Source organism: Leopardus geoffroyi, chromosome A1 (genome assembly GCF_018350155.1).
Source record: "Leopardus geoffroyi isolate Oge1 chromosome A1, O.geoffroyi_Oge1_pat1.0, whole genome shotgun sequence".
NCBI lineage: Eukaryota > Metazoa > Chordata > Mammalia > Carnivora > Felidae > Leopardus > Leopardus geoffroyi.
Window position 1 is genome coordinate 74,399,045 of NC_059326.1, and position 144,179 is coordinate 74,543,223.

The window sequence follows — 144,179 nt, forward strand, 5'->3', positions numbered from 1 at the left end:
AAGTGTTACCCTCTTGTCTTCAGACATGATTTCGGAGTAATAGTGGACTCAAATGAAAAGTTCAGTGGTAATAGTGCTTCGTGGAAATTAACCATGGAACCTCATTCCTTTTGCTTTTTAAAAATTTTTAATTGTCTCTACCTCTTTCCTCTACGGCCCGTCTCAAATCTGAAGATAATAAATCCTCAACAGAATTTAGGCCTGGAAACAAACTGTGCCTTCTGACATGGAACGATGATCATGATAAATTGCAACAAGTAGTAAAAATGGTCCATGTACAGAAAAGAACTGTGCCCAACAGCTAGTAACAGAAACCTAGAAGCTAGGTATTTAATTAAATTCAGTTTTAATTTTATTTAATGAATGTATTCTCCAGTGTTCTCCAGAGAAACATAATCAATAGGATGGATGGATAGATATAGACATAGATAGATATAGATACAGATATAGAGATAAAGATAGATGTACAGATATAGATATAAGTATAGATATATAGAGAGTCACCCAGAAGGGAGTTGCTGTTTGAGTCTGGAAAAGTCTTCTGGTGGAATTCCTTCTTTTCCTGGGAAAGTGGTTTTCGATTGAGGCCTTCAACTACTTGGAGGGGGTCCACCTACATTATGGAGGACAATCTGCTTTACTCAAAGTCTACTGATTTAAACATTAATCTTACCTAAAATAATACTTTTGCAAAAGGATTTAGAATAATCTTGGACCAAATATCTACGTATCATGGACTAGCCAAGTTGACACATAAACTTAGCTATCACAGGTGGGCAATCAATGATTATGACGACAGCTATGTGCTGTCGTTGGGGACCTAGAGTTTTTTCAGTATTTCTGCTTCATTGTATTTAGCCCAAGACTTTCATCTTCCAGGTTGCCTCATGGTCACAAGAAGGCTGCTAATGTTCAGGCAACATAGCTGTGATTCCAGCGAGGAAGAAGGAGTAAAGGCAAAATGGTTGCATTAATGCCACACTCACAAACTCCATGGCATTCCATTGCCCATATCTGTTTCATATGGTTACCTTTATCTGCAGAATAGATTGGAAAACAGTTTTCAGTGAGCATAATTCAACTCCCAACAAAACCGTGATTCTGTTAGCACAAAAAAGGGGGGAGCATGTGTGTTGGATAAGCAACTAGTAGCCTTTACCACAGCAGTTGTCATTCAAAGGGCACTTGTTGTGTGCCAGGTCATGTGCTGAACACTTTGTACACATTATCTCATGGACTCTCACAAAAGCCCTCTGAAATAGAAATAATTATAATTATCCTCACTTCAAGGGAGAAAAGCATAGGCTTGAAAGCTTTAAGCAACTGGGTCCAGGTCAGACATATAGGTAGAGATACCTGGAAATTGACTGTGGGCCCTTCTGAGCTCTGTTTGTCCTCAGTCAATTGATGATTTCTGTTCACCTGCTGTGGTTTTGAGTACTCGGCATCATGTGCCTTTGTTCTTAAACTCAAAACCACAAGGTCACAAGAATCCTCTTACAGCTTCTAATTGCATATAAAATATTAACTTGAGCAACTGTCCTCCTAATAATCACTTACATTAAGCATATTTCTGTTCCTTATCTCAGATTATTCAAACTGAATGAAAAACCGTTCACGGGTGCCATTGGTGTAATCCTTTAAAAAATCAAATAGACGGGGGCGCCTGGGTGGCGCAGTCGGTTAAGCGTCCGACTTCAGCCAGGTCACGATCTCGCGGTCCAGGAGTTCGAGCCCCGCGTCAGGCTCTGGGCTGATGGCTCAGAGCCTGGAGCCTGTTTCCGATTCTGTGTCTCCCTCTCTCTCTGCCCCTCCCCCGTTCATGCTCTGTCTCTCTCTGTCCCAAAATAAATAAACGTTGAAAAAAAAATTAAAAAAAAAAAATCAAATAGACGTTTGAAATATAGTTTTTCAGCAGGGAACCCACCCACCTGACCTTCCATTTCCAAACTACACGCAAACAAGTGCTCATTTCGTGTTTGTGTGGGTAAGCCATACTTTCCCGAGCCATTCAAGACACTGAGAAAATCAATGTCTCTGCTTCCAGTCATAAAGTTGTTACCCTGAAGCCATTCTTTGTTTTTGTCTTTGCTTCTGTCTTCAGCCCAACGAATTCTCTCTGCCCCCTCGCAGTATCCTTTATGCCCAAACCTGGGGTGGCTTCTTCCCTTTTGTGATAATGGGTGAGTGAAAATGGTAGATCCTCATGATGGTAGACCAACTCATTGGTCCCTGAAGGCCCAGGGTGAAGTTCCTATATCCACCCCAGAGGACCAGTTGGCCGCTGCTGTTGTCTTTTGAAATGGATAGCAGATGTTATTATTTTACTTAAACTTGTTGCAGATTTTGTTTTCCTACTTGACTGACACTGTGACCTTGATTCTTCTTCCATTAATGCTACTGATCCTAACTTGATTTTGCTGCTTTGCTGCCACCAGAGTCTGACAGCTAAAGTCGTCTAAGGAAGAAGAATTCCAACCAGGATGTTCTAACAGATAGGCATCAATTTTGTGGCCTCCTGAAAATCAATTGTGTCCAAGGACATAAAATTAATTCCCCATTGGTTTGTCCCAGAAACCTATGAGACTTTCTTAATTAACCTCTAAATGGATGCTGGAAAGTGGCTGTGTCTTAGACTGGTCCTTTACTCATATTGAGTTCCTGTCTTCCTCGATGACCTGTGTCTGCCTTTAACACAGAACAAACCTTCCTCTCAGATGGTCAGTGTAAGGCCCACACTTGTTATGCCACACCACCAGCAACAGAACCCTCCCCACACATGAAGAGTTTAATAGTCATCATTGGTCTTCCTATCTCAGTGGTGGAAAGACGGCAGAGGTGACAAATATCTGAGGTCACGAATTTTTTTCCACGTGTTCAAGTCACCACAGCATCCAAAGGAGATATGCAGGGGAGATGCTTCCAGTTAAATTCACACTTTCCTTAAATATTGGAGGACTTGTCTTCAAATTTCTCCCTTGGACCTTTGACCTTCGCACATGGGGCTAAAACAAGTATAGGAAACAAGGACTTTGTTTACTTCTAACTTGACCTCTTTTTATTTTAGCAGCTACTATCGTATATCAGAGAGAGAGACAGAGGCATGAATCTAAGGACAACCTGATCAAAGCACAGGAGAATTTCTATTTGTCCAAAGCAGAACTTCCCTGGCCAGCCTACCCCAGAATTTTTCTGTAGCAGACAGGTCGTCTTAAATGATAGACTGAATAAGTCCAATTTTCCAACACAAGCTGCACAGAGAGAATCAAAAAGAGATAGGGAAAAATATAATAAGAGAGGAAAACAGCACTGGAAGCATTGGAGTAGCCATTTTCCTGACCCCCCACAAGGATCCTTTTTCTTAGCATCTTGGTCTGATAATAACTGCATGCCCCTGTACTTGACATACATATGTCACTCTAATGCTAGGGACCAGAATAGGTGTAGTGGGTGAGGAAGGGAGTGGCTAAATGTGTCTCTTCTCCATCAGTGGATGGTACTTTTTGGGTCACGGAACCCCAAAGCGAATACAACGTTAGCTTAGTCCCCACCCAGAAAAATGCCTTCCTGCATTCCAACAACAACTTTGTCTTTTATTTTAGACAGCCAATAAATCCAAGGTCACTCATAGACTTTTAATTGAGAATTTTTGCCCTGGGGTTTAGAATCTAACAATAGGACTTATCTGCTCTCTGCCCCCAGCTCTCTTGTCTGCTTAAACCAACACAGCAATTTGCCCCCCAAACCCTGTCCAAGCTGGATGGAGTCGATAGCATCCCACTAAATTTATCGTTTCAATGGAAGATATTACTAGGTCTGGCTGATGGACTCAGATCTGATCTCGTTTAGCCAGCAACATTTTAATAAACTATAAGGGACATATGGGATTGCTATGACAAAGACATCCAGGGCACAGACACTCAAGTCCATCTGTTTGGAAACCCACAGAATCCTGAAGATTAAAAAAAGAAAAGTTACAGGGAGAGATCTTTGCCACAGAGCTCTAGCTGAAGGCTGGTTATAGAAGATAGTGTTGGATAGAAGATCCAAGGGTTGAATCTCGCTTTTGTTTATGATTTATGTCCTTTTGCAATTTCTTTCTGGGACTCTTTCTTTTCGTATGTAATGTGAGGATAATTCTTAGTCCAGAAAATTGGTGTCATGACCAAACAAGATAACATAGTTGGTATACAAGGGGCACATCACAACTGGATGAACTAATGTTTAAGAGCATATACGGTGTGCTCATACTTTGTATGCATTTTGTAAATGTTTATAATGCTGTATGTTTACATGTGTAGTGTATGTCTAAATGTTTAGAGTACTGTATAAAGTACCTGAGAGATACCCTCATAATATTAAAGATCTTCACCTTATAAGTCTAACAATAATGACGGTGGTGATGTAAGGAGAAGGGTCGGAGACACAGGTTAATTATTTATTGTGTGTGTGTGTGTGTGTGTGTGTGTGTGTGTTGGTGGGGGGCTTTGTTGCAAGATCCCCTAAGTTTTTTGGAGTAAACAGAATACGTGAAAGGAACACGGACCACACGTGGTATTTAAAGACAGTCTGCCCCATACTTTGCAAATCCTCAACAGCATGAAAGTTGTCAGAAACCTACTGGTATCCAGTTAACTAAGTTAGTTAATACGAAGGCCAATGATTTTTATCTCCACTCCCAGAAACACCTGAGCCCCCTTTTCCACATGCAACAGATCCTTTAAAAAAGATCTTCCCTCTTATTTCACATGAATGACTCACTGAATGAAGTTTAATCTTTCCTTCTCAGAATATTTCTACAAAAGAAAAGGGAGTCGACCCATCCTGAAGAGAATGTGAATCAGCATTTCCCAAAATCAGTTCCTTAGAACGCTACTCACTATGAGAACTCACTCAATACACACACTACAAACCAAACTGCGGCTAGTTTGGGAAAGGCTGGGTTTTAAAATTAGATGGGTCATCTTGGAATCACTAAATTGTTAATTTCTATTGTGATAGACTCGGTATCAGTTCCCAAACCTTCCATGACTGGGTGGAAATATCAACCACGGTAGGCGACAAATCTTATTTTTCACCAAGTATTTTAAATAAATGTACAATGCCCTACATTTGCAATCAGAGGTAGCACGGGAGGGAAATGAAGAGCCCAGGCCAATCTCATGGCGTAGCTGTGAAAACCACATGAGATAAAGTTTACAAAGTACTTAGAATAATGGCTGGCACACAATAAGTGCTACATAAACCATAGTCTTATATATAAAGAGTAAGTACATGAAGAAAACCTTTGTGTAAAATAGAAGTTATTTAAACACAATTTCCCCTTTTATGTGGGCTTGTTAGTCACACTTGAATCTTCACTGAGAGCTTTAGGTTTGGCCATTTCATTACATCTCAAGCTACAAGAAGAAATATAAAAGGTAAAAAGCAACATGAATTCTAGTTATGTCTTAGAGAAGTGATGGATTCAGGGCATATCTGGGATGGTCAGGAGTGAACACGCATTCATGTTCGCTGTTGAGCGGTTGTATTTCCATGGGCAAATGTTGCATGGAGACATGACTTTAGATGTTATTGTCATAACTATTATAAGCTATTATCATAACTATTCCAAAGATGAGCAATTTGAAAAGAAAGAAATGAGGCAGTGTGTTTAAGCACGTATTTCAAATATTTGGCAAAGCTGAGACTTGAACACTGGCATCCTTGCTCTAGAATTCACTCTCTAACCATTCTATTTTTAGCCTACCCTTGTAGCAACAGCTCCAGTAACTGTTTTAACTATATAGGTTGGTGATGAAATAATGCCGTGAAGACCCTGAAATCTGGAAATCTTTTTGTTTCACTCTCCTTATATCTTCTTTTTTCCCCCTAAATTACAATAATTTTCTGCAGCTGGTCGTGAAAATTCAAGTCTAGACTTTACAATGTATATTTGATTTTGACACACATGTTTTGGAGCAAAATTTTGTAATAGAGTAATTGGAACTTAGATTATAAACTGCTGTTTGTCACATTTAATTGATATTTTGGTTGCTTCCCCACTGTGTGGCTGTGAGAGTGATGCTCTGGTATTCCTGGGTGTCTTGAGTGCTTCCTAAAACTCTGGAAAGATGTGGCTAGTGAGAGCTATTTTCGGAGGTGCTGAAATGATTTCAAATCCAAGATATCCCAGACTTCAGATATGGAAGAAATGCCCCAAATTCCATTCATTCCTTTGACTGTTACTGTTCACACTGGATGTGAACTGTAACAAGCCATGTGACACATACATTTTTTTGTGTGGATATCTAAGTGAATACTCAGATTGCTCTAAGTTGATACATGGGAGCATGGATGTAAACTCTCAGTGCTTTCACACTCCAGGCTTATCAATAAACACAAGGGCTGATTTGGTGGGAAGAGAGAAGTCACCGTGTCACATTTTATTTACCCACATGCTTTCCCATGTGCGTCCCTGCCAAATGACGTTACGTTCAGTCTTTTGTCTGGTGATTCCTAATGTTATATCTCCATCCCTTGTCTATACCCCGAGTTCATGGGTCCAACTGTCTGCTCAATGTCTGAACATGGATGCCATGTAAAATGTCTCAGGCTTCATTTCTCCAAAGCAAAATAATTGATTTCTTTCCGTATTCCCAAGGACTTTTCCTTCCCCAAGTCTTCTGATTTCAGCACAGGATGTCACCATCTATTGAGATACTTAGGTCTGAATCATAGGAATGATCCTTCACGCGTCCCATTCTTAAAGCAAACGTCTCATTGGTTGGCACATACTTTGAATGACACCTCCACAAGGTAGCAGGGGTCCGTTTATTGGTTTGTCATTTCTACTACGACCACCTTAATCGAAACCATCACCATCCAACCATGGACTCTCACCTCTATTTGCATCACATTGGACTGAGCTTTCTTGCTTGTACTTCATTACCTGACAGTCAGTTCTCCACACAGCGACCAGGGCCATAAGTGGCTTATAGAGATAATAAGTCAGAGTAAATAAAAGGCCATACGGGCTGATCCTCCTACTAATTTGACCATAGATACAGAGGAATGACAAACTGTCAGGAAGAAATTCCCAAGAGGACAGGCAGAATTCTTCTGGAATGATACTTCTCCTATATTGGGAAGCACAATAAGCCTAATCAATTGGGTTCAAGCTTTAAAAACCATTGGGAATAAAGGAGAAAACCTGTTTGAGTGTGTCGATCACACATCGCACCCTAACCGCAGGCTGGTGGTCCCATATGTTTAATGTGGTCAACATATGCCCAGTGGAAGGCCCACAGTTCACCCATCCCGTCCACTCTCACCATATAGTGGGAAAATAAATAAATTGGAACCACAACCTGGATCCAGTAGTCTCTGGAGGGCCATGAGAGACACTTGAGTATCTCTATTATTTATAAGTCGCTAAAATGCTATGCCATCATGACTGTCCACTCTATCTCAAGGGGAGGAATGCTCTGCCAGGGGTCAAGGGCACAGAGTTGGAGTTCTCTAGGCTACAATGAGGCAACACAGGAAGACTTTTGATCCTTTTGCGGATGAGATAAATGGTTATGTATTGAACATAACAGGTGCAATACTGCTTTTTTATGTAATGTGTTTCTTCTAATTCATGTAGCTGATGCAGAAAAATTAAACTGGAGTTTATTCTAGAATGTGAGATGCTTTGCAAAGTGCAGCATAAGACCTGGGTAAGATCCCTGCTAGTGGAAAAATGGCAGCCAGCCTAAGACTCCACCCTGTTCTTTCTGCCTCCATTGGAAAAGAAAAGCAGTAAGATTATGTGTGATCTGGATTTATCAACCAGGATAGGAGACCAGATAAGCCTTGGGGAAAATGCAGCTTCTTTTGGTAACTACAATGTATTGTCTAAATAGTCCCTCACTTGAGAATTCAGCTGGTTAATGATGGCTGTGGTATTCGGATTAGGGATTTTAGATGCTGGGTTTTACCTGGAGCCATGACTAAGAGGTGTTTATTTTCCATTTTTGCTTTTAAAACCTGGAGTTTATTTTCTTAATACTGGTACTGAATGCAGAGGTTTGGGAAGGAGGTGAAGGGCTAACTGCTAGCATTGACATTCAGTTTTCAGTGTCACATCACCGGAATCAGTTACACACCTGCGTAATCGCTACTCTGTCAACGGAAAGGCTGGGAGCAGAGTGAACAAAATTATACAAAAGGGGAAAAATGGATTTCATTGCCACATGTCCAAAAAGTATTGGTTAAGTTATGGTATTTATCACTCAAGGTATATGATTTCAAAAGCACATTTATATGTTATGATCAGTTAAGTGTGCTGATCCATTCTTCATCAGATTCAAAATGAAGGAGTGAAAAAAGCAGGCTGACACCATGTTATATAGGATTATAGTTTTTTATCAAAGATTAGCAGGCTGTGTTCCATTATCTAACACGCCTGAGCTCTCCCAATCCATTGCCTTTGGAAGGCAGAATGACAAAATTCAAATTTCAAATGCAGCCAGGGAATGAATAAAGAGTGGAGATGACTCAGCCTGGAGAAAATATGACTGTCGGAGTATTACCATAAAACAAGCCTCACTGTTCTAACTGTCAACACAAATAACCAGAACGAGTAGGAAGGGCCCGGTGGAGAAGGGGAATCCAAATGAATATGGAGTTCTCAATCTTTCAACTTGTTGTAAAGAAAGAAAAAGGATACCTTTGTGAGGAAGAAAGAGAATTCGTCTGTATGTAAATCTATAGGACTGATTTCATTCTCATCTGTAAATTGAAATAGGAGATTGCCTAGTTACTGGCAGCCTTTCGAAACCACCTGGTTGGGATGTTAGGGAGTAGTTACAGATTCGAACTCTACCTGGTCAAGTCTAAGATGGGTAATCTATTCCTTTACTTGACATACGGCTTACATATTCATAAACTGTTTTTAATTTAAGGGCCCAATCCGTTGATTAGCTAGTGGGCAAGAAGGACAAGCATAGATCTTTCAAATTTATATTTAAAGCACCATGTTCCATGTTATGAATTCTGCCCTGCGTTTCAAGGAATATAATAAAGGCAGGACTTAAAGGGGTTATCTATTATACTATGTCAACCATTTCTTTATAGACCCAGCTACCTTCCAAAGGGTTTGAAACGATAGAGTTTACAGACTCTCACCGGTGGTGGCCGCACGCGTCATGGACTTTCCACCGACAGGGCACCCAGGAACTCACACGCTGAGTTTGTCCTACGTTGTCGTTTACCTGTTATTACACCATTTACAATGCATCTCTATTCATACCAATAACGTGTCCTTTTTAGTTCACAGGGAAGCAGAAAAACTACACTTAAAGCTCTTCAACGGGGCACGTGATTTGGGGGAAGATTAGTGGCAATGAGCTGCACTGCAACACCGCCTGGCAGAGATTTTGGGGTCCCTTCATCCTGACGTTGCCCCCTTCTTTTGGTGGGAAAAGAAAGGACACTTTTACTGACTTTGCTTGTTTAACTCCAAGTCGGGTCATATATCTTCACACTGTAGCTATAATCATACCCCCAGAACTGCCAGCGTGAGCTTCTTTACCACTATTTCTTGTGGGAAATTTGCATCTGATATATCCATCTTAGGTTACGCATATTTTTTATAAGAAGTTATCTCTCACATACTTCAGAGTTTATCTGTATTTGCATTTATCTTTTTAATGTCCTTCAGTTAAGTTCTGTGAATATTTACCAAAGGTATTATGCGTTTGGATAGATTTATTTTCTAGGTAATTGTATAGTATCTTTCTTTTCACTTTTGAGTGGATTCTCCTTTTCTATTACATTCTTTTAGTTATTTTTCTACGAGTTTCTAGGATTTCAAATTGTAGTTCCGGTTTCATAAGCTTGATCAATTTTATTGCATGAATCTCTTAAGTTTTTAATGTTGACAACGATATCACTAACTAGTGATTCTGTAATTTTATTTTTGTGTTTACTTTTACTGTATTACTCATTGGCTAGGATATCTTGTATAATGTTGGATGGTAGGGATATTATCAGATACTCTTGCTTTTTTCTCCCATATGTAATGCATACAGTTTCATAATTAAATTTTTTTTAGCTAATTCCATTTATCAGGTTATTGACCATCATGTCTAATCCTACTCTACTGAGTTTTTATTGTGAAAGTTTTAATTTTATAAAATGTATTTTGCATATATAAAATGATCACAATTTTTTTCTTTTATCTGTGAATTGCCTACATTATGTTACTCAATTTTCTCAAATTAAATAACCTTGTACTTCTAGGAGATCACTATTTGATTAGGATACATTTTTTTAAAAACACACAGCTGAGTTAAATATAGCTATATTTTTAGTTAGAATTTTTACTCTCCTTAGTAGTGGAAGGCTTGTGAAATAAATTGGGGAATCTTGCTACATTTTTCATTTTCAAGGAGAAAATGCGTAAGATTGAAGAAAGTTTGCATAAGATCGTTATTCCTGTTTCTTGAAAGTTCAAAAGCATATGCCTAACAGACTGTGGTCCTACTTTCTATATTTGGGGGAAGGTATAGATTATTTATAAGGGAATGTCTTTACTGTATATTGTACTAGTGAGGTGTGTGTACCTGTGTGTGCATGCACGTGCATGTATGTGTGTGTGTGTGTGTGTGTGTGTGTGTGGTTAGAATAAGTTTCCTTTTGAACTTGAGCTTTTCTAGTCACTTGCTCATTTAATTTAGATTTTTAAACTTATACATGTTATAGGGGTGCCTGGGTGGCTCAGTCGATTAAGCGTTCGATTTCAGCTCAGGTCATGAACTTGCAGTTGACGAGTTCGAGCCCCACTCGGGCTCTGTGCTGACAGCTCAGAGCCTGGAGTCAGCTTCGGATTCTATGTCTCCTTCTCTGCCTCTTCCCTGTTCATTCTCTCTCTCTCTCTCTCTCTCTCTCTCTAAAAAATAAATAAAAGTTTAAAAAATTAAAAAATAAACTTATACAAGTTATTGCAATAAAAACATTCCTCAGATGAGTTTAGGTATTTTTTCTCCTCAAGAAGTAATATCCTCTTTTTTATTTTTAGTATTTTTTCCTTATTTGTTTACTTTATTGAGCTATTTTTTGTTTATTTATTTATTTTAGACAGAGAGAGAGAGAGAGAGAGAGAGAGAGAGAGAGAGAGTTTGAGTGGGAAAGGGGCAGAGGGAAAGAGACAGAATATCAAGCAGACTCCACGACCCCAGGATCATGACTTGAGCCAAATCAAGAATCAGAAACTCAACCAACTGAGCCACCCAGGAGCCTTGAGCTGTTGTTTGTTTGTTTTATTTTTTTTAAATAAGACTACATTTTGCTTTCTCGATGGTTTCTGGGAGTTTTCTTTGCCTACTTACATTCGTTTGCTTTTTTTTTGTATTTTTTTTCAGGTGTTAAATGTATTATTCATATTTTTCTTCCTTTATTTAAATTTTCTATAATCTTTTCTTGTACGTCAAGCTAAATTATTTAGCTTAATTATTTTCAGTGTTTCCTGTTTTATAATAAAAACATTTAAGACTATAATTTTCATTTAAGTTCAGCTAAAGCTGTATTTGACCACATTTTATATAAATTGTTTTTGCTATCATTTGATTCTATGTGTTTCGTAGTTTTCATTATATTATTTTGGCGGGGAGGGGGGCCTGGGTGGCTCAGTCGGTTAAGCGTTTGACTCTGGCTCAGGTCATGATCTTGCAGTTTGTGAGTTTGAGCCCTGTGTCGGGCTCTGTGCTGACAGCTCAGAGCCTGGACTGCTTCAGAGTCTGTGTCTCTCCCTGTCTCTCTGTCCCTCCCCCCGCTCATACTCTGTCTGTCTGTCTCCCTCAAAAATAAATAAACATTACAAAAATAAAATGATATTATTCTTTGACCTACACATTATGAAGACTGATTTTAGTGTTTACAAATTCTTGGGGAGTTACAAGTTTTCAATTTATTAATTACCAAAGAAGTTTTACATTCACTGGGTAAGTTTTAAGAAGCATGAAAAGAAATACTGTGAAAATTTGTCACACTGCTTCCTGCCCAAGTAGCCACGACCCCTCCCTGGATGAATTTACTATTCTTGAGTGCTTTCCAGATGTTTCTCTGCTTCCGAGCATCATATACGTATTCTTTTCTCCACACAGAGAAATGACATACGATTTAATTTTCATTTTAACAGTACATCTAGAGATGTTGTATTCCGTATAAAGCAATAAGGTATTCTCTCATATGAATGTAGCGTGATTTACTTAACTCGTCTCATTCTATAGGTGTATAGGTAGTTTCACCTAACATGCAGCGGCTTCCAGGAATGTTCTTGTTCATACAGTCCTTTACAAATGTGTAGGATAAATGCCCAGGAAAACAAATTGCTGAGTCACAGAGCACATGCATTGCAATCTTTTAATGGTAATTTATTTTGAGAGAGAGAGAGAGAGAGAGAGAGAGACAGAGCTGGGGAGGGACAGAGAGAATCCCAAACGGGCTTCACATTCAGCTCAGAGCCTGACGTGGGGCTCAATCCCACGAACCATGAAATCATGGCCTGAGCTGAAATCAAGAGCCTGTCACTCAACCGACTGAACCACCCGGGTGCCCTGTGCGTTGCATTTTGATACTTATTGTCTAATGACCTTCAATGGGGCTTATAAAAATGTATCTTCCCATCAGTGTACATTTTTTTGGGGGGCAACCTTGCATTTTTTTTTTTTACTGCAAACTTCCCTTTGTTCCTCCTAATGATTTTGTTCTTCTTTTTCCCTTTGATCTATAAGAGTATTTACATACTAAGGAAATTTTCTTGCTATTTAAGATGTGAATTGAAAATATTTACCCAAATTAACATTAGTCTTTGGCGTTATGAAATTTTCTGTAAATATCTTAAAATGTGCATGTATTAAAATGTATCAGTGTTTTATTTGGTGTCTTTTGTGTTCTGTTTCACTCTTAGAGACGCCATGACCACTGTAAAATTTTAAAACCAAATCTACCTCTCGTGTTTTATTTTTGTGCTTTTCTATTTTTTTAAATCAGTTGTTTTGCTCACTGGTCCATGTGGATTTATCTTAATGGAAAATGTGGAGGAAACATCCAAATTGCCATTTTTCCTTTTGATGACTCCTCAGTTTTCACATTTGTTGACAAAAGCATCTTTATTATATTCTGAAAATCTCTTCTCTTTCAACACTTCAAACTCTGCACTTTTTGGCTCAGTCTGCTTTTTGCTTCGATTATTCTATGTAATCTATCTAAGCAGTATCTTCAAAACAACAACAACAAAGCAGCTCTGGGCCTCTGGACATAAATCCATGCCTATCTCCCCTGTTATGGGCAAAATACCTTGCATTTTTTTCTCATCAACCTGGAGAAAAACAGGTATGATTAATTGCTTTTAGCTAATTCTTCTGTCACAGATGGAATAGATACAGCAATAAACACACGTGGAATAATTGTACTTTTATCTTCAAAAAAATGTCATCTTATAAATTTCTGGGGTTACAATTTTTTAAAAAAAATTCAATCTTTATTTATTTTTGAGAGAGAGAGAGAGAGAGAGAGAGCGAGAGAGTGAGCGAGTGGGGGAGGAACATAAAGAGAGGGAGACACGGAATCCAAAGCAGACTCCAGGCTCTGAGCTGTCAGCACAGAAACTGACACGGGACTCGAACTCTCAAACTACGAGATCATGACCTGAGCTGAAGTCAGATGCTTAACCGACTGAGCCATCCAGGTACCCCCTCGTGTTATTTGAAAGAAATTTCTGGTGTTAAAAAAACTTTGAAGATACTAAAGTGAACTGCATTTTTTCTTTGATGAAGACTACAATTTGTGTATCATTTTCCAATATTTGAATTAGAATTCAGAGTAAACTTTAATTCATTGAGAAGCCATCTGTAATTAATTATTCTATGCTTCATTAAGTGATCTTTCCTCCACAATCTCACAATATCCTCTGTAAACCTCTTTATTAGTGGGGGTTCTCCAGAGAAACAGAACCAATAGGATATAATATATATTTAGTATAAGGAATTAGCTCATGCAATTATGAAGGCTGACAAGTCCCAAAATCCACAACTGGCAAGCTGGACACCCAGGAGAGCTGATGGTCTAGTTCTATCCTGAAGGCTGGCAGTCTCGTGACCAAAGAACCAATGTTTCAGTTCAAACCCAAAGGCAGGAAAAAAACAATGTCCCATTTGGAGGCATTTTGGCATTAGAAGTTCCCTTTTATTTGGGGGAGGGTCAGCATTTGTTCTAGTCAGACCTTCAACTGATTAGACAAGGCTCACCCATGTTAGGGAGAACAATCTACTTCATTTAGTCAACAGACTTAAATGTTAATTTCATCCAAAAACACCTTGACAGAAATACCCAGCATAATGTTTGGCCAAATATCTGGGCACCCCATGGCCCACTTAAGCTGGCACATGAAGTTAACCATCAAAACCTCCATCAGTGTGTTTATCACATTTGGCATCTAGAACATCTATAACTCCATAAAAGCAAAAACAAAGTCTTTAGAACTGTGTATTTTTTTAAATTTTTTAAATTTTTAAAATTTTTTTAATGTTCATTTATTTTTGAGAGAGAGAGAAACAGAGGGCAAGTGGGGGAGGGACAGAGAGAGAGGGAGACACAGAATCCAAAGCAGGCTCCAGGCCGGGAGCTGTCAGTGCAGAGCCGGACATGGGGCTCGACCTCACAAGTTGTGAGATCATGACCTGAGCCAAAGTTGGTTGCTTAACCTACTGAGCCACCCAGGCGCCCCAAGACCTTTTTAGTAGCAAAAACTGCTTGTTCTACAGTAAGCTTCAACAAAACTTGAATGAACTAATGAATTAACTGACGTCGATAAAAACGTACATGTTGAGTCAAGGATAATAAACATTTTTGCAAGAATTTGGATTCCCTTTTCATGAAGAATTCAAATGTACTCTCCTAGCTGGAGATCTAGGACACCCATGTTTTTAATTAATTGAGCAGCTTTTTTGGTTTTATTTTTTAAGACTATATAATTTGGCTGTCCTATTAAGGCTCATCCTGGAATCACTAAAACAATGAGTTATTAAATCATAGCTCAAGTAATGAAGTGTCCAGACATTCCTGTAAATTTTCTCTAAAAGAAAAGAAAATTTCTTTTTTTCTAAAAGAAATACATAAGCCATGTGTATATACACACACACACACACATATATACACATATATATATACACACATATATATAAACACACACTAAGCAAATATATACATATATATTCACATATATACATATATGTACACAATGTATATAATATATACAATATGTATAGTATATATATTGTATATATACAGTATATACACTATATTTACACAAACATACACATATATATGTATTTGTTTAGTTAAAATTAGAGATTAAATTTGTTTAGTTCAAAGGTAAAAAAAATCTGAATTTATGATGTTTTTATAATATCTGCTTATCTGTCTTTTAGTTACCTCCATAATTCATTTTGTTTGAGTCTTTTGGTTTCTCCTTTTTTCCCAGACGGGCTCCCCTAGGTGAAATGCCACATGATTCAAGAGGATATGCCTTTTGGAGTATCTGGCTACCAAATCCTTGGATCTCAAAAGGGTATTGGTGGAATCAGGAGGACCCCGGACTGTCTGCTTCCTGCTCACATTGTCTCATCATTCGGTCATCTCTGTGCTGGGAGACAGTGATGATAAGAATGAAAATAATGTGTACATACAAACAGTCTCTGGTTCCTTGCCCCAAAGCAGTGCGAAGCAATGCAGAGGAGATTAACACAGATCCCTCAAGTTGTGTAAATGTGTGCAACCTCGTTTTGGCTGGGGGAGTTTCCTAGATTTTAACACAAGGCTGCCTCCTTTGCTAAAAACTTTTGTTGCTGTGTTGGGAAATTAGTTTGGTCTTAAAATTTCCTCTGTGAATAATAAAGCTGTCCTTGGAGACTTGATTCATAGACAGCCTCTCCTTAGAAAAGCATTACACGAATTTGAAACTTTTGTGAAACCGTTGCTCTGTGGGACTACTGGCTTTTGGCCCCTGAATTCTCATAATTAGCCTAGGGGCACAAAGGTACCCAATCGACTCCGAGAAGGGTCATTCAGGGGTTCCTTTCATCCCTGATCAGTCTTGTTACCTGAAGAACTTAGCTTCTTGTATTCTGAATACAAGTAGGCCTTTCTACTTTGCCATTTCAGTCTTCAGCTGTGCATCTGAGTCGCTAACAGCTATTCTCAGAGTTCTTTTTCTGTGGGAGATTCATGCCTGAGCTCAGCTTCCCCGTGTCTAATCACTACATCTGAGTACGGATACGATGTATATCCCTTTTTGCCTTTATTTTTCATAAGAAGAGGAAGGTAGCAAAACAATCGAGGCAGTGAGGTCAACTGTATTGCCTAGATTGGGTGCATGCCCGTTGGGGCCACCTAAGAAAGGGGTCTTTCGTGTACATGCAGTGCAGAAGAAAACTAACACGGCGAAGGAAACGGCTTAAACAATATCTCTAATAATATTGATTTTCAAGGAAGAATAAGGGAGGGGAGCCTGAGTGGCTCAGTCAATAGGTAAGCATCTGACTCTTGATTTCCACTCAGGCCATGGTCTCACAGTTGTGAGATCAAGCCCTATGTCGGGCTCCACTCCACGCAAAGTGACTCTCTCTCTCTCTCTCTCTCTCACTCTTTCTCCCCCCACCTCAAAATAAGTAATAAATAAATAAAAATAAAGGAAAAATAGGGGAATCATGGGAACAGTTTGCCCACAAATCTATCACATATATCGACCTAGATTTCTATATTAATTAAATTATTTTTTGTTCACCTTGTTCACTGTCCTTTCCCCAAACAACCAGAAGAAAAAGCTGTTGATTAGACTTAGGGCGCCAGGAAGAAAACCACATCAAGTCTTAAGAGAGTCTCTCAGTGAGGAAATTATGGAAGCGTTGATAGACCTTTACAGCTATAGATGGTTTAGAACCCAGGGTAGGCAATTTTCAGGTGGACATTTCAAGGTGTAGCAGTGGTTGGGAATGGGCACGGTTTCCAATACAATAGTTTGGGTTTGGCAGGCACGTCGAAGAGGTGGGAATACTGAAGCAAGTCTGGATGAGCACACTTAGTCTCAATAAGCAAGCAGTTTAGTTGCTTTGGAACTTTATCTTCCAAGAGCAGGTAATTCCTGGAGCAAAGAAAGATAAGCTGTTTCTGCTGGATCTCGGCGTTAGGAAAGTACGCCGATCGCGTTTCGTCCAGGGACAGGAATTACGCTGCCTTAAATTCTTGATCTTCCGCTGACCTAACATAGCATCCTTTATGTTTTTAGAGAGAAACATGTGTATAAAAAATTTCTCAGACAAGTTTTTCTCGGCATTCTACCAGGGTACATACACAAACCCAAACACATATTCACAGATGCAAGAAACTACTGTAGGCGATATTTACTAGGGAGCCGCTGCTTTGAGCACTACAGACAGCCCAGTTCTCCTATGGTCATTTGAAAGTCTTTCTGAGAAAAAGCTATTAACCACATTCACTTTCTCGTTAGCTTTAACAAGGTAAAGAGATCCAGAATATCAAAGTATTTGAATGTTTTGACCGTTCATCCTGATGGGTGGTAGAAAACTGTCTAAGTCCATCCTGAAGTCAGGCTGTTGAAACACTAGAAGTCGTTACCTTGTTAAGATTCCCCATGATGTGTTAGCCACAAAACATCCTTGTAGAAAGACTGGAGAACATTTCACGTCTTCGGTTCTGCCTAAGACTTACTTGAAGAACATTTTTTCTTATTGGCGTATCCCTGAAGAATCAACACCGTACCGGCCATAGGAGAATAACCCTTTCCATGTGTAAAGAACTTTCCCACGTAGGAAGAGCTTTGACGACTGCAGAAAATGTTTACACGTCAAATCTCATCTTTCTGTGGCAAAAATACCCTCTGCGGTATATGGGGGAGAGACTTCTAAACGGTGAAGTGCAGAAGTGTTCCAGAGTGTTCCTTGTGGAAGCTGGAGACCTCAGAAAGCAGTGCTCGGACAATTAATTCAGTTCTCCCTCAGCCCATCTTTGCGCTGTTGTGAAGCCTGGACGTCATGAGGACAAAAATCTTCTTGTTTTTAAAAAGGTAATTATTTGGGACACCTTCCCAGGCAGTTTAGGCCGGTCTGAATCTGAACAGAAAGTATTAGATTTCTTAGTAGTCACCTGAACTCTGGGCGGCGAGGTGTCTGTGGGGTGGGTTGGCCTGAGGCTGTGCTCTGTGCCTTTCAATGTCGTTCTGCCCCACGAGGAAGCCCTTACTTTGCAGTATTTCAAATATGTGAGGTGAAGAATGAGTTTAATTTTTGAAATTCCGGTATATCGTAGCTCCAAACTGCTATAAAATCCAATTAAACCAAATTACTCAAGTGAGAAAAGGGGAAAAAACACCCAAAACACAAATCCACGTTATTTAGTAGTAGTATTATATTAACCATACATGAAGTTCTTAAAATTAGTTTAAAACTCAAAATGCTGGGGTGTCTGGGTGGCTCAGTCGGTTTAGCATCTGACTCTTGGTTTCGGCTCAGGTCAGGATCTCACTGCTCTGACAGCATAGAGCCTGCTTGGGATTCTCTCTCTGTCTCTCTGTCTCTCTCTCTCTGTCCCTCCCCTGTTCTCTCTCTCACTCTCTCAAAAATAAACATTAAAAAAAAAAAAACTTTCAAAATGCTTACTCACTCTGTGTAATTTATTTTCTCACGGATCCAAAAGGAAATAGTAGAGTCCAGGCCACCCCTTGGGGAGAACTGCTTGGAGTTCAGGGCATGTCGAGGGTATTTAAAGATTTCAGAGAAGATGCTTACAAGCCCCAAATTGCGTCGGGGAGGGAAACAGCCCTGGCTATTAGCTCACGAGTCTCCGCGACAGAGATATTTGCCGTCCTGCCTGCACATCACCCCTGTCTCTTCCAGCACTGTTGTTTTCTACTTTGAACTTGTAAGACTGTATCCTCCTTTTCCTCTTCCTGTTTCTGAAAGGTAAGCCCTTCAAAAGCTCTGTGTCTAACTTACCTGCGTACCCTTCACTACCCAGCCCCGCACCTCGTGTATAAGGAGATCTAGAAAATATTCCAACTCAGCGCCCGTACCCGTCTTCATAAATATAACAAAAGTATGCAAAACAGATTATCATCTTCACCAAGTTACTGATGATCAAATACAGCTAGCCTTTCCTTCAAGTGTGAAAGGTTTAGATCCTGCTAGAGATAAAATAATCAGTTGGAAGCCTGGGTACAAACTATAGGTTGAATCATGTCCCCCCCCCCCCCAAAATAAAAGATGTTGAAATTCTAGCAAGTAGACCTATGAATATAACCGTATATGGAAGTGGGGTCTTTGAAGATTAGTGATTAGTTACGGTGAGGTCGTTCGGGGGCGGGGGGGGGGGGTTGCTCCTAGTACACTATGTCTGGTATAGGAGAGGATGACACAGAAGACGATGCCTGAATAATGACAGAGGCAGAGATTGGAGTCATGCAGTCACAGCCCAAAACCACCAGGACCTACCAGAAGCTGCAAAGGGTGAGGGAGGATGTCAGATGAGGGTTTTGAGGGACCATGGCCCCACTGACACTTTAATTTTGAGCTTCTGGCTTTCAGAACTACCAGAGACTAAATGCTTTAAGCCACCTCGTCTGTGCTACTTTGTTACAACAGCCTAGGAGATAAACACATCAGGGAAATCTGAAAAAAAAAAAAAAAAAAAAGGAAGGGTAGATTCCACCTCGAATTATCTCAAAGCCTGGACAACAGGCAGAGAACCTTAGGAATTCAGATCCTGGGCTGAGGCTGAGGAACAGGACATTGCTGATGTATGGTTACAAAGAAGGAGATGAGCACAACCTATCGAGCAAGCATCAGTTTTAGAATCCAAACAAACTGGCTTAGACCCAGAGAAAAAAATAGCAGGTAAAGAGGTGGCTTTGCTTCCAGTGCCTGGTGCAACACAGGTACCTTCCCAGACACCTGAAGGAGAGGCGTGATGTCTGATAAATAACACTTCAGACGTGCCGATGCGTCCCATGCTGTTTGAATTCTTTTTGCTGAACATCCCTCATTATTTCCCGGAGGAATGAGAACACATTTGTAAAGAGCCACTGATTGTGAGCCCTTCTAATCTCACTGTAATTTCTCTCTGCTGGTTTGTTGTTCATGGTATTCTAAAGAAAGCAAGGGAAAAAACAGCCATTTTAAATGCTTATCAAAATAACACTCAATTATGAAATTGTATTCAAAGAGCACGTAAATAACTTGAAATCCGAAGACCTATAGATCCATCCTGTATTGATTCAAACAGTTTAAAAGCTTGGTAGGTGTGTATTAGCAAAAATGCATAAACCCAGAAGAACGCAAAATGTGTAGAATCAAATATGTGAGACCATTAGTGTATGCCCATTAAGTGCAATATGACACATAAAATTTATGGAATTAAATACATGAAGCCAGTATCACATGGATATTAATTCTCAATTCTAGATTTAGGTAACCATAACTTGTTAAAGAAAAGGGTCCTTGATTCATAGTAAAAACTGGAGGAAATATGAAGAAAAACTCAAGTAGAAGTAAGAACAGATAGAGGTGGATGAACAGACTTAAAACAAAGTAATAAAACAAAACCAATCTATTAAAATATCAACTGCCCTTTAAAGTGAAAAAGGGAATCTTAAAATTGAACTCAAGAGCATAACTTTTAGACGCTATTATACCTGTAAAAGAAAAAGCAGTTATCTGCAATATTTTAAAGGTCAAGGATATCTTCAGAAATAGATGAGTGGGGAGGAGAGTTGCAAGGTGCCTGTGTGCCTGGGAAAAGGTGTCACCCAGCTTGGCTCTGATGACTGATAAGGAGCCAGGCTGCAGTGCCTGTGAACAGTCAGGAATGTGATCACTGGAGGTCCCGTCCACAATGTGATCACTGGAGGTCCCGTCCACATTTGCAGCAACACTCCTGTGTATATAAGTCAACAAAGTAGAAGACCGAGCGGTTCTTGGAAAGCGTTGCTGGGCTGCAAAGTCCGGTGAATCTAATAACAAATTGACCTGCTAAATAAGGACATGCTTCTGTAATGAAACTCAAAAGTCAAACATAGGCATTTAATCATGTGATTTCTTACCCCTCGTTAGAAAGCATTCCAATTAAAAAAAAAATCAATAACTCCAGCATATTCTGTAAATAGGAGAAAATGATCAACAAAGACGTGGTTGCTAACCAAAGCAAATGAAACAAGGGAGACTCTAGCCTATTTGATGTTTGCCGTGTGGTGGACAGTCCTCTAAATGTGCTATATGTATCATTATTAATTCACTTTATCTTTGAAATACCTCAGAGGGTAGGCACCACTTTAGAAACCACGAAACTAAGGCACAGATGGGTTAGCTTACTTGCCCAAGGCCTCACAGCTGGTAAGAGTTGGAGGTGGGGTACAAATCAAGGCCCTCTCTCTTTAAGGTCAGTGGACACTCCTTGTCATTAAATAATAATGATACTTTATTACTTGCATCATTTTGGTTGTAGGCTTTCTGAAGCTGTGCTACCTTTACACAGTGTTTCAACTTGCTTCTCGAGGGTTTTGTTTCTATAGAAAGTGTTTATTTTGTTTCTCCACCCATTCTGTTTGTATGGAAAGAGTTTCAACTTGCTACTCCTAGAGATGTTTTTCAAGACTCCTTTGCAATTTCAGTGAAATAAACATGGAAGCGGAAAGTACATGTCCTTATATAACATGAAATGAACTGAGAAGTGTGTAAATCTATTGGCAGATGTAATATTAAGGTCCTTTATCCTTTTATGTTTCATGGAATTTTTTTTTTTTTTTGTTCGTTGTTTTCTTCTTCTTTTCCTATTTCAATGCAGAACAACAGTCTACCTCTGGGTAACACTGTATGTGTATATGCAATGCAATAATACTGATTTCCATGACTCATAAACTAGCTTCAAAATCATACTCCATAGTGGAATTGCAAAAATGTTCTGTTCAATAACAATATGCTAGAATAAGTCTATAATTTCCTAGTGTGACAATGCTTATTTCATAAGCAAATTGGGATTAGGCTTGTCTCGGTATTAGATTCATTATTTATAGCACAGACCAAGTGCCCTTTTCATTATTAGCTTGTATTTATTAAAACTACAACTAGAACGAAGCCAAGATAAGTCCTCTATATGTAGAAACATTGATTTTGGAGGTAATTGCTTTTAGCAGACACTTCAGCTGGAATTCATTGATAAAACAGAGGCAAATGGGAGTTAAAACATCAGATCCAAGGCACAACGTATGCCTCATGCACCTTTTGTTTTTTACATACTCTTTCCTAGTTTACTGAGTTAAAAAAAAAATGAAGATCATCTACTTTAAACTGAAGAAACTTGCATAATAGCCTCATGAAAACTGATCAGTAAATATATTTGTACAACTACGAAAGATTTTGAAGCTGGTTCAAAATTACAATGGGGTGTACCGAATACATTCAGTTCTGAACCCAGTATACCTAGTTAACTCATCATTACCGATTTTCAAATGGAAACATAACTAGGATTCAATTCAATTAGTTGGCTGAAGCTAAATCTAGTGGGTTAATCACACACACTTAACAGTGTTCTCTACTTATAACCAACTAGGACTGCTATTGCTTCTTGGCCGGTCATTGCTTACAGGCTTTACCCTAGGCAGAACGAGGAAAGATTTTAGGGAAATACGCAAAATGCTTTCACATTGCAATTCCTAGTTCAAAGTTAAAACTGTAGAATTTTTACTTCTTTGAGTTTACATTTGGGCCACTGTTTGTTCTACTGAGAATCTTAACTACACAGTTGTTTGCTTTATCATCTACGTACCTATCATCTTTGTTGTTTTTTTTTTAATTTTTTAATTTTATTTTTTAAATTTATTTATTGTTTACTTGACATCCAAGTTAGTAAGCATATGGTGCCACAATCATTTCAGTAGATTCCTTGATGCCCCTTACCCATTTAGCCCATCCCCGCTCCCACACCCCCTCAGCAGCCCTCTGTTTGTTCTCTATATTTGAGTCTTTTATGCTTTGTCCCCCTCCCTGTTTTTATATTATTTTTGCTTCCTGTCGTCTTTGATCACGTGTCTATGTGTCACCTCAATTGCATTATAAGATATCAATAGTGAAAGAGCTTACGATTTCTTGGGATTCGTTGTCGTTCTTGGGACACATCTCACCAGATGTATATAGCTGAATTACTGTGTTTGGAAACCATTTACTTGGATTAGGCCACCGATGCAAGAAAGAGCCAAAACTATTTTATTTTGCCTTTGACACTTAAGGATCATCTTTAAAAACCGACTTAATTTTGTTGCCTAGTTATGTAAAACGTGTGCATGCTTCTAAAGGCAAAACTACAAATACATCATCTTCAGAGAGGTCAGACTTTCCACCCTGGTGCCCTCTTTTCCTTCTGAGTAACAATTTTTTATTTTATTTATTTATTTATTTATTTATTTATTTATTTCCTTTGTGGGGGCGGTGGGAGGCATGAGGACAAAGGTTGAGTGTCCTTGAATTTTTTTTGTGTTTGCTTTGTTTTCTTTTGTCTTCCAGGATTCTAAATTTTTCCTTCTGGCTCAGAGTTCTCCCTCAATATTCCATTTGCACCAGGCTTCTCTCCCTTTCCTCATCCTGCCTTCTGCCAGCTAAGAGCACTATCTTTTGGAGACCACCCACGTTGTCGATCTGCCCTCCGGCTCTTGTATAGCCAATGCCTAGGTCACCCGAGGATCCTTCCCAATATTTCTATGCTTAGGGTGGACTTTCTGTGACAATTTAACCTAATCCCTTCTTCGCTATTCCGTGAAAATTTTCTGAAAGGCTCCAGTACTCTACACAATGTTAGAGGAGGAGCGTGAGAGACAGCTTTCTGGAAACGGAAATTTGTATGTTCACTGTCTTCCTGCTAAAGAATTTGTATGGTTTTGTTGGTTCTTGTTCTTTACAGTTCATTGAAGGAAATACAGAGAAATATGTATGTAAGCAAGTGTCATTAATTTGATTATCTATCAATCATTTTTAAAATGTATGTACTTTCTTAGATAAAATTATCGCAGACATAGTTTTGCACTTTGTTTTTTTTTTTTTCATTTAACAATTGATAATTATCTTGAAGGAAATTTCATAGGAGTATAACAAGATTTTTCTCATTCTCTTTACAGTGACATTGTATTCCATTTCATGCATGTAGCGTAGTTTACTCAACATGTCAAGGACAGTTGGGTAGTTTCCAGTCTCACTATTACAAAGAGTTGTTTCAAGAAGAAGATCTTGCACATTTTGGACAGTATATCCTTGAGATAAGACGCCTAAAAGTGGTGACGCTGGGCCAAAAAGCAATTTAATTTTGCTAGATATTGTGAAATACCCCTCTCATGGTGGCTCACTCTCGTCCATTCTCCCAGGAGCCTATGACAGTATGATTTCCCCATAGCCTGGCCAACGAGGCACGTTATCTCCATGAAACAGCTACTTTTTGTTTCCTCCATTCATTTGAAAGGCACAATAATCACTGTTCTATAATTGCATAAATTCACATACGCCACTGGCCTTTAGAGCTTAAGAGATGCCTTGCCTCAGTTTCATTCTTATCAAACACAAGGGAAATTCTACTAACTGCGTGTTTCATGAATCTTCTTACTGTCTATTATGAATTGTGTAACTAATAGATTGGCATTTTAGGGCTTTGATTCCTAGGATGAATTTTCAGCAATAATTTTGCGGTTGTCTTGAGGCCACTGGAAACATTTTCCTCTGATTTGACTGCCAATTGCTATGCATACTTCCCCAAGGCATGACCAGAACATCCAGAACAGAAACGCATGTATCGCCAAGAGGATAAGAGGGGACGATGTTTATTCATTTATTTCTTCCTTCCTTTAATACATGCTAATTGAGAGCCTCCAGCGATGAGTAAGGTGCTTAGAGTTTAGGGGGAAGTAGATAGCAGAAAACAGGGAATTGACTGTTGAATGAATACATTTGAAGGCCCTTGTAAATTCAGGGAGCAGGAATCTCTCCAGACACCCATATGGCTACCTGGCAGGGGAGTAAGTTTGTGCACCCTGGCTCTCATGTACTAGGTAGAGCAAGAAGACCAGTGTACTGGAAAGGTGTTTGAATAAGGGGAAGAGTAGAGAAGTGCTCAGAGGTAATGAGGGCCTACTCGTCTAAAATTGCGCTTTGCGTCCCTTTCAGAGGAGCTAAAGTCTATAAAATGAAGCTCGGTGTGATTAGCAGCAAAAACCCTTATAAAATCTTAAATGGCTAATAAATCATGGGCAATGAAAAGAAGACAGAGCACCAGAATATCTGGGTTCAGAGAGAGTATTACCTCTGCCCACCAGAAGGACCTTTGCTTTCTATTTTTTAAAAAAAAAATTTTAATATTTATTTTTTTAGGAGATATAGACAGAGTGTGAGCAGGGAGGAGGGGCAGAGAGAGAGAGAGAAGGAGACGCAGAATCTGAAACAGGCTCCAGGCTCTGAGCTGTCAGGACAGAGCCTCCTGTGAGGCTCGAACTCATGAACCATGAGATCATGACCTGAGCTGAAATCAAGTGTCAGAAGCTTAACTGACTGAGCCACCCAGGAACCCCTCTGTCTATTTCTGTCTATTCTTGAGCCTTCCTGTCTTGTCATCCCTCCAAATTGTATTCCCTGTTTGTGTTTCTCTTACTAAAATGCTTTTCCAAAATCTTGTTGGTGGCATACATATTCAGCAATCGATTCAACTTTGCATCTCCATTTCCTAAAGCTTGCGAATCTGGTAGAGAAAGAGAAGGAGGGACAACAAGATCGAGAGAGAGAGAGAGAGAGAGAGAGACTGAGTGAACTTTCCTTTACTTAAGTGCTACAAAGTAGTAAATATACATCACATAGCAGAATACTGATAAATTTGTTTTAGGGGAGACTTCAAATAGATACATTTACGTTGACAGAAAGTACTGTAAAGCCACCTAATCAGAAGAAGGGTGTCTACTTTAGAGTCTCTAAAGTATTTTAGAGAATAAACACACTAAAATTTTATATGCTTGTAAAAATACAGTACATAAAATTAGTTAGCAAAACATTCGTAGTTTCAGAACCTTTTCCAAAGAGATGATACAACATCTGCTACATATTTATGCACAGATATAAAGTCTTTCAATGCCCTTAGTCTTTGAGTGGCTGCCTGGCAAATAAGATAGACTCTTTGGATATAGATTTAAGCCCCCGAGAAAGAAACAAGCAATTGGTTAGGACAGCTAATAAAGGAGATGTTCAATGAGTGTTAAATAAGTGAGTGAGAGGGCTTCCTACCAAGCCTTGCTGTATATGCTCAGCTAAGCTTTCACTCTTGTCCAGCTCTCCTGTTAGGCACATCCTTATTACCTGATTACTTTCTTCACAAAAGCTACTCTTCCACATTTTACCCTTTCTAAGCAACAGACTCAAACCTACTTCCTTGGCTTCAGCAGATCGTTCTTTACCCTGTTACAGATTAAGACCATCTGCACTGGACCTGGCCCTAGAATCATGACCAGTAACCGCTCAAACACTCCATTCTTTGCACTAAAATTGTAAGAAGCTGTCCCTTTCTGTTTTCCTTGTGGCACCTCATACATAAGGTCTCGTATTCTGGCAGTGGGTGATCGTATCTTGTACTTTTCGTAGATTCGTTAAATTAGTAAATATATATTTAACGTTCAATGTGTTTCAAGAAGACTTACTGATGCTAAATTACTTAGAAGGGAGACATATAAGGTCATTTCCTTCACAGAGTTTATGTTCCAAAGGGGATCACGCCAAATGAGTGGCTAAAATGAACAAATCAGGAGACTCTAGATGCTGGCAAGGATGTGGAGAAACGGGAACCCTCTTGCACTGTTGGTGGGATTGCAAACTGGTGCAGCCGCTCTGGAAAACAGTGTGGAGGTTCCTCAGAAAATCAAAAATAGATCTACCCTATGACCCAGCAATAGCACTGCTAGGAATTTACCCAAGGGATACAAGAGTGCTGATGCATGGGGCACTTGTACCCCAATGTTTATAGCAGCACTTTTAACAATAGCCAAATTATGGAAAGAGCCAAAATGTCCATCAACTGATGAATGGATAAAGAAATTGTGGTTTATATACACAATGGAATACTATGTGGCAATGAGAAAGAATGAAATCTGGCCATTTGCAGCAACATGGATGGAAGTGGAGGGTATTATGCTAAGTGAAATAAGTCAGGCAGAGAAAGACAGATCCATATCTTTTCACTCCCATGTGGATCCTGAAAAACTTAACAGAAAACCATGGGGGAGGGGAAGGGGGAAAATTAGAGAGGGAGGGAGGCAAACCATAAGAGACTCGTAAAAACTGAGAATAAACTGAGGGTTGATGGGGGTGGGAGGGAGGGGAAGGTGGGTGATGGGCATTGAGGAGGGCCCTTGTTGGGATGAGCACTGGGTGTTGTATGGAAACCAGTCTGACAATGCATTTCATATAAAAATAAAAATAAAAAGAGAACTCTCCATTTGGAAGGGTGAGTTCTCTGTGTACCAGGAAGAGAAGGTGACCGTACATCTCTAGAAACTCTTCATCAATGGAGAAAGCAAAGACTCAAATTTGAAGAACAACCTTACCATCATTTACTGTTCCTTTCTTGGTCGCCCCCACAACTTTTCCTCCCACAACTTGTCTCCTGGTCCATCCAACATCTTTTGTCTTTAGCTGGGGATGCTATTTAAAGTGATGGCTTGGGCCATTTCAGGAAGTGATTCAATTTTCCTGGGTCCCTTTCATGTGCACAGAAGGTATACATGTTATTAAACTTTTAATTCTTTTTCTCTTGTTAATCTGTCTTCTGTTATAGAGGGGTCTCATCTAAGAACTTTAGAAAGAGAGAGAAAAAATTATTTTTTTTTCCTCTTACAGCTTCCATGTTGTTGAAGTAGAAAGAATGTGAGCTTTTTCTTCAGGACTGCACTGCCTATCTTAGTGAAGTGGGAGGCATTTGGATCTTGGTTAATCACTTACTAGATGACCCTGGGAAATTCCCTTAATGTATGTGGGCTCATAAAATAATAAAATAAAGGCAATAATTTTTATCTTAGTTTGTTAAAAGTTTCACATTTAAAGAAGAGCAGTTGAAACACTGGCACATAATAGCTGTCCCATAATTATTTTGTGGGATACAAACAGAACTGTAATAGAGAAGAAAACCTGAGTTGTTTTGCCTTCCAAGCCAGACATCCTTTTTCTCTGTGTATATCTAGTGTAGATAAAAACTGCTCTACTTGAGAAATTCAGTATCTGATAAATTAACCAATATGAATGAATTTACAATCTATAAAATGTTATAGAAACTAACCTTTGGATAGTTAGAGAGAAGGGATACATGAAAAGATAGGTTTTCTTTACATAAAAGGTAATTTGATGAGCATCATACTATGTATTTCTTGTCTTTATTTATTGATTCATTTGTTCATTCATTTTTAATTTATTGATTCATTCTTTCAGGAGCATTTGTTAACATTTACTAGGGGCCAGGGTTTACACATATGCCCTATTCATAACCAAATATTTTGATATTTTACCAATAATATAAATACTGCATCGTCTTGTTGATGGAGCAGAGTTTTAATTGGCTGTTTCTTCCAACTGTCATAATTTTTTTATGGCATGTTTTTGAAAAAGCTCCAACAGTGGAATTCAAATAGACTATCATAAGTTCTAACGTTATTAAGGGAACTCTGTTTGGTATTTAACTTCAGAATGTTGCTTTTGGAACACAATTCTGAATGAGGTATGATTTTAAAAAGACTTTACAAGATATGTATGAGAGATGCAAAAGACTAAATCAGTTTCTTATGTTATTTCTTAACACTAGGTACTCCTTCGCGGAGGTATAGCAGAGATGTGGCAATAAAATTTTAAGACAATAAGAAGGAGATGACTCATATAGAAAATTGCTTTTGAGTTTATTTTAAAACGCTTTATGTAAACTTATTGAAAGTTTACTTATGGCTTAAATGAGTGGCACAGGAGTTTTTTGCACCACTTTTTAGAAATGAATAGTCATCACCACTAAGACTAGCTTCTTCAGAATGCATGGCTTACTTCTGTTTTCAGGAGTCACGGAATTACAGGCACCTATAACACTTCTCTACGTTATTTGCCAATCCATTGAAGGATCCATTTTCAATACTTGATCATAGGATTAATGGGCTTAATGCTGCGAAGAATGAAGAAAAGGTAATAGGGTGGTTGGCATAAAACGGCAGTGGCCAGTTGAAATTTGATCACACAGGTCCTCTGATACCCAGGATTTGTTATGTTTTGAAGCTAAGAATTTAAGGACAACGTAAATAATTGACATTAAAAAAAATTTTTTTTAACATTTATTTTTGAGACAGAGACAGAGCATGAACAGGGGAGGGGCAGAGAGAGAGGGAGACACAGAATCTGAAACAGGCTCCAGGCTCTGAGCTGTCAGCACAGAGCCCAATGTGGGGCTCGAACCCACGGACTGTGAGATAATCACCTGACCCGAAGTCGGACGCTTAACCGACCAAGCCACCCAGGTGCCCCAATAACTGACATTTTAAAGAACGAATGGACCACATGCTAATTTCAGAGGCCTATCGGGCAGCTTTCCAACACAAAACCATAAGAAGCCAGATCAAGCCAGACAGACCCAAGATGGCAGGTGCCAGCACAGGAAACCCCTGAACAAATAAGGAAGAAAAACTGGGAAACCAGCATCCTAGAAATCCCCACCCCAAGTCACGAATGTTCCACTTCCCTGATAACAACTGACAATAAGAGACAGCAGCCCAAACCCTGGTGCTCCCAGCTGTGTCTCTCTCTTGAACTCACCTGCTCTCACATCTGGAGAGTGTACTTGTCCTTCACCACACTTTCCTGCTGCTACTCCTCATCTGCGATGTGGAGTCTGTCCTTGAATTCTTTCTCCTGTGAGACCAAAAGCCTTTGGAAGTATCTTTAGGGACAGGTTGTGTGGGTGAAGGACTCAGGGCTCGGGATCTCTCCCGTTCATCCGGCAGCAAAATTATTTCATTATTATGAAATACATATCCTAAAACAGTGTTCAGTACTTAATGTTGAATAGATATACCATCACCCATGTAAATATATTTAAATATATATATGTATTATATGATATATATAATTGTACATGTGTATACTATGCCATTGTTCTTGTGAGGGTTAATGAATAGCAAGAATGATACTGATGGAAATAGCGTATAAGTAGTTCCCAAACCCATCTTTCTACTTTACTTATTTTTTTAAAGTTTGTTTATTTATTTAGAGAGACACCGGGCGGGGGGGGGGGTGGTGGTGGTGCTGGGGGTAGGGAGAGAGCACGAGCAGGGGAGGGACACAGAGAGAGGGAGAGAGAATCCCAAGCAAGCTCTGCGTTGTCAGCACAGAGTCCGACGTGGGACTCGAAGTGGGGCTCCCTCCCGTGAACCGTGAGGCCATGACCTGAGCAGAAACCAAGAGTCGATGCTCAACGGACTGAGCCACCTAGAAACTCCCTACAGGAGTTCCCTACAGGAAATTTAAAATACCGAGGAAGAACTGTCAGAAGCAACTTGTCTGGAAAGCAGTCAAAATTATACAGGAAACAAGGAAATCAATGAATCAAGAAAGTCAACTCGGGGTGCCTGGGTGGCTCGGTCAGTTAAGCGTCCAACTTGAGCTCAGGTCATGATTTCATGGTCTGTGAATTTGAGCCCCGTGTCCGGCTCTGTGCTGACAACTCACAGCCTGGAGCCTGCTTCCGATTCTGCGTCTCCCTCTCTCTCTGCTCCTCCCCCACTCATGCTCTGTCTCTCTCTGTCTCTCAAAAATAAATAAAAATGTAAAAAAAAAAAAATTTTTTTTAAAAAGAGAAAGTCAACTCAAAAGTGGTAGGAACGCTTTGTGATATTATGACTTGCGCTGTCCCACCTTCTCCTGGATCGGCAGTTGCCTTGAAGACGGGAGCCACATTTCCAGTGTGGGACCCTGATTCCTGGATCTGGATCTGGGAGACCAGAGCAGCTCTTCCTCTCAATGCGCTTCACTGGTCTTCCTGCCTGTCTGGGTTCTACCTCAAGGGCTGACACAAGGACTTGGCCTTTTTGGATTAATCTGCAACTCAGCCAGAGCAGACTGCAGACATTCTTTGAAAATGTCATAAGGTAAAGAAACACCCCACTGCTGCCTGGGGGTAAAGGATTTCAGTTGAAGTAATAATAACACCACTTAGGGAGGAACGCTGGGAGAGAGTGTCTTGGGGAGATGAGAGCATTCCAAAGCACCTGAATTTAGCAAAGCCACAGGCAAGCCCAGGCAGAAGCCAGGCCAGAGAAGACCCAAGATACCCCATGCTTTCACCTCTGGTTGATTTCTACGCTCAGTGTGAACAAGAGGTAAGGGCTGAAACACAGTCCTCAAGGGCTTGGCTACTGTTGATGGGGTGCCCAGTGCGGAGCCAGCCCGCACAGACCGGATGGGGGAGTTCTTTCTGGTTTTTCTCTCTTATTTCCCCCCTATTCTTTCCTTCCCTCCCTGTCTCCCTCCCTCTGTTTCTCTACTCTCCCTCTTTCTTTGTTGTTCTTTCTTTTCTTTTTTCTTTTTTTCTTTTCCTATCTTTTTTCTTTTTTTCTTCCTGACTTTCTTTCTCTTCTTTCTTTCTTTCTTTCTTTCTTTCTTTCTTTCTTTCTTTCTTTCTTTCTCCTTCCTTCTTTTCTTCCTTCTTTTCTTCCTTTCTTCCTTCCTTCCTTCTTCCCTCCCTGTCTCTTCTTCTTTCTTTCTCCTTCCTTCTTTTCTTCCTTCCTTCCTTCCTTCTTCCCTCCCTGTCTCTTTCTTGCGTTCTCCTTTTCTCTCTCTCTCTCTCTCTCGGATCTTTCTTCCCAGTAAGTACAGCAAAACAAATAATTATATAAGTTTTGCAATAAACTCGCTTCATGTAGTTGATGTTATTTTATTCCTGAATGTTTTATGTTACAACATATGCTTAGAAGTAGGTGAAGAGTGGGTCATATATGAGCATGGACAGACATAAAAATGAGGAAGAAGGGAAGCTGGTTACAACTGCTGTGGAGTAACTCAGCAGATAGGAGGGGAATAAATCCAAGGCAAAGAACAAGTGCCCAGCAGCAGATGTCTTCCCCCCACCCCTGGGCCCCCCATCCCCCGGGGCACAGCTCTCCCCCAGTCCACCCCCCGGGGTTGCAGGCTTGCAGTAACATGTATGAAGCTTGAACAAATGCACCATACCATGAGTACAGTACCAGAGCAGAAGCTTCCCTCCTGCAGACCTTCAGAGATATTTCCTTTCCTTATGACATTCCATAAGATAAAGGATGGATACCATTCTTACTTCTTTAAATAGTCATGTTTAAAGTTTCACTTGGCAGGGCGCCTGGGTGGCTCAGTTGGTTGAGCATCCGACTTTATCTCAGGTCATGATCTCACAGTTGGTGGGTTCCAGCCCCGCATCCGGCTCCGTGCTGACAGCTCAGAGCCCAGAGCCTGCTTCGGATTCTGTGTCTCCCTCTCTCGGCCCCTCCCCTGCTCATGTTCTCTCTCTCTCAAAAGTAAATACACACACACACACAAAAAAAAAACAAAAAAAAAAAAAAAAAAAAACAAAAAAAAACCTCTTACTTGGCTTGTAGAGTTTTGCACTTTGCAATGTATCATTAATGGAACTAAATTTAATTTTCATAATTACTATTAGTAATTAATAATTACTAGGCACAAAAGGCATAGATGCCATTTAACTATATTGAAATAAAAAAAAATAAAAAAAGATATGCCAGGCATGTACTAATGCTCTAATAGCCCCAAATAGACATTATCAAATGCAGTTTTTACCAAAATACTTTCATTAAATAATTTAAGTTTTAACCATTAATGGAAGCTTTTTATTAATTATGCAATTTGATAAACCAAACAAATAAACATTAAGTTTTGTTACTTTACGTGATGTTAACGAAAATCAGAATTTGCCAGATACACTGAGGTATTTCTTTTTCTTCCTAATGCAACTTTAGAAAATTTTAAAGCAAAATTAATTATTTTAGGGGCATCTGGGTGGCTAGGTTGGTTAAGCATCTGACGCTTGGTTTCGGCTCAGGTCATGATCTCATGGTTGGCGGATTTGAGCCCTGCATTTGGCTCCGTACTGGCAGTAAGGATCCTGATTGAGATTCTCTCTCTCCCTCTCTCTCTGTCCCTCCCCTGCCCAGCACACATGCTCTCTCTCTCTCTCTCTCTGTGTCTCTCTCAAACATTAAAAAATAATTAATTTACTCCAGGGTAAAATGGTAAAGTACTTAAAATACTTTTATCAAGTAAAATTATGGTTAATTTGAATTAACCATACTGGAGGGGCACCTGAGTGGCTCAGTTGGTTAAGTGTCTGACTTCGGCTCAGGTCATGATCACACAGTTTGTGGGGCCGAGCCCCGCGTCAGGCTCTGTGCTGAGAGCTCAAAGCCTGGAGCCTGCTTTGGATCCTGTCTCTCTCTCTCTCTGCCCTTCCTCTGCTCGCACTCTGTCTCTTTCTGTCTCTCAAAAATACATAAACTTAAAAAAAAAAATTTGACATAAAAAAGAATTAAACATGCTGGAAAAAAGGAAGTAACCTTTCCTTTACTAAGTCCCTTTTTAGTGTGTGCACTACCTTCTTGAAATGATAACCAAGAAGTTGCTGGGAACCACTAGAATGTGCATTCTTGATGGAGGGGTGGTCGTGCATAGGAAATGCCAGGCTGCAATTTTCCGAGCTTGTAAAATCAACAATATTTTTTTCATCTGAGGTCATACCGAGAGGGTCAATCTTTGGTGAATAAACAGAGCATGCCAAGGTCAGAGGAAATTCTCAGAGGAGACTGTTGATGGAGATGAATTTTACAGGAAGTTAAATGGGATAATGAAGAAAAGAAATGACCATGAGAGATAAGGGTATATGTTTTACAAATAATCATCTAAGCCAATGGGTGCTTTTTTATCATGATCTCTTATTCTGACTGATGGGTTTAATTATTATTAGGTGTTTACAGTTCAGCAATTATATTTGGATTTATTTGGATTTAGTATTAATTATGAGACCCTAATACTAATACATAGCAGGAAAGCAAGCAAGAGACATTAGGACCAAATTGGATCTTTCAGTGTACCATTGCTATTGCATTGGCAATAAATAATAAATAATAATAAATAATAATTAAGGCTACATTGCAGCGTGCCAGTGAGAGTGCTGCGCTATGATATTGTTATTATTTTTAATCTATTGTGTATGCGGTGTCAGATGGGTAAAGAGACTTGCTGGGGGTTATTTTGTCTCAGATCATCGATCTTGGTCAAGAGGTTTGTAAAACAAAGGTGGCAGGCTGGGTTCACTGTCCAGGAAACTGGAGGATGGCAGGGGTTGAAAGATGGCATAAACAAAAGTCTAGACATACCACCACTAAAGATGGTAAATCAGCGGTTAGTGTCCATGACCCTGGATGTCCTACAGTAGTAGGACTCTAGAATCATCACAATGTGGAAAATCCAGGTGTCCATATAACACTGCATGCATATCGAATCAATTGTACTATACATTCATTCATTCAACAGGTGTCTATTAATTCCCTACTATGTTCTAGCCTCTGTGCTAGGCGCTAGAATTATAGAATGGGCATAAGTACCGCGTAGATCTCCAATCTACCTGGAAGGGCATGAAGACTCTCCACTCACACACCAAAACGATTGTTACCAGGAATAGATCATAACCACACTTGATGTACAGAGTTTATCTTCCCATCAGGTCCCATTTCAAACCGGGTGAATTCAGTGGGCATTTGGGTGCGTGCCATTCCCCTGTCTCTCTTCCTCTTTCTGCCTCTGGCCTTTTCTGCTCCCCCACCCTGTTTTGCTCCATTTACCGCCCCATGAGTGGTCACCATTATTCTTAACTCTTTATGGGAGGTTGCAGGCAGGTCCTCAAACACAAAGATTCCTTAAGGTGTTTCCAGGGGAGTCTCGGTTCCCAGAGTCTTGACGATAGCATCTTTAACACAAGCACCTTTCTCTTGCCGGTAACTACTGCTTTTCATAGCAAAACTGCAGCGAGGTATTATTAAAAATAACCACAACAAACTCTTCACATGAGAATGGAGGCAGACAAGAATGCAGGTGATGTTATCATAGGTGTCTGAATATGTCCAAACCCGTCCCAGTGTATGCGCTGATTATGAGAAGTTCATTGTATATCAACGACACTTCAGCAAGGCCATTAAAAACAAATTAATTTTTTAAAAAAAGAACACAGGGGAAATGAAGTCATATTTTTCAAATATTTGTAGATGTTTCTTTGATGATAAAATATTTTAAGGGTTAAGGAGCTTATTGAACTCGTTTTATAATCCAGACTCTCTGATATTTTCAGGCTATTTTCTCAATCAATGAACACCAAAACTGCAATAATCATGTGAGATTCATGTTTTATTATTTTTTTTTAATCATCAAAAATGCATGTCCTTACAAAAGCATAGGATAAATGGATCAGGGCACACCTACCAAATGTTTATCGGTGTGGCTTTTAAGTATGAAAAATAGGAGGGTAACCCAAATATTCAATAATAGAAGTATGATTAAATTTATTTTGGAATACAATGACACACTATGGGGCTATCAACATTTTGATGTAGATACATAATTATTGAAGTGGGGAAAAATCTAAACTACTAAGTAAAAAAAAAAATACATTGAAAGCAACATGTATTGTCCAAGTCTTTTCATTAAAAAATGGATGAATTTTTAAATAATCTTTTCTTCATTATTTATTGCCAGCAATTTTCTCTCATTAGGTAGTGATTCCACTTTCTAATGACTCTTTCACGGCATCTATGCCTTCCCCGACCTTGTCCATTAAGTAGCAACACGTAAGACACTATTATGTGAAGATGATTGATTTTAGCAGACAGAATCTGGTTTAATAAACAGTGTCTACATGAAAAAATTTAATTTGGATGAGTGACAGATACATAGGTTATTAGGACACAAATACACATTCACAAATTAAAAGCATCAAAAAGTGTTGTCTTGGAGATTTCCGTTTTAATTCTCTGCTCATTTCACTCCTTTGTCTTATACTTTTAGATCATTTTTCATCGTAATTTACCTGATTTTTCTGTTGTCCTGTGTTTCCTAAACAAATCAATGATTTTAAATTGCCAAATTCCAGTCTAATTCTAAACTTGTGCTTAAAAACTTTTTTTTTCTTTATGTTTCATTTTAGAGAGAAAGTGTGAGCAGGGGAGAGGGGCAGAGGGAGAGAGAGAGAGAGAGAGAGAGAATGAGAGAGAGGGAGAGAATCTTAAGCAGGCTCCACACTTATGCTCCGTGTGGAGCCAGACACAGGGCTCAATCCCACGATGCGGGGATCATGACCTGAGCTGAAACCAAGAGTCACATGCTCAACCCGCTGAGCTTCTCAAGTGCCCCCCAAACTGCTTTTTCTCTAAGCACGAACTTTTTTTTTAACTCAGCCAAGCTCTCTCTGGCCCACTCCAAAGAGATGACAATTTCTTTAGGTTTTTTTTTTACCCTAAACGTATTTACCCTTTTTTGTGTGCGTATTGAGTTTGCCTTCCTGAGGAGGTCATATCCTGGTGCCCAACAGCTCTCTGTCTCCCTGTCAGCTTTCCCCAATTATTTGAAAATGTTTGTCTTGCTACTCTTGATCCACAAAACCTAGGTTTGTATTTTCTTCCAAATCAAAGAGTGATTTTAAAACCATCCTCCAGGCTATTTTATATTCAGTGATCCCAAACCCACCAGTGAGCCTCTCACTGTTCAAGTCCTACAGCTCTTCAAAGCCCAATTTAACCAACACACGCACGTTGAAGGAAGTCCTGACATTGTGCTTTTGTGAATCACCTTTGCGTTATCTGCTTCTCATTCCAGCTTGTTAGCTGCTTTTCTGAAGGGCCCACAATAATTTGAGGGCGGGACGTTTGTGGTAGGCATTCCCGGAGGAAAGACTACTGATATTAGGTTTTCTGTATGTCATTAAATATAAATTATCAGAAAAAAATAACATTGGATAGGCATAGCTGATGGCTTTCACAGTCGATGCCGAGAACATCTTGTACACAGGAGGAGGGAATGGGATGGAAACCATGGAGTGATATCTGCATATTTCTACAGAAATCGGCCTTCCATTTCCTCATGTTTCAACACCAATGGAAACATCAACAACGGCGGCTTTATACCTTGGTTTCAATGTCAACTTTCAAATCCACAGCTGCCAGCTTAGTCATTAAAGGAGAATGAAGAATCTTACCATGAAAAGTTTTTATCATAAGATGAGATCGTCTGGAAAGAATCGGAATGAAATAAGTAACATCCATAGCAAAAATTTTCCGTATAACCCAAGAACAAACTGCCCTTCTGGATCTTATTCTCCAGACACTGCCTTTGTTAGAACAATGGGTATGAGGATACAGGGCTCTAACTAAATCATGCAAGGTATAACAGGTTTCCACATTTTCCCGATGCTGTATAAATATTTCAATAAATTTATATTAAAGACTGCCAGTCAGGAAATGAATCTGGAAACTATGGTGTGGGTTTGGCTACCGATGGAATCTATCAGTTCGGAAAAGGATTTGTCAGATCACAGAGTGGACACCAAAATTGAGAGGCGCCATGGTCTAGTGAAAAGGCGCTAGCTTGGGACTCTTCCACAAAAATCATTCATTCAGCATTGAATCTCAGGTGACATTATACAGCAAGGCTAAAACAGAGTCTTCTGTTCCACCTTTTACCAAACCATGAGGTTGTGTGGAGTTATTTAAACCTTCCATGTTGCAGTTGGCTCTTAAAATGGGAAAGATGCTGTTCGGTGTGTCTTACCTAATTTTCGTTCCTGAAAATAAAATAACTTGATATATCCAAAAGAGATAAAAATTAACCTTATAAACATTTACATATTATGCTTGTTATCTTTTATGTGGGTGTTTATAATTAAGTGGCACCTACAAGGCAGGTCACGTTTTTGGAGATTATTTCTAAATGACTTGTCACCTACGAGTTTCTTCCTTCACCCTTGAAGACATTTTGCTTTCAGTTAGCAATTACTAAATCGAGGGTTTCAGAGAGATTAATAGCAACATATTCTCAATCTGTAAATTTCAAAGACAGATTCCAAATTCATTTCCGAAAGAGTGTGCCTTATAGTTGTGATATTAAAGTAGAAAAAAAAAAATTCTAGAACACTGTAGAGTGTGTTAACTTTTGAAGTTAAGGCAGCTCCAATTCAAAAAGTTTTAAACAATTTGAACCAGGTAAATTTACTTTGCAAATAACCACAAAAACCAAGTGAAATTTGTTAGGTAATACCATTAGCCCATCTCAAAGTGGTTCACATGAATCCAATTCTAGTAAAAGAAAATACAAAGTCAAATTCTTTTTCTTTTGATGGTAGTGTCTCTGTGACTGTGGCACCGAGGTCATTTAAACTAACAGCAACTCAAAGAGAAAAGTCAGTAGGCACAATTCTTTAAAATAATGGAAAAAACTGTGGTTTTACATTGGGTTTTATATTAGGGATACTTTAGTCAAAGTTCACTTTGAAGGTAATGGAGGATAAACTAATTTTCCATAGAGGACTGACCATGTGAAATCATAACATATGAAAGTAGCAATTTTAAATCTACTGAAGCACAACCACGGAGTGTAATTTCAAATCTAAACCCTTACAGAGATCAGGAAAGAGAGAGAGAGAGTGAACAACAGTAGGATGATAGAAGACCATCCGGATAGGGAGGGAGGTGAGAGAATATCACCCTGCTTGACATTGAATTGATACTTTTTTGTATTAATTTTCAGCTCCATGGTTTTAGTAAATGTTCTCAAAAACTATTGAGTGGCAAGAACCCAATAGAAGTCAAGTTGTAGCTATTAGCTTCACTCAAAATAACAGAACATGTCCTCTTTGCTTTTTACAGGGCATTTTCATTTCTAAAACGTGCACCTCTTCAAGGCTGGACCTAATTCTTTCCCATTTTTTAATCTCTACCATGGCAAAGAGAGTGCTTTGCAAAAAACTAAGTCCCACTAATTAGAATTGAATCAAATTTCCTACTCATTTAGATCAAATTAAATTAATCCAATTTTATGTTTCAGAACAATGGAGCACAACCATTTCCATATTCACTACTTAAGTTGCAAGGGAAAATTAAGAGTTTTTGAAAAAAAAACCAAACATAATTGTGTGTTTCTCCTAAAACATATTTAGAAGATTGGAAGAGTGACTGTAAATTTACCATTACCAAATATAAACAAGGATGTTTATATTGCCTTACTTCCCAATTTTTGACATGTAGAAACAATTTCACTATACTATTTGGTTGAACTGGTAACAACAAGAATAACTGGGATTTATCAGTGATATGTATGGGCTCAACAGAGCTTGTGACATATAATCTCTCATTTAACCTTCACTTTCACGCTATGAGAAAACAATCATTGCTGTCATCTTAGCATGAGCCTTTGAGAGTGACATAGGCTCATCTGGTTTTGAAAACTGGAAGGAAATGGTCAACTGGACCTGTTTTAAGCTTATTCATTATCAAGCAAATAAATGGTAGTTTAATACATACATCCAAAATTAAGAATATACTCATAAGTAGACAGGGCTCCCTGATGTCTTGTCCCTCCCAGAGTCCTGTCCTAAGTTTGGCAGTCTATCTCTGGGGCTGCTGGAGAATTCCCGTCTGCACTCGAGGATCTACCCTATTGGTGCACGAAGGCATCCTTTTTGGGCCAGAGTTTGATTCTTCTCTTTTCAATTTTTTGCTGCGACATTGAGTCCATAGCAGGTCGGTTTGTCCTACTACAGAGAAGTTAAGAACTTTGTTAAACTGGGGTGACTGGCTGGCTCATTTGGTACAGCATCTGACTCTTGATCTCAGGGTCATGAGTTCAAGCCCTATGCTGGGTGTACAGATTACTTAAAAAAAAAATAAAAGAAAGAAAAAAATTGTTAAATAATTTGGTACCAGTCGACATTTCAGGGAGGATTTGAATCAGTGTCTGTCCGGCTCCTAATCCCTCCGTTCTGTCTGTATTGACTCCAAATGTATGTCTTTTCCTTTGTTTTCTGCCCTGATTTAAAGTTTCAGTTAAAATCAAAAGATAATTCCATGACAACAAATTTGATCAAAATTAATCCCAACATATTCTTATTATATACAATATAATATGTAAACAAAGTATTGGAAGTATCTACATTAATCAATTCTTTAATCTTAATGATGTTGCCATATTAGGAATTTTTTCTTTTCTTTTTTTTTTTTTGGTTTTTACCTTTGCAAACTGAATGTTACCTTTGTTGTCAGAACCGGACGTTAATCTAGAGGAGAGCAGCGATCTCACACACAGAGGACTAAAGTCAAAATGCATTGTGAAATGAATTAAACTTCTCATAATTAGTTATATTTTCTTGACTTATTTTCTTATCAGAATCTTTTAATATGTTTTCTCAATATTATTGTCACATGCCCCGTCTTTCTTTCCCTGACTCTGTTTTTTTTTTTGTTTTTGTTTTTTGTTTTTTTTTTTTGTTTTTTTGTGAGTACCACTCCACATATAGAATGCATTAAGTTTCTAGACTAAAGAACAGATGTTTACAATTATTTTTACCCTTTATGTTCTTTTACAAGGCATATATTTGGGTAAGTAAAGAGAAATTATTAGGACATTTTAAGATACACGGGCTTCAAAACCTCAGAGTTTTTTTGTAGTTTTATGTGCTTCATACAGAAATAATGCAAACAAGAAAATAACTCAGATAATATTGTAAGATACACATGAATAACATTGGACGGGCATGTAGATATACACACATGTAGAATCATAGATACCTGGAAATGCTAACTTCATAGATGCTTACAAATGGTTTTAAATATACTGTAGATGAAATAGCTTAAGATCATTTACTGGGTTCCTTTTGTACGTAAAACACTAAAGCTGAAATAAGTTACTCCTTTTGGAAGACATTCTGGTTTCTCTATGAAAGATAAAATCTTCAGGAAATATGATGAGACCAATCACAAAATAAAATAGCTGACATATGAGATTTGATAGAGTCTTGATCACTGGAATCCAAAGGCAAGTTTATGTCTGTCTGGGTAACATTCCAGACACATTGGTCAATGTATGTAATTGTCTACTTGGCAAGCTCAGGATGAAATATGGAAGTATTTGAAGATTAGCATTAAAATTCTCCTAATACATACTTCTTTCAAAATGATGTTCAAAATTCATCTCATGCAGGATGCCTTCCTGACAGTTTTGGCAGGGAGAATCATCTTTCCTTCTTCAAATGTTGCTGCTGAGAAACGTATTTTCTTTTCAAATTTAAATGAAACCTCTACAAAAGAAGGAAATAAAAACAGTGAGTGAATCAATACAGGTAAGAAAACAACAACTATGAAAATGTTTGTTGAGACTTTCTATTGGGGCTCCTTTCTAGTAATATACGTGTATATATCCATTCACGCACATATATAAATATACATAAATGTGGCTTAATTCTTTCATTGACACTATAAACATTGGAAGGGAGGGGATGGGGAGGAGAATGTGTCCATGTAGCATCATTGGCATAATAGAAGCTTACCTGTATCAAGATGAAGGGAGACTAGAATCTCACTTTGATCAATCCAATAAACGTGAAGTACATGGATATGTGGCTACATGTCCATGGTAAGTGAAACACCAGAGTTTTCATGATGAGTAGTAGCTGACATCTCCCACCCACTCACGGTGTATTCCTGATGTGGGGTAAAGTTCAGAGATGCAATGAAAGCCAGTTTAGAAAAAGACTTTGAGGAAAAAGCTTTTGTCTGATGAAGGACTCATGGCTCCATGGAGTGTAGAGACTATTTGGGAATCATAACTTTTGATCAACAGAACCACAGGAAAAAAGAAATTTTTGAGAACACTTCATCATAGAAGTCGGCCATTTTAGGCCAAGGGATCGGGGAATGGGTCAATGATAAAATGACATCTGAGAAGTCCTGAAGGAGGTGAGGCAAGACCTATTACTGATGAGTTCCAGAGGAGGCTTTGAAACACAGAGAACAAAATTAATGAAACAACTATCAGTAATTACAATACCCTGTGATTTCCAATTTTCTTCAACAAAACAAATAATCGCACGTTCGAAAAAATCCTATCTTTATTTTATAAATGAAATATCGGAAATGTTAGTATTTACAAGTGACGTGTAGGGGGACAAAACACATTGTTTCCTTGTATTCTTTCAGGACGACCAAGGCAACACCACTCCCAGGAAGAATTAACCGGCATCTTTCTTTTTAAAAGCAGTGAAGTCGGCAATGAAAATGAGCAATCTATTTGAAAGGTCCCTTTTAACGAGTCATCACTGATCGTTCTCTTGACCTTTGCCTCAAATAATTGCATTTGCCTGGTAGAACTTAAAAGAAGACATATCTAAGATTCCCGCCCCCCCCCCCAAGACGTTCGTGAACAGTCTTGTGAACTATTGAGTGGGGCTTGAAGACTCAGGGGGTCTATTTGCAAAAACATACATCAGAAGATTTAATCAGGTACAGTTCACAGAAGTTTCAAGAAAAAAAAAGGGAAAGATTATAAAGTAGTCTACAGAATTACTTGATAAGAAAACCTTCATTTTCCTGTTCCTCTTTTTTGCAGAACATGAAATGTTCCATTAACATGATGTTCCATTCCTCTCTAAAAGTCTGATTTATCATCTGGATTTGTGTTCCAAGCACTCATCATTTGAAGGTGACAGAAAATGTTAATTCATTTCGATTACACCAATATTTTGTTTTCAGAGAGTTTATCTATTAAAGTGCTCTCATTTTCACATAGTTTGGGCTGAAGAAAAAACAGCTACTGATTTTATATCGAATTCAATAAACTACCTATGTTTGCCCTGGAGAAAATTCCTTATGTAAATGAATGCCTTTAATGGTGTAGCGATGACTTCTGTAAGCCATTCAGAACACATCAATGTTTAAATCATTTCTGGTGTTAAATTTATTTGAGGTCTGTAACAGAGGAATTCAGCTCCAAAAAAACCTGTATGATCTCGCATCCGATAACTGGTTTAAAGGCACGGATGTCATCCGAAAAACTAGGATGGTTACGTTGAAAAATGAAAATAGTAAAATAATGAAAAAAGCAACATTTAGCTTTTGACTGAAGTTTAAATGTTGACAACAGAGTTGGAAGGAAAATAAAGCAGGTGTAGAATTACGTGTTTGCAGCTGGGGAGTCTATCTGAATTGGGGAGAGAAACAATAGAATTTAGATAGATCTGGGATTTGATCTGCAAAGAGGCCTAGAATTGCAGATGTCAGAAGGGTAGGTAATGGTTGGTATCCATGAAATGCTGAGCCCCGTCTCTGAAAGCAGTTGTCGGGGGGGCGGAGTTTGAACTTTCCTTTAACTTATTTTTTTTTTTACAGTTTATTTATTTATGTTGAGATAGAGAGGGAGAGAAAGAATCCCAAGCAGTCTCACACTGTTAGCCCAGAGCCAGACATGGGGCTCAAACTCACGTACCACGAGATTGTGACCTGAACCAAAATCAAGAGTCAGATGTTTAACCGACTAAGCCACCCAGCACCCCTAACTTTTTTTTTTAATTTACATTTTTGCATATATTTTATAATGTCCAAATATAATTAGATAATAGTAGACGTTCATAATCTCCAGAGTAACAAACGTACAGATACTGGAAGGCACGTGCTTGTTTATTCATTTTGTAGATTTATGTGATTACAGAAAGTTAGGAGATTAACTAGGATACTCAAAAATCAAGTCTCTTAGAAAAACAAAGTTGGATTTAAACATCTTTTGGACCCAGCGCACGAACAGGATCTTACTGCTACACTTTCTGGTATTTCCTATATCTCACTCCCAGTATCCAGAAGGTTCTAGCAACTCTCTTTGACGATGCCAATCCGCCTTTTTTTCCAATTTTATTAAAGTAAATCAATGAGGGGCGCCTGGGTGGCGCAGTCGGTTAGGCGTCCGACTTCAGCCAGGTCACCATCTCGCGGTCCACGAGTTCGAGCCCCGCGTCGGGCTCTGGGCTGATGGCTCAGAGCCTGGAGCCTGTTTTCGATTCTGTGTCTCCCTCTCTCTCTGCCCCTCCCCCATTCATGCTCTGTCTCTCTCTGTCCCAAATATAAATAAACGTTGAAAAAAAAAATTAAAAAAAAAAAAAAAGTAAATCAATGAAAACAAAAGACGCTTGGGAACAAAATAGGAAATAAAGACCTCTTTTCTTCTGGTGGCGTTTCCTCAAATGCTACTTAAAAATTCTTCTCCCAAGTTTATGTGCTTCTAGGAGAAGTTCTACTTCAAAAATTCTACAGTTTAGGGGTGCCTGGGTGGCTCAGTCGGTTAAGCGTCCGACTTTGGCTCAAGTCATGATGTCGTTTTTCATGGGTTTGAGCCCCGCATGGGGCTCTGTGCTGACAGCCCAGAGCCTGGAGCCTGCTTCAGATTCTGTGTCTCCCTCTCTCCCTGCCCCTCCCCAACTCATGCTCTGTTTCTCTCAATCAACAATAAATAAACATTAAAAAAGTTTTAAAAAATTCTACAGTTTATCTTACGGATGAAGTGCTCCCAGAAGCCAGACTCTTACAGTCCCAGCAGCTCTAGGGTCTCAGGATGATGTGCCCCCAGACGTGATATCCTCATCATGGCTGCATCACATCACCTTTCGTGGGGTGAAGACCTCATCAAATCAGTCCTTTGCTCTGCAGGATGACTTCGTGTTCTCAATTTCTATGCCCTTCTAATCATCATCTCCACACTTGCGGTGCATGTCCAAAAAGTCAATTCTGTCATTATTTGATAAGTACAGTAAAGATATTCTTTTATCACACTCTCCAGATTTAAGTGTCTCTTCTGACACTGCGTGGGTCCAGCTGCTACGTGGCCTTCCCGAGACATACTTTGCATAGAGAATGTGTTTGCATTTTTAAGAGTCATCTGTTATTTTGGTTCCCTCTTCCGTAACAATTTGTGTGATTTCTCGTCTCGTAAAATCATTCTCATCAGAGCGCTTTTTCTTCTAGTTCCTGCATTATTTTAGTAGCAAGGAAAATTTGCTATTAAGACGTCTTGTCACCCTTAGGACAGAAAATGGCTGTGGATTTTTAGGTAGCAGTAGATCAATCATTCTTCCATTTACCAGCATGGAAACCAATTTGGTGGAAATGTAATGTGAGAGTATGCCTTGGCTTTTTGAGTTATTACAGCATAATGCCATGTGTAACTGATGCTATTTTCTACATAACAAATTATTCTTATACATTTTTACAATTCATACAGCTTAAGAAAGCATGGCATTAACAAAGATAAGATAAATTCTACCTATTGTAACGAGTTAAAAAAAAAAGAGGAAAGAGGGATAAAAACAGTGAAATGCAGGAAGAAAGAAAAATAAGAGAAAAAAAGGGTAATGAAACAAGCAATAGAAGTGTGGCCATACTAATTTTGCCATTGGCATTGCCATCTTTCTGTTGAGTCAGGACAATAGGTTCATGGACCGATTTTGGAAGCAGATATTGAGTTTAGAATTTTGTGTAATGTTGTATGTATTGTTTACATAAAATATAACCATCAAAACCCCAGAGGATAAATCAGGAAAAAAACATCTCTGACCTCAGCCGCAGCAATTTCTTACTTGACACATCTCCAAAGGCAAGGGAATTAAAAGCAAAAATGAACTATTGGGACCTCACGAAGATAAAAAGCTTGTGCACAGCAAAGGAAACAATCAACAAAACTGAAAGGCAACCAATGGAATGGGAAAAGATATTTGCAAATGACTTATCAGACAAAGGGCTAGTATCCAAAATCCATAAAGAACTCACAAAACTCCACACCCGGAAAACAAATAATCCAGTGAAGAAATGGGCAGAGAACATGAATGGACACTTCTCTAAAGAAGACACCCAGATGGCCAACGGGCACATGAAAAGATGCTCAACGTTGTTCCTCAACAGGGAAATACAAATCAAAACCACACTCAGATACCACCTCACAACAGTCAGAGTGGCTAAAATGAACAAATCAGAAGACTCTAGATGCTGGCGAGGATGTGGAGAAACAGGAATCCTCTTGCACTGTTGGTGGGAATGCAAACTGGTGCAGCTGCTCTGGAAAACAGTGCGGAGGTTCCTCAAAAAATGAAAAATCGATCTACCCTATGACCCAGCAATAGCACTGCTAGGAATTTACCCAAGGGATACAGGAGTGCTGAGGCATAGGGGCACTTGTACCCCAATGTTTATAGCAGCACTTTCAACAGTAGCCAAATTATGGAAAGAACCTAACTGTCCATCAACTGATGGATGATGAATGGATATCAACTGATGAATGGATAAAGAAGATGTAATTTATATACACAATGGAATACTGCATGGCAATGAGAAAGAATGAAATCTGGCCTTTTGTAGCAACGTGGATGGAACTGGAGAGTGTTATGCTAAGTGAAATAAGCCATACAAAGAAAGACAGATACCATATGTTTTCACTCCTATGTGGATCCTGAGAAATTTAGCAGAAGACCATGGAGGAGGGGAAGAAAAAAAAAGTTAGAGAGGGAGGGAGGCAAACCATAACAAACTTTTAAAAACTGAGAACAAACTGAGGGTTGATGGGGGGTGGGAGGGAGGGAAGGGTGGGTGATGGGTATTGAGGAAGGCACCTGTTGGGATGAGCATTGCATCCATGCATTCCATTGCATGGAAACCAACTTGACAATAAATTTCATATTAAAAATATTTATATATTGTAGAATAGAATGCCTGAGTGGTTCAGTCAGTTAAGTTTCTGACTCTTGATTTAGGCTTAGGTCATGATCTCACTGTTCATGAGATCGAGCCACGCAGCATACTCTGCATTGAGCATGGAGTCTAAGATTCTCTGTCTCTCTGCCTCTCCTCCATTCATGCTCTCTCACTCTGTCAAAATAAACTAACATTTAAACAAATATATATATACATACATTATATATATATGTATATATATATACATATATATGTATATATATTTATAATGTATATAAATATACATATATATGTGTGTGTGTGTATATATATATATATATATATATATATATATATAATGTATGTATATATATAGTATGGGGCTCCTGGGTGGCTCAGTCGGTTGAGTGTTCAACTCTTGATTTAGGCTCAAGTCATGATCTGACAGTTCGTGAGTTCCAGTCCTGCGTCAGGCTCCACACAGATAGTGTGGAGCCTGCTTGGGATTCTCAGTCTCTCTCTTTCTCTGTCCCTCTCCTGTTCACTCTCTCTCTTTCTCTCCCAAACTAAATACATAAGCATTAAAAAAATTAAAAATAAATTAAAAAAATAAAAAATATATATTTTAGATTAAAAGCTCATGAAGAGAATAATGCATATTTAAATATCAAATTTCCCTATCAATGCCAGAACATGCTCCCCATTTTAGATGGTACCATAGTTTTAATGATCTGCACTTTGCCAGAAATATAGATTACTTTCAACATTTTCATATACCCAGAAATATATATTTTACTTGTATTTCAAAAGGGTATATCTAAATATTAATTTTCATTAATAAATATATTTATTACAACTGCTTAATAAACAATACAAGCATATAGAGGCAGAGGGAAATTAATATAATCTGAGCATTTGTAATTGTGAAGTGATGCTCATTCTGCGTTTATGCAGTAAAATTTAAAAGAATACAAATGAAAATAAATAATAGTGAACTCTTCCTATGTGTTAGACACTTCACGTGAATTTAATCACTTCTTGTGAATTGTCTCATGTAACCCAGTTTTGATCTCGAAGAATTTCAGGTTATTCAGTTTTTTAACTATGACAGATCTGAGACTCATAAAGTTTAAGTAGGCCATCCAAATCATTTTTGAAAATGTCAATAATTAACTGTAAATAATTGAAACTGTCCAATCAAAAAACAGAGATTATCAGACTGGGTATAAACAGTAAGATCCAGGTATTTATTGTTTGAAAGAAACACACTTTAGTTTTTCATTATTTATTTATTTATTTGTTTAAATTTTTTTGTTAATTTTTATTTTTGAGAGAGAGAGAGAGAGAGCGTGAGTGGTGGAGGGGCAGAGAGGGAGGGAGACACAGTGTAGGAAGCAGGCTCCAGGCTGTGAGCTGTCAGCACAGAGTCCGAGTTGGGGCTCGAACTCACCAACAGTGAGATCATGACCTGAGCTGAAGTTGGAGGCTTCCGACTTAGCCCCCCAGGCACCCGGAAAGAAACACTCTTTAAACATAAAAATACAGATAAAGTAGAAGGTGGTAAATTATAGAGCACATAAAATGTGCACATAAAAAGCATGAGAAAAGGATGTGGGTCACATTGCTATTAGAAAAATAAAGTTCACAACATCATTATTAGATAAAAAGAAAATAATGGTAGTCAATTAAAGCAGAGAATATAAAATTTTTTCAGGTATGTACCTCATCATGGAAATTCAACATGCTTGAAAGAAAACATGTAGGTGAAGAAACAGACAAATGCACAGGTGAACATTTTATTTTTATTTATTTTTAATTTGTTTAATGTTTGTTTATTTTTGAGAGACAGAGAGAGAAAGAGAGTCAGAGTGCAAGTGAGGGAGGGGCAGAAAGAGAGGGAGACAGAGTCCAAAGCAGGCTCCAGGCTCTGAGCTGTCAGCACAGAGTCCGAGGGGGGGGCTCGAACCCACAAACCATGAGATCATGACCTAAACTGAAGTTGGATGCTTAACCGACTGAGACACCCAGGCGCCCCCCAGTTGAACATTTTAATATGATACTCCCAGTAACTGATAGAAAAGTAGGAACCAGATAAGTAAGGCTATAGAATATTGTAAACCACTATCAAGGAAATTGGTATAATGGACATTACAGCTCACTGTTGAGTATACTATTTTTATCCATATCTCGAACACTCACTATGAAAGACTATATGCTGGGCTCCAAAACATGTCTCAATGAATTTCAGCGGATTCAAACAATACACACATTCTCTGACTACAATGGAATTAAATTAGAAGCCAAAAACAATAGTAATAGCAACAATAATAATATTAAAAATAAATCTACAAAATTTCCATATATTTTTAAATAACCAAAAGATTCTAAATAACCTCAGCAATATCATGGGAAAAATAAAAATACTTCAAAATGAAATGGAAGAAAAGACACAATGTAGCAAAATTCTAAAATAAAAACTAAAGCAATGAATAAGGGGGAAATAATTTATAGCTTTACATGTTATATTGGTAAAAGAAGAAAAGTATAAAACTGTTTAAGATCCCAACTTAATATTAGAATAAAAAAAGAGCTACTTAAACCCCAAACAAATACACAGTGGGAAATAACCAAAATGAATGTTTAAGTAAATAATAACAAAAAAAGAAAAACAAAAATTAACAAAATGAAGTGGGTTTATAAAAAATAATATTCATAAACTGTTAGCAACATGGATCAAATAAAAGAGACATTATATATTGCCAGTATCTGGAATGAAAGAGAGAAATAAATCACTGCAAATTCTACAGAGAGTAAGAATTTTTATAGGAATATTATGATCTACTTATAAATTTAAAAATTTGTAAGAATAAGATACGTTTCCCAAGTTCCTTATTAATACAAACTATTAAAGCTGACATAGAAAAAATGAAAATCTTAAAACCCTTAAATCTGTTAAAGAAATTGTATTCATCATCAAATATTTTCCTACCAAAAAAAAACTTCTGATGTGCTTATCCAAGTGAATTCTAGCAAACGTTTAAGAAAGAAATAAAAAACTCATACAAGCATCTTTACAAACAGAAAATAGAGGAGTATCCCCCAACTTGTTTTATGAGGCCACAATGACCCCAATCCCGATATCAGACAAGGATATTGCAAGAAAAGAAAATCGTTGAACAATATCCCTGATGAATTTAAACTAAAAAAAAAAAAAAAAAAGAATATTAACAAACAGAATTTAGAAACATATTAAAAAGTAATCGAGCATAACCAAGGCGGGGTTAAGCTAAAGAAGCTTAGTTTAACATTAAAAAATTCATCAAGGGAGTTTACCACATAAGCCAGTAAAGAAGACAAAAAAATATTTATGTTCATCAAACATAGAAAAGGCATTTGGAAAAAAATCAGCATCCATCCATTCACAAAGAAAACAAAGGAGTGGGGCACTTGAGTGGTTCAGGGAGTTAAGCATTTCACTCTTGATTTCACCTGTGATCTCAGGTCATGATCAGGTTATAATCTCATGGTTGGTGGGTTTGAGTCCGAGGTGGGGCTCTGCACTGCCAGCATGAAGCCTGCTGGGGATTCTCTCTCCCTCTTACTCTGCCCCTCCCCTGCTCTCCCTCTCTCTCTCTCTCAAAATAAATAAATAAACTTAAAACTAAAACAAAAAATGAAGGAATGTAGCTGTCTTTGTGACTTATTCTACTTCTGTCAGTGTCTGTCTGACTTGAGCCTAGTGTTTCGTCTCTCCATGGTCAGGTTTTCTCTTGTGTGGGATGTGTGGCTATTGGGTGTATTTGTGTGGGGCAGAGCACACATTCCAAGAAAGCCTTTTGCTGAGTCCTTTCTGACCCATCCTTGGTCCTTGTTCCTGCCAGGAGGGATCCCTGTCCCTGTGAGGCTTCTTCATCAGCCCTCACTCTCTGCTCACACTCCCTCTTCCTCTGGAGTCTCTACTCATGGGAAACTCACTAAATACATTACATTTATGTTTTACTGAGACCTGTAGCTTCCTCAGATCTTAGTTTTGTTTTCCATGAGGTCTGGAAAAGGGTGAAATGCTATCCTGGATAACTGTGAGGGAGCATGAAGGAAGCAAATATATCTAATTCACACAGATGTATCTTTTAATAGGCAACCTTCCCATCTCTGTGTTAAATCCATTATATGTGTAGAGCATTGAGCACAGCCTCTGGAAAGATAAAGGCCTTCATTCCTTGATGTGTATTGTTTTGGGGCAGTTCTCTCTGGGGTTTGACCAGAGGTGAATTATAGTAGAAATGGCAAGCCAGGGATACAACTGGGGAGGCAAGTGAGAAGCTGGTAGGAAAAACAAAATACTGTGGGAAAATGTCTGAAGTGTCTGATATTCAGGAAGTGCGCAGAGGTTCACATGCTCAACAAAGATGTCCACAGATGAGTGGCCAACAGTTGGCAAATCTGGAAGCAAGATTTGGTGATGAAGGAAGGGAGTCTGTGCTTCCGGTCACTCTACTAAGTGACATAGATCAGTTGCCCAGCCATGGAGGAAACGTACAAAAGAAACGAAGCCTCCAGAAAACTGTATCCAAGTCAAAGACTCTGGCTTCTTGTAATTTTAGATGTAAAATAGCTATCTACATGGAAATGACTACAGTTAGAGCAGAGACTTCCCCGCCAACTCGCTACCTGGGATGTGAAAATAGGTCAGGACTAGGGTGATCCACTAGACCAAGGGTTTACTAACCACAGCTGGCGGGCCGGTTCTGGTTTTGCCCATCAAGTTTTACTGAAACAGAGCCACTCTCACTTTTTATGTGTTGTCTGTAGCTGCTGTTGTCTACATTGGCAGAGTTGAGTAGGAGAGATGTCATACCTTACAAAGCCTAAAATAGTTACTAACTGGCCCATGTTAGAAAACAAAATGTCCTGACCCGTGCACACTACATGCATGGAGTCGCAGTTTTAGCACATCTTACACTTTATCCAGATACCTAAGCAATCGGTCTCATGGAGTGAGGAAGGTATAGGTAATCATGAAGAAAAAATTTAGATAGCCTCACCATTTGAGGTGTCATGGAATAAGGGAAAACACTAAAAAAAATTCACGCTGAAGCCCGATTGGTTAACCATCAGTTTTTAGACACTCCATGGAGTTCTTCTCTGCCTGCTTAAATCTGTGGGTCTTATATTTCTAAGTAGATTGTGTGATCCTTAAAGAAAACTCAGATATTTCTGTGTGTGTGTGTGTGTGTGTGTGTGTGTGTGTGTGTCTTCTACCTCATAGTTCTCTTGACAGAGTAGATATTTTAGCAGGCATGATTTGGAATGAATTAAATCAATGTTAGGGTAAGTACATAATGAAATATTAATTATCTTTTATCATAATTTCTGAATGTTATTAATATGACATAATAATACATGCATTAGATGATCTCAGTGCTGTTCCTTATGAACTTCTTCGATTCCAGCACTGTATTATAGCATGTATTAAAATATTTCCATAAAACCAATGCAAATAACATCTATTTGCTTCTGTTTATATATTAAGAGGCATAGATGGCTATCTTATGGTAATGACATGGTTAAATTACCCTCTAAGTCAATATTTTTTCAATTGGAACATATCCAAAAAGACACTCAGAATACCAACTTAGTATCACTCAATTGCAGCTATAATATAGTAAAGTTTGAATACGTTAGTTTACACAACCAAATTAAATACTGCATTTTAGAGCATCAATAAATATTAAATTATGTAAGCTATTGACACTCTTTTTTGGTAACTACTAATTCTCTAAGTTAGCTAAGAGAGTTTTCTACTATTAGTGTATGATCTGAGGGAAATGTAAGCTATTTTCTTCCAATTTTATCTTCTGTATCATAGAACTCTTCTATACTGAATATGAGTACAAAATTATTCTAGGGATTGAAGTGATTAAACTAAATAAGGAAGGAAGAGTAGGAATTTCTGAGCAAAAGTTTCTCTGACCATAAGAGCCATTTTGCTATAGTAATCTTCTCTAAGTACTAGAAGTGACAGCAGTGTGGACACTTTCTACATTTACTATAGAAAAGGTGCTATTACTAGGAATGTATCCAAAGGATCCAGGAGTGCTGATTCATAGGGGCACTTGTACCCTTGTTTTTAGCAGCACTTTCAACAATAGCCAAATCATGGAAAAAGCCCAAATGGCCATCAACTGATGAATGGATAAAGATGTAGTTTATATATACAATGGAATACTACTTGGAAATGAGAAAGAATGAAATCCTGCCATTTGCAACAATGTGGATGGAACTGGAGGGTATTATGCTCAGTGAAATAAGTCAGTCAGAGAAAGATAACATATGTTTTCACTCATATGTGGAACTTGAGAAACTTAACAGAAGACCATGGGGGAAGGGAAGGGGAAACAACAGTTTCAAACAGAGAAGGCAAATCCATAAAAGACTCTTAAAAACAGAGAACAAATTGCAGGTTGATGATGGCAGGGAGAGGGGAAAATGGGTGAGGGGCATTGAGGAGGGCACTTCTTGGGAAGAGCACTGGATGTTGTATGTTAAGTGATGAATCATGGGAATCTACCCTGAAACCAAGAGCACACAGTATACACTGTTAGCTAACTTGACAATAAATTATATTTAAAAAATATATATATATATACATATACACACATGTATATGTATATGTACATACAGAGAGAGAGAGAAAATGTGCTAGAATGCACTGCATAAAGTAAATATATTTCTGTTCTGCCTAAATCATAATTCTATGTTCTATTAAGTGTTTCTCATATATTTTTTAAAGTTTTATTTATTTGTTTATTTAGAGAAAATGCATGCATGCATGAGTGGGGGAGGGGCAGAGAGCGAGAGAGAGCGAATCCCAAGCACGATCTGCACTGTCAGCGCAGAGTCCGATGTGGGGCTCAAATCCCAGAACCATGAGATCATGACCTGAGCCGAAATCAAGAGTTGCACACTCAATGGACTGAGACACTTAGGTTCCCCCCCACCGCCAAGTGCTTCTCATAGTCTTACAATAACTTATCTTTTGAGAATTGCATCAGAATAGAGTTCCTGAAGAACCCATCCTCTAAGTCAGTGCCTGCTTCATTCACGATGAGTAGAATGTCCTAGCACACTGAGAGACACCCATCTGGGTCATTCACCATAGGTTCCGGGTTAAGGCCCACACTTTGAAGTTCTAGGAATGCTCTTCAGCCAGCTAATCCTAGCAGGGATAATTTTTAGAAAAACAGTTAAATTGCATCCAATTCAAATATACTAATTGACAAAATCAATGCTAAAGTATTTATTATACAGAGATCTTAACTTTTAATATATCGATCGGTGCTCTTTGTTTACATAGTGCAGACATCCCAAGTGGATAAGACTTCTTAGGATTAAAAACTACACAGTTGAAAGGTATTTGGAGAATCCACAATCAGAGCACAGGGCGTTGTCAGTATCTTGTGCCATTTGTAGAGACAAACTTCTCCAATCTAGTGACTGTTTTTGTTCCTGTTTCTCTAAAGGTTATGGCTGATTAGAAATAGGATTCCATTGAGCTGGTGCCTGAATTTCAGGCCTTTGGTCTTTCTTTTTCCCTGACTCCTATCTTGTGCAATGTTACAGGACGTTTTCATTATCTTCTAAAATGACCTTGATGAAAACATTTTGGACAATAATTATGTTTATCCTACCGGATGGGTATATATTTAGATTAATCAAAGATGTATATAATCATATAAATATATATATAATATATATATATATCATATATAATCATATAAAACTATGAAGGACAGACTTGAAAACTACTATAGAAGGTAACATAAAAACATATTGTTATATGAAAATCGTATCCAACCGTGCACGAACTCAACAAATCTATTGCTAAAACCATTATTTTTTACTCTTCTTTTTCCCCCTCATCCCTCCCTCCACTACTTCATCTCTTCATCTGATTAAAAAAAGTGCTACAAATTCAGATTTTAAAAACGTGCTCTTAAGACTCTACTAAGGACCAACGATTTCTCTTATTTTGATACAGAAATAAATCCTTCCGGAGGCCTTCCCTTCCAAATAAATAGAGTTATTTTAGCTCATGTAATTTAATTTTACTCTGGAGAACTCCTTCCAATGTTTTTGAAGACTGGTTTCATGCTATTTCCCATCAGACTTCATTTCTAAGAAAATGAATTTTTTTGGAAGTTTGGTGATACACAGCATACAAGAGACTATTAAAAATATTTACCTAGGGGGCGCCTGGGTGGCGCAGTCGGTTAGGCGTCCGACTTCAGCCAGGTCACGATCTCGCGGTCCGTGAGTTCAAGCCCCGCATCAGGCTCTGGGCTGATGGCTCAGAGCCTGGAGCCTGCTTCTGATTCTGTGTCTCCCTCTCTCTCTGCCCCTCCCCCGTTCATGCTCTGTCTCTCTCTGTCCCAAAAATGAATAAACGTTGAAAAAAAATAAAAAAAAAATATTTACCTAGTACAAGACTCTAATGTTATGTGCAGTTCTGTGTATTTTGTGACCTATCTTATCACTCATATAATAATTGAAGGGAAATAAATTCTTATTCCCTAGATTAGGGAACTGAATTTGTGTAAGTATCACCAAGAAAGCATAGACTCAAATCGTAAGTGAATGACCTCTTTCCTTTTTACAGTAAAAATTCCCATTAATGCCGGTTTACTACTAAGTTCTATAACTTCATCCTTTTCTTCCAGCAGACAGAATTTTTCACCTGTAGAAATAGCATTGCAGCTGTTGATTATTTCCTAATCTTGATATATTAAAATGGAACAAAATGTTTCCTCCAGAGCGTCTGAAATGTGCTCTCCAGTCCTCTCCTTCTTTCCTCAATAGCATTCGGTGTAAGAGTCCTTTCTATTCACAGTGGATTTAATAAATTAGATACCATATTTTCGATTTTTATGTATTACTATTATTGGCACCCACAATAGAAACATTTTTACATGAGTAGGGGTGTATCTGGCTCATGGAGACTGATACCACAGGAAGCAAACGTATTTACGAGAACAACAAAAACTATGGAGAGGAAATTCAAGTTCATGTTATGGGATGCACATAGAGCAGGATGTATATTCACAAATATAAGCTCAGATAACAAACAAATGATAAAAGAAAGAGAAATCACCAAAAATAAATGATACTGCTGTCCAATTTTTTTTTTCCACTGAAAATCGACAGATGCCGCTGAGAACACGAAATTCAGAAGAGAGATTTGCTGCTTTCAGTGAAGCCTTTAATTGTCGTCTCTTTTGAGACTTAAAGAGAACACTTACCTCGCCTGACTAGAGTCAAGTATACTCATTGTCGAAGTTATTTTGTGGCTCCATTTCTATAAAGGAGAGACATCATCATGTTCTCTTTTGATTCCTATCGAGGCTTCTACTGGTGATCCTATGTTTAAAACTGTGATATTTGAAGACGCACACTTTATCTCTAACCACTTATTAGCGGAGTAATCTTGAGAAAATCACTCAAGTTCCATATGTTGTTCCCCACCTCATGAGATTGTTAAAGCATTTCAACTGGACATTTACTGTAAGACTGCCTATTAATTAATACAGTTCCACTCATATACAAATACTCCGTAAATGTTAACGGTAATTACTATTCGGTCAGTTAGTATTGGCATTACACATGGATTACCTTGCCACATACCAGAGAAGTCTTTCTTGCCATTTTATCTAATGACCATACTTACTTGCAACCTAAATAAAATACATTGGCTCTGTATGGCCGTTATCTTCCAGGGCCTTCCAACGGAATTTAATTGGCCTCCTTCATTTCTTTCAGGGTCCCCGGGTCTCTGTGTGTTTATCTGCATGTATGTACCTGTTTGTGTTTATGTGTATTTTCAGGCCCCCAGCAGAGTCAGACAAGTTAAAAATCGTTAGAGGAAGATTGCATTGGGGCAAAATGCACCTGCAATTCCTACCTCCTTCTATACAACCAGCCCTGTTGGGTATACTTGAATTCATCCCCTGCTTACGGGCGTGCTGGGTTTCTACCTTCCTCTCTGGCCACTCCTTAATATTTTTCTTTGAATATCCTGCCGGACTCTGCTGAATTGGGGGCTCTTCAGTGCTTGACAGTAGACGTTCTTTTACTTCTCAATTAATATTATTTTCTTAGAGAGACTACGCTCATCTTCATGGCTTCAATTACTGCTGACTCACAAATTGTGTCTCTAATACAAATCTCTCTAAAGATGTTCAAGTATGTATATTTAAATATTCATTTGATGTCTACAGGCATATCCAAAGGCCAAAGCTGAACTCATAATCTTTCTCCTAAACATGTTCTTGGCACAGTGCTTAGGTAAAATGTGGTCTTTTGCCTACACTGCCAGATATTTGACACAATTCCATGCTTTTATACAGTTTATTACACTTGGCCTATGGCTGTTCAATAAATATATTAGTAGTTATTATTATTAATTATATAAAAATAACCTTTGCCATGGTAATTGATCTGTGGTAAAAGATAAGTAAATTATTTTAATAACAGTTAGCTATCAGCTCTTCTGATTTGCATAATTCATTTTCATATCTCGAATTCAGTTAGTGAACCATATTGCTCATTAAGTATTGTTCAGGCAAAGAACAAATATACCACAACAGAACATGCTTTCATTGGTGTCTAATTACTTGCCCACTAAGACAATATCTATAAGTGCAAAATGAGGTGGAAAACGGATTTAATTTTCTACGTTATCAGAGAAAAAGCATATGCTCTAAATATCTGCGTAGCATATCATTGTCGAATGTAATCTCTTTAAAGGGTCGCGTCCACACGAGTTGGCTTGAAGACACATTGAGTTATGAGTTATATACTTCCCAGGCATGTCCCCCTGAAGTCTGCACGTCCTGGATCACAGTGCTGGTGCTCTGACTTGCATTCTGAGACCATAAACATGCAGAAATTGGAGAAAATGTAAACATTTTCGGCGCCACCCAGTAAAATAATTTAATTATGGGCTCAATGTTTAAATAAAGCATCATTTGTGAGTAGCCTTGGCGAATTCTGACAGTAATCCATTTTCTGAGCAGCAAACTTGAACTTATAACAATAGAAAGCTGGGTTTGAGAGTGTTTATTGAATAGATTCAACACAAATTGTTCCTTCTTCCTATTTCTAAGCTGCCAGCTCCTGCTGGGGAAAACCGCAAATGTATTCTTGGCTCTTTTCCAAATGTATGACTTCAATGCTGATTGGAAGGAAATATGCCTACCAATCCCTTCTCCATCCCCTCCTTCCCAGTGATGAGATTTTGGGGTGACAGTGAGGTTCATGGGGTCTGGAGCAGATGACCAAGAAAGAAGTTTTGAAGACATCTTTGGTACAAAAAGGTGAATTATTGAAGCCCAGGGACAGGAGCCTTGGGCAGGAAGAGCTGCCCCAGGACCATGGGGAGAGACTGGTTTTATACTGGGGTTGGGGGTGACATAAAGTCCATGAGGAAGTTTCCAGTGAGATTTTCATATGCTAAAGAAGACTCCCAGGATACTGGAGGCCTAGCTATTGTCAAGCTAATGCTGTTTGTCCCTCTAGCAAAGCATTAGCATTAAGACAGTAGGGACTTCCTGGAAAAATGTTTTACTCTGCCAGTCTCAAGTATTTGTCAATGGGCAGCAGGTTATAAAAAATTCAGTTCTATCTGCCATTTTCTCCTGCCTTTGTTTCCCACATCACTCTGGAGGGGTGATGGAGACTTAGGTCCTGCAGGACTGTGAACTCTATCAGTTAACCATTTGTTTTCCTCCTTTCCTTTGTTCTTGGGCAGCCAGCAGTGCCTGAGGAATACCGCACATCCTATGAGGGGTTGGGGGGGGTGGTGTTTGTGACCTGTCAGCTTGCTTTATGCACCCTCATCACCAGTCCCCTGGCTGCTGGGCTCAGTGCTTTTTCCCAGTGGATATGCGGTGTTGGCTATCCATCCCAATCTAGATTCTTGCAGGGCATTAAAATTAAGTGGGACATCATACTACCTCACCAAAGCCACTTATCCTCTTTTGTCTCGGTTTCCTCATCTGTTAGATGGGATAGTAGTAATATCCATAGCATAGTGTCATTTCGGTGATGGGGACCAAATGAGCTAATCATGAGGTACATAGAACATTGGATGGCCCATAGTGGGGACTCTGTACGTACAACCTTTTATTACCGTTTTTATTATTATCATCATCTGTAGTAATAGTAGCTGGAATATTAGTGTTAGAATTGATGACCTTCAAAAAACTACCTTATATTACTTGGTAATTACCTTTTTGTAAGTCAAAGTTCAGGTACAGGCCCTTATTACTACTTGCACAATAAAAGCTCTATAAAGACCTAGTGGCAATATTATTACCAACAATGGAAGTAGGGACAGCTTCAAAGGCTTCTCGTGCTCTTGAGAACAAGTTTTGCCCCTCTAAGTTTTAGGAATGTTCAGATTCTTTGCCCAAGCCCTTATATAACTTAGGTGTGATATTAACATAATCACTTTCCAAGAGTAAGCAGATGTTTTGTTGTTGTTGTTGTTTTGTTTTGTTTTTTGCCTTCTTGGCTACAGGTCAAATACTAGGTGATACTTAGAGCCTTTCCTGACTGACATGAACAGTCATCCCTTGTGGAATTTCCTGAGAGCCACAGTCCAGCCATATTCAGGTTACACATAGTAATTTTTCATTTTTTTCATTTAAAAAATTTTTAAGTTTATTTATTTATTTTGAGAGAAAGAGAATATGCGAGCAGAGGAAGGGTAGAGAGAGAGGGAGAGAGAGAATCTCAAGCAGGCTGTGTGCTGTTGTAGCAGGATTCTTGCACAGAGTCTTGACCCTGAAGCTTTTCTTTCCAGGAAGCAACTTTATTCATGCCAGAACGGCTCAGTTGGGCTCCTACCTGAAGAACTAAGTCCCAAACACTACCTGGCATAGTTTTTTATAGGTTTTCTATTTCTTTGTCTCCCATATGTGGTAACATGCAAACATGCTGTCTGATTAAGTGGTCTCATGTTACAAGGTCATGAGGGATGTCACCTACGTATATAGCCACATTGCCTTGTTTTGTTTTGTTTTTTTGCAATTATTTTTTCCACGGGGGAGGGGGACCCTACCACACTGTCAGCACAGAGACTGATATGGGGCTCAATTTCATGAACCAGGAGATTATGACCTGAGCCAAAATCAAGAGTCAGACGCTTAACTTACTGAGCCACCCAGGCACGCCTCATTTTTTTTTTTTTTTAATTAATAGAGTGTTGCAAAGGACAGTTTATATGGGAGGTCTTTAATTTTATAATTCACCGGGGGGTACACTGAGGATAGCAGATCAAAATCATTGTAGATGCAACAGGAACCTGATAGCACAAGTGGTTATTCACAAAAGATGGAATGAGGCAAAGCAAGAAGCTGCAATCAGTTAGGACTGTCAATTTTTAAAGTTCTCTTCCAGGGAAAAAAGGAGAGAGAGAGAATTGCTTTTAATGGCAAAGACACTGCCTTGTTGTCTAACCCTGCTTCTTGAACCGTTAGGCTGCAACTTTGTCTCTTTTGATGGGAGATTGATTTAGACAAGATTCTATATTTTATTATTTGATATCTAAAAATTGTTTACAGTAAGTGCATATAAATTTTAACATTAAATATATTACTATTATTATTTTTTTAAATGAACATTCAAGGAAATAGAACACTTCACTGTTTTAAAATGTTGAATGGTAGTATTAATTTAACTCTCCTACTTTCCTCTTTTTCTTACACTCCACTGCTCAAAACTGTTATTGGTTCTTACATGAAACTCTTATTCTCTCTTTCTCTTTCTCTACTCCAAATTAAAATGGTATCAGTAGGCTCTAAAGTTAGCAGATAATGTATTTCATGTCCTGGGTTCCATTCTTAAATATAAAGCTTCTTTGTTCAATGACACCTGTACCTAAAATTTTCTAAATAATACAATAATCTGTGTTTCACACCTCCTACTGTGCCTGATTAGAAAAATAATAATACCTGCTCAAGAATTTTCCTGAGGCTGCTAATTTCAAATATCCCGTGCCCATGTCTAGTTAATTCAATTGTATTGAGGGTAGTTAAGGGTTGGCAAGGATGTGGAAAAAAAAGAACTCTCATACCCTAGGAGTGCAAATTGGTACAGCCACTGTAGAAAACAGTGTGGAGTCTCCTCAAAAAACTAAAAATGCAATTACCATATGACCCAGTAATTCCACTACTAGGTATCTATCTAAAGAACACTGAAAACACAAGTTCAAAAAAGATATATGCACCACTGTGTTCATTGGAGCATTAGTTACAATAGCCAAGAAATGGAAACAACCCAGATGTCCATTCATCAATGAATAAATAAAGTAAATGTGGTACACACACACACACACACACACACACACACACACACAAGAATATTACTCAGCCACAAAAGAGAATGAAATCTTGCCATTTGCAACCACATGGATGGATCTAGAGATATAATAATAACTAAAATAAGCCAGACAGAGAAAGGCGAATACCATCTGATTTCAGCTATATGTGGAATTTAAGAAAAAAAAATGAACAAAGAAAAAAGACAAATAAAATAACAGACTCTTGAATACAGAGAACAAACTAGTGGTTGCCGGAGCAGAGGTGGGTGGGGGAATAAGAATATTCTTATCATGATGAGCACTGTGTAAGGGACAGAATTCTTGAATTATTCTCTTGTACACCTGAAGCGAATGTAACACTGTATGTTAATTATACTTCAGTATAAAAATGGTGTAGATGATAGTATGTTAATTAGGATAAGGCTGAGCTCAAAATGCAGTAGTTCAAATAAAATTAAAGGTAATTTCTTTGTAGGGTAAAAATCCAGTATGGGTGGAGGGGCACCTGGGTGGCTCAGGCAGTTGAGCGTCGACTTCAGCTCAGGTCGTGGAACTCACAGCTCATGAGTTCGAGCCCCACGTCGGGCTCTGTGCTGACAGCTCGGAGCCTGGAGCCTGCTTCGGATTCTGTGTCTCCCTGTCTCTCTCTGCCCCTAACCCACTCACATTTTGTCTCTGTCTCTCTCAAAAATAAACAAACATTAACAACAAAACCTAGGATGGGTGGAGCTCTACTCTTGGAAGTATCCCAGAAAGCCAGGCTAGCAGCATCTCTGCCCTCCTCAACATGTAGCTTCCAAGATTAATCCAGTTCTCACTATTCACTTTCCACTGGTAAGAACATAGAGACTTCTAAAAGCAAGGAGGCTGAAAACACAGCTTCTCTGGGCACACGGGTATTTAAGAGGAAGGCAAGGATGAGTTTTGGAGAACAGCTAGCAGGCGCTAAAATATATCATAACATAGGCTTGCTGATGGTTGGGTCTCCCAATAGTGCAAATATTACTGGGTGCATTGCAGGTACCCAGAGCATCATAATCTACCCAGGACCAGAAGTTAGAGAGCAAGTGCAGGTGGGCATAATAAAAGGGGACACCGTTTTGGAGGTGCCACTGAAAAGGAAAGCAAACTGTACACACAAAAACAGGCCGATCACATGTATCCTTTTATTTGTTTAACAAAATTAAGACATTTATGTATGTTTTTTCAACCTTTATTTTTGAAAGTTTATTAATTTTGAGAGAGACAGAGACAACATGAGTGCGAGGGGGTCAGAGAAAGAGGAGACAGAGAATCCCAAGCAGGCTCTACGTTGCCAGAGCAGAGCCCAACGTGGGGCTCCTACTCACGAAACCGGGAGACTGTGGCCTGAGCCACAGCTAAGGGTCGGATGCTTAACCAACTGAGCCGCCCAGGCGCCCCGAGACTTTTATTAGAACGGACACTTCTCTAACCGCCACAGTGGTTGTGTGTTGAGAACATGATGGAACAAGCGGGATTGAGATAGGCGACATCAACAGGAGTAGCATCAGTAATTTCCAAAGCACTGCCAGTGTCCATCTTGTTTAATGGTAGAGATAAGAGCAGAGCAAGGCTGCTGGGGGGCAGAAAGAAGATATCAGAGCATATATGTGATCGAACCCCAATATATTATGAAGAAATGAGTAATATCAATACACTTGTCACCTGTTCAGAGATTCAAAGGACAAAGACTGAGTGCTTTTCTACTGTCATTATCATTTCTGTTCCTTGGATATTATCGTCTGTTATTTGCTGTGGCCTGGGGTGGGTGGGTAAGCAGTTACGCACTCATAAATTTCTGAGTATTCGGAAGGAAGAAGTGGGTGGAAATTCACCATGGAAAACAATCAGAATCCTAAGCATGAGGTCCTCTTTATAGTGAGATAAACACTGGAGAACTTTCCCTTCCCAGTAAACTCTTCTTTGAGCCAATGAACTCTATGCTCCATATTAAGGGTCTCCCAGTGCAAAACTCCATTTTGGAATCCAAAATTCACTGTCAGGTATCTCAGAACTAGGCGCTAGAGGTCTCAGGCACCAGATGAGAAAGTGATCATTAATCAGCACTAGCCCATTAGCATTATGGGAAACACCATTCAATTGCTCTATTTCACCAGAGGTGGATAGAAATGGAGTAGCATCTCTGCATTTAGAGAACAGGACTTCCATCTCACGTTTGCTGAACAGAGGATTTTCCCTAATGGCTCAACTAATTTTCACTCTTCACCTTTGCTATTCTGTAGCTTTATGCTTTTGCCAACAATATTACGAAGTTGACAGTTATTTCACAATTTACTTTTCCTGGTGGGCTTACCGTTGAGATGTGTCCCCCTATGCTTTATTCTGGAGAGCCGAAACCTTCTTGCAAAGTGTCCATCCATGAACGCTTTCTCCTGTGCAGTCAGTCATGGAAAAAAGTGTTTCATGCGACATATCTTCAGCCCAAATCAGGAAGGCAAGAGCCCTAAGCCCTCCCACCTGGAGGCAGCTGCTGTTTCAGCCTTTGGCTTTTGTTTTCGTCAGGGACTTGAAGCCTGAGGATGTGCAAGCTCTCTAAAATATCTTAAACATAAACTACTGATGACAGGATCTTTTTTTTTTTTTTTTTTTTAATCAAAAACACAGCTGCATCAGATCCTTTTTTTTTTCTTAAAGCCTTCTGGGACACTTCAGTTTTCAGTCTAGAATTTCGAGCAATGGGGACATGACCATAACTCCTCAAGAACTGAGCCATATGACCTCCTTATGCCCATGTATTAGCACATGGGATTGATTTGAGAATTAAAATGACATTTGAACAAGAAACGTTGGACTATGTAAAAGTACAGAGTTTTGTGATTTCTATGGTTATGTGGAATGCCAAGATTATTATAAAGCCCTTGATTCTCCCATTTGAGCCCACAATTCTAATAGTATATAATTTTTGTATTTAAAGGGGAAAATGCTCTATATTTTGATATTTTTCTCCATTAATTTGCTAAACAAACCAGCAAAAGCTATGTCCTTCTGTACTAGAGGTTACAATCTAATTCAATTCAATTCACTGTTAGGAAAATAGGGACGCCTGGATGACTCAGTTGGTTAAACGTCCAACTTCAGCTGTGAGTTCGAGTCCTACGTCAGGCTCTCTTGGGCTCTGTGCTGACAGCTCAGAGCCTGGAGCCTGCTTTGGATTCTGTGTCTCCTTCTCTCTCTGCCCCTCCTGCTTTCACACTCTGTCTCTCTCAAAAAAAAAAAATTAAAAAATGTATTAAAGAAAATAGCCTATAAACACATACACGCATATATTTTGCATATAAATTACACATATATTTTGCAAAATTAGATATTATATGAAATTAAATACATATATTTTTTATTTCACACACTTATATATTATGCAAAACATATATATATTTGCACATTTGCTCAATGAACAAAAAATAAATGGATCCAAGGAACAGTTATAGGTATTAGGGGATATACACAACCACAAAGAATAACCCCTACTCAGAAGGCATTCAGATGACCAACAAACACATGAAAGGATACTCAATATCCTTAATAACCAGGGAAATGTAAATTAAAATTGAAATGAGATATCACTATACACCTGTCAGAATGACTAAACTCAAAAACAGCATAAATAACAAATGTTAGTGAGGATATGGAAAAAAAGGAACACCACCCCCACCCCCCGCCCCCTGCGCTGTTGGTGGGAATGCAAATTAGTGCAACCATCATGGAAAACAGTATAGACATTCCTCAAATGTTAATAATAGCATTACCATATGATCCGGCAATTCCACTACTGCGTATTTACTCTAAGAAAAATAAAAACACTAATTCAAAAAGATATATGCACTTCTATGTTCATTGCAGCATTATTTACAATAGGCAAGGCATGGAAACAATCCAAGTGCCCAGATGAACTGAAAGGATAAGGAAGACATAGATAGACAGATAGATAGATGATAGATAGACAGATATGTAGATATAGATATATATACACCATGGAATATTACTCAGCTGTAAATAGGAATTTAATCTTGCCATTTGCAACATGGATCGACCTAGAGAGTATAATGTTAAGTGAACTAAGTCAGAAGGAAATAGAGAAGTACCACATGATTCCGTTCACATGTAGAATTTAAGAAATAAAATAAATGAACACACAAAGGGGTGAAAGACAAAAAAGACTCTTAACTATAGAGAACAAACTGGTGGTTGCCAGAAGGGAGGTGGGGGGAGACAGATAAAAGGGATTAAGAGTGCACTTAGTGTGATGAGCACTGAGAAAAATCTTGTTTTGAGAACATTGCAGTGGAGGTTATGGAAAAACTTGTCTTGGAATTAGGACTTTCATACCTGTTTGATGGTGTAGTCAGGAACAAAGCCATAAACTACGGAATGTTTCAATTGTGCTCATTTGAAGAAGCAAAAATACTCCTTCTCTTACATGATTTCCCACTTGTCTGTAGGACAAGACGCTGAGAGAGGTCTCGCCTGGAATCTTTCTGGGCTATGTAGTGCTGATAGATTCTGGCAGTCTGGTTAAGTGGAAGATGTCTGACAGAAAGCCAGTGAAGATTCAGGAAGACTACATTAGGACCAGATGCCCAGGGCACTAGAGCCTAAGAGATCAGTGATGAACGGAAAGGAGGGGTGTCTTAGAGTCCTAAGCAGGTACGCCAGATTGGTGTCTGAAGTCTTGTACCTGCTGCCCGTACACATCTCTTGAGAAGCACTTCATGGAATATTTCCTCTCCGAATTTTTCCTTAGCTATACATTTACCATCTCTCTCTCTTTGGATGGGAGTGCTATGTTTTCTTTTCTTCCTCAGGTATTTAAAAGTGTATTACAGGGGCGCCTGGGTGGCGCAGTCGGTTAAGCGTCCGACTTCAGCCAGGTCACGATCTCGCGGTCCGTGAGTTCGAGCCCCGCGTCAGGCTCTGGGCTGATGGCTCAGAGCCTGGAGCCTGTTTCCGATTCTGTGTCTCCCTCTCTCTCTGCCCCTTCCCCCTTCATGCTCTGTCTCTCTCTGTCCCAAAAATAAATAAACGTTGAAAAAAAATTAAAAATAAAAGTGTATTACATTTTATTAATGTTACTTAACCTGCCTTTGGTTCCCATCAAACCGTGAATCTTTGTGAACACTTCCCATGCCTTGCCCATGATTGTCTTAAATTGCCCAGTTAAAAAATAAAAAAAGCGTCTAATGGATTCATAGAAAATGTTGAAATGACAGGTTGAAAGAATTCAAGCAAATGCTGGAATCATTCTCTAGAATGACTTTGATTTGTGAACCAGACCAAGGTCAACATTTAGCTAGACCCGAGCCCATAGTTGGGGACAATTAGGACCTAAGTGGAGGGCACGGAGGCAGTAGAAAGCTGTCAGGCAGTCCTTGTCTGTGGATTTCAGTGCTTCAATGCACACTTTTAGTGTGTTGAAACCAGGGCTCTAATACAAAGTCATTACTGAGCCAATCCTAATAAATTTTCAAAATGAATCACAAAAAATTAGTCACAAACCAACTACAAATAGTAGCAGTATATTTTGGAGCATTCTAATTTTTAAATTTACAGTTGCACTTAAACATACAACTCATAAGAAAATATTTCACTCCACCTCAACCATCCTTCACAAATAATCAAAATGAATTGAGATTGTGCTGAACCATTGAAAAGTCAAAATAAAGAATAACATAAAATATTACACCAGCATTAATGAAATGTAGTTGACCAAATAACTTCTTAAAACTTGTCTTTTAGAGGCTCCTGGGTGGCTCAGTCAGTTGAGTGTCCAATTTTGGCTCAGGTCGTGATCTCGCAGTTCACGAGTTTGAGCCCCACGTTGGGCTCTGTGCTGACAGCTCAGAGCCTGGAGCCTGCTTCGGATTCTGGGTTTCCCACTCTCTCTGTCCCTCCCCTACTTACACGCTGTCTCTCTCTCTCTCTCTCTCAAAAATAAATATTTTTTAAAAATTAAAAAAAAAACTTGTTTTTATCTTGTATTCTATTACAACTTACTGTAAAATAGCAAAAATTTAATTTATAATTTATGTACCTGAATAAAGACATGCATTATAACTTTCAAAAACACACTTTTTTTTTAACAAGACATGTTTTTTTCACATTAAGAAACATTACCTTTTCCTTACGTGTCCTTTGACTATGTCGTCTATAAAGGTTTAGAATCAGCACAGAAAACTAACACAAACTGTACTTGTACTGGTCGGGCATTTATTATCAAATTTTAAGGTAAAACCCATATAACATAAAATTAACCACTTTAAAGTATAAATTCAGTGGTATTCAACACATTCAGAATGTTATATAATCATCGTCTCTATTTACCTAAGTCCAAGGCCTTTTCATCACCCTAAAAGGAAACTCCCTACCCGTTAAGCAGTCCCTACATCTATGTCTCTCCTCCCTCAGCCCCTGGCAACAACTAGGCAGCTCTCTGTCCCTATGGATTTGCCTGCTTTGGATACTTTATATAAATAGGATCTTACAGTATGTGGCCTTTTGTGTCTGGTCTCTTTCACTGGGAAGAATGTCTTGCTGGATTATCAACGTTGTAACAGGTGTCACAATTCATTCTCACTTTGGATGAATGATGTTCCACTGTGTGGTCATATCACACTTTGTTTATCCATTCATCTACTTACAGATATTGGGGTCTTTTTTTTTTTTTTTTACCCTTTGGCTATTGGAAATAGTGTGGCTATTGTATAGAATTTGTTTGAATATCTGGCTTCAATTCAATTCAGTTTGTTTCCATCACCTGTTTTGGGTGTATGTGCTTAGGGGTGGAATCGCTGGGTCATGTGGCAATTCTATGTTTAACTCATCAAGGAAACAACCAGGCTGCTTTCTACACACTTTACATTCCCACCTACAAGGAATGAGTGATCGTGTTTCTTCACATCTTCACCGATACTCGTTCTTTTCTGCTGTAGGATTTTCTCTTAAGTTGCGGTCAACTTAGTACATTCAACTGCTATTGCAGAGCAGCTTTGATTTGCATTTCCCTAATGATTAATTTCATTAAGCATCTTTTCATATATTTATTGACCATTTACATATCTCCTTTATATACAAATGGGGAGGAATGTCTATTCAATTCCTTTGCTTATTTTTTTTAAGTTTATTTATTTATTTTGAGGACGAGCGGGGCAGAGAGAAAGAGAGAGAGAGAATCCCAAGCACGTTCGGTGCTGTCAGCACACAGCCTAATGTGGGGCTCAAACTCACGAACTGTGAGATCATGACCTGAGCCAAAATCAACTGACTGAACCACCCAGGCGCCCCTTTTTGCCTATTTTTAAATTGGATCATTTATATTCTTCTTATTGAGTTGTAAGAGATCTTTTATATTTACTGGATACTCGACTCTTACCAGATATATGATTTGAAAATATTTTGTTCCATTCTGTAGGTTGTCTTTTCACTTTCTTGATGGTGTCCCTTGTTGCACAATAGTTTTAATTTTTATGAAGTCCAATTTGTCTATTTTTGGATTTTATTTCCTGAACTTCTGGTGTCATTTCTAAGAAATTCAAAGTCACAGAGATTGACTGCTTTAGTTTCTTTTAAAATTTTGTATGTGTTTATACATTTAGATCTTTGATCCATTTTCACTTAATTTCTGAATTAGGTGTTCATAAGGGGTACAACTCCACTCATCTGCTGTGGATATCCAGTTGCTCCAGGACCAATTGTTGAAGAGATTATTCCTTCCCCACTGAATAGATTTGGCATCCTTGTCAAAATCAACTGACTAGGGGCGTCTGGGTGGCTCAGGTCATGATCTCACAGCTCGTGGGTTCAAGCCTCATGCCAGGCTCTGTGCTGACAGCTCGGAGCCTGGAGCCTGCTTTGGATTCTGTGTCTCCCTCTCTCTGTCCCTTGTCCACTCATGCTCTGTCTCTCAGTCTCTCTCTCTCTCTCTCTCTCTCAATCTCTCTCAAAAATAAATAAACATAAAAAAATCAACTGACTAAAGATGGATGGGTTTATTTCTGAACAATTTGACATTTGACTTTCAAAACATTTGAGAAATCTCATGCGTAGCCTGAAATTGTTAAACAGTATTATTTGGGAAACACAAATTTTTAGAATCGAAGGCAATGATATAGCACCATCTCAAAGTCAACTCACTGCCTTGACCACAGCAATAGAGCTACACTATGAATACTTCTGGCAAACGTCAGCCATCAAATCCCATTAGTTGGCATTGTTAATACTGGTAAAATTGCATTTTTCTTTTCTCTTGAAATAATAAACCTTAAGTTTCTGTAATTCTGGGCCGTTGGCTGTCAGGTCTCTTCCCTGGAGCAAAATAGAAGTTGAGTAGAAAGGAAGGAAAGAAAGAAGATACCAGAAGAAAAGAGCGAAAGGTACATTTATTTATTTAACTATCACCAGCCCATTCACCCAATATGTAATTTTCTGTTATCTCACCTAGCCTCTCTTCTGATTTTTTTCTGCCTTCAAACATCGGTTACTGTATTTTTTGGTGAATTTTTCAATATATTTTATATTTGCTTCCTTACCTCTGTATTTATGACTTACTGCCTTAGTTCTGTTCTGTGTCGACTATTGATTGCCTGTTTTAGGTCTATATCAATTTACTCCTTAGAAACTGAAATTACTTAAAATTTATTTTGAATAAATTTGTACAGGGGTAGACGTGCAGTAAATAAATGAAAGTTCATTAAGTAGGAGCTACAAACAGGGTATATCATCTATCCTCCAGAAAGTAAAGTTAATTTTATTATCCATTCATACTTCAACACTTAAGAACAAATGTGGATTTGTTCTACAATAGATTAATCTAGAAGGTCATGAACATTACACTTGGTTAAGCAACAAGGTCATGGAAGATTTACCTAGCTTGAATCAAATCAATATCATTTTGTTATTCTTTATTCTCAACCCAAAAGACTAAATAAAAATCAGCAATATATTGATGTAACTAAATATTGTTCAGTGAGATTTATGAGACTCTGATAAAAGAGGTTGGCTCAGCAGTAACCAGGGATATAAAATCATCATTGGAGCTTTCAAAACAGCAACATTTGTACGTGTTTTCTTTGTTAAAAATTCAGACACATGCACCAATACTCAACGGTATTATTATTCAACCTTACATTGTATATAATAGATACCTAAGAAAGGTTTCAGTAATTAGACATTTATCACATGTTTGATGCTTTGTCTTTCACGATTAAATGTAAGCCAAAGTTCATTTCCAGGCACAACAAATGCATATATGTAAGAATGACAGGGTGTACCTAAAACAAACATGTCTAGTAAGATATCATCTTACTAGAGAATAAATGGGGACAATAATTTACTAAGACAGATTACTAGATAACAATGGTATGAAAGTTTTTCCGTCCCAATCTATTTCTGCTCTGTGAGAGATGACTTCTTCGAGTTGGCACATATATATTAAATATACATTTTAGGAGACCTTTGTATGTAGTGCTACCCAAATTTGACTAGGGAGTTCTATAATATTTTATCAGATAAATATTTGGTCCATTTTTTAATCTTTTCAGTTTAATCATTTCATGGACATTGAGATGCAAAATGACAATAGAAATTATGATTGGTTTTAAGGGTATTGGAAGCCACAGTTTTTAGAATTACCTTTGTTACTCAAAGTGCATTGTTTTTTCCAAGACTTTACCATTTGCCTGTAGTTAGCCTCAACTAGCTGTATTTTCTTGATGTTTGTTTATCTGGGTACTTATTTATTTTGAACAAGACAGGGGTGCCTGGATGGTCCAGTAGGTTAAGCGTCCAACTTTGGCCCAGGTCATGATCTCATGGTTCATGGGTTTGCGCCCCGCATCGGGCTCTGTGCTGACAGCTCAGAGCCTGGAGCCTGCTTCGGATTCTGTGTCTCCCTCTCTCTGTCCCTCCCTGCTCACACTCTGTCTCTCTCTATCTCTCTCAAAAGTAAATAAACATTAAAAAAAATTATTTTGAACAAGATTGAGGAGTTTGCTAATTACTATCCCATCAATCATGAGTTAAATATCCTTTGTAAAGTCTTGTGGTAAACATTAGGCAGCCGCTTCAAATTTGATGCAGGTGAATAATTGTACTATAATTATCCCTAAATGCACTGCAGGCGAAAGGCTAAGTGACAGAGAAAGATACGATTATTGTCTAGGATTCCACGCTTTGGGGTGATTTCATTCAATGCAAATCTAGTGATTTACCCACACGGTTCCCGGTCCAACACTGGCGTCATTAAGCAGTTCTCATTTTTGACTTCTGCCAAAAAGCACTTCATACTTCAACCAGTAAGTCTATTGTTGTTATGGTTGTGAGAAGAACAGCCATAACTTTTTTTTTTTTTTTCCAAGAAAGGACAGTTGTGAGTCCGAGGCATCTCGCTCTAAGAGATACAGCAGGTCTGATGTACAAACACATGCCAGTTCTATGGGGAACAACGAAAGCCGTAGGAGGTTAGACGTCATAAAGAGTGTGGAAGGATATCCAAATTTACAACAGGGTGGTCACGGTAGACTTCATTAGAAAAGGAAGCACTTGGCTAGGACTTGAAGAGGGTGAAGAAGTTGGTCAGGTGACAGGTTGAACACAACATAGGGCCCTTGCGTTAAGCTGGGGCTATGGCTGGTATGGGGAAGTAAAAGGTGTGTGGTCAGTGTTCTGGAGTTGGGGACACCGAGGCAGAACTAGCAGATGAAGTTACCGAGTTAAGGGGGAAAGGGAGAGTGGGGCGCTTGGGTGCCTCAGTCAGCAAACCATCCAACTCTCGGTTTCGGCTCAGGTCATGATCTCATGGTTCATGAGTTCAAATCCCGTGTCGGGTTCCGCACTGACACCCTGGAGCCTGCTGGGGATTTCTCTCTCTCTCTGCCCCTCCCCAGCTTGTTCTCTCTCTCTCAATCTCAAAACGGAAATAAATTTTAAAAAGGGGGAAGGGGAGAGCCACCAGAAAAGACTATGAAGAGTCTTGTAGGTCTTCCGCTTTTACTCTGAGAGCTAGAAAATATGAGCTCTTTGTCCGCCTCTCTCTTTTAGCGCTTTCAATTTGTTTTGAAAAACAGAAGCCATATAAAGTAAAAGTTGGTGGATACAAATGTGATTGCCGTCATTTCAGTGGAATATCTGAGACTTTGATGTGACCCATTCTTTACGTAATTTTTCAAAAAAGAAATATCGAATTATAAGTAAAATGAATGATAAAGGATACCATTTTTATTTAAACATGATTGTTTTTCAAAAGCAAATATAATTATCAGTGTATATTTGGCAGACATTTCTAAGTGTTTATTTTTTTTAATTTTATTATTTTTTAATTTTTTTTTTTGTTTGTTTTAGAGAGAGAGAGCGAGATCAGGGAGAGGGACAGAAGGAGAGAGAGAGAAGAAGAGAGAGAATCCTAAGCAGGCTCCACACAGCGCAGAGCCCAGTCCCACAACCCTGGGATCATGAAACTGAGCTGAAATCAGGGGTCAAATGCTTTACTGACTGAGCCACCCAGGTGCCCCCAAAGTGTTTCTTTATTGAAGCACATCATAAAATGTACCCCTTGATGTTTGTGGTGTGGGACAAAGAGCTTGCTTTTCCTGGCTCTTTATTTTTTTCCCACTCATACTTTTATTTGCTGCGAGTTAAAAAGAATCGAGAGAGATTTATTTGGTAACGTCCCCTTAGGGCTTAATGGAAAAGATGGAGAAGGTTGTGGTATGCTCAAGTTATTAAAAGAGGGAAGAAATAGTCAGTTTCCCTGAGAAATGGAGGGAGAAGAGGAAAGGAGGAAAGTGGAAGGAGGTAAAGACTTGGGATGCCTTCCCCTCCATCTCTTACCTGAGCCCCCTGCTTCTGCACCCAGCAAAGTGAGGGAGCAGGAAACTCTACGCGGTGAGGAGCGCTGGTTTCTTTGGCTGCAGGAAACGGCCAGCCCTTCACAGATAGAAGGCTCTCTACCTTATAGTGTCCCAAACACAAAGCAAGGCCGTGCTGGTTCTATTCCTGGAAAATCTCGCACATTGATAAACACGGAGGTGTCTGAGGATCAGATCTTGCCGTTTAGTTGTCCTTTTCTCAGTAATTTGAGTTTGCTTTTATTCACGGCCAATCAGAGCACCAGGTCTTCTAAGACTATTTTCTGGAATAAAAAAAAAAATGTGAACCTCCAATGTTATTACCCATGACAATTGTACAGGTATTTTGTGGATTCTCGGTGAATTACAGTTCATTTATAATTTCCCAGTAAGAAATAGAAGCACGTTCATCAGTGTAGTGATGGGCATCACTAAAAATAGACAAAGAGAGACTAAACCATCCCCCCAAAGTCACACAGCTGGTATCAATGTCAAAGTCTGGAAGTCTACAAAGAGGACCCATACCCATGTCTGGGTTGTTGGTTTCCCTGCGGTGTATCCTGTCCATCTCGTTAATCTTTGCTAATTTGAGAAATACTGTTGATCAGACTATAAATTTGACCTGGCAAGAAGCAGCGTGATGTATCAAACTCATCCTATTTTCTCTTGAGGATATCCATTTTTCTTGTCTCTTATCCCCCTTTTCTCATTCCATCAGAAAACAACCTGTCTCATCTCTGTCAATTTTAACGGTGTGCTGATTTTTCACTTGAGTGTATCCGTGTCATTTTGTAACAGAAAACCTGAGTTTTGATTCAATTTAGATAAGGTTATATTTAGCATGAACTCAAGGGGTTTCAGTTATTGCAGTGTTACAATCAATAAGAAGAAAAAAATAATAGCATTCTAAATAATGACATCCAGCCTGCAGTCCCACCCTGGGAAACTTAAAATAATCTTCATACAGAAATCCAACTTCAAGAAATCTAAATTAGCTTGTGAGGCTCAGTGGGAGTCTAGAGGGTCTCCAGTGCGAACATTTTGTACAAAATTTAAGGAAAGAGCAGGTGGCCTGCGAAGTGGTCCAACACAAGGTGGCTGAGGTCCAGATTACGTATTTGTGAATAGCACTTAGATTGCTGATTGGGGTTCTCAGCATTGAGAGTCAAATCAGAATGGAGAAATCCAGGACTTTAATTTCATGGCAGATGAGATGGGTAAATAAAGATATATCACACATTTTAAATTATGACACAATATGACAGCAATATTAACTGTCAAGAAAAAGTTTTCTTTGAGTCTGTGAGTTATGGTATAAATTCCAAGAAGATATAAATATAATATTTTGAAATATAAATAGGTTATACTGTATATTAAATCTGTCATGAATTATTCTTTATTAAACTTATTATTTTGTTCACTTGCAAAATATCTCCTCTTGGTGTTATTAAGATCAGTCTTCACAAGCACTTAAGCATCATATATAAAGCTTTCTATAGTTTGTAATAAAGTAAAATGCTTTCAAATATTGATTTTAGATAAATAGATTTGTATATGATGTATCACATCAAATTTTACTTAACTAAAGATCAAAGTTTAATTGTAGGTTATTAGAGTTAATCTTGATAGAAAGCTATGGGGATTTCCATTAAGAGGGAAGAAAAATGTATTCAACAAATGGATAAACTTTGTTTTTCTTGTTGGAAAATTAAGTATGTTATTTTGCAAGTTCATGAATATGTAATGTAGATGGTTCAGCATGGGCATTTTTGAGCCTTAGAGATCTCAGGGATCTATGTCATAGTGATGTTTCTACAATTCATCCTCCTAGCAATATGAATTTTTCTAAATGAAACAGAAGTGATAGGTTTTTAATATTTACCTCCTGGTACTATCCTAGTTTCCCACTCCACAAAAAAAAAAAAAAAAAAAAAAAAATAGAAAAGGAATTTGATGGTAGTTGGTAATTACTTTTTTTTTTTTTTTCACTTACATCTGGCTTTCCACTGAAAATAAGAAGACACTTGACACTTCTTAGTGAGTTGATGAGAAATGACGCTGTGTTTGCAGAGACTGGTCTATCTTCCTTTCTTTGTGAGCCACCCTGGAACAGAGGAGGGCTCAGAGAACATAGTCACATTCTGACTCAGTGCTGCGGTGTGTGTACCCGAGGTGGTTAGTGGGTTTGAAATACAACAATGTCACAATTACACTGCAGAACACAGCTTGCCATTCTCAACACAGCTGAGGTGACTGTTGCGTGAAACTTTATCAATATGCTTTTAAAGTGGAACAGCAATCATTCCATGAAGTGAGAGATATCTATAGCACAGGAAAAACAAGAGAAAATGCATGTCTATAAGAAATGAATCATAAGCTCCCTTAACTCTGGTTTTCTTAATCTAGTATAGGTTGCTTTTCACTATACTGACATCTTGTGGGGCATTGAATGGGGGAAAACAAAATTGTGGCCAAATTTGTCTAAGATTGGGTATGGCTGCAACGAAGGAGTAGAAATAGGGCCAAACTCTTTGAAGAACAATTTCTATAAGAGCACTGCGTATCTTTCCATTATCAACTTGATATCTGTGTTAACGATATGGTCAAAAAACTTGGAATGAATGGCCATCATGAAGGATTGTGTCAAGATGATTTTATTACGTGTCCCATGCTCCTGACCAGACCATCTGTTTGAATCACGGGATATTTATTTGCTCACACTAGTGTTTTGTCTCCTGAAAAAGTACGTGCCTCAGACGCATTAAGTAAAGACAGGAACAGATGCAACCTGAATAATCATAGCTTATCTCTATTATATAAAAAAATGTCCAAAAAATATACATAGGGAATACTAATTCTCATTGACAATTTGGATGGGATGATTTTTGCATATCAGTTAGGATTGCCTTCTGCTGCCAGCAATAGAAACCCTGACCAGAAGTAGGGTTAAATGCAGGGGACAATTTTTCTCTTCTACTCAGAGGCCATGAAATGGGTAGACTAAGGAAGGTGCAGCTAGTTAAGAGTGTCAACGTGGAGCCAGACTCTTGCCATGTTTCTGCTGTTATCCTCAGGTTTCCTGCCGAAATCTTCAGGGGTCATCCCTGAGTATGTAACAGAGGGGGCATGGGAGGGCCTAATGTCCTTCCTTCTCCTGCACTATTGATCTGCAGAGGGACGTTCTTCTAGAAAATTTCCATTTACAAATTCTGGGACAGAATTTAATCGTGTGGCCAGCCATGCCTAGAAGGTGGTTAGAAATGGTGTCTAGTTTCTAGTTTCTACGTAATGAAAGTTCTAGAAGAATGCACTTGAGAACAGATACTGTGTAACGGAACTTACAGTATCTGCCACTATTTGAATATGAGCTTAGAAAGCCACGCTAAATGAGCAACTTCTAGCAAATTATTTTGGTATATAATGCATTCAGTATGTCAAAATATAAACTCTTTAGAATATGCCGTTGAAAAAAGATACCAATGGGAGCTGAGACCCTTGGTTTCAAAGTTAATCTTTTAGAGAGAAGTCTCTTTTCAGAATTCTCCTTTTGTAACCTTCTTTCCCCAGAGTGTTTATAAAGTCTGTTCACATACATCAGGACAAATAATGGTGGCCTTGGAAACAACAGACAGAAAAAATCGTGGTGATCTGACTGAGAAAGCAAATCTAGTAGTGTAGATTGGTATAGAAACGATAAGAGTTCAGATTAACAACACGTTCTTAAGTATGACTGTTTGTAAATTCAGCTGCTACCGAAACTAATACATGGGCTTACATTTTAGGTTTTAGAACCGATATGATTTATATTATCTGTTGGGCCTGGTTAGAACCTAAACATGGCTGACATCGCATATGTAGGTTTCTCCCACTATCGGACAAGAGAGTGTTCCTATGAGACTTTTATAAGCCAAAATGGCATAAAGTGAAGAATCAGTCACCATTAATTTACCAAAAAAACTTTGAACATTCCCAGATGGAAACAATAACCTCTCTTAGGCTTTTTTAAGACCTTAGGACACATCACAGTAATGGATGCACAGAATAAATCGAGATAGAGCCCAGATGCTCACAGGTGGGTTTCAGAGCTCTGGTGCTGCAGGTGGAGACACTGAGCGTGGTTCCCAGGGAAGGAACTTGGCTGTGCGGCTCTCATTGCTTGGAATGTGTGCTGCCTCTGTGAGGTCCCGCTGCGAAACACTGAACGCTATTTTTACTTTTCCCCTTGTATGGTAAAAGTGAAATTTCTCTTTGGATTTTTTTTTTTTCCGTTAGCGAAAACAGGTACAAATATAGGTGTTTCATAAAAGCGACGTGGCACAATGCAAATTTTTGAAAAGTGGGAGATGCCTGTACCTGGATAATGTAAATATATATATATATATTATATTTATTATATATATTTATTAAATATATATATTATATTTCCAGCACTCAGAACCATGCATTTGCTGGATGGTTTAGAGTGTTATTTGTTTTACTCTGTCTCACTCTCTCTCAAACATGAATAAATATTAAAAATAAAAAAAATAAAATAAAATAAAGTAAAAGTTTTAGGTCAAAATGGAGTTTTAGTTATTCCAGCACTCAGAACCATGCATTTGCTGGGTGGTTTAGAGTGTTATTTGTTTTATTTTGTATTATTTTTTTAATGTTTACTCGCCTTTGAGAGACAGAGACAGAGTGCGAGCAGGGGAGAGGCAAAGAGGGAGGGAGATGCAGAATCCAAAGCCGGCTGCAGACTCTGAGCTGCCAGCACAGAGCCCGATGTGGGGCTTGAACTCGCAACCTTGAGATCATGACCTGAGCTGAAATTGGACGCCTAATGGACTGAGCCACCCAGGCACCCCAAGTGTTACTTTGTTTCAAGACCTGAAGTAATTTAGGAGACGAGTGCGTCATTGGCAAATGATTTTTTGTTTCTTTTATCATCACCACCCTAGGGGGGATTGTTCTGGGGAGTTGACCGATCGACCTTCCGTCCAGTTGAAAGGTCACAGGGCCCGTGAGGAGGGTCTCCATCAAGGAAGCCCTTTCTAAAAGGCACAGCACTGAGGACCAAAGGGAGCCGCAGGCTAGTGTGGCAGCGCTGCGAGACCTGTAACCGGGTGCACCTGCTCCGGTTACGTGGCTTCTCATACAGGAGGCGAAAGGAAACAGGAGAAATGCGGTTGCATTTACAGTACGCGTGGCAATGACTTCTCATTCCCCGCCCCCGCCCCGCACTTACTGTAAACAGATGCTTCTCATATGCGACTTACCCTCCATGATGCTCTTGCGAGATGTGGGATAAAACTCTCACCATCAACAGTAAAGAAAGGTAAACTGATATTTTTAAGTTAACATTGCATTAATTGTAGCTATAAACTTCTAAAGCTTTATAGAATGAGTTTCTTTTTACGGCAAACTATCTCGAACATATAGAGAAGCAGAGAGAATAGTACAGCAGATGCCCACATAGTTTTAGCTCAGGTGAAATAAAGACTGAATTAGGGAGGGAATTATCTCAGCCTTTTTAATGCAGTTGATGTTCCCGCAGGTTTATTCTCTTCCACTTCTCTCTTTCTTTTCCCAGGTAAAGCATCTATCCTTAAGTTTATTTTACCTCTGACTGTATTGGTTGTGAGTATCTATAAAAATATGTAGTATTTTTTAAAGTTTTATGTAAATGCTATCATGATATCAATATCTTTGCAAGTTGCTTTTGCAATCATTATTGTTTTCAAGATTTATTCATTTAGATATGAAGATCAAATTCACTCATTTTAATTGCTTTTCTTTGTTTGAATTTACGATACATTATTCATTCACTCCCCTAATGAGATACAATGTGGCATTTCCAAGTTGTTTTTATCATTGCGTGGCATACTGCAAGGAAAACACTTATATACTTCTTATTCTGCATATGTGAGATTGCTGTTCTAGAATATATTGCCAACAGTGGAGTCGTTGAATCTTCAACTGGCCCAAATATTGTGAAATTTCTCTTTCCAACGGCTTTAGCAATTTATAGTTGAACTAGAAATGTATGAGTGTCTGTATCTCCCCATCACCTCCATCCACACTTGGAATCATCAGCCTCAAAATTCTGCCCCTCAGGTGGTATCACAGTGCAGTTTTAACTAACACTTGTGTAATTATATTGACAATATTTGAATCGAATATTATTTTGAATTGAATTTGAATTGAAGATTTGAACTGAATAATATTTTAGATTCATTTTTGTCAGCCTTATATTTTGTGGGAAAATAGAATTGTTTACATGCCTTGCATACAAAGGTATTGGGGACTTTAAAATTTAAATATGTATCATTTTGATCAGGAAATCGTCTTAACACGTGAATAGTTCTATCTATCTATCTATCTATCTATCATCTATTGCAGTACACTTGGAAGTAAAATACTTTTAATATTTTGAGCAAGTTGAATTGTCCATTATGTTACCACACAGAGGGTTCACTTTAAATGGGTTGATGTGTTTTTATTCTTATATGCATTGTTTTACAATGCTGACACCATAACATTTTCAGTTTTAGCTTCCACTTAACTCTGTATCATAAGTGTCTTTAAAGCATAGCTGACGTGCAATATCCTATTAATTTAAGGTGTACATCATAGTGATTGGATATTTTTGTTCCTTCATTGTATTTAATGGCCACATAAGATTCCATTAAGAAGATACAGTGTAGTTCTTAACCATTGCCATAATTCTTTATGTAGTATTGAGTTGGGGTGAGTCTAGGGTTTTAATATTAAGGGCCTTTTCCTGACACCAAAAGTAATGGTTATTTTCACCATTCATATATATTTTTTTAAACAGGAAAACAAAACAAAACAAGACAGCACGACTGAGCGTAATTCACAGCTTGAAAACAGGTCGTGGCTCCTTAAACATGTGTCTGTATGTTTGTGTGTCCACACCTGTGTGGTTTAGTCTCTTTTTCTGAATACTCCTAAATAAGAGCGAACAGCAAAGTTTTAGGTTTTCTTTCACTTATTATTCATCACTAATAATGCAATATCTAGATTGGCCCATTGCCCTCTTTCATAAATTCAAACATTACAGTGATGTTTTTATTTCCATTTCTGATGCCAAGGTAGAAAAATAAATAATAGCTACGTGAGGTGCTTCTTAATCTCCACAGTTTACTTTGGTTCACATTTGGGGAACTGGGAAGGTCTCCAGTCCTTATCGTCAAGATGGAGGTCCCAAGATAGGCAGTGAGCTGTGAGGAGAAAAGTATAAATCACCAAACAGAACAAGCATGTCTAGAGGATCTGCCCCCAGAAAGGGAGGTATTACAACAGATAAGTGCAGTATGATATGAACGGGGTGTGGTAAATAGGAAAGACAGAACCTAGCAGGGTCTATTTGTTAAAATTCCTCGTTGGGCCCTGTTCTTTCTGCCTGGCCCAGAAAACATTTGTTGACCAAACATTCACCCTTTTTCATCTTCCTATCAATTTTCTCCCTTCCCTCTGAAGTCCCAGGCCCCTACCCCCTTCTCCTTAGCTCTGGGTGGCATTTAAACCTCGATTGCTTGACTGCCTGGGGCTACTACTTTACAGAGCTCTCATACATACCTGAGTGAATTCGGTTTTCTCTGTTTATCTGCCTCATGTCAATTTCATTCTTACACCAACCAAATGAGCATTGAAAAGTAGAGTGAAACGTCTCCTCCCCAACACATGTAAAAGGCATATTACCATGTAAGTTGGGATGTCGCACCTTTGGTTTTGCCTATGAACTATGAGTTCCATTTTCACTGCAAGGAGAAGCATTATAAAATCTGTTGTCTTCCCCAAAGGCACTTCCATTTTGGCAGATGATTGAGACACTGAAAGCATCTTCTTGTTGGCATCTGTAATTTGGAAAAATCCGTGGAAAATGAGGATTAATTATTTTCCAAATCATATTTAGACTTCACGGCTTAGATACGACCCGTTTCTTATTACTTGACACTTATTATTTTCTAATATAAAAGAAGCCAAAAGGACTGGTATAGAGCTTACATGCAGGTGAATAAAGACAGTGTTCAGAGTTTAAGACCTAGCCCATTAATAAAGGCTCTGGAGATCCTTCGGGCCGAGGAATCTACAAATAAATTCTAGGCTCTTGACCCCACTGGGCTGAGGACGATGAATTTCTGTGCAGGACCCGCAGAAAGGTGGACTTCAATGGTATCTTTTACCAGCAGGCAGAAGCCCCTTGGGAGAGACAGCTGACTTCAGCTCCGTCCTGGGTCTGCCTGAAAGACAAAGGTATCCACGGCAGGTATTACAAAATGACAGCCCTATGACAGATTTGGTCCTCCACCAGGGAGAGCTGATCCCTTTAAACAATTCTACTTGTCAATTCTGCCCTTACGATAACTTTCAAAACTGTTGTGCAATCTCCATGTAATTCCAGCAAACTTTAAAAGTCCCTTTAGGGGCGCCTGGGTGGTGCAGTCGGTTAAGCGTCCGACTTCAGCCAGGTCACGATCTCACAGTCCGTGAGTTCGAGCCCCGCGTCGGGCTCTGAGCTGATGGCTCAGAGCCTGGAGCCTGTTTCCGATTCTGTGTCTCCCTCTCTCTCTGCCCCTCCCCCGTTCATGCTCTGTCTCTCTCTGTCCCAAAAATAAATAAACGTTGAAAAAAAAATTTAAAAGTCCCTTTAAAAGTCTTATGTTTTAGGGGCGCCGGGGTGGCTCAGGCAGTTAAGCGTCTGACTCTTGATTTCGGCTCGGGTCATGATCTCATGGTCCGTGAGTGTGAACCCGGAGTCAGGTTCTGCACTGACATCACAGAACCTGCTTGGGATTCTCTTTCTCCATCTCTGTCTCTGTCTCTGTCTCTCTCTCTCTCTCTCTCTCTCTGCCCCTCCCCTGCTTGCTCTCTTTCAAAATAAATAAATGAACGTTAAAAAGTAAAGTAAGTGTCTTATATTTCACCAAAGTGGGAGAATCATTTGGCTTACATCTACTCACATCGTAGGCTCCTTAGTTGCTGGGAACCCATCCATCCAGCTTCCTGATGGCACAGCCCGGGTGGTTGGTGGAAGGGCAACGCACAGTGACCCTCCAAATGGGAAGCTACTGGTATCCCTCCTCTTACTCATCATGGCCATCCCCATGGTCCAATTGGCATTGATGATTCAAAATAAACCCATGGGGGCAAACTTGGGGATGTTTTCTGGGGATGACCCCCAGGACAAAAAAGAAACCTTATATCCAGCCGGTGCCACCCCTGCCTGCCCATCCTCTACCTAAAGGAAGGATAGCCCCATATATTTCCCAGCTAAGGAGGGGGACAAATGGGTTCGAAATCCCCACTCCAGCAACAAACGAACGTATCCATGGATACAAGCTGCTCCAACCCCTAGGCCCACTTGGCCCCCAGAGGCCTTCCAGAGCATAACTAGACCTGGTGGGTTAAGGTACAGAATGGTTCGTTAGTTCCTAGGTATACATTGTCTCTCTGGGAGCGCGTAAGGCATGGGTTCCCAGGGCCCTCTTGGCTCCCTCCCGGCGCCCCAGACCAAAGCGAATACTTTTGTTCCTTGTACCGCAAACGGTTCAAAGGAACAATTAAGAAGTCACGTCCCTGTAAACATTCCACTTGAGGTGTTGAGAGCTAGACGATCTTTCATGAAAATAGCAAAGCAAACGCTTTATAGACTATAATAAATGTGGATACATAAGGAAAGTAACATGAAGAAATGAATCAATAAGCAGAGAGCAGGAGGGAACGTTACAAAGAAATAATCATGATATTCCTTAATGGGTGATTACACAAAGGAACGTTTTTAAAATTAGGTAATGCCAAGAAACGTAGATGACGCTCGCTACAAGGAAATTGCTGACAAATATAATGCCACGTTTGCCACAAGAAAGCGGCCGGTCTAACACGCCGCTGTTGTCTGTATCCATTTGTTCTTTTCGCCGACGCCGTTCATCCTTCGGGAACCCCTGGACCTGCTGGGGCTGGACTCCGGCCCTTAGTCTCTTGATTTTATATGGCATCCCTTATCTCTTCTAGCATTTATTCATATGAAGGGTGCCCAGGACACTAAGAAATTATCATTTCATATTTTATATGCTTAAGTGAGAAGTGCTTAGAAAATAATACACAGCTACGCTTATGGACCATGGTCCCACGCTATGACGTTTGCTTACTCTCTCTGCTTTCCACCATGCCCTTCACACTCAAGGAAGCAGCACACGATGTTGCCAGAATATACTTTTACTTCTTCAATGGGCTGTTAAGTCCCCTCTGATGATCAGTATTTCAAAACGCTTAAATATTTTTCGGAAATTTCCTTTTTGCATATTCTTCCTTGGTTCTGGAGTACTGTTTCAAACTGTGGGTTCTGACTGTTGAGGGGGTGGTAAAATCACTTGGGTGAGTTGTGATCAGCATTTTCTTTTTATGAGGGGGATGGAAGAGACTGCAAACAAAGAGTTCATCACACCGGGGAAAATCAGTATTATTGCAGGAGAATTTATTTTAACAGATCTATATATGGATTTGTGTCCTGGGGTCTTAGGTCTGTCTGGAAAATGTTTATCTATTATGGACAACGGACAGAAGAGATGTGTGATCGCCTGCTCTACGCCACTTTATCGTCTATATTTGAATCCAGACTTTTCTCCTTCCTATAAAATAGATTTATTTTTAGCTTGACTCTAACAACACAATACATTTTATTTGACAGCTTGATATTCTCTTGCGTTCCCCCCATGGATATCTTCCCCAATACCAAAATCTCAATAGCAATTATTTGACATCAAAATGTCATTATCACTGCGCATCCTTCTTATTGTATTTGAAGAGTCGTCTCTTTCATAGGTTTGACATTCCACCGGCCCTTTCTTCCGCTTCCCCACGTCTCCTTTGCTAAGTGCCATTTTTGTCTACTGTTCAAGAATGGGTCAAGTTTAGAATGAAGGGAGTTTATTTAGGATTCATTCTAATTGACAATAAATAGCCTGGGGACTTAGCTGCCACAGCTGTCCCTTATTAGATCATAGTGCAGCTCATCAAATTAAAATAAGCTGTCCTAAATTCTGCACTGTACAAGGGAAGAAAGAAAAAGCATTAGGCCCTCTCAGAGAGCCCTTTAGAGTGAATTATGTTGATGGTTTGTGTAGAAAATGGGCCAGATGACAGCCAAGTTAGAGCAGCCTGTCACCACAACTAATGCTCACATGTCAGCTTTTGGACCGGAGCACAACTGAAGGCTTACAATTGACTGGCCGTCAGCTTTGGTTCAGGAGGTCAAGGTGCACAAGGTGAGGGTCTCTCCAAACTTCCAGCGTGCCTCCCGGAGCCTTCCGTTTCCCGAGTCTGGGGTCTTATAAATGATGGGATGTTACGGGTCTGTGTGTAGAGTTTTAAATCACGATCTGATATGGAAGCCTTGCTAGAAACATGTTTAGTTTTACCCAGATTTTTGTAGGTGGCTGGCTTCAGAGATACACTTAATTAATTCCAAGAAATGCAGTTAGGCAACTGCAAATACGGTCTCGTGCTAGTGGCGAAAATCATCTTCTTTGCTGCCTTTTTCCCGAATAAATTTACCTCTGTCTCTAAAAACCCGCAAAGACAGCGCACGTTGGCACCGCAGCGTATGTTTTTAAAATGAACTGAATGTGCTTTTGCCTTCTTCTGTTTCCAATGCCAATGTCACCTAACGGAGAAGTGGTATAAACCCCCAAGTAGGGTAAGAGCGGGGTGGGCGGAGGGATGAGCCTAAACTCGCCCCGAGTTTTTTGTTCTTTTGTTTGCCTTCAAGATGACCAAAGAGAAACGATAGCAGAGAAAAGAACAGAGAAGCGGATTGAAGAAGCTCTCCAAGTTCATCAAACAACTCTCTCCAGCAGCATCTGCCGCCGTCTCTGCTGTGCGGACTACAGGTCAGGACACGCGGGCCGTGGGGAAGAAATCCAAGCTGCGCAGCGCGCTGGGTGAGGGGTTCTCCTATCACTGCTCAAACTTTGTCCTGATGTGCACACCCCTCCACTGAAATAAATCCTCCGACAGTAGGTCTAGCAACAGCCTAAGACAGCAAAGGACATAGAAAACCATAATCTCATTCCCCGAAAATGGCTGGTAGTGCAAAATGAACCTTCGTGTGCTTAGCACGCAATGGGCCATTTCTGTTGAAGAACAATATGGGCCAGGTGAAATATTGAGATTTTTATTTACATGGAGCTCTCGTTTTCCCTGCTGGTTAGGAAGCCATAGGAAAAACAAAAACAAAAACAAAAACAAAACCTATCGTTTCTTTTTCCCTTGTGGAAAGTGAAAATAAACTAATCTTTGTAGACTGCATGCAATGTATGGCTATTTGGATTAGTGCATGCATATGTACTATTACATTTAAGACTATTCATATTCAGTGAATCTTAAAATATTTCAAGGTAAATCGTTCAAGGTTACGCAATTGAAAATCATGGACATGAGAGTATATATATGTATATATATTTTCTATTTACTCGGTGTCACGTTGGGCATGTAATATATGTGTGTAAATCGAGCGTCATTGACTATGCCAAGTTTAAAATCCTGTTCCTGAAATATTATTATGACTAATTAATTCTCTTCCAACCTTTCATAGCTCTTTCCCTATCAAATCCACTTAATATAAGAGACCAAGAACAGAAACAAGGCATTTCTACTTTGGAGAATGATGTTCCTGGTGGCTTACAAATATATCTTCATATTCTCATTTCATAACTTGAGTACATTATGCCTTTAGTCATTTTTTCTTGCAATATGGATTTTAGTAGATTTGTTGCTTGAGATCTCAAACATAAGGGCGTCACATCAGCCGAAATAGGAGTAGGAGCAGTAAACCCTTTCATTTACCACACTTATTAATATGCTTTTTTTTTAAATTTTTTTTTCAATGTTTATTCATTTTTGGGACAGAGAGAGACAGAGCATGAACGGGGGAGGGGCAGAGAGAGAGGGAGACACAGAATCGGAAACAGACTCCAGGCTCTGAGCCATCAGCCCAGAGCCTGACACGGGGCTCGAACTCACGGACCGCGAGATCGTGACCTGGCTGAAGTCGGACACCTAACCGACTGCGCCACCCAGGCGCCCCAATATGCTTTTTTTTTTAAAGACCAAAGGTAAAACTGATGCTTTTGTTTGTTTCACAAACAACTACTTTTCCTTCAAGCGTCTGCATCAGTTACTTATATTTTGGTTACCCAACGGCACCTGTGCCTGGTGGCTCAAATCATGGAATAAAACAAGAACATAATTTCATGCTGAATTCTAAATATTTTCTAAGACCGCAAAATACATAATGCAAAATCAGCACATATTACTTATTAATCAGCCCTGTTTTAAGGTGATTTAGGCCCATTAGATCATAGTTTAAGGAACATATCTTGAGCACGAATTTGCTTTATACATTACAGGATTCTGCAGAAAATTTCCATGTGTAGAATAGAGAAAAGCATAGACTGGCATATTACAAACAATAAAACCACTGACCATGAAGCTGGAGCACAGGCTTCTGTGAAGTATAATTGACATAATTATATTTGAACCAATTTGACGGAATTTATTACAGCTTTCATATTCCCTGAAATGTTATACTCAATCTATCAAATAATTGTTACACACGTAATATTTTTAGTTCGTATTTCACATGCACGGAATTTATTTTCGTTTTCAAAATATGAAAGACCTTCTCTTTTAGCCTGGCTTTTAATCTGGCGGGGGCGGGGGCTGGCCCGCATTTGAACTCTCCATAACCCCCTTTCTCCACATTTCGATGAGGTGCTGCTAACATGTGGTAGGCATGGACCCGAGTTTTATCTCCACTTGTTAAAATGTTTGCTAGTCTGCAGTAAAAGCACAGCTAAAAGTACTCTGTAAGGTTTTATTAATTTGGGGATCTAAGCCATTTCTCTCTCAGTCCATGACCGTTGCCTTTTTATTCGATACAAAAATGCTATATACTTAAAGGGCACCTGATAGGGGGAGGAAAGCTATTCTAGGAATTTTAAAGAGTGGGAACAAATACGCCTTTTTTGTAAGAGAGAAAAGTAGGTATTCCTTTAATTTGCAAAACCCAGATAACCCAATAGCAGATTTTATATGATTTCAAGATACACACTTGTTACTTGTAATAGATTTTTTGTATAATCAGAAAGCCACTCCTTGTGATTCCGGCATATTCAAAATGACTAATATCTTTGCAGCAGCAGCATTTATTTTTAATAGCTGTGATTCTAAAAGTGTTTCTCCCATTATTGCCTCCGACCTCAAGGCACTTCATCAAAAGTGGAGAGTCGTGACGCTGGCCGCACCAAGTTTAATGGTAAGACTTTTGGGTGTCAGTCAAACGTGTGGACACAGAGCTGCCTCTTCAAATATTTTCTCAGACGTGTTATATCTTAAGTCTCAGGGATGAAATTATTTTCTCCTGAAAAGTCTCGGTGCAGAAAAGAGAGTCAAATATTGATAAGAGCGTATAACTTAACAGAGGTAATCGCATCTTGCTTTGATGCTGATGGTTTGCTCCAAAATTGTATAACAATTAATTAAATTTATTATCTACCCAGAAATATAGGGACATCCCATGTCACCTGTTAAAAAACACAAGAGTAAGAAGCTATCGATATCTGTCATGTCATTAAAAAAATAATAATGCTTAGTCATAGATTTCATTTACTAAGCATTTCAGAAATGTCATATATTTTATAGTTTATCCCACGTAATTTATGCGATGAGCCTAAAACATGGATAGCTCTAAGCTGACTTTAAAGTTGAAGAAACTGATGCTTAAAATGCTTTAATTTTCTTGATTCAAAGTGCTAAAAACACATAAAAATATGTCTATTTTTTGCGGCAAAATTTTTTGAGATGTTTATGCAATTGAAACTTTATGAAAGCATGATTCCATTGATATAACTTGTAACGTACTTGAGTAGGCATGCCTTTCAAGAAAGTGAATGGGACAAAAAGGATTTCTGAGTTTTAAGTAAATATAAATTCTCAACAACTAAAAAAAAAAAAAAACAACGAAAAAACCCTAGAAGATCAAGATTAATCTTCTGCATGAGTGTTTCTGAAAATTTTAAGAGGAAATTCAAATCCATGTGACTTTTACTCATTTACTTCTGTTTTCATGTGATTATTAATGAAAACGTGCCATAGCCACACAAGTTTAAAAGCTCTGATGGTTTGTGCCACCCCCAAAATAAATAGATGGATACAATGAATCAACTTATACTACTGATTTTTCTTAAGAAAAATGTACAAATGTACAGGTTTTTATTTAGATATTTAGGAAATCTCTCTTCCTATTTTCAGGTTAAAAAAAATGTCCTACCTTCATTAGTTTATGCCACACATATGTCATAAAAGCAATTTTCAATGATTCAGGTACCTGTCCACAAAACCACCTACAATCCATAGACCAGGATCAGAGGAGGCGAAGATTTCAGTGTGTTAGCATCATTTTTACAGAATTCAGTGTCTGAACCTACATGCTTCCGTCTGGTCTGATGGTAGTTTCTGATTTTAAAAAGGGCTGGGAAAATTCTGCTTTGTGGGAAACTGGAAAAGAACACTGCAAAACAGTTTTGTATCTTTAGCAGAGACTGAAGCAGAGAAGTCATCATCCTAATAAAGACAAAAGGGAAAACTGAGCACACACTTAGCAACAAAACAAAACAAAATAAAGCAAAGCAAAACAAAGCAAAACCCAAGCTACTTGATTAACTATGAATTAATAAAGTGTCTTTCGGAATAATCTAAGTCTACCATTTTTTTTGAATTATGCCATATCTAATAAAAATGTTCAAATTCTCAACTTAAAGAAATTTATGCGTCATCAGCTCAGATATTTCTAGCAACAGGAAGACTGAAATATAATGGTACAGAGATATTCCAAAGTATTTTCTTACTATTAAGTAGATCTTACTTAAAAGCTGGTATAGCAGTCAATTCGAATTTTGAGACAATTGTACCTGATTCCTTTTTTTTTTTTTTTTGTAAAAATAGCATACATTTAAGCCCTTTTCATATTTTCTAAATACATTTTGGCAGTTTGAGTTCAAGAAATTCAATTTTCAGGCACGCATGGAGCTTCCTAACTACTGCTTTAGTAAGTCATTGTAAGAGTGTTGGCTGTTATATTACTTATGTTACATGAAAGAACAATTGCGAGCATTTATTTACAGTAACTTTGCTGTGTTTTAACAAACCCAATTAGCATAATGGCTCAGGCTGCTATTTTCCCATCCCTCACGATGATTAAAGATTTTAGAGTTCTCTTAACTAACATCATCCATTCCAGTGTTTGCCCTTACGTCTACAGAAGAGATTATACACAAAATTAAACATATATTAAGACCGACACCCATAGCAATGGACAAATACTCCTAATGCAGGGAGAGATGTCGCTACAAGTAGTCTGAATACCATTATGACCCAGAAGTTTTAGAGTGTTGTTGTCCTGATGGTATGCTGGAAAGAACCATGGATCTGAGGGGAAAGGAGAATAAACTGTTTTTTTTTTTATAGAAGTTAAACAACCTGAAGTCAGATCCGGTCGCAAGGAAAGGGGCTGTCCACTGCATCCCGTGGAGCCTGGGCCACTCCTGCTCTAGCTAACCGGTGTCTCATCCAAGGGGCCAATCCCATAGTCCTAGCACAGAGGAAGGGTTTGGGCACCTGAGTCATTCCCTCCCTCCCACCGCCCCTGTTCTACGACAGTCTTTCTCCATCTTTAGCCTTGATGACAACAGTGCCTGCTTAGTGGGTCTCCTGGTCCCCAAGGGTAACCTCAGCTCTCATCTGCAATCTGCAGCCCCATACTTTGGACACCACATCTAAAAATGTCATTTCACAGATAATGAATTTAAAATGTTTCGTGAATGGAAAAAAATTCTTTAAAGTCTCTGTGATATCCTGTAGTTCTGGGGAAGTTGTCTGAAAGGAAGAGGAGAAAGCCCACACAGTTATTTACCAGAGACATAAAGGAATCTACCAGGATTTGATTCTTCACTCCTCCTTAATTCCTCCTCACAAAAGGAGAAGAACATAGTATGGATATAGTATGATTCCGATGACACAGCTAACTAACAGAAGCAGCAACAAACCAACAGTTATTAAACTATCTAGCCACTATGACTCATAACATTTACAATTGGATAATACTGAAAATTCTTCACAAAATATTATAGAGTTATAATTTATTCCAGTAAATATATGAATGTAGCACATTAGAAAGTAGACTATTCAGTAAATATTTTGAGGCAAATAGCTTATACAAATGTATTAAAAATAAGCTTCAGATCGGATAAGATTAAGGAGTGTATCATGATTGTTGGGAAAAATAAAGAATATTTTTGTAACACACAGATTGTAAAGCTCTTCTGAACAAGTGAAAAAATGGAGAAGATGTTAAAACAGATGTTGTCAAAGGTTTTTCATAAGAGGTTAAAACGTTTTAATGGCAAAAAGAAAAAAAAAAAACACAGAAGAGGTTTCCACCTAATATCTGTGACACATGTAGAACATTGAAGTTGGATGATATACTTCACAAAGAGTTCAAGTAAGTAGAAGAATATAAACAAACTAACGCAAAATCTGTCAAAAATATAAACATGCAGGTCACAGAAAGTATGCAAATGGCCAATGGACTAGCATTTAGCGCAGCAACTATCAAAAATGAGACATCGTCGGTTTTTTGAAAGGTAGGTAGGTACCATATTAGATTTATTTTTTTTTTTTAATTTTTTTTTCAACGTTTATTTATTTTTGGGACAGAGAGAGACAGAGTATGAACGGGGGAGGGGCAGAAAGAGAGGGAGACACAGAATCGGAAACAGGCTCCAGGCTCTGAGCCATAAGCCCAGAGCCCGACGCGGGCCTCGAACTCACGGACCGCGAGATCGTGACCTGGCTGAAGTCGGACGCTTAACCGACTGTGCCACCCAGGTGCCCCTAGATTTAAAGTCTCTCTAATCTGATAATCTACTACCCAATAATAACGTGTGCCTAGAATTCTATCTTACGTGAATAAAAGGTTGATTATGACAATGCATTCATTACAATTAAAAGAAGAAGAAGAGGAGAGGGGGAAGGAAGAGGAAGGAAATAAAGACGAACACTCATCTGTGGAATTTAAGACACAAAACAAACAGCACAGGAGGAAATAAAAAGAGAGAGCGAGAAAGGCAAACCAAGAAACAGACCCTTAACCTTAGGGAACACACTGATGGTTACCAGAGAGGAGATGGAGGTGGGAGGGAGGAGTGTAATAGATGACGGAGATTGAGGACTGCCCTTGTCGTGATGAGCCCAGGGTGACATATCGCGCCTGAAACTAGTGTTACACTCCGTGTTAACTAGAATTTAAAAATACATACATATATACAGACAGACAGTCCATTCATACAAATTAAGTGGCCATCAGCAGAGAGGGAGGGAAGGATGAAAGAATACATTAAATTGTGGTGCAGCCACAGAGCCATACCATGAATACTACGGAATCCTATACTACGTAAAGACGAGGTGTAAGCAAATCCGTCTATTTACCATTCGCAGCTGGGCACCGAGGTACGCGACACACGCTGAAAACAGTCAAATGCACTGTTTCAGTTGGAAGCCCACGCATCACGCCCATCGGGCCCATCGCGCCTCAGTTCTCAGGGTAAGGCGCCCAGGCCGGCACAGAACGGACAGAAACTAGAAGCAGGGGTGATTTCAAAAGCCATTTAGGAAGAAAGCCTTTTCTAAACAGGACCCAGGAGTGAGACCATCCAAAGACAGAGGTGAATAAATTTAACTCCTCGATCAATTTCACTACATCAAAACAGAGTGTGGCAAAAATGGTACAGCGAGAGTAAAAAGAAAACAAACGGGTAAACGCCGAAAACTCTTTGTAACCCATATGACGGAGAAAGGCTCTTCTCTGCATTTTATGAGGAGTGCCTACGAATCAAAGAGAAAAATAAGCAGAGAAACTACGTATGAACATACGGTACATAACATAGACATTTATTTATTATTTATTTTTTTACTGTTTATTTATTTTTGTGTGAGAGCAAGAGAGAGACAGAGTGAGCAGGAGCGGGGGAAGGGCAGAGAGGGAGACGGAGTCCAGAGCAGGCGCCAGGCTCTGGACTGTCACCACGGAGCCCAATGCGGGGCTCGAACTGCAGAACTGGGAGATCGTGGCCTGAGCTGAAGTCGGTCGCTTAACCGACTGAGCCACCCAGGCGCCCCACCAGAAATAGACATTTAGGTTTCAGGTCTATTTTTCCATATAAAAAGCTATAAATAGATGAATTAAAGAATAATTTTCCTGAAGCTAACAAGCTTTTTTTTAATTAAAGAAAGTGCTAAAATGGCCTTTTCATAAACTTTATTAAAAAGAATATGTAGGGGCGCCTGGGTGGCTCAGTCGGTTAAGCGTCCGACTTCAGCTCAGGTCACGATCTCACGGTCCGCAAGTTCGAGCCCCGCGTCGGGCTCTGGGCTGATGGCTCAGAGCCTGGAGCCTGTTTCCGATTCTGTGTCTCCCTCTCTCTCTGCCCCTCCCCCGTTCATGCTGTGTCTCTCTCTCTGTCTCAAAAATAAATAAACATTAAAAAAAAAAATTAAAAAAAAAAAGAATATGTAGTACTTTTAATAGCTCGCGAAAGAACGAATGAAATTATGTTTTGTATTGCTATTGTATTGTGCCAAGATCATCATTTTAATCCAATTAAATTTCATAAAAATATCCATGAAGTTTCTTGCTTTGGGAAAGGTCCTGAGAAGCATTATTGGTAAGATAAAACAAATAAAAAGCGAGACCCGCCTTCTAAGACTGTAATTTGCTAAGAGTTGCAATCTTCATGACATAGCTGTAATAATATCAGGTTAATTTGGGTAAGCGAGTCCGTGGAGGTAGATGAAGAGGGTCCTATTGAGTTTAGGGGAGGGAGGAAGATCCTAATTTGTTGTGGGGAATTTAGGAATGCATCGTGGAGGAAAACCACCCTCCACGATGCCTTTCAGGGGCTGAAAGTTTATTTATTTATTTTTGAAAGAGAGAGAAAGCACAAGCAGGGGAGGGGCAGAGACAGAGGGAGAAAGAAAGGATTCCAAGCAGGCCCCGAGCTGTCAGCACACCAGACGAGCACGTGGGCCTTGAACTCACAAACCACAGAATCATGACCTGAACCGAATTCCAGAGTCGGATGCTTACCTGAGCCCTCTAGGTGCCCTGGGTTTATTTTTAATAAAGGTGTTTTGAGCTGATAGTCTCAGAAAACAAAAAGAAAAGAAGAAAATCGTTCAGATTATTTCTCGCTCACTCTGGCTACTCATAAAAAATTCCCTGGGGGAGCTTTTGAAAACAACTTTTGTGCAGCTCCGATTTAGTCAATCCCCAGTCGATTGAAGCAGGTCCCTAGAGATGGGGCTTGGTTTGTATTTTTAAAATATTATCTCAGATTTAAAAATGGAATTAGGATTGAGAACCGCTAACCTCCATCTACTTTATGTGATCCTTTATCCCCAGAGTTCAGACTGACAGAAAACAGTCCATGATCTGGTGAAAATACAGCGAGAATATTTTGAGCGGAACATGATGCTAGCTGCGTCAACGCCATTAACTATTTTATCCACATCGGTCACAATGTCTCCACCTCTCAGTGCAGGATGATGTACAAGAAATCACTTGGAAAGCTCTAAGCAGAAAAAAATAATATATCACAACGCCTGGTTGATTTTTCAGATCCATAATTGGATGACTGTAGAAAATTAACATGGAACTTGACAAGACTGTTGAAGTCAATTCTACAGACACTTAGGGTAGGTGAGGATACTTAGCCCTTATCTATTTTAAATTATTCAGATGTTTCCTTAGTCTTTTTACTTTACGTGATACAGAATGTGGGAGCCCAGCCTCTATTACAGATGTGGTGCTCTTTAAAGACATAATAATGACAACAAGCTGAACTCAATGTACTGAGTAAATCTGCAAATAGGACTCTCATGATATTTTATTGCCTTATTCTGCCACTGAAACATCACCTCATAAAGAACCGTGGTGAAAATTACTAATAATGGTATTTGCATTTTACTCTAATTGAGGAATACAATGTTGGTTCCCACTTAAAATGGTTATTCCAGAAAACCAGTGAGAGGAGACATGCTCACATTCTTTCCCTTCTGAAATCCTAATACAGGGACAGAATCTTCATCTGAATGTATAATTCATCTTTTCCTTGTAGATAAATTTCTCGTCATGGCAAACCCAGCATCAGTTCTCTTATATAATCCTATCTGCATAATTAGTCAGAAATAATGGATGTCATGTTGCTTAATACAAATTAAAAATCATGTTTCTGATTAAGAGAATACATTATAATATATAAAAATATTTAACAGGCATCCTGATTTTTTCCTTCATTTTGTCAGCATGCTCCCAGACTCTACGATAAATACATGTGATATAAAATAATATAATATAAATAAAATTAGTAAATAAATAGTAACACAAAAGCTTGAACTTATTTATAATTTAACTTTATATCTATATCTATCTATTATATAATCCTAGGTATTTATATAGCTATCTATGTAACATATGGTATATAGATATATAGAGATATTTGTATAGATATCTCTATATTTGTAAAGATCTACAGATATACATTATAGATATAGATATATTTATAGAGGTTGATATATATAGAGAGAGAGAGAGGTTGATATATATATATACCTATCTATGCCTTGCAGACCTTACATATTGTAAATAAAGTTTTACATATTGTAAATAAAAAGGCTGATATATATATTTACATATTTACATATTTTAAATAAAGTTTTACATATTGGAAATAAAGAGGTTGATATATATTTACATATTAACATATAAATATATATTTACATATAATATATATGTACATATGCATATATATGTATGTATACATAAAGTATATATATTTACATATTGTAAATAAAGTTTTACATATTGTAAAGAGGTTGATATATATATATATACATATATAGTATATATATATACATATATATAGTATATGTATACTATATGTATACTATATGTGTATATATATGTATACATAGTATACATATATATAGTAAACATATAGTGTACATATGTATATGTGTATATGTATACATATAGTATACATATGTATATGTATATATGTATACATATGTATACATATAGTATACATATGTATATGTATATATGTATACATATAGTATACATATATATATATAGAGAGAGAGAGAGAGAGAGAGGTTGAGCTATATATATATATATATGTATGTATATATATATATACCTATCTATGCCTTGCAGACCTTACATATTGTAAATAAAGTTTTCTCAGCTGCTTCTCTTTCCTTTACCTCTTTCCCGTGGAATTAGAAAACACCTTCCATTATGGAGTTCCCTGGCATCTGGAGGAAATTCAACCTATTATTCACATTTTTTGTTGAAACTTGTTACCTCCTAAAACTGATTCTCTGTGATTTAACAAATCCTCTAAACATAAAACTTGCAACGCAGCCACAAAATAAACCATTTAATGCAGGTGAGTAATTATTACATTTTGGTCCGGTTACACAGGAGACTTTTTTTCCCTCATCCTCGTGAATCAGAGAATACTAATTCTGATATTGTTACACCTCAATTAGCAAAATGGAAAGAGGTCAGAGCCTTAATTTGGATAATGAAGGTTTCAGATAAGGATGGGAAGTTCGACATGTAAATGATACGTGTAGAGAAACGTGGCCTAATTCACACAGCAGAGCTTTTCAGGTAAGTCACATAACCAACTTTTCAAGGAAATGAATACAAATGCAGAAAAAAATGCATTAAGGAAGCAGTTAAGGATATAGATTAGTACAATACATAAATATGTTAGAGACAGAGAGAGGCTCAACCAGATATATGGCAGCATATTCCTTTTCATGAACAAACATTCCATTTTTTACCTACTCACTTATATTTATAAAAGAAAGCTCATGTGTTTTTATAAAATATGAAGGAATTTCTTATAAGCAAGGCCATTATGGAACACAAGCAACTTGGTATCAAAAGTGCTAGTTCAAGGGCACCTGGGTGGCTCAGTGGGTTAAGCGTCTGATTCTTGATTTCGGCCCAGATCATGATCTCACGCTTTGTGAGTTTGAGCCCCGTGTCGGGCTCTGCGCTGGTGGTGTGGAGTCGGTTTGGTATTCTCTCTCTCTCTCTCTCTCTCTCTCTCTCCCTCTCTCTCTGCCCCTACCCCATTCTCTCTCTCTCTCTCTCTAAAAATGAATAAAGTTAAAAAAGTGCTAGTAAAATAAATACTGAAACGCTCTCTTGCCAGTGGGTCCTCATGGACCTTGGTAAAGTTATTCTTGATCATCTTTCAAACTCTATAAAACATTCCATAATATTCTACAATATTCTTACACATCCTGTCTTCAAATACTGTCACACTGGGGTTGGGGATTGAAAAATCGAAGACAGCTACAAATAGGGTTGCTGAGAGATGAAAGGGTTTCATTTGAAGCTTGAAATAAGGTAATCATTTTGATAAGACCTGTGACGGACGATAACCTCAGAGGTAGTGGAACAAATACTCGGAGAGTCAGAGAGATTTAATAATAAATAATCAATGAAAAATATCACTGTCTTCAAATGTATTTTTACGAAATATCGAAACAGCCTGAGAGAAATTAGTTGTAGCACTTAAAACAATCAATAGTCATTATTTGCAAAGAGCTCCTTGGGGGATATATATATATATATACATATATATATATATATATATATATATATATATATATATGATAAAGGATAAAGGATAGATAAATAAGCAAGCCATAGAAGAAAATATAGAGAATGTTTAGAATGGTTATAAATACGTGAAAATATATTCCACTTCATGACTACTCATAGGAATACAAATTAAAACAGTAAGACACTATTTCTCTCTTATTGAAATGATTGACACAACATATAATACTGGCATAATTATGGATAAAACAGTATTCTCACTTAATGACAATGGAAATGCAGATTGCTACATACAGTTTTGTAATATAAATTGATAGTATGCATTCATGTTTTAGGGCACATGCTAATGTGCCTAGCAATCCAGCTTATAACCATCTAAGCATCTTTCCTGAAAAATAATCTAAATATTGTAGTATATATTTCTATATTACATATATATATGTATATATGTATATATGTATATGTACATATATATATACATGTGTATATATATATGTGTGTGTGTATATATATATGTCGGGACCCACAGAGTAATTTAAACAGGTGAGGTTGAACACAAATCACTGTTATAATATAATTAAAAAGTACTGATGAGCTTTAAGGTAAGCTAGGACTCATGGTGTGTAGCTAAGGATGGACAGCCTTGGTCAGGACCCTCTCCAGGAAAGCTAGGGCTCTGACTTCTTTGGGGGAGTTGGAGTTCCAGGCCAGGAAAGGGCAGGGAATCTTGCTGGCTTTCCCAGAACAGCAATGTAGGTGCTGAGCAAGCAAGAAGGAACCTTTATGGCACAGATGAGCCACAGTCGGACTCCAGGGTTGGGGTCCAGTGGAGACAGGGCGGGGCACCTGCAGTGGGTAGTGTTCACTTCAGGACGGTACAGCTTTGGATGGACTGTGGAAGAAACACTTGGAAGGCAGGCAGGCACGTGGAAAGAATAGGGCGTCAACATAGGCAGGAGCCTGGAGCACCCAGTGTAGAAAGTCTGGGAGACCTGGTATTCATGTCAGGTGAGCCCTGGGAAGGTAAGCAGCATGCTGGTCTGGGGCTGCAAGGTGTTTTTATTATTTATTTATTGGAGTACCATTGACATATAATGTTATATTAGTGTCAGGTGTACCATGTAGCGATTCAACATATATGAGCCTAATTTGTAGACAAAATGATGACCCTGAGAAGTCTACTTATCATCTGTCACCATGCAGAGTTATTATCGCATTATTGACTGTATTCCCTGTGCTGTACGTTACACCCCTGTGACTTCTTTCGTTTATAACTGGGAGCTTGAACCCCTTAATCTCCTTCACCTATTTTGCTCAACCCCTACCCCCCTACCCCTCTGGCAGTCGCCAGCTTGTTCTCTGTATTTATGTGTCGGTTTCTGTTCTCTCTTGCTTGTTCATTTGTATTGTTTTTAGATTACACACGTAAGTGAAATTATATGTTATTCGTCTTCCTCTGTCTGACTTATTTCATTTAGCATAATCCATCCATGATGTCACACATGTCAGAATGGCTAGTATCAAAAAAGACAAGAAATAACAAGTGTTGGAGAGGATGTGGAGAAAAGGGAACCCGTAGGCACCATTTGATAGAAATGTAAACTGGAGCGGCCACTATGAAAGCCAGTATGGAACTTCCCTCCAAAGTAAAACTAGAATTACCATACAGCCTAGCAATTTCGCTTCTGGGTATTCATGCACCAACATGCACCCCTATGTTCACTGCAGCATTATTTATAATGGCCGAGATCTGGAAACAACCTAAGGGTCCATGGACGGATGAATGGATAAAAAAAGATGTGGTATTACATACAATTGTACGTCAGCGAAGTGGACCATCTAGAAGGGATGGATAAATTCCTAGAAGTATGCATTCTTCCATGACTGAATCGGAAGAAATTAGAAAAAAAAAATCTTACGCAAACCAATTTGACAATCAATCTCATAAAAAAAAAAAAAAAAAAAATCTGCACAGACTGAGTACTAGGAATGCAATTGAATCAGTAATCTAAAAACTCCCAACAAACAAAAGTCTGAGGCTGCAGGCGGGTTGGAGCCCAGGCATTTTGGGTTACAGCTGGGGCAGGGTTTTCTCCATGACCTCCTACCCATACAACCCCAAGTGGGGCAGACCTCAGAACTGGCGAAGTTCTTATGCAGTTGTCCCCTATGCCCTTACTTATGCAGTGTCCCTCCAGCGCCCTCTACTGAGAAAGCTTATTATCATGCACGCTGTAAGGGAGAAGATCTTCTTCCCTTTTAGTTTTTAAAATGTTGATTTATTTTTTGACAAAGAGAGAGACAGAGCATGATTGGGGGAGGGACACAGAGAGGAAGACACAGAATTCGAAGCAGGCTCCAGGCTCTCCGCTGTCAGCACAGAGCCGGATGCGGGGCTCGAACCCACAAACTGTGAGTTCATGACCGGAACCGAAGTTGGTAGTTTGACTGAACAGCCCAGGCGCCTCCTTCATTATTTAATTTTTAATGTTTACTTAGTTTTTGAGAGAGAGAGAGAGAGAGAGAGAGAGACAGAGCGTGAGTGGGGAAGGGGCAGAGAGAGAGGGAGACAGAATCGGAAGCAGGTATAAAGGAGAAAATCTTAAAGGAATCCCATCTACTACTGTAAACCCAATTCTGAAAGGGTGCTTTGGAGGTGAGAGCCAATAAACTGATAATGACACAGTTAAATGTAAGGTAATAATTTCCTGTTTACTGAAATCATGAATAGCTGGTACTTCTACTACCCTCATCCGAAAACTTACTATTTAATACCGAAATGTTCTGAGTAATATGATGTTCTGTGTCCCTCAAATGTAATGGATACCCAGCTGAATATTTGGTTTTTAAAGAGGGAGAAGGATTTAAATTAAGTTATAAATATATTTTGGCTTTATTTATGTTTTAGCTAAAACTTAAACATTTTTAAAATTATTTTTAATAAGTGTATTCAAAACTCCAAGTACAAATATAAAAATGTAGTGATTTTTAGGGAATAGCACCCAGGCACAATGTCATAAAAAGTCTGAAAACTTTAGTCTCAATTGTTGTTGTCACATGCCCAGATAAATTTATCTGCATAAATATATTTACAATTTCCCCACCATGTTCTCTGTATCATTTGATTCTTATAGGATGTTTGCTTTTTATCTATTCTGCTATTTTTTGTTACATACTTTTGCCACAAGTCCAAAAGAAACAAAAAAGAAAATCTTGGGCATTCTACCAAAATCAAAACTTGGGATAATGGATGCTTCTTTTAAAAGATCTTAAGATATTTGACCTAAAGATAAAATTATCAAAGTTCACATACCATGTTGACTGGTTTTGAAGTCTCCCACCCAAGAGAAATATGTCAGCTTTCTCTTACATTATATTATCAAAGATGTCCAACAAAAGTTGATAAGGCACATTCTAAAATTTCATAATAGGAAGAACTCAAGCTAAGACTATGAATCTGTATCTTATAACATGTATCTTTTATCACTGCAAACAAGGACAATAAAATTTCCTGAGAGGGAAAATGGGTATAATGTGTTACTTAGATGATCTTGATAGAAATACTGGAAATAATGTTTCAATGAATAAAGCATCGGGGAGTTCAAGTATTTCTCAATAGTATCAAATTTCTGAAACGGCTGTTCACAATTGGTGAAGAAAATGTGGTTATCAGTGTCAATGCTGAACTTGGGAGTAATATATATCTAATGTGACTGTGCATTTCGGAAACATAATGGTGTGATTTTATGCTTTATCACTTCATGTTTTAAGGATATTCTTTCTTTGAAGTCTAGATGAGTATGAAATGGAATGTGATTTTTGTCAGTTTAATGTAAATGAAAAATGAACGCATGATTTAAAGAAGACGTAAAATTTTATTTCCAGTTATGGTTTTTACATAAAGATTCCTAATGACCAAAGCATGGAGCACATGAAACTTTTAAAATAATATAGCTCATCCTTGAAATCCAGGCACCCGATACTCTTAGGGTTTGCATATTACTTCAAAAAAAGATTCATAGTCCCACTCTTTTTCCTGATCACCAGGAAGCCCTTGTGTATTAGGGTTCACAAGGGAGAAACAGAAGCAGTAGGGGATATTTATATTTATGTTTATGTTTTATTATAGAAGTTGGCTCACTCAGTTATGAAGCTGAGGCATCTCACATTCTGACATCTGCAAACTGGAAACAAAGAAAACCGGATATAGTCCGACTGAGACCTGAAAGTCTGGAGGACTGATGTCTGAGGGCAGGGGGAGATGGGTGTCCCAGCTCGACCAAAGAGCAAATTCACCTCTTCTTAGACCTTTTTGTTCAATTCCGGCCCTGAATGGATTGGGTGGTACCCATCCACATTGGAGAGGGTGGTCTTTATTCAGTCTACTCATTCACATGCTAATCTCTTCTAGAAATACCCTGATAGACACATCCAGAAAATAATATTTTAACCGGCTATATGGACATCCCATAGATCAGTCAAGTTGACATATAAAGGGAATCTGAGCATTTTGCATTTATATGCTTTCTTTATAATAAATGTCTGATATCTGTACTTTTAGGCAATGTTAATCTTTCAGCACAAAAGATAAGAGAGTAACAGCTAAATATGTAAATATGATATTTAAACCCACATTTAAAATTGCTTTTTATTTAAGAAATCTTCTTAACTTTAATTTCTGAATAAGGTTTATGTGATATACAACATTATATCAGTTTCAGGTGTACAGTATAATGATTGAATATTTGTATATATTGCAAAGTGACCATCACGATAAGTGTAGTTAACATCTGTCACTGCACATAGTCACAGAATTTCTTTTCTTATGATGAAAACTTTTTTTTTCAATGATTATTTGTTTTTGAGAAAGAGAGAGAGACAGAGTGTGAGCAGGGGAGGGGCAGAGAGAAGGAGACACAGAACCTGAAGCGGGCTCCAGGCTCCAAGCTATTAGCACCGAGCCCGACGCGGGGCTCGAACTCATGAACTGCAAGATCATGACCTGAGCCGAAGTCAGATGCTCCACCAACTGAGCCCCCCAGGGGCCCCAAGTTTATTTATTTTCTAACTAGAAGCCTGTACCTTTTGACCCCCTTCACCCATTTGGTTCACCTCCCACTTCTAACCTCCCCCAACCACCATTCTGGTTTCTGTATCTATGAACAGGTTTTTGTGTGTTTGTTTGTTTATTTTTAGATGGTAAATGTAAGTGAGATTATGCAGCACATCTCTTTCTCTGACTTATTTCACTGAACCTAATACCCTTAAGTTCCATCCAATTTGTCACAAATAGCAATCCATCCTTTTCTATGGCTGAATGACATTCTATTGTATATATGTGTATATAAATACAGCATCTTTTTTTTAAGTGTATTTATTTTTGAGAGAGAGAGAGAGAATATGAGCAGGAGATGGGCAGAGAAAGAGGGAGAGAGAGAATCCCAAGCAGGCTCTGCTGTATCAGCACCGAACCCAACATGGGGGCTCAAACCCACAAACTGTGAGATCATGACCTGAGCCAAAATCAAGAGTCAGACACTTAACCAAGTGTGCACCCAGGCGCCCCTACCCCACATTTTTAAAAATTCATTCCTCCTTGGTGAACATTTAGATTGCTTCTGTATCTTGGCTCTTGTAACTAATGCTGCAGTGAACATGGGGGTATCTTTTCACGTTATTGTTTTTGTGTTCTTAGGGTAAATACCCATTAGTAGAATTGCCGAATCATATGGCAGTTCTAGTTTTAATTTCCTGAGGAATTGCCATTTACTTTTCTTATTGTTTCTTTGTTTATTTGAGTCATGGCCATCAGAGTTTATCACTTCTCCCAAATACCCTTGGAACCTCACACCTCATTCATTCTCAGATAAACCTCCGTAATCAAGTTGCTAACAGGGCTGAAGAGTTAATTATGAAGACCTTCTCTTAAAAATGAGATTTTGAAGAATATATTTATAACAGTAAGTGAGGCAGATCTTTTATGCTGTGAGCGAACATTTGAATTATTATAATCCATTCCACATAAGTAATAGTATGCCTGGATGAAACTTCTGACTTTCACCTTGGTTTCTATGGCAACTTTTCTTGGTCAACAAAATCTATTAGTCAACAAAATTTCTTTGTCGTCATCATGTCATCCCTGGTTCCTTGCTGTTGCAACTTCCAACAAGTTTTCAACAATGTCAGCATTGTGCCTACACTCATTTGAGTGATCACCTTCCTGATTGACACTTTTGACAGTTACTTAGGGCTTTTTTTTAAGTTAGCAATAAAAAAAAAGCCTCTGCTCTGAAAACAAAATACTCAAAAGTAATTTAAAAGCTATAGGGAGAGAAATGATATAAACACTTTGCCAAGTCCTGGACGCTCAAGGGTTGTGAAATGGAAAAGGTCTAGTGAAGAGCCCAATGGTGGAAACCATAGTTGGAAATATAGATTGTTCGTGGAATTTAGAGAGGCAAAAGATACAGTCACACCATCAATGACAGGCTCCGAATTTGAACACAAACCTTTTTTTTAAAATGTTTATTTGAGAGACACAGTGGGGGGAAGGCAGAGAGAGAGGGAGAAAGAGAATCCCAAGAAAGCTTCACTTGGAGCTTGATCTCATGAACCGTGGAATCATGACCTGAGCCAAAATCAAGTGTCAGAGGCTTTACTGACTGAGTCATCCAGGCACCCCTGAGCACAAACCTTTTAATGGTAGAATATATATTTTTAATCCTGTAACTATAAGTGAGCTTGCATATTTAAACCATATTTCATCATACTTTTGTATCATTTGTGTATGCTGTGTTCATGTATGAACTCCCTAATGGGTGGGAGTAAGCAATGGCCATACTGATCTGTCAATCCCTGAGGATCCAGAATGGCCCCTTGGGCATAATAATAAACTAGAATTTCTCTGCAAGAATGTAAGACTAATGGGGGCAATGATCACATACATACACTTTGAGATGATTAAATAGTATATATTGTCAACCGAAGGACAAAAGTAAGAACAGAGTTTTCTTTATGTGCGTTGGGGGTGAGAGGGTGCCTTGGGGAGCCAAACTAAGTTAAACTGAAAGAACAAGCAAAAAAGAAAAATATATTGTGTGACACTCTGTTTGGACGTAGTAAGCTTCTTTTGGGTTAGGAATAACTGCTAATAATCATTAGTACTTAATGGTCATTAAGTCATGACCAAGGTGTTAGATAGCCAAAGTTTACGGAAATCAAAACCAGTGAGCTATCATGTAGAACTGAATTTGTAAGATGTGGGAGCACAGAATTTTCTTGAAGTAGGTAGGTGAATGATCCACATTTCTTTTTGTGTATGATTCAAGGTGCCTTAGAGAGGCCTCCAGGAAACCTCAAAGATCCAGAAATCGTGCAGGCAGGTCGACAGTACTTAGAGAATCCACAGAAGTGATGCCAGCAGGGAAGCCGTATTTCAGAGGATGAATCCGCTAGATGAAATGCAGTCTACTAATGAGTGGGCAGAGGAAACGGGAGGCCATAAGTTAACTTTCCTGGGTATAAAATAGCTCATATACAATTCTGTTATGCAGTCTAAATAGCCTTGGAAGTCTAAAACACTGGGAAGAAAAGAACAAGGGCAATATTTCTGTTTGGGGTTAAGATGTGCCACATAGGCTATTTAAGATATTTTATTTTATTAATATTTATTTATTTATTTTGAGACAGGGAGAGCAAGAGAGCAAGAGTAGGGGAGGGGTGGAGAGAGGGACGGAGGGAGAATCCCAAGAAGGCTCTCCACTGTGAGCATGGGCCCAACACGGGGCTTGAACCCAAGAACTGTGAGATCATGAATGAGCCAAAACCAAGGGTCAGATGCTTAACTGACTGAGCCAGTCAGGTGCCCCTGCCTGACAGCTATTTAAATTAAAGGTTTTACATGGTAAGAGTTTGAGTGATTTCAGGAAAGAGTATACACCACTGGTATTTTTCCAAGCTTGTGAATGTTTTACATAAGAAAAAAGAAATTAAGCAATAATCACTTTGGCACTAGAATTATAGAATATTTTCAGCAGAGATATAGATACATGCTACAGCTGAGGTTGAAAAAGAGGTAATTTCCAAGTTCTCTTCCCAATGGGATACACCTGGGAGCAGATGAATTTCCCAACTCAGTGACCCTCCATTAAGAAGAAATGAAAAGAGAAGAGCTTCAACTTATAATAACTAATGCATTACATTGTAGAGGGTTTAGAGTTTAAAAAACACCCTCCTTTTTCTCATTTTATACTCACGAAAACCATTCATAATAAGTGAGACAAGGATCATTGTCTTTATCACCATCATCATCATCATCATCATCCCCTTCGTTTTCAAAAGACTGGAGGGATTACTACCAAATTAAAGATGTCTTTGGGTTTAACAAAAATGGGGGTGTTATTAATGCAGAGAGTAGATAAATAAGGAGACTTACAAAGAGGCCCCCCCATTTACTAATATTATTTCTGAATTTAATGTGAGAGTTATCACTGAACTACAAATTTTGCCTTCAGAATTGCAAGTGGCCCCACACGTTGATAATGATATTTTTTTTTCCTGTAGTTTCAACCGTAAAATTAAGAGAAAAATCCTGGAAAGAAGCTACTGCTAATTTACACTGAGATTATTTTAACTAAAAATATGTTGAATACTAAAAGTACACTGGTGTGTATCTTCTTTGAGTAAAATAATCTATGCAAAGAATAATTGATAATTATACTGGTAACACACAGATACTGTGTGTCTAGGTTCATCATAATTTTTATTTGTAAAGCTCTCATCTTGGTCCATTTAAGTCCAAGGTTTACAAATATTTCTTATTCATGTCTCCTTTGTAAAAAAGAAAACACTATCTCGGGGCACTTGGGTGGTTCAGTCAGGTGAGCATCAGACTTAGGCTCAGGTCATGAGATTGCAGTTCTTGAGTTCAAGCCCCGCATCAGGCTCATTGCTGTCAGTACAGGGCCCACTTAGGATCTTCTCTCCCCATCCCTTTCCCCTCCCCCGCTGGCACTGTCTCAAAAATAAATAAATATTTAAAAACACACCATCTTTATACATAATCTTTAATTTCCCTATTTCCCAATCAAGCCTTCATCAATTATATAATAATTAAAGAGGACATTTCACTGCACCAAACTCCATAAGATCAGCCTGACTTAATCGTACTTTGCTATTTGTGGTCACACTTTTCAACTGCATGTTTCTCGAACCATTCAATCCAACACCATTAACATCAGAGGAGACATGCATTGTGAAGCAGAGGTGTGAAGACAAATGTTGCAAAACATCAATTTGCATGAATACAAGTAAAACACTGAGAACTTCAAGCGGAATATCACAAAACGCCAAATGTGTCGTAAATGTCTTAACATTTATTTCCCTATAAGCTAAAATAATCAAATATCCATGAAAATGAACTGAGATCGTGTGTTCAAGGAGAGCATGGGGACCTCTGTAGAGCGTGAATCCCTGGAAGTCAACAAGACTCACCTGCCGCCTAAAGGACTTTCTTCCATCGAAGGGTGCCATAACCCTGGCCCTCCAAACGAGTTATCGAGTCTCCTTTGCTCTTTGTCAGTTGGAAGATTTTAAACGACTATATCCTGCTCGTGACACTCCTCTCAATGAGACAGACGCGATTATTCTGGCAAGAGATGTGCTATTCCTTTGGTGAGCCCAGTTTTTCTGTTTAGTTGAGCAAAGACATACAGAAGAGAAGTCTGCGGCCTCATACAATTTTCTCTTGCAACACTGAAAAGGCTATTAGTATTTACTGTTTACTGAGGTGAATATTGTTAAAATTTGCATTAGAGAATCCATTTAAAAAACAACTAAATACTGGTGATTACAATGCCTGCATTGCATTAAAACTGTTAATTTGCAGCAGTAATAATTTAGGATTTTAATTATAAGCTTGAAAAGCAGATTTAGAAATGTAGCTGGCACGACTAATGTTAATTTGTCCTTTAATGTTTATTGAAAGCAATATATCCAGTGTAATTACAGTGCATGTCAAATAACCTACTATTTTATTTTTTTAATGCATGATCCCTTAATTTGCTTGATTAAGATGATTTACCATCTGTTAAGATTTTTGTTGTGTCATTTTTTTGTGGGCTTCATAGTTCTTATCAACAATAAGAGATTATCTAGAGCATTTATTTCATCGATTCCATAATCATTTTCCTGGGTTTCTCCATTAAATTTCTCACTCTGTTGTTGATCATCATGTTCTCTATGCTCATTACATCAAGGGTCGTGTAATGTCTATACCACGAACGACTACAAATGTTGTTGAGAACCAGAGGTGTACTATCATGACAGACCTGGAATAAATGCCAAGCTCGTGGTCACTGGGTTCTTCTTAGTAGAAACCAGCACAATGTTCCAAGCACCCTCATCTCTAGAATAACAATACCGTTTCCAGCCAAATGTGTTCTGTGTCAACCTTCTTTCCACTCCTTCGTGACTGCTTCCCGAGGTTCAAAAAGCATTTCTCATGCAATGCATATTCAACTTTATGAGATTGCATTCTTACAGTGTTCTTGGCTAAAGACTCAGCAGCATCTGTGGATACATTTGAATATTTCCACACTCGTGTAAAGTCTCATTCAGACTTAAAAATGCCATTCGTGTCATTTGTATGAACTCTTTTATTCTAATTTCTAATGATTAAATTTTACAGTCACTGACACGTCTATAAATAAAGCTCCCCTTTTTGCAAACAAAAATGAACACATTCTGACAAATTTAAACGAGTGAGTTTTAAAGCATGTCAAGTACTTCCATCTAAAAATGTTCCTTCTGGGGCGCCTGGGTGGCTCAGTCGGTTAAGCGTCCGACTTCAGCTCAGGTCACGATCTCGCGGTCCGTGAGTTCGAGGCCCGCGTCGGGCTCTGGGCTTATGGCTCAGAGCCTGGAGCCTGCTTCCGATTCTGTGCCTCCCTCTCTCTTTGCCCCTCCCCCGTTCATGCTCTGTCTCTCTCTGTCTCAAAAATAAATAAACCCTTAAAAAATTTTTAAAAATGTTCCTTCCAATTTACTTGTTTCTACTCACAAGGTTAATAGTAATGTTTCTCGATAGTTTTCAGTGTCGAATAAGAATTACATGGTTACTCATCTTACCCTGACTCACAAAAGAAATCGTCTTTAAAACTAGTATTAATATTTTTTTATTTAGAAAAAATTTAAACATTTATTCATTTTTGAGAGTGAGAGAGACAGAGCATGAGCGGGGAGGGGCAGAGAGAGAGGGAGACACAGCATCTGAAGCAGGCTCCAGGCTCTGAGCTGTCAGCACAGAGCCTGATGTGGGGCTCGAACTCATGGACCGGGAAATCATGACCTGAGCCGAAGTCGGATGCTCAACCGACTGAACCACCCAGATGTCCCAAACTAGTATTCATATTTTAATTTTAATTGGATAAATTTAGACAATTTGTAAGTGCTCTACTTCTTTTTTGTAATTTTTTTTAATGTTTATTTTATTTTTGAAAGAGAGACAGAGCATGAGCAGGGGAGGGGCAGAGAGAGAGAGGGAGACACAGAATCCGAAGCAGGCTCCAGGCTCTGAGCCGTCAGCATAGAGCCCGACATGGGGCTCAAACCCACCAACCGTGAGATCATGACCTGGGTCGAAGTCAGCACTTAATCAACTGAGCCACCCAGGCGCCCCAGTGCTCTACATTCTTTAGAGTAAATTTTGTCTTTAAATATCTCTTTTTAACTTTTTAATTATACATATATATGCATATATATAGAGAGAGAGAGAAAGAGAGAGAGAGAGAGAGAGAGAATCCCAAGAAGACTTTATGCCCAGTGCAGAGCCTGACATGGGGCTCTATCTCAGGACTATGAGATCAAAGCCAAAATCAAGAATCCTGAGCCAAAATCATGATTGCCCAACTGAGCCACCCAGGCGCCCCCTTTCGAGTAAACTTTAACAAGAACTTATCAGTCAGAGGATCATATAAGATCAGACAGTTATGAAATTATATAACACAATAATTGAAATAATTTATTTAATTTGAAAAATATTTAAAAGAAGAAATTATTTAAAACCAATGACTATTACATGGAGTTGTTTAAAATGAACTCATATTCGGAGGAAAATTAGTTTATAGAAGAGATGAAAACATATTCCCAATGATTATATCATAACAATTTTACAAAGGTAAAGTAAACCTTATTTACTTAAAGTAATGAAATTGCTTTGTAGAACATAGTGCTGTCCAAATACACTGTCCAAGTCATGATTCTCAGTTGAGCTGCCATTCAATTAGCTCCTTTAAAAATGTGCCCTAGAAAATTCTACTTTAGATCTGTCCTAGAAATAGTAAGGGCCTACTGTTTACCATAAAATGCAATAATGCTTATGTGACCAGTTTTGAAATATTCCATGAGAGTGCTACACAATGCAGGACAATACAGCTCGGCTCTCTTATCTGTCTCTTACAAAGACAAGGATTCTCTTCCCCTATCTCAAGCCAGGTGCAAATAAGAGGAGAATATTCATAATAGGTTATATAATTTGCTGCTGCTATTTTACTTTAAGGAGAGAGCCTAGAGTTTGCTTACTTTAACCTAGAAAAAACATCTATTTCCCTGAGAACACAGGTAGGTTTATTAAATACTGCAAATCTTTCCATATAGTCATCATTTATTTGATTATATGCACACAGACATACACACACACGTACCCTATGCACATACAGAAACACATACTTTTCCCTTTTGGATTATACAGCCTCAGTAATAAAATAATAATAGTGCTCATTTATCACATTGTAAGACTATTGGGTGCACTATAGAGAAGGTATGGTATTGGATGATTCATGAATATTAACTTCAGCGATGGCAATAATCTTTCAAGACAGTTATCCTTGGTCGCATTTTAACTGTCAAGAACCTAAGACTTAAAAGGACTGTGGGACTTGCCTTCAATTAAGCAATAGGGATCATGTTGGCTTCATTTTGAATTCTACATTTTCTCTATTCCTATAGATTTTACAGGACTATGTTAAATATAATCAAGGATTAAAATTTTAGCTAGTTATCGTGGCCATGTTTTTGGAGCTTAACTAGGACCCGTTTCAATTACTTATGTGACTATACTAAATATTCATAGAAGCAAAAACAGATTTTACTGTTATTCTAAAAAATGCTATTGTATTCGCAATCTGCATTTCCCAATACAGATGTAAATTTTTTAATGTAAATTATGTTTTAAAAATCCTAAAGCCAAAGGGATAGGACACTTGGTGCCTCTCTTGAAGCACAATTAGGTACACGTTGGAAACACCCATTGGGTAAATTTGGCGACCATGCATGTAAAATGGAAATTCACAGGCTATGTGGAGCTAGATCTCACAGCATCAAACTCCAAATTTTTACTGACTGCTCTTTTTTTTTTTAAATGTTTATTTATGTTGAGAGAGAGAGAGAGAGAGAGAGAGGATGAATGGGGGAGGGGAAGAGAGAGAAGGAGAGAGAGAATCCTAAGCAGACTCCATACTGTCAGCATGGAGCCTGATGGGTGGCTCGATCCCACAAGCCTTGAGATCATGACCTGAGCCAAAATTAAGAGTTGGCTGCTCAGTAGACTGAGCCACCCGGGTGCCCCTTTGTTGAGTGTTCTGTGATCACTAAGGCATATTAGAATCCCTCTGCTCATGTAAATATACTAAACTATCCCCTGTCTGTGTACACACTCAGTATGAGAAGGTGACAATGTGACAATTAGCACACATTTGCCTGTAAAGAAGCAAGACTATTGGAAGTTATGTCATATTTCAGAGTTCAGACGTTAAATAGAGGCATTTCGCAGACACAGATCACCTCCTCATAAATTATCTTCGGAGGCACTTTAAAGCCAAAAAACTAAATTTGGCACAGGAAATTACATTTAACTAAAAGCACTCTTTTTAAAAATGAGCATTAACAAATTAGCGGGGAAGGCATCATTCCCATCGTCTCCTCTCAAGCGTTTACTGCGGATGGACCCACAAATCACATTATCATCATTTTCCGTACCTTCATCGAATGTCATAGCAACAGCTGCCCTAGTAACTCTGAGTATGCCTTAGGCTAAAGGAGACATCTGTTTTCTGACAACTTCAGATCAAATGACAAATGGGAGACAGAGATGTCGGTGTTTGGCAAGGTCAGAGGCCTTACCTATTTGTTAGTGTCAGTTGTGGACACAGGAGTTTTTCTTCATTTGATGGACAGACAGGAAAATGACTAACATAAAAGCAGTTAATGATGATACTAATTCTTCTTCAATCACAATTAAGTACGGTTTGGAAAGGAAAACTCTTCTTTTGTGATGGACAGGTGTTTGCGGACACTTCTTTAACTTTGTGTTGACTTTCATTAGACTTTAAAAATAATCCCAGATGTTTCTCTCAGTCTGACCAACGTAGAATCGGGGACCACAGATTTCATTTATTTTGAGACTTAAAGAGTGATCCTTCATTCTAATTTTAGGAGGCTTCTTTAAAATATGTTTATTTTCTTCAAGCTAAGAAAAGACAATATTTTTTATAGTTTATAGTCAGCAAACATGAACGCTATTTTTAAGAAAATATAATAAAAGTGAATGTCAAGTACTTCCATTTCTTAGTCACATTTTTTTTTATCAATTTATTTCAGCTCAGTTGAGAGTTTGATTTCTGTACAAAATCATTTTGAAGGATATTGTGCTATTTCTCAACATATTGTTTCCTCCCAAAATGGCAGAGACAGATGCTGTGCAAAGGGAAAGTTCTCAGTACTCAAAGAAAGATGCCAGGAGCCTTTCCACATGGAGTTTTGATTTTGTTAGGTTTTATCAAGGCAGCTTGAGATGCCAGCCTTTAGTGAGAGAGCTTTTATGATAAAGAAAGATTGCATCGAGTTCTCAGCAAGATGTGTTTTATCTTTGACACTCCCTGTGTTATTTTTGCTATATTTCTTGGTTAGTCTATGCCGTATTTACACATGCTTCTATGCGCCCTCTATTACTTTTTTTTTTTTTTTTTTTTTTTTTGCTTGGGTCTCACATAACCAATATTATTTAATGATTTATTAGCACCATTAAATATTGATGAATTTTGAAATCTAGAGATTCCAATGAGCTTATTATATGCCAATAAACTTTCAATTAGATGCACAGAAAAGTTCACATTCAAGAACACATTTTTACCTTTTCAAATATGATAGTACGATCTGGGAATAGAAGTAAGAATGAGAAACGAAACTATCCAGGATAATTCCAACATCCGTTTTGAAGAATTAACTATTTAAACAATATTTTTATATTTTGTTAGAATACAGTAATAAACAGAAAATATTGGTCAAAGCCAACAGCTTTGAGTGAACAGCTTAGGAAGGATTCATTTCTGATCCCTTTTCTTAAAGACTGGTTGTTCTCTTTATGACATATTAATTCATTCCTTTTTACTTTATGTACTTTGTTTTAAAAGTTATCTGAAAATATTTGAAGCACTATTGCCTTTAACCTATGTTTTTTTTTTTTTTTTTTCGTTTTGTTTTTGATTTTGCTTTTGCTTTTTATGGTCTTATTGTTTGTTTCAGGTGGTTGTCCCAAGTTTCTTCACCTGGTTCTGCACTGGCAACAATAAAATCATAGAGTATTAGGTACCTATATCTAGTCAAAGTCATTCAAGATCTTCAAATGTGTTGGGGTGCCTGGGTGTCTCGGTTGGTTAAGTGTCTGACTTCGGCTCAGGTCATGATCTTGCAGTTCATGAGTTCAATCCCCGTGCTGGGCTCTGGGCTGACAGCTCAGAGCCTGGAGCCTGCTTCAGATTCTGTGTCTCCCTCTCTCTCTGCCCCTACTCCACTCAGGCTCTGTCTCTCTGTGTCTCTCAAAAATAAATAAGAACATTAAGAAAAAAAAATTTTTTTAAACGTGAAGCAAGGGATAAAATGAAAAGGTCAAGACATTTACTAATGAAAAATATAGTAAAATCTTTATTTCTCTTACTTGGGACATAAGACTCCTATTAATGCTTCCTGTCTTCTACTAATTTCTTTTAGAATCCGTATGACTCTACCACTGAATATAAATTTTGGTTTTCATCCACAGCAAGCACTTTGGCTAATCTGTGTGGCTTGCTTGATGGAACAGCCAAGACTTTCGTCCAGGAAAGAGACTTGGGGGAAGCACTGTCTGTCAATGGTCAAGTGTGGCCCTCAGGGGTTGAACCAACCCCCTTGTCCAGGTTGCTTATGCATGCATGATCACCTAGCCCCCAGGCGGGAAGAGAAGAATGAAGCACACGTTTGAAGCAGACTGCTGTCAAGTTGTGCCTGCATGAGACAGAGTTGGCTGTCTCTGCAGTGGAGAGAGTGAGAGCGGAAGTCGAGAGGACTGGAAATGGTGCATATGGAACGTGTGATAAAATATTCACTAGTCAAGAAAAACTGAAAACGGCAAAAGAGAAAAAAAGACACAAGACCGGCAACTCCAATAAAATGATAAGATGACAGTAAGTAATTTGATGGTAGACTTAATAGAAACCTATACATATTTGGGTCACATGTAAAAAGGCAAAATGCCCTAATTTACAGCAAAGACCGTGAGATCGGAGAAAAACAAGACTAAACAAAAACAACCATTTAGCTTACAAAAGACGGATGTTCAGTATGAGAGTGCCGAATCCTTGGAATCATAAGGATCAAAGAAAATGTAGAACACAAACATAAAGATAAACTGGTGTATCTCTAATAACACTAAAGCAAATGTAACTTCAGACAAAGAAGCGTTATTAGAGATAAAGGGGATATGTCATAAGGGTGAAAGTTCAGCTCCACAGGAATATGTAATAATACAATTAGCATGGGCATAATATGTATGTAAGGGTAATAAATAAAGCACAAAATAAAGTAAGTGCAAGAAGAAAATAGACAAAAATCCATATTGGTAGTGAGGTGTTTTAACACAGCTACCTCAGTAATTGATGAACTAATCAGGTTAACTCTTGGTGAGATTATGGGACATTTGAATAATGCGGTTAACACACTAGACCTAAAAGACAGAAGCAGATTAGTTATACTCACAGACGTGCAGTTTCAAGATCACCTGGGTCATTTGCCAAAACTGACTGTAGACTGAGCCCCTCAGAAAATCTTATCCTAAGGATAATGAGGCGCCACTGGGACTCTCTTCTCCGGGGTGGCTGTTGAGCCTGGTGGTATTAAAATCTCTTTCCAGTCCCACTTGCAAGTAGGGTGGGACATCGAAATATCTGTACATCTTTTTTGGTGGCTGTTCCTTCATAAGAAATGTTGATCCTTTACCTGTTTACAACCAGAAATATACACTAGCAGATTTCCAGATCAAGTGAAAAATACTAAAATATTTTCATTAAGTCTGTAAGTACAAGTAGAGAATCTATCCAAATAAGAACATCTCCATGTGGAACAATCGTCACATGCTCTAAAGCAGTAAATGTTTGCTAGTATTTAAAGACGGTTGCTAGCCCCAGTTGGCTTCTCACAAGGGATTTTTATCTCTTCACTAACGTAGAAATGGAAATTTGTATTTTTCAGAATCATACTGAAAAAATAAATGTGAGTCTAAAAATACACACACTAATATATACTAAATGTGAATGACTAACACAGCCTATATAAAAAATATCTAAATATTGTAAGGAAAGAGTGAATGCTATTATGATAATATTGTTGAAACATTCAAAGAAATAACCGTGTTTTAATCTTCAGTAAACATTTTCAGAGTAGGAATTGTGTGAACCAAAACAGAGCATGCTGTGTCTCTACTGTCCTCGTCGGGAGAATAAAATAAAATGAAATAAAATAAAATAAAATGAAATATAATATAATATAATATAATATAATATAATATAATATAATAAAAAGATAAAACAAATCTACTGTGACTTTAAATTTTTTAATGTTTATTTATTTATTTTTTGAGAGAGAGAGAGAGTGGGAGCAGGAGAGGGGCAGAGAGAGCGAGAGAGACGCAGAATCCGAAGCAAGCTGCAGGCTCCAGGCTCTGAGCTGCCAGCACAGAGCCCGATACGGGGCTTGAACCCACAAACAGTGAGATCATGACCTGAGCTGAAGTCGGACACTTAACCCAATGAGCCACCCAGGAGTCCCTATTGTGACTTGAAAAATCTATAGCAACATCAGCATCAATCCCTAGCACTCTTCAAATGGTAAATAAAGAAAAACCACTTTCAGATTGCTAGATTAATTTCCACTAACCATAATGTTTATAAAGCTGGATTTCAAAAAGTATTAACCTACCCACATAGGACAGTAGTACACAATAAAATGAGGTAAGGAGATTGTTCACTCTAACCCCATCCTCAATTTCCTGCTCAGCAAAATAAAATTACTGCAAAGAACTTCTAGTTCTTGGGGCACCTGGGTGGCTCCATCGGTTAAGTGTCTGACTTCGGCTCAGGTCATGATCTCGTGGTTTGTGAGTCCAAGCCCCACATCGGGCTCTGTGCTGACAGCTCAGAGCCTGTAGCCTGCTTTGGATTCTGTGTCTCTCTCTCTCTCTCTGCCCCTTCCTCACTCGCACTCTGTCTCTATCTCTCTCAAAAATAAATAAACGTCAAAAAATTAAAAAAAAATTCTAGTTCTTCTACTGCAACTGTTACGATTTGCTTTGCAAAACTAACCTCACACTTTTCTACACACACACACACACACACGCACACACTCATATAACTTAGAGGGAGAAGTAAAAGAAAAGAAAAAAATATTCTCAGGTAAGTAAATCAGCAATATTTTAAATAATAATGCACAAAGGCATTTTGAAAATAAAGACCAGCCATTGAAAAAAATAAGAGTAAATTAAAAAAAAAAAAAAAAAAAGGAAAACGACTGGAAGATAAGGTTGAGGAAACAATACAGAAAGGGTAACAAAAAGGCCAAAGGAATGAAATAAGAAAGAAATGATTAGATTTTTAAAGAATCAATCCACTAGACTCAAAAATCCAAATTGGAGTTCCACAAAAAGAATAGAGAAAATTGAGGTGAAGAAATTATTGAAGCAATAAGTCTAGGAAATTTCTCCAAATTGAAGAACATGAGATATCTGACTGCCAGGGTCACCTAGTTCCCAGTCAATTAATGAAAATAGATCTGTAACAAGGCACATCGTTCCGGATTTCAGTGCCCTGGGAACAAAGACTATCCTAACAGACTTGTATAGGATGTATTAACATAACTAAATATCAATATCTCAAAGCAAAACTAGAAAATTAAGATAGGAGGGAAGTAATACCTTCAAAAAAATAGTTCTTGGGGCGCCTGGGTGGCGCAGTCGGTTGAGCGTCCGACTTCAGCCAGGTCACGATCTCACAGTCCGTGAGTTCGAGCCCCGCGTCCGGTACTGGGCTGATGGCTCAGAGCCTGGAGCCTGTTTCCGATTCTGTGTCTCCCTCTCTCTCTGCCCCTCCCCCGTTCATGCTCTGTCTCTCTCTGTCCCAAAAATAAATAAACGTTGAAAAAAAAAAAAGTTCTTACTTAAAGAAAAAAAAGTTTTTCCCACCACTGATTCTGTGCTGTTATTTAAGAATGAGCCTGAAATAAAGAAAATTCCATATACACACTTCTTAATTTTTACCTTTTTTTTCTCAAAATGGTCTTTTTCCACCAAAAAAACCCAAAAAGGCCCGGAAAGACAGGAGAACCATTTGGCAGAGGATTTTATATAGGACACAGAAGAAAATATCCATGTGTCTGAATCCTTCAGAGGAGGTTAATATCTCTGGTGGAATACTTGGAAACGCATTAATGAAAAGTGCATAAAAGTTAAACCAATTAAAAAAATAGATTGTTTTTAACTCCAGGGAAAACCAAGTGATGCAAGGGATATGTCACTCAGAATAATCCAGTCTCACCTGAGATGGTGCCTACCTGGCCATGATTATCTAAACAGCCACTGAATATTTTGGGGCCCAAATTATGAGAGCTAGTTTGAATGATGGGGAAGAGAATGCGTGTTATTCACTTTGTGGATGAGACTATGTAATAGACCCAAATTCTCATTTTTCCATAATTTGCAATCAATAGATCGTACTGAAACCCGAAAATTCAAGAACTCATGGCACACGAATAATACTAAGAGATAGGGAGTTAGGTGCCTGACACAATTAGAAAATTAGAAAATTCTTCATAGTGGTTGCTTCTGTGTATTGATACAAGCTGGGAGGAGAGGGCAGAAACTCTCTTTTCCATAATCATGTAAAATAATTTGGCTTTCGATGCTCTAGGTTTATATACTTGCTTAAAAATTACCTCAGTAAATAAATGAATGAATTAAAAGGAAAATTAAAGGAAAGTTATAGCATTTTTAAGGAAAAGTTGGCGAAATATTTGGGTCCATAAATATACACACAAAAAAAGATAGCAAAGACTATAATTAAGAGACATGAGGGTAGGGGCGCCCGGGTGGCGCAGTCGGTTAAGCGTCGGACTTCAGCCAGGTCACGATCTCGCGGTCCGTGAGTTCGAGCCCCGCGCCAGGCTCTGGGCTGGTGGCTCAGAGCCTGGAGACTGTTTCTGATTCTGTGTCTCCCTCTCTCTCTGCCCCTCCCCCGTTCATGCTCTGTCTCTCTCTGTCCCAAAAATAAATAAACGTTGAAAAAAAAAAATTAAAATACGTGCTTTAAAAAAAAAAAAAAAAAAAAACCCTTAAAAAAAAAAAAAAAGAGACATGAGGGTAAAAGTAATCTCAACACCCAAAAATTAAAACAGTCTAGATATTTAGAAACATTGTTCGAGACATTGTATGTGGACCTTGTCGTGAAAAAATACACTCCCTCAAATCTTCTATGAAAAATACTGTTAACTTTGTTTGAAAATGTGGGGAAACAGTTGAAAATTCAGGAGTACTCTCCTTGAATTTAAAGTGTTAAAGGTCAAAAAGTACTCTGATCACAATTGGGATCCCATTCTGTCATCAATGCAGAGAAATCATACGTATTTCACACAAACACTAGGAACTGGAAATATTAACAATGGCTTTCCAGGGGCGCCTGGGTGGCGCAGTCGGTTAAGCGTCCGACTTCAGCCAGGTCACGATCTCGCGGTCCGTGAGTTCGAGCCCCGCGTCAGGCTCTGGGCTGATGGCTCAGAGCCTGGAGCCTGTTTCTGATTCTGTGTCTCCCTCTCTCTCTGACCCTCCCCCGTTCATGCTCTGTCTCTCTCTGTCCCAAAAATAAATAAACGTTGAAAAAAAAAATTAAAAAAAAAACAACAACAAAACAATGGCTTTCTGTAACTGGAAAAATAACAGATACTTCTTGTTTTATTGATATCATTCTACATTTTACCCACTCTAATGTATTTATTGATGATATTCTAAATCATGGCAAAACTAAAGCGATTTCTCTTAAATAATTTGTTCTTGTGTTGTATCGATGTCAACTAACCTAATTAAAGATAAGCCTCGGAACAGCTTATATTGGGGCACCTGGGTAGCTCAGTCAGTTAAACATCTGACTCTTGATCTCAGCTTAGCTCTTGATCTCAGGGTCATGAGTTCAAGCCCTGTGTTGGGCTCCACGCTGAGTGTGAGGTCTACTTTAAAATAATTAAAATAAAATAAAATGAACAGCTTATATTTATTTTCCTTAAATTAAAGAAAAACCACTTTAATGTAAAAGAAAGATCTTGATTAAATGAACAAAAAGGAGCAAAATTACATCTTCAGTGCATGCCTGTAAGGAAGAGAGCTGTGAGTTTTACCTAAAGGGACCATTTAAAATATAGTTGACATCAAAATGCCATTGTCTTAACTTCATTCACTGTTTCTTACTGATTTGAAAGATCTTTTTAGGTTTTCATTCGGTTCCCTAACAGAGATTGTATGTGAATATTCATAATTTCTACAGTCAATGGCCATAAAAATTATGACATTGCTGTGCGTGAGGGAGAAGTATGAGCTATTTACTGGTTTGTCGCTTCTTCTACATTCATTTCTTAATATCAGATTGTTTGATCCATTGAAATTACCTTCCGTAGATGCGATTTCTATTACCTAGCATAATGCAACCATCGCAGAATGTCATTTCATATGATAAAGTTATGAGTAGGTTACCGAAATAAATATACATGCACTTATGAAGAACATAAATAATGGAGTTTCCAATGCAAATTTGGATGCTAGTGGTGGCATCCTCAGACATTTTTATCTTCAGCCTCCTTTTTTATTGTGTCTTAGAAGGTAAATAGATCAGAAAATGTTTGGCATCACCATAGATGTCAGTCTTAAAATATCTAAACCTAAGCGTTGTGACATCAAACAAATACTAAAATTGGACCATTTTTCAAATACGTGTTACTGTTTTCTTCTCATCTAGCCATTTGATTTGATCCTTTGACAGTAGCCAATTACCCACTATATACAAGGCATTGAACTAAGAACTGAATGGGTATACATAGATCAAGGAGGCCCAGTTGGCAGCTTGCAATAGCTCAGGGTCTACTAGCTGACACAGATGAATACAAAATAATTATAATGCAAAAAAAAAAAACCCAAAAAGTCTAGGTTAAATGTGGTAAAGAAGTACAAAATATGAGGAGGCAGCAGAAAGAAATAAATCCATGCTAGAGGATCCGGGTAATCTGTGGGGGTTTGACTGGGGCTGAAGTCCTTCAAAATTTGGATTTGCTCAGTCAAGATGGAGGGTGAATAATCAAAGTCATGGCTACTTTGGAAAGTAAAGATGAAGTCTTTTTTGGACAGTGGTAAGAAAATAATTCATCCAGTGCGGTGGTTACCAGCCATATGTGGCTACTTAGTACTTGAAATGAAACTTGGGTAATGTGTGAAATGATACTCTTTTGGATGCAATAAGCTAAATATGAGATAGACATTTACAAGTACGTATATCTGGGTTCTGGCTCTCTACTGAAGAGAGCTGTAGACTTGGATGGATCATTTAAGCTTTATCAATTTGATGTATTGCTTCTGTAAAATGGGGATGATAGCCCAAACTTTAAGTGGTTAAACGAGTAAGAGATAGGGTATGTAAAATATCAACCAATGATGGGACCAAGGAAAATAATGAGTATGTAGATGCCACTATGGTGATTCTAAAGCTGAGGGAATTTTGAAGCTCTCACGGGTTAAGTGAGTCGCCCAAGGCAAACGCTAGTGAAAGTTGGAGAAAGGAGACCCTAATAGGCGTCATCAAAGGACTCCACGTGGAACATTTCAGGAAGATCACTCCCTGACTTCTCAGAGTGTGCAGTGGTTTCTGACTCCCATTCCCGTGTTTTAACCTCTCGTTCTGAATTGCTGTGTGTACCACCTTGCTGCTGGATTTTCCTAGGACGGTGATTCTCCGTGTTACACTGGTTTCCAACGTGGGTCAGGCTGGAGCATGAGGCACTGCAGCCCTGGGCTCAATTCCCTCACATCCAAGACGTCCGGATCCTCCTTCTCTGAAACCACTTGACCATGAACGAGGGGCCGCTGGTGTTAAAGATGTCACATGACAATTATATTTTCCACGGGGTAAAGGAAGGAAAGAAAATATTACCCATTGCCACCATGAACAATATATGTAAAGCTATAGGACTTCTCATGCAAAAGATTTATGGAAACCCACTTCTAATCTCCATTTTTAAAAAAGCAGGTATTTTACGAGGCAGCTGGATGGCTCAGTCGGTTGAGCGTCCCACTCTTGATTTCAGCTCAGGTCGTGATCTCATGTTTCATGAGTTCGAGCCCCACATTGGGCACCATACTAACAGTTCAGAGCCTGGAGTCTGTTCTGTCTCTCTCTCTCTCTCTCTCTCTGCCCTTCTCGCACACTGTCTCTCTCTATCTCAAAAATAAATAAACATTAAAAAGTAAAAAAAAAAAAAACAATTAAAAGAGCAGGTATTTTATGAACTACTGGTAGTATTCATATCTCACATCAAACAAGCCTCAATTCAATGTATCCAAATGTGTGTATATGTATGTAAATTTAAAAAAACACTGTATTTTTCGATTAAAATTGTAAATTTTTGGAAATAATGTGTTATAACCGTGGAGGTGATAGAGGGAAGTTCCGTAATCATGTAGACCATTAGGTTCCTTGTCCAATTTTCCTTCATAATATTTCTTTTTTTCTGCAATAAAGGTTTTAGTAGCAGTGGATGTCTTATTTGGAATAAAAGTCTGCTATCTATACCAAAGGTCTTTGCCTGATGTCTATTTCTAGACAATTTCTGTTGTCCAATAGAGTTTAATCACACATTTCCCCAAACCAAATATGGATATTCTAAGAAGATGTTTCTTCAGTAAACAGTGTATTCTTTCCTTCATGGGTTCTCATACTTCTTTAAAATTAACCTTTAAGCCTCTATAGTTAGAGAGACAAGTTGAGCTGTAAAGAGCCTAGGAATATTGAATGGAAGTGATAATGTGCTCTTAATCCCATCCATACGGGTGAACTATAAGAGGCCCAAATCTCTCCCATCTAAAATGCTCACAAGTCTAGGCTCGGGGGTTCCTTCTAGCCCCGCACATGCACTGCCTGTCTCCTAACCAGCAGGTAAACTGAGTTACACTGAGCAAACTGGCAAAGGGGGACCCGATGCTTCCGTTTCTCCCCCCCGGAGCCCGTGTGCATCATTTCAGAAATGTGGCTCTGGATGTCATGATTGAGGGAGAGCTGCTGTGTGCTGTTTACTGGAGATTTGAACGCTGGCTAATAAACTCTTCTGGGCTGACAACGCCGCTTTCATTTGCCCCGTGGTGAGCGCAGAGAAAATGTCAAAGTGCCTGGAGCAAGCAGGTAGCAAGTGGATACCCGAGTTTAATTTCCATTGGCAAGCCCCACGCTGCAGCCCTGCTGTGAATACCAATAACACGGATTAGAGCACAACAGCCAGCAAAGCAAAGCTCACCCCAGAGGTGAAAGAAAGGTGGGTTGGGAAAATATGGACTTTGAAGATATTCAAATAGCTTCAGTGTATCGTTTCCACATTGTGAGGCTGTAATCACTTGCAAACTCCAAGAAAACGATGGGTCTGCTCACGGGTCACCTTTGTCCCTCTCAAACAAGATTGACGGGAACGTATAGTAAATGTATTCAAAAATGGTATGATTTCAGAACACCTTCCAAGTACCTGCCTCACCTACTGCGCATGGTCAGTGCATCCAGGAGAGGGACGGTGTTGGATGCTGCGGGTGCCGGTGACTCAGGGGCTGCTCGGCGGGCCCGGTGGGGGGGGGGGGTCCTGATGCTGGACAGGTCAGGCGGTGGGTGAAGGGTCAAGAAAACGTCCTCTCAGGTCACTTCTTCCTCTAGATCGTGACTGTCAGACCCTTGAATGTGATTCCGAATTGGAAGAAGCGCCTTGGATTTCAAAGTGCAAGAAATCGCAGGTAAAATATTGAATAATTTTGTATTGACTGCATATTGCACGGATGCTACTTTAGTTATATTGGGTTAAATAAAATGTATCATTAGCATTGATTTTGCTTATTTCGTTTTACTTACTCACTATAGCTACTGGAAGATTTAAAATGACATTTTTTGGCTTGCAATGTTTCTGCTGCACCGCAGTGTTCCCGCGTGAGGTCTGGGGGCTATGGAAGCGTCCCGGCTGACAACAGAAGTCATTCTTTTCCTTCCAATGGCCCTCACCCTCTTTATAGTACTGCTTTCTAAACAAAACTAGCTGCAAGCAGGTAAGGACAGCCAGAACAAGGAAAAGTGTCTTACTTCCCTGGGAAAGAGATTTAGAAGAGTAACATTTTTTTAGTGTTTATTTATTTTTGGGAGAGAGAGAGAGAGAGAGAGAGAGAGAGAGAGAGAGAGAGAGAACAAGTGGGGTAGGGGCAGAGAGAGGGAGAGAGAGAATCCCAAGCAGGCTCTGCACCATTAGCACAGAGCCTGAGGTGGGGCTGGAACCCACCAACCACAAGATCATGACTTGAGCTGAAAACCATGAGTTGGCCACTGAACCAACTGAGCCCCCCCGCCACCCGGGGGGCCCCTGGAAGGTTGAGGAAGGAGGGTTGCAGCAGGAAGGCTGGCCTCAGTTGTCTGAGGATCCCACCAGAGGGCAGCGGAACCCCTGCAGGCTGAGTATCCAGGACAAGGCGGAATGCACACAGACATCTAAGACAGCTGAGTTACTCTCACTGTCCATGACTGTGGCCAACACACCTCCCCGGTAAGGAAGATGGAGAGAAATGGCCCAGCGCCATAGGACGTTTGCACATAAATCTAAAAGTGAGCTTGTAATTATTTTGCTTAGATACGCATCATGTCTGGTCAGCAGCAGTGTTCTGTGGTTAACATCTTCATATCAGATTCACTTTGGAGAAGAGACATATGGGTTTACAGAGACTAATGACAAGAATCTGGAAATCAGGTCGGATCTTGCTTTTGCCCGCTGAGCTGTGCATGAGCTTTTACAGGGGAAGACATGCTTGATAGCCCACTTCCTGACTTTTGGACCCATGAGACCCTGGCCTTGCCAGAGCCCCCTTCTATTTCTGTGTTACTGTACTTTATCTACCTCCGAAAATCAGTGCAAGGGAGCATTGACTTGTAGAGAGGACACCAAACTAGAAGGCCAGCTGAACTAATACTTCTCTTAACAGTCGCACCCTCCTCTTTCGACATCCTTTCTCCACGGGTGCTGCCGGAATTGTCATTGTTTCTATCTTTCCTCCGCTCAGAAGCAATTAAGGTCCTTCTGTCAGATTCCCACAGCAGAGCATGAAATGCTTTCATTAGAGCTAGCCTTCCCCTAGTTCACCAAACTCAGGCCTGTTACTTCACCAATAACCCTATTTGGTGGCCCACCGTATTTCCGAAAATGTTTAGCTCTATCACGTGCCTGCGTCTCTGCAAATGATGCCCTGTTTTTCTTCCACGAATTTCTTCGTTCTTCACTACACTTGACCAGGCTAACTCCTATCAGCTGAGATGCACACCCTTCCAGGAAACCCTGTCTGACCTCCACGGCCAGTCACCCCAGGCCCGGTTAGATAGATACCATGTTTCTTTCCCCAGCATCATGTATGTGTTGTCTTTGTACAATGGACCACCATGTTAGATACGTCTTACATGTCCGTGTATCGTAAATAACTCCCAGGTCTTAGAGGTAAGACACTCTTGTTCAATATTGCGTTTTTATTACCTAGCACCAAGCCCCATATATCGTAACTGCTCAGTAAAAGATTACTAACAAGAAGAAATTTAAAAGAATGTGCTTGGGGCACCAGGGTGGCTAAGTCAATTAAGCGTTCGACTTCAGGTCAGGACATGATCTCATGGTTTGTTAGTTTAAGCCCCGCATGGGGATCTCTGCTGTCAGCACAGAGCTCCCTTTGGATCCTCTGTCGCCCTTTCTCTCAGCCCCTCCCCCACTCACACTGTCTCTGTATCAAAAATAAACATTAAAAAAATGTGCTCTTCTCAGTAGGTAAACTCTAGTCAGTCATTTGAATCAAAGCAAATAGCACATGTATTTGCTGAGGATTTACCGATCCGAAGCATGTTATTTTATTTTTATTTATTTATTTATTTTTTAACGTTTATTTATTTACTTTGAAAGAGAGAAAGGGAGCTGGGCAGGGGCAGAGAGTGGGAGAGAGAGAAAACGCCAAGCAGGCTCCACACTGCCAGTGTGGAGCCCAAGGCAGGGCTCGAACTCACGAACTGCAAGATCATGACCCGATCTGAAACCCAGAGTTGGCCGCTTAACCGACTGAGCCACCCAGTCGCCTTGAAGCATGTTATTTTAATTGCTAAACGTTGTTCTTAACAAAAATGGTAATTCTTGTTTTCTGTCAAAAAGGACTATAAATGAAATGGTTATCTCAGAATGACACATATATGTAGAGAACTAAATGTACAAGTGGACCTTGACATCCAAAACAATCATAAAATAGCTCTGTGTGTAGGAATACATGAATCACACTGTGTCAGCCCTTAAATGGCACCGCATTGGCAGAGAAATGTCATGAAATACACATTGTATAATAAATGAAAAAAAAAAAAAAAACAACTATGAACTCAAGTTTAGGTCTCTGATTTTAGTTCTTCACAAATCTACTTAACTTCTGCTTCTAATTTACTTTAGCTCATTTCTTTCTTCAGTTTCCATTTGAGCTACCCTTCTCCCAATATAGATCCATATGGTGCTGTCTCCAAGAAAGCCTTGATAGCTCAGAAGAGCCAAGTGGCTTCCCTCCCAGACTCTGTAGTCCACTTAATACCTTGTGCATACCCACCAGATGCTTACTCTTAGCTTTAAGAGGGTTGCTGAGAGGCAAATTCGTCAACCACTGCCTTATGTAACAACTGGCCATCTGTCCCGCCATTGCTCTGAGAGGCTAGAGATTCAGTTTCCAGAAATTTCACATTCACAACATGCACATTCAATAAAAGTTTCAAAGATGTTTAGATTAACTGCATTCTGCCAAGTGATATTTACTGAAGACGTTTGGAGACTTAGTGATCAATTCACAATATAAAGCACAAAAATGGTTCTGTCATTCATGCATGCATACAGCCAAATCTGTCTTAATGAGTTTCTAGTAGGTACCGTGCCCAACGTGTGTTTATGTACACGGACAGAAAATCAGCGTACCTATGGCTGCTATCGGATATGTGGCTTAATAGAGAAGGTTTTTTTGTGTAAAATTCATTACTTTCCCACTGGTATATATGGATTTTTTAAAAAAATTTACAAGATGTGGCTTTAGACCTATTGTGAAAGATGCGGTGTGCATTACATTTGGAAACATTAAAATAGAAACCAACTCTAGAAAGTAAATCACTCTTAACAATGCATAATAATTCTTCTAACCAGGAATCTGAGATGCAGATGATTTGAAATAACTAAGATGGTGAAATCTGGCACATCCTGAATTTACTCTATATTGGACGCTTCTGTTACGTAACCCCCAAATATGAGATAAGTGTTGTTTTGTTCATTCCACAAGCGAGAAAACAAGTGCATAGATGGCAAATCACTTGACCCCAGTCACAAACTTATCAGGGGAGTAGAAGACTCAATTAGAACACTCATTTCCAGCACTAATTTCAAACTTCTTCCTTTTTTCTGTTAAGTAGCTGTATTTAGGTATAATTGATATCCAAGGAACTGCAAATCTTTAAGGTATAACACTCGATGTTTTGGTAGAAATAATCCCTTGTAGAAACATCACAATGGTAAAACCTATGAGCATACAGATTCCTCACACAATTTGTCATGTAGTTTGTAATCGAGCATTCCTATCCTCTACGAAGGAGGGTCTTATCCCTCCTTTTCCAGACAACCACTGATTTACATTCAGTCACTATACACAAGTTTTTATTACCCAGAATTTCACCTAAATGGCAGCAAACCTCAGTTATCTTACTTGTCCAACACTGGCATCATTATTCTGAAATTCATCCATGTTGCAGTGTGCTCCAATAGTTTCTTATTTATTTATTTTTTATTTCTGGGTAGCATTCTATCATACAGATCTACAACAATATGTTTATCTCTCCACCCTGCTGATGGACATTTGGGTGATTTATAGATTTTGAATGTCACAAATAAAACTTTGATGTCTTTGTAGGGGCATACACTTATTTTCTTTTCTGAATTAAATAGGGATGAAGTGAATGTAATGATCGGTGTCTGTTTTACTTCTTAAACAAAGTGTTTTCCAAAGTGATTGTGCCATTTTATATTCACATCACCTCCACAGCTCAGTAATACTTGGCATGGTCAATTTTAAAATTTAACCATTATAGTAGATACCTATTTGTATCTTGTTCTGGATATAATTTATATTTCCCTACTATCCCTGGATATAATTTATATTTCCCTACTATCTAATAAGCATCTTTCCATGTGCTTATTTTCCATCTTTACAATTTTGTGAAATGTCTATTTAAACTTTTGCTCACTTTTTTTTTCCTGTTTCATATTACTGAGTTTTGAAAATTCTTTATATAATCTGGGAACAAGTCATTTATCAAATGTGAGATTTGCAGCCTATGAGAGTGGCCAAATTTTTATATGTTATGTTATTTTCATTCAGCTCCAAATCATTTTTAATTGCTCCTTAGTATTTTCCTTATTATCTCATGGGTTATTTAGAAGTGTGCCTTTTAATTACCAAGTATTGGGGGGATTTTCTAGAATTCTGTCTGTAATTTATTTGTAATATAATTCCATTGTGGTTAGAAACATGCTCTGTATCATTTGGATTCTTTTATAATTTGGCCTATCTTGGTCAACCTATTGGTTTCATGTGCAATAAGAAAATATGTGTATTATCTACTTCTGTTTGATGGATTGTTCTAAAATGTCACTTTGGTCAAATTGCTTGATAATCTCATTAAAATCTACATCCTGACTGATTTTAGTTGTTCTATGAAATATGTAAAAGAGACATTGAAATATTCAACTGTAATTGTGGATTTGTTCTTTCTTTTTTGAAGTTCCATCAATTTATACTTCATGCATTTTGAGATCTGTGCATGAGTATTTTGAAGTATAAAGTTTTAGAAGTTTCTTTAGATTGTTACCTTTACATTATGAAATGACTCACTTTACCATGATGATATTCTTTGCTCTCAAATCTATTTTGTGTACTGTTAATATATCCACTTCAGTTATCTTTTGGTTAGTGTTTGCGTTGCATGTATTTTTTTAATTTCTGCCTACTTTATTGCTGTATTTGCCGTCATATGAAAAATGATTTATTCACAGGCAGCATATAATTGGGTCATGATTTGTTTTCAATCCAACAATCTCTTTGTTTTATTAATGGTATTTAGGCCATTTACATGTAATGTGATTATCAATAAGCTTAGGTTTAGGACTACCATTTTTACTTATTTTCCACTTATCTGCTCTTTTTTTTCTTCTTTTATTCTACTGCCTTCTTTTTGATTAATTAAATATTTCTTATGATTTTATTTTATTCCTTTCTTTGAGTTTTAGCTATAACTATTTTGTTGTTTCAGTGGCTGCTATTTAGGGTTTATAGTACACACTTTTAACTTGTCACAGCTTACTTTCCAGTCATTTTATAACCACTTTATATCTTAAAACAACCTTGTTATCGAATATATCTCTTTTCCTCAACTTTGTGCTATTAAAGTCATACCTTTAATTTTGTACATCATAAACTCTACATTACATTGCAATTATTTTTATTAAAATCGTCAATTATCTTATTAAGATATTTAAATAATAAAAAAAATCTTAAATATTTACCCAAGTGGTGATTTCCTAGGTCCAGGATGAGGGTGATTCACCCAAGAGTCATTTGCACAAGGAACAAGATTTAGCGGGGACGCCAAAGAAACTTAGGAAGACAGATAATATTTAATGCAACAAAATATTTAATGTTAAATTAATGAAAAATATCCTTGATAAACACAATATCAACAGTTTAAATAAAATCAAAATATGACTCTGCACATTCATGACCCAAGAGTCACTCATGCAGTGTGGAGGCACACAGAGCAACCCAATCTCACATTTGTGTTTCCTTCAAATAATCCTTGCTTGGTGGTGAGAGAAAGTGATAGGTTGTATACTGTTTAATTTTTTTAATTAAAAAATTATTTTATTTTATATTAAAAATTTTTAATGTTAATTTATTTTTGAGAGAGACAGAGACAGAGACTGAGCACGAGTGGGGAACAGGCAGAGAGAGCTGGAGACACAGAATCCTAAGCAGGCTCCAGGCTTTGAGCTGTCAGCACAGAGCCCGATGCAGGGCTCAAACTTACAAACTGTGAGATCATGACCCGAGCCTAAGTCCCGCACTTAACTGACTGAGCCACCCAGGCACCCCATTAAAAAATTTTATTTTTGAGAGAGAGAGAGAGAGAGAGAACACAAGCAGGGAAGAGCATAGAGAAAGAGGGAGACAGAGTCTGAAGCAGGCTCGAGGCTCTGAGCTGTCAGCACAGTGCGTGACTCAGGGCTCAAACCCATGAATTCCAAGATCATGACCTTAGCTGAAGTCTGACGCTTAACCAGCTGAGCCATCCAGGTGCCCCGGTTGTGTATGTTGTTTATAGAGGTTATCCACAGTACTTATTGGTAAGAGAGAGAGTTTTTATTTTATTAAAAATACATATTTATGTGAGTTAAAATATAGGAGAATGTTGCTAAGTAATTTAAAACTGATTTATTAATATATTTGGCTTTTCATAAATAAAACTTGATTTAATAACAAACATTTCCTGAAAAAACATTTTAGTCATGAAAATAAAATTATCAGGAGTATGTACACTCACTGACCTAAAAGGGTAATACATATCTCCCTTCCATTCACTTCTTTATATTTAAACAAATATTTTTCACTAATGTTTTTTTCATTAATTATGCCTGGAAACTCTATGTATAATTTTCAACTATTTTTAACTACTGTTTTTAGTGATTTCATAAAAGTTTCCTACGTACCTATGTGTTATGTATTATAACTTGTATGAAATAACTTAATATGTTAATATATTGATTGTATAGTATGCTTACTGTAATTTAATGTGCATTAATTGAAATAGATATGTTTTGAGGTGCCTGGGTGGCTCAGTTTGTTCAGTGTCAGACTTTTGCTCAGGTCATGATTTCAGGGCTCATGGGTTCCAGCCCCGCATGGGGCTCTTTGCTGACAGTAGAGCCTGGAGCCTGCTTTGGATTCTGTCTCTGTCTCTCTCTGCCCTCCATTGCTCATGCTCTCTGTCTCTCTCTCTCAAATATAAATAAACATTTAAAAAAATAAAATAGAATAGATACGTTTTAAATCTGTACTAAAATTAGTCCATAAGTTTAGCATTTAAAAAGCCAAGTAGGGGCACCTGGCTGGCTCACGTTTAAGCATCCAGTTTTGGCTCAGGTCATGATCTCTGGGTCCATTAGTTCAAGCCCCGCATCGGGCTCTGTGCTGACAGCTCAGAGCCTGGAGTCTGTTTCAGATTCTCATTCTCTCTCTCTCTCTCTCTCTCTGCCCCTCCCTTGCTTGCTTTCTGTCTCTGTCTCGCTCATTCTCTCAAAAATAAACAAACATGACAAAAAAATAAATCAATAAAAATAAAAACATAAAAAGCCAAGTAGTCAGTATTCAGGAAAAGAAGGAAAACTGGTACAGAAGGGGATCAGAATTATAAAAGATAATTAATAATTTAGCCAGAAAAACACAGTATGCCTTCTACTATGATAAAAATGATCTGAAATGCATGGGTTTCTAACACTGGTATTATTAATATAGGATTATTACATTCATAATTAAGGAATTATGATTCATTAATTAATGAGTCAATTATTAAAGATTTTCTTTGCAGTCAAAGAATTTTCTTTGAAGTGTAAAAAAAGAATTCCAGAAAATAAAATGTGAGGAACTGTAGAAACTAGTGATTATGTAGGTGAGCGAGAAAATAAGAACATACCTTTGAAATACATTTCATTAATCCTCTAATTTGGCCACTTATTACCTATTTCACATATAAAAGATTTTAATAGACTATGGACATGGCCAAAGACAAGATACAATTTTAGATAATATATATAATAGATGAAGTTTTTTAAAAAAAAATTAATGTTTATGTTTATTTTTGAGACAGAGAAAGACAGAGCATGAACGGGGGAGGGGCAGAGAGAGAGGGAGACACAGAATAGGAAGTGGGCTCCAGGCTCTGAGCCATCAGCCCAGAACCTGACGCGGGGCTCGAACTCACGGACCGCGAGATCGTGACCTGAGCCGAAGTCGGACGCTCAACCGACTGAGCCACCCAGGCGCCCCAATAGATGAAGCTTTTTAAAAGACTCTTAAAATATAAATTCTAATAATGAGTCGATTCATTGGAACTGGCTTATTTATTCCAGAGAATTCTCTTCATTTGTTTTCTTTTCTTTTTTTTTTTTTTTTATCAATTTTAAGTTTTTATTTTAATTCCAGTTAGTTACCATGCAGTGTTGTATTAGTTTCAGATGTGCAATAGAGCGATTTCTCTGTTTGTTTTCAGTGCATGCTTTTTTGCAGAAATGAAACATAAAGTATTAACAACTAAAGAAAGAAAGTGTTAAATATTGGAAAAATTAAGATTTGAGACTACAAAAATTAAGGTATCTGTATTTTATGTGTTTATTTATGTATTTATTTATTTGTGTATTTATGTATTTATGTATTGCTTTGTCAAACGAAAGTATTTTTTAACTGATAGTCCAATAGATAGTACTTTGGAGAAACAAATGGGACAGAGTATTTTGTGAGTGATTTTAAATACTATATTTTGTGTAAATAATAACTTACTACTAATAACAAACAATCTCCACATTTCTTTTAATGTTTAATTACTTTTGAGAGAGAGAGAGAGAGATAGAGAGCTATCAGGGGAGGGGCAGAGAGACAGGGAGACAGGATCCCAAGCAGGCACCATGTCGTCAGCACAGAGCCTGATGCGGGGTTCAAACCCATGAACCGTGAGATAATGACCTGAGCTAAAATCAAGAGTCAGATGCTTAACCAACTGAGCCACCCAGGTGCCCGGTAGTCTCTACATTTTCATACAAAGTGTCCACATTGAATAATATTTTGGAGCATGTGGGAAATGTTAATAAAGATTGTCCAAAAAAAAATTCCCAAAACATGAATATATATAAAGCTGCATGATTAATGGAAGACTTGACACTTTACGTGCAACAAATGAGGGAAAGTGACTTTGAAAGCACGTTTGGCAAATGTAAAGCTTTAACAAGAGACATAAATAATGCAACCTGAATTTGCAAAAAAGTGAAAATGAAAATAAACGAATAGAATTGTGTAATGTGCCAAATCAGAATCAAACAGGGTGGTAAAATCCTATGTCAAGTAGAAATTAGGGAGATTATAGATTTTATTATTATCTAATTAATGGATAGAATAATTATTGTAGATGACAATAATATCGGTCATTTGTCATTTAGAATCCAAATTGTGTCTACATCTTCTACAACTTATTCATGACATCTTCTTAGTGAAATCTTATCCACATTTCAAAGCACTTGAGAATATTTTTTTTTTAAATTTGTTTTTTTTTTTTCAGCGTTTATTTATTTTTGGGACAGAGAGAGACAGAGCATGAATGGGGGAGGGGCAGAGAGAGAGGGAGACACAGAATCGGAAACAGGCTCCAGGCTCTGAGCCATCAGCCCAGAGCCCGACGCGGGGCTCGAACTCACGGACCGCGAGATCGTGACCTGGCTGAAGTCAGACGCTTAACCGACTGCGCCACCCAGGCGCCCCGAGAATATTTTTTAACAGCTGGTCACAGAAGCATCCTGTGATAAAGTTTCATTAAGGTGAAGTTAATTAACATTTATTTAAGTCATCATTTAGTTAAGAGAAATTGGCAAATACGGCAATTCTGTCCTTTGCAAATGAGATAATCAAACCAGTAGATGTTTTAACAGATGTATTGAGGTATAACTGATCTACAAAATTACCGCACATATTTAATGCATACAATCTGATGATTTGGGGCATCTGCATAGGTTAGTGAAACCATCACGCACGATCAAGGCCATAAAATATAATGGATGGGTTTGCTCTAGTTACTTTCAATATTTCTGGTAGTATAGGTCAGCTGATGATGGATCGTGTCAAGTTTTGTAGGTCTTAAAATGAAAGGTCTTTATTTCACCACGTTTTTTGTAAGATGGTATTTTTTCTGGGTATAGAGCGCTCAGTAATAGCTCTTTCTTTCTGTACTTTAAAAACGGTGCCTTACTGTCTTCTTGTGTTTTTTTTCCAAGGAGGAATCGATTATCATCCGAATTTTCCTTTGCATATCATATGCACCTCCACCTACCAGTTGCCTTTCACATTTTGTCTTTATAGATTTGGTTTTTAGTAACTTGATTATGGTGTGCCTGGATATCGTTTTCTACATTTTTCTTGATTTGCTGTTCGCAGAGTCTCCCAGATTTGTGGCTTCAGAGCCTTTTCGTGTGAAAAACTTTCAGTCATTATTACTTCAAACAGTTTTCCATCCTCCCTTCCCATTTTCTTCATTAAAGATTCAATTTACAAGTGTTTTAGGACACTTGAAGTCATTCCACTGCTTGGGTTCCCCATATAGTTTATCCAATTCTTTTCTTTCTGTCTCATTTTATTTCGTTTTGCTGCAATATCTTCAAATTCTCTTAAATTTGTATCCCTAATATCTAACCTGACATACTTGAATATATACATTACATATATTTATATATATTTAACATGTATTAGAATATCTTTATATATATACATACATATATATATCAGACAATAAAGTATGTATTATAGTATATAGTAAAGTATATTATATATATAATCTCAGACATTAACATTTTGCTTCTAAGTTTTCTGTCTTGTTGATATCTTCTATGACTTTACTTACTTTTTTGAACATATACAATACAGTTACAATAGCTATCTCAATGCACTTGCCTGCTAATCCCTACATCTCTGGAAGCTTGGGATTGGTATAGAATGATTGATATTTTTTTCTTATTATGGGGTAGATTTCCCTGCCCCCTTTCTTGATGGCAATTTTGGACTGAGTGTCAGATATGGTGCATTTAATCTCGTTGAAGGCTACCTACCTTTGTATTCTTCTAACTTAATATTCTTCTATTCTTAGACTCTGTTCTGGGGTCCTGTTTTTATAAACAGATGTATCTGTGTGTTTCTCGCTTTTGACATATTATACTAGGAGGAAAGCTTGGTCTTGCTAAGTGTATGTAGCTGCCAGTGTTGAGGCAAGACCCTGGGTCCTTCATCCAATACCCAAGGGGTCATGAGGTTTTCCTGCCTGGAGAAAATGGATGCTATTCTGTGTCCTTGTGAATAATAGACACTTTTCTTCTTCAGAATTTTCGGGAGGTCCTATCCCTACTTTCATCACGTTCTCAGTTTGATGGCACAACGGGGCTCTCTGCATATCTCCAGAGTTCTGTCTCTGTGTGGCAATGTCCTGGCCTGTGCTCTGTCCTGTAACCTCTAGTGTCCTTGGTGTGTGAGTCTCGACGCCATCTTCGATTTTGTTGGTCTGTGTCAGGAGACTCAGGCTGTTAGAGTGCCTGCCATTGCCAACAGGTGGATTCCAAAGTCACTGTGGACATTGGCATCCAGATGGCAGACAGAAGATTATGGAGAGCCCACTGGCTTCTAAAATACTGTGGTCTTTGGGGTGCCTGGGTGGCTTAGTCGGTTGAGTGTCCAACTTCAGCTCAGGTCATGATCTCACGGTTTGTGAGTTCAAGCCCCGTGTGGGACTCTGTGCGACAGCTCAGAGCCTGGAGACTGCTTCCGATTCTGTGTCTCCCTCTCTCTCTGCTCCTCCCCCCTCCCCCATTCATGCTCTGTCTCTCTCTGTCTCAGAAATAAATAAACCTTAATTTTTTTTTTTTTTTTAATACTGTGGCCTGAGGCATCTGGGTGGTTCAGTGGGTGAAGCTTCCTACTCTTGATTTTGTCTCAGGGCATGATCTCAGGATTCATCAGATCAAGCCCCACATGGGGCTCTGTGCTGACAGTTTGGAGTCGGCTTGGGATTCTGTTTCTCCCCCTCTCTCTCTGCCCCTCTACCCTGCTTTACTCGTGTGCACAATCTCTCTCTTTCTCAAAAGAAATAAACATGCAAGAAAGAATGAAAAGAAAGAAGAAAGAAAGAAAGAAAGAAAGAAAGAAGAAAGAAAGAAAGAGAGAGGGAGGGAGGGAGGGAGGAAGAAAGGTATGCTGGGGTCTGGAATTGATACACATCAGTTCTATTTCTATTGGTGAGAAGTAGTCATACAGACTCAAGTCAAATAAGGATAGTCAATGACATTCTTAGAGGGGGAGCCATTTTCCAGCAACAACTATATTATGAAAGGGAAACTAGCACATTGTTCAATTAATCATTTTGTGCCTAATACTTAGAGGACAAAAACTTTAATTTTTATAGGAAAACATGGTATTATTTTTCAAAAAAAAAAAAGATTTTCCATCTTTGCATCTTTTTTTCCCCAAAACTAAATCCACTCTTGCCTTTGCTTCCTTGAAATGACACTGAGGTTGTCTTCCAGAAATTAACTAGTCAAGCCAAATTGTTTTCATTGCCTAAGTGCTACTACATTGGAGGGTGTTGCAAAAGGGAGTGTTAACCAAGGAAACCAGCCACAGTTATGCTTTCTAGATGCTGTTGCCTCTTAAAAGGATTAGCTTTCGGGGCACCTTGGGGGCTCAGTCGGTTAAGCATCTGACTTTTGATTTTGTCTCAGGTCTTGATCTCACAGTCCTGAGATCAGATCATGGAGCTGCTGTGGGGTTCTCCCCTGAGTGTGGAACTTGCTTGGGATTCTCTCTCTGCCTCTCTCTATCCCACCGCCCGCTTCATCACGCGCTTACATGCACACCCTCTCTCTCTCAAAACAAACAAATAAACGTTAAAAAAATTTTGTAAAAAGTCTCAGCTTCCATTAGTTGTAGAAAATATATTTCTTGCATATTGTCTGAGCAGAAACATCCCAAACCTTGTAAAATAGTTGGGATAATTTTAAAGCACATTATTATTATTTTTAATTTGTTAGACGTGTTATTTTAAATAGAGTAGAAAAAATAAATATAGTGGAACAAGTTTAAAGAATATTTGCCTTCGTACAGTTAAATCTCACATATCTTTACAATAAAGGAAAGCTTCATCTTCTGTGTTCAAATCTTTGTCTTTCTGGGGCAAGTTTTAAATTTTACTTTTACATATTAAGGGGAATTAACAGTGTGTGCTTCATGCTGTCTAAAAACTAAAAATGTCTCATATTTAGCACATTTAATGGCTCTTGTCATTTATGTTAGTTCAAGACAATGTTAAGAATACTTATGTTGTAATTTGCTGAATTACAGGAAAAAATTATTGACCTTTTCTTATAAAAATAACATTGCTGCTATAAAAATCGCGTATTCACACAAACTCGAATATTTTATATAAAATTTAACCCTGTGAAGCAATTAAGGATATATTTTAATAGCTACTAGGTGGCGATCTGACTTCATAGTAAAATCAATTTACTGTATTCATGTTTATTTAAAATTTTTAAATTATTCTTTTGTTACGTCACTTATTTGTCTTTGCCATTTGTGTCTTGATTCAGAAGCCACTTGCAAGGTGACCTATCATCTCTCGTGCCTCTAAAGTTCTGTCAGTAATATTTCTAAGGAGCATCATGATGAGTAGTAGATCAGAATCATCTTACTAATCAGTAAGATGTTCTCATTTTTCCTACTGGTTGTCAAAAGAGATTTCGTATTTCTGAAAGTGGGCACCTATTCTCATTCTGTTACTTATCTTATGACTAGTTAAACCTACTGTGGTTTCTACTGCTTTCCTAAACCACTTGACTATATTTTCTGCAGATTCAGAAAGAAAATGCAGATAAGTCAGAATACATCAAATGCAAAAAAAGATTACATGTACAATCAGGTAAAGCAAAAACATTTGCAATAAAATTTTAACGCTTTATTGCTTTCTCCAAATTTGCAGCGCCCATAACACCCACCAACAGCACAGATTCAGAGAAGCCTGGCTGCCAGACTTCCAGTCAAAATTGCATTTATTTAACTAAAAGGTGCATGTTTTCCACTTCAAAAATCTTAATAAGGTGTAGTAGTAACTGATCATTATACTCTGCATTCCCTTCATGAATCAAATGATCTTCAGCTTATGTGCACATTATTTTGGTGAAGCTTCTGTTCAAGTCTTCCGCTTGTTTTTATTTTTTTAAATTTTTTTTAAGTTTATTTATTTTTGAGACAGAGAGAGACAGAGCATGAACGGGGGAGGGTCAGAGAGAGAGGGAGACACAGAATCGGAAGCAGGCTCCAGGCTCTGAGCCATCAGCCCAGAGCCCGACGCGGGGCTCGAACTCACGGACCGCGAGATCGTGACCTGAGCCAAAGTTGGACGCTCAACCGACTGCGCCACCCAGGCGCCCCTCGCTTGTTTTTAATTGGATTGTTCACGTTGTTAATGCTGAGTATTGAGAGTTCTTCATAAATTCTGGACGGAATTCCTGCTCAGATATGTGGTATGCAAATATTATCTCTCTGTGTGCAGCTTAGTTTTTCATTTCTTAACAATGTCTTTCTCGAAAACAAAAGCTCTCCTTTTATTCTATCAAATTTATCATTTTGCTTATTGTGTTGTATCCAAGAACCCCTTGCCCTAACCACAGCTGACAAGTATTTTATTGTATGTTACCTTCTATAAGTTTGACGTTTCACATTTAGATTTACATTCCACTTGGAGCTTACTTTGTGTATGATGTGAAGTTCAAGTACAGATTCATTTTTTTTTTAATGTGTGGCTCTCCCAACACTATTTGCTGAAAAGGCTATCCTTCCCCCATTGAATCATTTTTGCCCCTCTGCCGAAAAATCAATTCTTCACATTTGTTTGGATATCTTGTTCCCTTGATGTAGTTGTCTGACTTCACTGAAACAGCACAGTGCTTTGATTACTGTAACTTTTTAATAAGCTTTAAAATTGCCTAGCATAATTTCTTCAATTTTTTGGTCTCCAATTTTTTTTTTAAGTTTAATTAATTATTTATTTATCTTTCCAAAGAGAGAGAGAGCAAACATTAACGGGGGAGGGCAAAGAGACTGGGAGACAGGGAATGCCAAGCAGGCTCCATGCTGCCAGTGCAGAGCCCAATGTGGGTCTCGAACCCATGAACCGTGAGATCATGACCTGAGCCGAAATCAAGAGTCCGATGCTTAACTGACTGAGCCGCTCAGGTGCCCCAGTATCCAAATTGTTTTAGTTCTTCTTGTTCCTTTACTTTTCCATTCACAGAATGGACCGATCATGTTGAGAATGAGCCACTTTTGTTCCCCTTGCCAGTTTCCTCTTGTTTACTTACACTATGTTTCTTGTGAACATTAGGGGAAAAGAAAAGGCACACGTTGTGCATTGGAAGTTTTCATGTTTGCAGCTAAGTGAGGAGAAACCATAGAGCCACCCTTTCAGATCACCTGGGTTTTTTTGTTTGTTTTTGGGGTTTTTTTTTTTTTTTGCTATTTATAGAGTTGTTTGTCTGTTTTTAAATTAATACTATTATAGTGTTATATATGGTAGCTACTTATGTGAACACAGTATAAAGAACAGAGTTGTTGAATCACTATGTTTTAATTTTTTTAAGCGTTTATTTTTGAGAGACTGAGAGAGACAGAGGAGAAATGGGGGAAGGGCAGAGAGATGAGGAGACACAGAATCCGAAGCAGGCTCCAGGCTCCGAGCTGTCAGCACAGAGCCCGTCGCGGGGCTCGAACCCACAGGCTGTGAGATCATGACCTGAGCCGAAGTTGAATGCTTAGCCGACTGAGCCACCCAGGCACCCCGAATCACTGTTTTACACCTGAAACTACTGTAACATTGTGTGTCAACTATAGGCACACACACACACACACACACACACGATATATAATAAAACAAAAAAATAAAGTAAAAATAAAAACAAGTCGATACTATTGCCCAGGCTTGAATCCCAATCAATAAAAACTACATCCCTATGGATGGGAACTGGGCATCTGGACCTTTTAACATCTTCTGAGGCGATTCGGATGTGAAGTGTGCGGGGAAGCACTCTTCGAGAAGGAAGTCTGAAGAAAAGACAGAGGCCACTGTGTCTTCCAAAGAACATTTCTGACGAGCACTGTCCAGATCAGCAGGGCTCATGCTTGCCAATGATGCACAGCGTCACGGTGTCTCTGTCACCCGGTTCCGCCACACACAGGTCTTTGCTCCTCTTACTTGCCTCCAGGAGCAATTATCTCAACTGTCAGAGGTTCACAAAAGAATTTTCCTTAAAAGCGCTTCAGAAGGTTTTTTCCTATCTCAATCATTACCTTAACGGACAATTTTATTCACAAGCAAATCATCTGACAGGGATATTTTCAGATAAGTTTTTGGTTCGACCCGCCGATGCCTTTCAGTAAAATGAAAGGACATGGAAACATAATGACAAGGAGAAAATATAAAGCTTTATAAAGGTATCATCTCAAAATTGCCCATCTTACCATGAACTTCCACAGACTTGCTCTGTTCTAGCAGGAATGGAAGTTTTGTTTCATTTATAATTGCAATAGTATATATTCCAGAGTCAGAGTAAACAGAATCAACTTATCCCCCATCGAAAAGTCAGAAGGAAAATCTTTTCGTGTCTAGTTCTAATATTTTTCAAGCCATTCTTGGTTCACAGCTAAGTAAATCACGGTGAACAAGATGTTTTGCTTACTGTCTGGTTAAATGCTTTGTTTTGAAAATTTTTTAAGTTTATTTATTTATTTTGAGACAGAGAGAGAGAGAGAGAGCACATGAACGGTGCTCAGCATGGAGCCCCACGTGGGTCTCGAAACTAGGAAACTGAGATCATGACCAGAGCCAAAATCAAGAGTCAGTCACTTAATGGACTGAGCCACCTAGGTGCCCCAAATGTTATTTTTTAATCAGACAAACTTTAATTCATGTTATACTAACACACTTTAGTTACCAATATAAATCTTGACTATTCCCCTGCTTCTTCCTAAATGCTCTTAAGAAGGAAAAGCCTGGGGACTGACTTCAGCTCAGGTCATGATCTCATGGTCATGGGACTGAGCCCCGCATCTAGTTCTGTGCTGACAGTGCAGAACCTGCTTGGGACTCTCTCTCTGTCTCTCTCTTTCTATCTGTGCCCCTCTCCTACTCATGCTTTCTCTGTCTCTCTCAAAATAAATAAACATAAAAAAAAAGAAGGAAAACCCTGAGCCTATAATTTATTGTATTTGTTTTTGTCTTTTTAATTTTTTTCAGTTGGAAACCACTGGGATTCAACAAACATTTACTCCATAAATAGAAATTCATTATTCAAGGGGTGCCTGGGTGGCTCAGTCAGTTAAGCGTCCGACTTTTGCTCAGGTCATGATCTCACAGTCTGTGAGTTCGAGCCTCACATCAGGCTCTGTGCTGACCGCTCAGAGCCTGGAGCCTGCTTCGGATTCTGTGTCTCCCTCTCTCTCTCTGCCCGTCCTCCGCTCATGCTCTGTCTCTCTCTGTCTCTCAAAAATAAATATGTATTAAAAAAAAAGAAAAAGAAGTTCATTATTCAGAAAGACCCCTCTGAAACCTCCTGGGTGAAACTTATTATCCTAAACTCTTTCTCTTGTTGGTGGCAAGTATGTTTTCACAGACAACGTATTAAATGTGGCAGTAACTTCATTATAAAGAGTTATACTACTGCATGATTATGGAACACAAAATGAATTAACTGGGCTTTTTTGTAAAAGAGTGTGAACACATTCTATTTCAAACATTGTATACTGTTTGCTCATAAAAGCACTATTTGGGTGTTGATCATTAAAGACGCCATAGTTGTAAAGGGAGACATATTTGCCAAAAGAATAAAGCAGACTTTAGATAGTTTTGCTCATAAACTTTGTCACCTAGATTTTTGTAAATTCATTGAACTCATCACCTTGTAAAAGTATATGGTTTACAGTTTCCATAAGAATATCACTTGTCTTTGTGCAGCAGAAAAATGGCAGTGGACAGCATGAGGTTGAGATCACCTGTCATAAATGGGTCCCCATCTTCAAAGAAATAAAGTGCTTGGAAGTGTAGTATCTCATACATTTTGTCAAATAAGCAATGTTCTTGCAAAGAAAAAAGTCCGTTTGCCCAATTTATTGAAAGAAAGTAACAAAGGCCTGGAGATGTTAAGTGACAAAATAAGAGTTGGAATTTGAGGGCAGAGCCAACCTAGGCTCAGGGTTCCTTCTTAAGTTTTTAATTTTAAACACATGGATTTTTAGGAAGTTGCAAAGTGATCTAGATGGTGGTCCCACATATCCTCCCCTCAGTTTCCTTCAGTAGTAATATGCTGCCTAACCATTGGATAATACTGAAACCTACAAATTGACCCTGGTACAATATACCCAGCTTATTCAGATTTTGTCAGTTATGTATGTACTCGCTTGGGTGGTGTGTGTGTATGTGTGTGTGTGTGTGTATGTTTAGTTCCGTGACATTTTATCACATGTATATTCATGTAACATCACTACAGTCAAGGCATAAAAACTGTCCCTTCCCATAAAACTGCCTCCATCACCATGCTTCAACCTCTGGCAGCCAGTAATCTGATCACCATCTCTATAATTTTGTCACTTAGAGAATATTATAGAAGTGCAATCATATGAGATGATTCAAATTTTTTGAGATTACCTTTTCACACTCAGCATAATGTGCTTGAAAGAGGCAACGCCCTTGTTATGTGCATCAATAGTTTACTCATTTTGATTGCCACTTTCCATGGTATACATGTGTCATGCCAGCTTCTTTAGCCACTCACCTGTTGAGAGAAGTTTTGGTTGGTCTCAATGTTTAACTATTATACGCAAAGCTGGTAAGCACAAAATTTTGTGTAACCATTAGTTTCCATTGCCGTGAGATAAATGCAAAAGTTCATTGGCTCAGTTGTGTGGCGAAAAATGGTTGGAGCCTTTATGCAAGAGAATAGAAGGAGACAGAGCTGAGTGGGGCAAAATTGTATAGGGGTAAGGATATGTTCTCTGAGACCAGTGTATCTTGGTTTTATGTACAAGCTTTGGTGATCTGTTGATAAAGTGGAAATTGTAATGATGATGACGACGCTATTTCACAAGGATTACCGTGATGACTGAATTAGTTGATTCATGCCAAGTTCTTAGAACCATGTCTGACACCCAATATCCTCTCAATAAGTGTCAGCTATTAGGATAATCTGCATGACTTTGATTACTAGCAAGATTAAACAGTTTGTTAAGATGTTGAATTTCTTCTCTTGTGGATTAAATGGTAATGCTTTAATACGCTAATATTATCTAATACTCTTTCTTATTGATTTGTTTTGTTTTTATAACCCTTGGGGCCCAAATACAATAAAATGTTCAAATTCATATTTAAAATAGGTAATTTTTTCCTAATAATCAACAATAAAAATAGAGGTTCTTGAGGATCTTACTTATTATAAAATTCACTAATTTTATATGCTTTAATGAGCCCACCGATATGGGGATGAAAAGTGTGGTCCCTAATTTTCCTTATATCTGCACAATTTAATGGCAATCTCTAAAAATTGGCCAAACCTTTTTCTATTCAATACACTGGTGGTATTCAAATAATTTAAATTATGGTTCCAAATAGAATATAAAAGTGTGTTGAATATAAAGAGAAAGGAAACCTCAAAACCACCTTCAAAACATATTGAAACTTTCAAACATTGCTGAACTTTTAAAGGGTCCCAAGAGCAGAGAACAAAGTCTGGGGATAGTGTCTTGAAATGAACAGACAAGAGCGTTCTCTGACCATAATCCCTCAGGCCAAATATACTATGTGATTTGGCCAACAGCACTCTTCCACTTTCTATTTTGCTTAACACCAGAGTGTTTAACAAAATGCAGTAAAGAATAAATATTTGCGTTGGTGAGCTTATTTTTCTAACAGCTGCCTATCTTGTTCAGCTTGTGTATACATGCTAGAAGCTTTGTGATTATCATAAACTTGTTATAAATTTGAGGTGTCAATTTCATTCATTTAATACATATTGTGAATGCCTACCACATGGAAGGCACCGATCTGGCCATTAGAGTCACAAGGTTGACCGAGAGACAAAAAGACTATTTCATGAGACTATTCCACATGGGGAGATTGGCAAGGACATGAGTAGGAGGTGAAATTTCAGGTAACAATATGGCTACTAGAGAATGAAACAAGGCAGGCAGGAGTGATGAGGATCCACTGCTATCCAAAGTGATCAGGGATGGCCCCTATGACCAAGTTAGGAGAAAGAAGCCCAGGTAAACAAGGAAATAAGGTTGCAATCATGTACGGAGGAGTTTTTCAACCAAGGAGCAGAAAGTTCTGAGACCCTGAAGTAAGATGAATGAGTGCTCTATCTGTTTTAACGTGTTCAGGCTGCTCCAACAAAATTGCCATAGGCAGGGTAACTTACAAAAAACAGAAATGTATCGCACCGTTTTGGGGGCTGGGAAGTCCCAGGCACTGGCAGATTTGGTATGTGTTGAGGACCTTCTTCCTCATTCGTAGAAGGCCATCTTCTCGTTGTAACCTCACGCGCTTGTAGGGGTGAGGCAGCTCTCTGGAACCACATTTATAAGGACACGGATCCTGTTCATAAGGATTGTGCCCTCATGATCTAATCACCTCCCAAAGAACTCATCTCCAAATATCACCACACCAGTGAGGGGTGGGGGGTAGGTTTCAACATATGAATTCCAGAGGACACAACATTCACTCTGTTCAGTAGGTTTAAGGCCACATGAAAAACCCAGAGTTCTACCAAGAACAATTTTGTAAAGCATTTCAGAACCTTTTATGAGGTCCCAATTGTCTGCAGATCTCATAGCGCTAAAGGTCAAAGCATTGAGAGCTACTGTAATCAGTGCTTACATATCTATCTTTCCACCTCACATGTGTACATCTCAAAGTGAAAAGTGGTGTCTTACTTACCTCTGAGTCCAAAAGATCATAGACTCTATGGGATAGGTCAGACATAAAGCCAATAGTTGACAGAACATTTAAAACTCCCTGAGATTAATTTTGTTCCAAAGAACATGGCAGGGTTTGTGTTTCAGCTAATTGTTAAATATAGAACACCTGGCCACTGTAAGAAAGAAACAATTAAATTATAATTGTTACAGATTTTTCTCATCTATTTCTCCTCGATGACCATGTTAACTGCCACGAAACCATATAAACCGATGTTCCGATTTTGTTTACCTGAGATTGGAAAGAAGAGAAAAGATTTACTTGTTGGTACTGTTCAATTCTATATGGTGACGCTACTTAATGAAGTCATGGTATTTCCTAAGTAGTCTTTTAAACTCTACCTGTTGGATGCCTACAAGGTCCCGAGCAACGTCAAAGTACTAGGGATGTGCAGTGATGATGACAACGTTTCTGAAACTTAAGTCTAGTACAATGAATTAAATGATGAATGGAAATATTTAATGACGTATCAGATGGCATCAGGAAGGAAAATTATGTACGATAAAAGGATAGTTACAAGAGATTGAACTGCTTGTGTGGATACATATTTTATTTGAATAAGATTTTATTAAGTCCAAATGCACATAGACACCTTAGAGTGACCATTAAAAGAACAATTATAGAATGTATAACCTTTGGATAGTGGTGGCATTAAAAGGAAATAAGTGAAAATTGGTTGACTCAATAGAAAACAGATGGTGACCAAAAAAAAAAAAAATACACATAAAGTAATGATGTTAAGTAGAAA